This window comes from Rhipicephalus microplus, chromosome 7, assembly GCF_043290135.1.
Source record: "Rhipicephalus microplus isolate Deutch F79 chromosome 7, USDA_Rmic, whole genome shotgun sequence".
NCBI classification, from domain to species: Eukaryota; Metazoa; Arthropoda; class Arachnida; order Ixodida; family Ixodidae; genus Rhipicephalus; species Rhipicephalus microplus.
The window spans coordinates 38,630,049-38,774,227 of NC_134706.1; the positions used below are offsets into that span (position 1 = coordinate 38,630,049).

Consider the following 144,179-nt stretch of genomic DNA (forward strand, 5'->3'; position numbering starts at 1 on the left):
TTGTCTCTAGGCCACTCTTGCCCTGTCGCCACATTCTCGAACCTTTTTAAGTACGCATCTAGGTCATCCCGGTTTTCATCAAATCCTGGTATAAAATTATGAGGATTGACGTTGGAAGACACCCTTGATGATCGACCTATGTCTGCCCCGACAGGCTCTCTGGCGGTTTCAGTCTGAGTCAGTTGAAGGCGCAATTGGATCGTCCTTTGGGCCTGCTCCTCGACTTGTAATTGCAACTGCATTTGTTCCTTCTTCGCCTCTCTTTCTGCCGCCCTTTCCTCACGAGCTCGAGCTTCTCGCTCATCAATCCAAGTTTTCAATTCCGCACCTTCCAAACCCATGCGCATGGCTAACGCCATTAAATCTGTCGAGCTCATCTTTTCCTCACTAATCGTCAGCCTGACTCAAGCGATACAAATGGCCTCGTCCTGTCGCAGCGGACGCCAGTGTTACATTGCAGTGGGTGTTATAGCAACGTGCAGGTTCTTAGTTAATGGGTGTCCGAGCCGTCGCCCCAGACTCCCACGAAAAGACGAGGCCGTTTGTACGCCACACTTTATACACACGAAAAACGAACACACATAACATGGACAGGCTATTTAAAGAATCCTTCACTGTCTCTGTGAACTATCAAAGTCCTAAACTAACCGTCCCTCCTTTTTAGCATGGACACAAGACATGAGGTCGGTCTCACCGAGGTTCGTTGCTACGTCTTGAGCTGGCTTGCGTTGTCCGCACGGTCAACCAGGCGACTAGTTGATGGGTAGGCTCCGCCCCCGCAGCCACGTCGCGGCTGGACACATCTGCTGGAGCTCGTGCCCGTAGCCCTACAGCTCCGCGTGTCCTCAAGCACAGGATGCCTTGAAGCCGCAGCACGTCAGCGACGCACGGCCGTGGCAGGTAGAACGTGGCAGGTAGGCCGGGCTCGACTGTTACTAGGCTCGGGTCCGGAACCCAACGGCCGAGTCGAGAGCCCCGTCTTCCTCGTTCCTTCTCGTACCTTCGCCGCCACGCTACTCAGCGCTCGTGCTACCTTCGTCGTTCTCTGCTTCAAGCGCGCACTTTGAATGGCGCGCACTTTGAATGGCGCGCACTTTGAAGCTTCGCGCACGACACATATCACAGTCACAAACGCGTGGGCCAATCGGAGGGACTGAGACCCGCGGAGGCCGCCGCGCTTGGTAGAAACTCGCCGTATCATGCGGCTCACCTGTTCGCTGGTGCGTCTGAGGCCTGCTATTGTGCCCTATGGATCCAAGGACGATGTGAGGTGAAGGCCAAGAACCCGAATATTTTGCACTGACGGGACGGGCCCGGACGGAAGAAAAATTTGAGGCGGCGGTAGCGGAGAGACTGAAAGAAGAGCCGATTTAGCTGGAGAGCACTCCAGGCCGCATGAACCTGCGTAGGTGTCCACCAGAAGGGCAGCCTTTTGCAGGCGTTCTTCGATTTGCGCTAAGGAGCCGGTGTTGGTCCAGATTGTGATATCGTCCGCATATAGTGCGTGTTGTATTCCCTCGACCTCGCTTAGAAGAGAGGGGAGGTTCATCATCGCCAGGTTAAAAAGCAGAGGAGACAGGACTGCCCCTTGAGGTGTACCCCGCGTGCCTAATAAGTACGGGCCGTGTTCGGTAGAATTAAGGCGAATGAAGGCGGTGCGATGTGATAGAAAGGCGCGAATGTAGTTTAAAGTCTTCTGTCCGCAGTTTGTGGTAGACAGGTTAGTTAGTATAGTGCTGTGTTTGACGTTGTCGAACGCCCCGCGGAGATCGAGAGCGAGCACGGCTTTATCGTTATGGCGCATAGTAGTCGGCTCTATGATATCGTGTGGAAGCTGGAGCAGGACGTCCTGCGCCGACAGATGCGGGCGAAAGCCAAACATCGTGTCGGCAAAGGTCCTCCTCCTGGCCTCCAAGTAGGCGGAAAGGCGTTCGCGAACCATGGTTTCCATGAGTTTGCCTGCGCAAGACGTAAGTGAGATGGGTCTCAGTGCCTCAATACTAACGGACTTTGCCGATTTGGGAATGAATGTCACGACCGATGTGGTCCATTCCGTTGGAAGCGGAGAACCGTCCCATATCGAATTTATAAGGTGGAGTAGCGAGAGGTGTGCCTGGTCGGGAAGATTTGCCAGGAGCGATACTGTGATTCCGTCGCGTCCAGGGGCCGTGCCCCGTCGTATTTTCGTAAGTGCAAATCGTAAATCAGAAAGCGTGTATGGAGCGTCGAGGTTGGTGTTAGCAATACGTATATGCTGGGCCTGCGGGATCAATTGTGCGGCAGATGTAGCGGTCACAAAGTTCTCGCGCGAGTTCATCCGTAGTGCCATGAAAGGCATGCAGAACACGGTGTAGCTGGCGTTGCGTTTCTCCCCTGGTGGTGGAGGGATCGAGAAGGCTTCTAAAGAGTCGCCACGCACTCTTAGAGCTCATCTGGTTTGCAGCCTACGAACAGGTGTCTGCCCAGTTAGCATCGGAAAGTTGTGCGGAGTATGCGGCCGCCTCTGCAGTGAGCGCCTCAATGCGAGCGCGAAGTTTCCGATTAAGTTTGTTGCGTTTCCAGCGCCTTATGAGCCCGCGGCGAGCGTGCCAAAGATGTAGGAGGTGTGGATCGATTGCAGGAGTCAAATTAGAGGTTGCAAGGGTGCGAGTGTTCGCTTGTTTCATATGAAGAGCGTATTGCCACTAGTACAAGTTCTGAAACTATTATTTCCACAGATGCTAGCATGCTTGTATGTGCCGCTGTTCAGAAGAGGACAAAGATGCGCGTGCAGAGAAAAACAATAGTCGTACTGCCGTTGTTCGAATCAGTTTGACGTCCTTGTGTGCCCTTATCAGCAGGTTACAGTTACGTTGTAACGTGACACTGGTGGAGGTGCTGGGTAATAGTCTATGCACTGTTACCACGAGGAAGATCTCGGTCCCAACATTGACGCCTTAGTAGAAACAGCCAACCTTCGACGCAGTCGGCGGCAACTAGGCCTACCACCCCAGTTCAGCCCTCTTCCGGAACGCTCCAGAACCATGGCATATGCGACAACTGCAAGCCAGACTGAACCGTCCGCGACTCCGCCAGCACCATGGCTACCAGCCTCCCGAACGCCAAAGCCCTTCCATGGGGAGCCCTACGAAGACGTTGAAGACTGGCTGGACCAATACGATCGAGTCGCCGTCGCCAACGAGTGGGACGAGCACCGGAAACTGCGGTATGTCTATTTCTACCTGGAGGATTCGGCGCGTATTTGGTTCGAGAATCACGAGGCCGCCCTGACAACCTGGCCGGTGTTTTGCACTCAGCTGCGGAACACGTATGGTAGCGCTGACCGGAAAGAACAAGCCGAACGTCTCCTCAATTCTCGCAATCAACGACCCAATGAAAGCGTGGCCATGTTTGTTGAGGAGATGTCTCGTCTGTTCCGTCGAGCGGATTCTGCAATGACGGAAGACAAAAAGGTGCGCATTCTGATGCGGGGTGTCAAGGAGCAGCTGTTTGCAGGACTTGTACGAAACCCACCAGCTACCGTGGCAGAATTCCTCCGTGAGGCGACGACAATGGAGCGAATGCTGAGACAGCGATCTTCGCAGTATGAGCGGTCCGACAACCTTGCATGTCTGTCAGCACCCTTGGTAACACCCGATGTCACGAGCGTGAGAGACCTTGCTGAGCTAGTCCGTAGCATTGTACGCGACGAGCTGCAAAAGCTTCACGCAGTGCCTTCACAGCCTCAAGTGGCTGCTCTGACAGACGTCGTCCGTGAAGAGGTGCGGCAGCTGGTACGACCATTAGCGCCACCTCCAACCGAAGCTCCTCTGCTAACGTATGCGGAAGCTGTACGTACTCCTGCACCGGCAGCCAGCTATTTCCCCCGACCGACTAGCCTGCAGACGCCACAGCACTTCTCGGGCGGGCCACGCTATGAAAACCAACGACTGACTTGCCTGCAGATGCCGCAGTACTTCTCGGGCGCACCACACTATGAGAATCCGCGACCCAATTTCCGTAAATCTAGCGTGTGGCGCGCTTCCGACAATCGGCCACTATGCTACCACTGTGGTGAGCCAGGTCACCTGTACCGGGAGTGCTCGTACAGACAGATGGGCCTACCTGGATTTCGGCCAGACGCTCGTCGGCCCAGGGACGGCGAACGACCCCGCGCCATCGCAGAATACTTGGCAAGTCTACCGTCTCCGAATCTTCAGCGACGCCAATCACGCTCTCCGTCTCCTCGACGCTCTACGTCCGCGAATCAATACTCCACTTTCGCCGATGTTGTTGCGGGACGATCCGCTAGGTCCCCAAGTCCACGCCGGGGAAACTAGAATCAGCGGCCTCCGGGGGTGGGACCGCTGTTAAGCTATCGTCAAAACAGCCTCCTCCGACCCTTCCACCGACCTTCGACGATTCCTTTCAGCCGACACCTCACATCGCTGATGAACCCGTTTCTGCTGACATTGCCGTTCGTGTCGACAACCATCCAGTGACTGCTCTAGTCGACACCGGCGCCGACTACTCAGTTATCAGCGCTGAACTTGTGGCTGAACTCAGGAAAGTCACGACTCCTTGGGGGCATGGACCAAACCTTCGGACAGCCGGTGGTCATCTCTTGACACCAATCGGGAGATGCACCGCAAGGCTGCAAATCTGTGAGTCGACGTTCGTTGCTTCTTTCGTTGTGCTTCCCGAATGCTCCCGGAAAGTAATCCTTGGCATGGATTTCCTTCGTGAGCACGGCGCTGTTATAAATCTTCGAGACTGCCTCGTAACGTTTGCTGACGACTATGGCCCGAAGCATAGAGATACCAATCCGCAGAAGACTGCGCTTCGCATTGTCGACGACACCGTCACACTTCCGCCACGCACCAGTATGTTCGTTACAGTACAGGGCGACATAGACCATGACAGTAGTGGTATCGCTGAAGCCAACCTTTCGGTGCTCTTGTCTCAGCAAATCTGTGTTGCCCGCGGCATAATTCAATTTAAACGTGGGATGACTGAGTTGTTGGTCACCAATTTTAGTGGATCATACCAACATTTGGCCAAGCGAACAACTATCGCTCATTTCGAATCCATTGACGATGAAGCGTGTACGACGATAGCCCCAATTTCTGCAGCCGTTGAAAGTGACACCGCGGTAACCGATGCAGTCGATGTCAATCCGAAGCTGTCATGTGCACAGAAAGAGCAAATCCGCTGTATCCTCCGCATGTTTAGCGACTGTTTCGCGTCTACATCCAAGATAAAACAAACGCCAACCGTAAAGCACCGCATTGTCACTGACCATTCTGAGCGACCCATGCGTCAACACGCCTACCGAGTATCACAAAAGGAACAAGAGGCTATACGTTCTCAAGTGAAGCAGATGCTCGAAGATGGCGTAATCCAACCCTCGAACAGTCCATGGTCGTCCCCCGTCGTACTGGTAAAAAAGAAGGACGGCACTCTCCGATTTTGCGTCGATTACCGCAAACTCAACAAAGTCACAAAGAAAGACGTTTATCCGCTTCCGCGCATCGACGACTCACTAGACCGCCTCCGACACGCCCGATACTTCTCCTCTATGGATTTACGCAGTGGCTACTGGCAGATCGAAGTTGATGAACGCGACCGAGAGAAAACAGCATTCATAACGCCTGATGGTCTGTACGAATTCAAGGTGCTGCCCTTCGGTCTGTGTTCTGCCCCTGCGACATTCCAGAGGATGATGGATACAGTGCTCTCCGGTCTCAAGTGGGAAGCATGCCTTGTTTACTTAGACGACGTCGCTGTCTTCTCCCAAACGTTTGAGCAGCATTTGCAGCGACTTAGATCTGTGTTTGCTGCAATTCGCACGGCAGGCCTATCACTGAAACCCGAAAAATGTCATTTTGGTTACAACGAAATAAAGTTCCTCGGTCACCTTGTTAGCCCTGATGGTATTCGGCCGGACCCAGACAAAACATTGGCTGTCGCAGATTTTCCACCACCTACCAACAAACGTGATGTGCGTCGATTTTTAGGCCTCTGCGCATACTACAGACGCTTTGTGCAAAATTTCGCAAACATTGCCGAACCCCTCACTCGTCTGACAAAAGACGACGTTCCCTTCGTGTGGGGCCTTGAGCAAACACGCGCTTTCTCCGAGCTCCAGCAGCGTCTCCAATCTGAGCCCTTACTCGGACACTACGACGAATATGCCGACACTGAACTACACACAGACGCCAGTAACATCGGCCTTGGTGCAGTCCTTGTCCAGTGGCAAGGCGGTGTCGAACGCCCTATTGCTTATGCGAGTCGGATTTTATCATCTGCGGAGGCGAATTACACAACAACTGAAAAGGAGTGCCTAGCTGTTGTCTGGGCAATAGCTAAATTCAGACCGTACCTGTATGGTCGCTCGTTCAGAGTTGTTACCGATCATCATGCGCTCTGCTGATTGGCGAACCTTAAAGACCCTTCCGGACGTCTGGCCAGGTGGAGCTTACGCCTTCAGGAGTTCGATTTGACAGTCGTGTACAAGTCTGGCCGGAAGCATACTGACGCGGACTGCCTTTCCCGAGCTCCTCTTAAGACAGTGTCAGGTGATCACGATCTCGACGGCCGTTTTCTCTGCGCCGTTAGTGTATCCGACTTGGCCGAACAGCAGAAGAACGATTCCGAGCTTCGACAATTCCGAGCTTCGACAATATCTCGAAGGCCGTACGCCGCATCCACCACCAGCATTCGCCCGCTCGTCATCATCGTTCTGCGTCCGCAGAAATACCCTCTATAAAAGAAACTTCGACCCTTACGCGACTGAGTACCTGCTCGTTGTCCCGCCAGCGTTACGAGCCGATGTCTTGTCCGCCTGTCACGATGAGCCTTCCTCAGGCCACTTGGGATACACACGTACCTTGGCCCGGATTCGCCAACACTACTACTGGCCTAAGCTCAGTCGAGACGTGAAGCATTACGTGAAGACGTGTCACGAGTGCCAGCGCCGTAAAGCACCACATCAGCGCCCAGCCGGCTTTTTGAAGCCCATCGCTCCTCCGACACAACCGTTCCAACAAATAGGCATGAATCTACTCGGACCTTTTCCCAAGTCTCGTGACGGCAACCGCTGGATTGTAGTCGCTACTGATTACATGACGCGCTACTGCGAAACGAAGGCATTACAACGTGGCACCGCCATTGAGACTGCCCACTTTTTAATGAAAAACATCGTCCTCCGACATGGAGCACCAGCAGTTGTCATAACTGATCGTGGCACAGCTTTTACCGCCCGGATGATACAAGACGTCATGCAGCTTAGCGGCACAGTACATCGAAAAACTACTGCATACCACCCACGAAGCAACGGCCTTACAGAGCGACTAAACAAGACGATCGCCGACATGCTATCCATGTACGTTGACCAAGACCACAAAAACTGGGATGACATCCTCCCTTATGTCACGTTCGCTTACAACACCGCTGTGCAAGAAACAACTGTATTCACACCATTCCGGTTGCTTCATGGCAGGGAGGTCACTACAATGCTGGATGCCATGCTTCTACCAGACAGACACCAGATTAGTGTCAAGACGAACGAATTTATCAGACTGGCAGACGCGGCTCGTAAGCTTGCAGTCGAACGAATCCATAAGCAACAATGCATCGACTCGCTGCGGTACAACGCTCGTCGTCGCGATGTCTCTTACCAACCCGGAGAACGAGTATGGCTGTGGACTCCCAATCGACAACGGGGCCGGTCGGAAAAGTTGTTACGCCGCTATTTTGGTCCCTATAGAGTTCTCCGTCGTCTCAGCGAAGTGAACTACGAGGTTCTTGACGAGGACATGGCTCGTCAATCCCGCCGTTTACAACAGCCACACGTCGTCCATGTTTCGAGGATGAAACCATTTTACCAACGCTGACTATTCGTCACACTCCCTTGAGTAGACTTACAGTGATTGTGAACACCCCCATGTGTACTGCTTATCGTGCGTGTTTTCATCTGGCAATAATGTTATGACATCGGGACGATGTCCTTTGGGAAGGGGGGTACTGCCACTAGTACAAGTTCTGAAACTATTATTTTCACAGATGCTAGCATGCTTGTATGTGCCGCTGTTCAGAAGAGGACAAAGATGCGCGTGCAGAGAAAAACAATAGTCGTACTGCCGTTGTTCGAATCAGTTTGACGTCCTTGTGTGCCCTTATCAGCAGGTTACAGTTACGTTGTAACGTGACAGTATGATGCCCACGCTGCATATTCGGTCGAGGAGAGGCCGGCGGGGAATGGTTGCATTCTGAACTGAGTCCAATCGGTGAGACGGGCTTGGCCCCAGTGTTGGCGCATTTTCTGCCGCGGTGTGAACGAAATGCGGAGTAAAAAGTGATCACTGCCTAGGGTTTCGCGTAAATTTTCCCATGTAGCATCGCGGATGTGACGGGTGAGGGAGAGGTCGGGGCATGTGTCTCGCGTGACCGAGTTGCCGGAACGTGTGGGTTGTGCCGGATCGGTAAGAAGCGTCAGGCTCAGCGAGGAAATGAGCTCCTTGAGCTCTCTGCCCCGGGCCTTCTCGTAGTGGTAACCCCAGTGAGGGCTGGGGGCATTAAGGTCCCCGACAATCACCAGTGGTTGTCGGGCCGCTATACGCAGCGCCCGATGGAAGAGATGCGCAAACGAAGCCCTCGCAAGGCGAGGGGGACAGTACACGTTTAAGATATGTATTGATGGTTGGCCCCTCCGCTGAGACAGCACTGATATCATGCAGTAGTCGTAAGGAAGATCCAGATCGAGGTCAATCTGTATCGCCGTGTAAGCTTTATGCACGAGGAGGCATGTGGTGGTGCCGCCTACATAGGAGCAGTATCCAGAAAGGGATGGAGCAGGGCCAGATTCTTGGAGTGCCAAGACGGCCGGCTGAGAGCCAAGTGAGCTGAGGAAAAGGGAAAGATGTGAACGCTTTCGCCTGTTCCCGAAGCCTCCAGGGTTCCACTGTATGATCTCGAATTTAGACGCAATGTTTGAACGGGACGTACGATTGGTAGCCATCGTGACTGTCTTAGGTTTTATATTTGGTCCTCCATGTCCCGCTCGGAATCCTCAGAGGCAGGGAGGGGCACGGAGGCCGGATTGTCCGACGGCGGGGTGGTGGTAGCCACCTTACGACGACGCCGTCGAGCTGTACCCTCACTGCCCACCGAGCAGGAGCGGGAACGCGATGCCTTGGGTTGAAACTGGGTGACTGCCCAGGCTTGAATAGCCTGGGTAACCTCTACTACTATGCGTTGGACCGAGAAGCTGGTGAGGAGGTGATTAATCGAAGCTTCGACGCGCGTGAGGCGTTCCTCTACGCGCGGGGTGCGCTCTTCGCTAGGGAGAGTTTGGTTAGCGGGCAAAAGAGCCTGAGGTGCCCCAGGAGCCTCAAGAGCTTCTGGAGTAGATGTGGCACCGGTTCCGAGTGCTGGAGTACACATGGCTGCTTGAACCGGCGGTTGAATGGGAGTGGACTTAGCGCGAGGACTAAGCTTGGACGTAGCTGGCGTAGCCGCCTGGACAGAGGAGGCAATACCTGATGGCCTTGCAGTACACTGTTGTTGAGGTTGAAGTCGCTTATTTAAGAGTTCGAGTTGTTTAGTTAAAAGAGAATTTTGCTTTTAAAGTGCCGCAACTTGCTGGCGAAGGGCCGCAAGTTCGGGAGAAGGAGGATCGACAGAAGGGGGTGAGAGAGGCTTAGAAGCAGCTTTCCCTGCCCAACTGCTCACCTGAGGTACCGCCGCTGGTGCTTCGAGCGGTGGGAATGCTTGAGTGTCGGCGTGGAGTAGTGGAGCCGAATGATGCAGGTTGGTGCTGCTGTCTGGCTGTGACAAACATGAGGTGGTCCCTCGAGGAGATGTTGAGGGCTGCTTGCGTTTCCGATATATTCAATATTTTGCCGTGCAGCCACTGGTCCCAGTCTCATGGGCGCCGTGGCAGAGGAGGCACTTGGGGTGGCAGTCGTGGGCATTGAGACCTGCAGGTGCGGGGGTTCCACATTTGGCACACTGGGTTGGAGCGGGGTGAGGACACTGAGGTGGTCGATGAACGATGGTACCGCACTTGGTGCAAACAGGGACCGTTTTCTTGTAGGCGCGGATATACGTCGCTACGCAGTGGTAGAAGAGGAAGCGGGGTAACTTCGTGTCCTCGAAAGTCACCACCGCCGCCGCGGAATCTCCGAGTTTGCGGACCGCAAGGATAGTACCTCGAGGCCAATACAGTTCAGACTTTATCTGCTCCGGGCTTTCAGCAGGGTTTACGTTGATGACGCCCTTGCATGTATCCCCTGGTGCCTTGGCGTGGCCTCGAACGGGCAGCTGCTGATCCCCCACTTGCAGCTGGAAGTCCCCGAGGAGTCGCTGTGCCATAGGCAAAATGGTGGTGCTACAGACCAAGATGTTCTGTTCCCAGATTGGCCACACTTGAATTTGCGTGGTAGTCCGGTCGCCGAGGTAGCTGCGGATAGCGACGCCCGCGCGATCGGCCGGGACAAATGTGCGTAGCTCGCAGGGAACGCGAGGTTTCACTACTACGATGTAGTCGTCGCGAGAGAGGCGAGGAGTTTGACGCGGACGCCACTTGCGTTGCTTCGCTGGCTGCGAGGACAGAGCAGAGGTAGGCACACCACCGGAGGGATGGCGCGCCGGCGTTCCTTGCAAGGCTGAGGAATGGTGGCCCGCCGTGGCGTCTCGTTGTTGTTGAGACGCAGACTTCGATTTCGCTTGCTTGCGTTGCCACAGTCTCACCATGTCGTCGAGGTATTCATCTTCTGACGGCATAGTGTTTTCGGAGGATGAAATCTCCATGGACAGCATTTGGCTTGAGGTAGGATCATAGCCCGTAACCACGTTAGCGGCCGCCATCGCCGGGCTGAGAGCCCTTAGCGAGGCGGCGTTGTAGCCGGGAGTGAAGGACGTCCCTCAAGTTGTCAAAACTGGACCCACCTGGACGAAGGTGTTGTCTAGGCGAAGCGGAGAACTTGGCGGTGACGATAAATCCAAGTTTCAGGGGTACCAAGGTGAATGTCCGCAGAAATAGCATAAAATCTACGGAGGCAATGTGGAGTGCGTCCGTCACCATCGAACGCTCGCAGCGCCCCCCTAGCGCCGAGTTTCCGAAGCCTGATTATACTACGATCGAAAAAAAAAACTGTTGGACGGTGTTTCTCCGTGTTATGTCCCTGCAGAGTAGTCAATATTCGGACAGAGCTGTGCACCCCCAGTTTTATATGCGAAGCATTTCTTTGTGTACTGCAAGCACTTTTGACGTCAATCTATCTATCTATTTCGCTGATTACGTCTGGGTGCTCTCGTGATCAACCGCTTCACTTGGCGTGAACAAAAATTAGAATGGGAGGGTAAGATGATTTGACAAACATGACGCAATGGTCGAGACATGAATACTGTCACAATCGCATTCGCAATCCAACGGGCAGCGTTGACCCGACGAATGCAAACAATGAATGTCAGAATTCCAGCAGCAATCGAACCCAAGCATTGTGCATTGCAATCAAGTATTCTACCACAGAGCCGCGCGAGGTATCGAACTGCTGCTTGAAGAGACCCTAGTGTTCGTGAACGTCATTTGTGGTTGCAGAGCTGGTTATCCATTTTCATAAAAATTACATATGTTCTCCTATGATACGGCCGCATGGAGGAAGGGAAAAAACTTCATTCCACCCTCCGTGTACAGCCGTCATGTCACGTTAACGTCAGTTGTAGTTAGGTTTCATTCGGCGAGTTTCGTTTTTGTAGCAGTGTCCAAAGCTACCTTTTTGGCGAGCACCAGCGCTTCTTATCAACTATTGTTTCTGGCATTGCTAATACTGATGTTTCTCTTGGCATTAAGAGCGAATGCAAGGGCAAGTCATATAAACATCTGCAATTCTTCAACATATCTGTGTATACATTTCATAGCGTCATTTCATAACGCGTCGCTCAAAAAAAAAAAAAAAAGACGAAAGAAATGCAACACGGTCACCTTTCCTTCGTATGCTTAGCATAACGTCGATTTTAAAGGTACGTGGAATCTGCCGGTTTTTTTTTTTGTTGTTGTTGTTCAAAACAGAAACTTCACAAGACTATTGTCAATTGCCTTGGTTTTTGATAAAAATACAAATTACACTGAAGAGGAAGCATGACGTAAACGTCAGCGTCGGCAGGCGGTAATTCACACGCCTCGACAACCACCGTCTCGTATGTCGCATAAGAGAAACAGGAACTCGATGCAGCCCCCCCCCCCCCCCCGCGATGCTTTCGCATCCCACCATAGTTGCCCGTAGGGAGATGTGTAGCTTTTGGTCGTTTTGGAGAGTCAGGGAGGTGTGTCTGTTGTTCACTTATTGAACACACACAAAAATGATAGCAGTATTAGTGTTAGTGAACATGAAGTAGCCAGTGCCCATGGCAGCCCGGCCTGCTGCACAGTTTGTCAAGAATAAGGAAATTTTTTTGCGGTCTTGGAAACGAGAATGTAATTTTCTACTATATTCAGTGCGATATTTCGATCGTATGCTCATGGGAGCCTTCACTACAGATGGGCAGTGTCTTCTGACTACATTAGAACAGCATTGCAGAGCCCTTTTATGACAGGGACAAAAAAAAATGACGAGAACAAAACGTTTCTAGATGAAAGTAAACATGAAAGTCCAGTAAAAAAATAATTGTTCAGTTTACGAAAATTTCGACCACTTCGGGTTCTTTAATGTGCGAATGCATCTACGCATATGGACCTCGAGCATTTATCAATAATGCAGCTGCTGCAGCCGGTATCCGATCCCGTGACCTGTCACTCAGCTGTCGTGCACCATAACTAGACCACCGTGGCGGGTAAGTGTTAACAGGTTAGTACAAATACACACAATTTACGCTGTAATTCATGAAATTTTGTGGCCGATCTCCCAGCACAGGTGGGTGCCAGAGATTCAAGGTTCTACTTAACTGTGTGTTGTCCCCAATCCTAAGAAGACACACTGTTTACCTCAGAATTTCGCTCAGCCACGAACGAGCACATTGTTATAATTGTACAACTGGCCCAAGTTCTTGTAGGATTTCCGACGTTAGTTGATACAAACTACCCTTGAACACCACTTATACATTCTTCATTGATGCATTTTTCGTTGTATGACATTAACAGCATCTGGTCCTGGAGATGAATCTACAATTACACCTGCGCAATAAAATTTACATATCGTTCCAGCACCATTCCTGTCTGATGTGTTGCAGGCCGCCACAGCGCTGGACAAGCTGAGGAGGTATGAAAATGGCTTTGGCGATGTTAACTGTCACAAAGCTGTTCAAATGCTAAAGAGAATGCTAGGCCTGCACAGAAAGCGTAGCACAGTCACAGCAAAAGCTAGAAGAACGCCATTCTAGAACTCTGTGCAAAATCTCGTGGGCTACTAAATCAAGCACGCTTGCAAGATACTTGCAACTCCATTAATTGACGATTGTTATAGCGCGAGAACAAAATGATGACAAAGAGACAAGAGAAGACAAAAAGCGCTCCCATTCTCTAGTCCCTTTGTCGTCTTTCTGTTCTCACGCTATAACAATCGTAATGTCATACCAACTAGCCCAAACCGCCACGCTGCTAAGTTCCATTATCAAAATACCCAAAACATGATGACAAATCTCAAGTAGTTTTCGATCGCGACGGACTTTAAACGCGAATCAATTGATTCGGTGACAGATGACAATTAATTATGGCTGAGCCCTTTGCAATGGGTTAGCAGTATTCGACCCACCTGTTACACATTTTATAGATACTGGGTGATGCCCGATTACACAATTCGTATTCTGTGACGCCTGGTTGTATTTTTAGTCAACTACCACACCACATTATGTATGTTAATGTGGCTCTTTCCCGACAGGAAGCTTGTATATGGTCTTTTGCAAAAAAGCTTAGAGCACTGGCATGATTCTGCATTCGAACACTGGACAGCCACAAAAAAAAAACTGGGGTTCGAACTCCGTTCTATCCTGAATACCTTTTTCCCTACTTCCTTTTTTCCTACTGTGTGATAGCAGTTACTGAAACCGGTGGCAGTGGCAGACAACTATGGCACCCGTGTTACGATCTTATTACAGCTTTCACTGTAAAAGGACGTTCTGGCAGAGGCAGGAGAGAAATGCCACGCATTCACGAAGAAATTTTTTAAAAGTAGCAGCAACCAATTTTTATAGTACCTATTTTCTTTTATCACAATAAAAATCTGAGTGTCTAATCACAGAATGGTATCATGGAAAGTGCTGTCAAGCATTTAAAATAAAAAATTTTCGATCTGCAGAAATTATGAGGTTGTACACACACAGCACACGGTGCAAACAGTGGAGGGTGAGTGCAAGAGTGTTTAATGTTTATATGCAGCAGTTCACTGTGCGTGCGTACATTCCAGACGCATGTATTGCGGCTCGACATGTTCGATTAGTTGCCGCAAAGGCAGTAACGCTTCTCAGCGTGCAACTTGTTTAAAAAGTTTTTTTTTCCTCATAAACAGTGCAGAATTGAGCGAGAATGGTTAACAACATACATACTCTGATTCTAAGCTCTAATTATGGCGGCGTGAAAGCATCCAGCTATATAGGTACACTAAAGAGAACAAACCCATAATTCAGGTTCACGGCCTTTACGCAAAACTGTGCGACATACACAATGAAATCAGCGTAAATACTACTCATCTCATGAAAAGCGTGTGTGAAATTGTTACTATTATTTATGATTTAGGAAGATCTAGTGACGCATTCTAACCAGTTGTCGGTCCCTTCAAGTTTTACAATGCACCTGTTCTGTTCAATTATTTCACAGCGCCTTCCCCAACCCGCCTACCCCATTTTAACTGTATATTCACGTTGTTCGTATCTCAGATACGTTTATTCATCCCATGAAAACTGTATTGGAGTGGTTCTACTGTATTCGAATTGGTTTTCAACATCACAGGACCAGTGCATCTGCCCAGACAATGACGAACCAACTTTCCATAAATGTTCCAAGCACACTGCTTGCATCCTTTATTTTATAATTCGCACATCGCATCAGCTCAGTTCCTGCAACATGATTGCGTTCTTTGTGTTTTTCACAGCAAGTGTTTGTGCCAGCTGGGGTGAGCTGGAGAGGCACCGGTAGCTACTAATGCCTCAGCACGAACGACCAAAAAATGAAAAATAAAGACATACAAAAAAGGCACAGGCAAAAACATACATCTTCGAACGGGGCTTGAATAAATAATCGTGCCTTGTTCGGCTGAAGTGTTGCACTGCATGACGCTGTGCCCAAGGAGTGCGTTGCATGTCGTCGCGTATCGAATTATCGCGTATCGAATTTCTTTCGGAGTAGGCCCTCTTGCTTCTCGGAAACAGTTCTCATACAAAAGTAGAGAGAGACTGAAATGAAAAAATTTGAAATTAAAAAAATACATAATAAAAGGGCGATAGCAACTGAGCACGAGAGGAAGAATTCATAAGGAGCGAGAGAGTCCAAGCAAACGCAATGCAGCCGACGACGCTTTTCTATTTTGGCAGGCCGCATATTTCACACGTGTTGCCGCTCTTGGTGTTCTGGTAGGTGCAGTGTTGACACGTCCAAGACGCAGCAGAAGCCCCTCCTTCTCTGTGTTCCGGACCAGTACCTGCAATGCGGTAGGTCCTTGCTTAGAGTGCACGCATTAAAGAGTATGTTGTAAGCACTCATACACACACACACACAAAAAAAACAGGAATGAGAGGATGCGGAGGCAGACTCCTGGGAATCTCTCGCGACCTGATAAGAGACGCACTGAAATAGTATGTGCCAAACACACGCTACAGTAGGATATGAGTAAGTGGATACAGTGAAAGCTCGTTAATTCACACCTCATTAATTCGAAATTTTGGATAATTCGAAATGGTCGCGGCAGTCCGGTCCGCAGTGCATAGGAGACCATGTGTAAAACGATTCGTTAATTCGAACAGAAATTGCTGCCTCTACGGATAATTCGAAGCGCGCGCCGCCGAGCGTCATCATCATCAAACACTAGTGGAAGCTTTTACGGTCGAACGATAGGTGGCACGACCAGTTTTTTCGAGCTTCAAGTGGCCTTCGAGCAAAGGGCGAGCAAAGTATGGCCTCCAAAATCCAGGGAGCAATTTTTTTTTCGTAGCCCTTCCGCTATCTCAGCGCCTGGCGCCACTTGTACGCGGGACCCACGGGACGCTGAGGAGTCAGCGGAGTAGTCCTAGCAGTCCTAGGCCGCTCCCGGCAGCGTCACTTTGTTCCTCAAGCACGTTGTTCGTTCACCAATGATTTTGTGCGCGGGCGACAGGAAGGACTTCGGCATTACGCCACTCACTGCCATGCACATGTTGGTGCGCGCATGGGAACAGGTGACCGCGACCACAATCGCAAACTGTTTCCGCCACAGTGGATTTGCAGCTGGAAGTGCGCAGGATAGTTGTGACGTCGACGTGGATGGGGCTGAGGAGCTCATGCCAGTGGCATTGCGCGACACTCTTCGGGGCGTACGTTTCCGATTATGTTGAAGTTGACACCGGTGCATCGGTGTGTGGTGCCCTGACTGATGAGGACATTATCGCTCAAGTAGCCGGTGCGCAGCCTGATGCTGAAGAGCCAGAAGGTGAGGAAGACGAAAATGACGAAGTGCCCGTGCGCCCGTCAGCTTCTGCGGTGATGGAGGAACTTAATGTGGCGCGTCTCTTCTTCAGCTTTGAAGAGGGTGAAGAGGATTCCCTGCGCCGCGTCCGCGCGCTGGAACAGGGAGCCGCAGCTGTGGCATTCAGAGAAAAGAAGCAGATGGTCATCACCGACTTTTTTGGCCAATAAATATTTTTCGTGCCCCCACCCCCGAAATCCACCCATTTTTGCTGACTTTCATTATTTCGAATTTTGTTTAATTCGAAATTGCTCAGCGTTCCCGTGGAATTCGAATTAACGAGCTTTTACTGTATTACTTAATACAATATCACTGCAGAAATTAAAAACAACCATCTCTTAATGGGCTTGTTTAGTATATGAGTAATGCGAAAATTAGGGGACCCTAAAGCTCCACCTGTAAGAGTTGAACGTGCGATACCGATATCCTGACCCATCCTTCAAACACCTAGCACATGAAATCTTTTTGAACTTGCTGTGCACCCACTACGTGGCCTTAAAGGGAATTTGCGCAGTAACGTGTGTGCCTTTTGTAGTGGGTGACCGGCTTTAAACCACGAAGTCATTATGATAATCACGTGTTCTGACGCCCAATGGCAATGCACGCCTGTACCACGCGTCATTACTGTAATATTTCATGTCGCATTGTGAAGCATGTATGAAGGATGCCTGTGTTTGTAAAGCGTGAAAGTTACTTTTACTGCACTTCCAAGTTGAGGAAGTTACTTTCACTGTATTCACGTGCAGATGTGCAGCTGTGAGGCAGAACACCAGATTTCCACGCGAAAGGCCCGGGTTCGATTCTCACTCGCACCCAGAATTTTTTTATAATTTATTTTATTTGCATCTCTCTCGATTTCCATCACGCACTAGATGAGAATTTTTCGCGCACAACCAAGAAAACCTACATTTCTGCCAAACGAGCTCTTTAATGCTATCGCACTAAAACAAAAAGCTTTGCTAATCCGAGCCAAAATTTCCATGCTTCTGAGTAAGTGAGACCATGAATAAAAGCTCTAAAGGATCTTTCAAAGAGGGAGAAACCCACAAACATAGGATCACAACGTATCTCCTGCTACAATAAAAACTCGTTGATATGAGCCCGCTTCAAATGTACCATACCGTAAAATCTAGTTCCGAAGCATCCCTCATAAAGAGTCTCGCAGAACAGATTGAACACGCTGACTACTTATTGCTATAGTGGCTTGCCCTTTGCTAACGGATAAGTGCATGCAACTAGATTAATTCTGTTTCAGAAAAGTTAACTGTCCCCTTCAACTCACCGATTCCACAATGTGCCCCAAAATGTGATCTGTCTCTTTAGCAAGTGCAGATCTTGATCAACGATTCCTGATCTACGTGACTGCGGTGATGCTTTTCCAGATAGGCAGCAGAAAAGAATGAAGGCAAGATGATGGCCACCAACCTATGTTCGACACTCAAACCTCATTATAACAAAGTCAAACCTGCCACTAAACTACTTCACTATATATCAAAAAATTCATTTTAAACATACATTTGCAGCACTGCATCTGTGACATAGCTATTCTTCATTTACTTCATTATAACCGATACTTCGATATATCCGGGCTCGTTATATCGAGGTGCGGGTGTAGTATGACTTGTCCCAGATAACTCTATCAGCTACCTGCATGTTTGAATGTACAGTGAAACCTTGTTAAGGGGGGGCGCGGCAAGTAAAGTGCCGATTTTGGTCAAAATATGCGATTTTCTGATTTATTTTTTTTCGTAATCTTCAGACCTTCAACTTCCTTGTTCTAAAATATTACAGCGAAACGTGCGCTACAAATCCCGCAAATAGTGTTTTTGCCGAGGCTAGTCGCCGAAAAGTGCGAAAAAAAAGCCCCTGAAACGGTGTTGTTCACGCCGCACAAACGCGCTAAGTTGTTGACTGTGGGCCGCCATTTTGGTAGCTTTGGAAAGAGGAGAAAGCCGGCTTCCCGATGGTCGCGGTCTCGTATTTCGCCGAGTGAAAATAAAAGCGCGAGGAGCAAGTAAAAAAATAAAAACGAAGAGCGGCAATTGGCTGCGCGGGTCACGTGGTAGCAGGCGCGACCTCTTACTGGTCAAAGCTGCGCCGCGCACCTTGGCAACCTTGGAAGCGCGAGCGCATCTGCGGCCGCCGTGTCGAGAATCATCCGGCGTGCGCTTCGTTTTTTGCCAGTTTGCTGTTTTTGTGATAGTTCGCGTGCTTTTTTTTTACCAAGCTTTGTTTACATCGGTGGTCTCTTCTGAGTGCTTGCTCATACTGCGGTGCTATGTTGTCGCAAAAAAAGTTCCGGAGCGTCCACAAGTACGGCAAGCGTCGGAAAGCTTGGAACAAAGGGCAGACGACTGCGGCTGCCGTCCCAGTCGCAGTTCCGGACGGAGCATGCTCTTCAAGCGTCACGGAGCCTCTACTCAGACCCTTCGCTGATTGTTGTGAGGCCGAGAGTGTGGAAGGTGCCACATCGTCGTATGTCAGACCGCCGGATGCCGTCGACCGTGATGGACGCTCTCGCGAACCCGATTGCGGTGGCGCCGCGTCGGCAGCCGTTGCAACTCCGGGCGTGCGCGCGTCGAACATTCTATCGCGAGTTTTGGCCCAGATTCCGAGCAGTGAAGAAATCGCGCAGCGGGCGCAGACAAGGCGGGATGTTTTGGATGCCGTAGCATCGAAGTCCGCTTCAAAGCGGAAGCTCGAGCTTCTGAACGAAGGCTGCGACGAAAATGACGGCGGTAAGGACTCCACATTCTTCATTGTAAATAAGAAGATGCTGAACGGTCTGCTTTCGTCAGTAAAGTGCAACAAGTCCGACGAAGGGTCGATACGCCTCGAGACTACGCACTGCCTTGGACTCGCGGCGAGGATGGGACTTTTTTGTGACAATTGTGGCATAGTGAACAGTGCGTGGTCGTCTCCGAGGTGCTCCGGGCAACAAAAAACGAACCCCTTTGAGGTAAACGTGCGTGCTTTGAGGGCTGTGCAGTCAGTTGGCAGAAAACAATCTGCCATAAATGACATTTTTTCTGCGATGGACATTTCGCATCGAGCACTGCACCACAAGTCCTACCAGAGACTGCAAAGGAAGTACAGCCACCCTGCCACCACATCAGCTGCCACCCGCATTGAAGCAGAAAGTGCACAGAAGGTGCATGACATTTACAAGGACCTAGGAGGAGTGCCAGGCAACATTGACGTCATTTACGACGGCACGTGGATGACGAGGGGGCACAGAAGTCATATTGGCGTGGGCTGTGTAATCGAGCTGTACACAGGCTTGGTCTTGGACCACTGTGTCCTGTCCAACTACTGCCAAGGCTGTGCTGTTGGCCCCAAGCCAGGTGACGACAACTATGAGGAGTGGCTTGAGAAACACAAGCCACAGTGCCAAAAGAACACCGATGCTAATGCAGGCCAAATGGAAGTAGAAGCAGCTAGAATCATGTTTGAAAGATCGTTTACCAAGTACAAGCTTCGATACATCAATGTGCTCTGCGACGGTGACAGCCGTACGTACCTTGCCCTCACGCAAGACAAGGTGTATGGCTACATGGTGATTAAGAAACAGGAGTGTGTGAACCATGTGAAAAAAAGAATGGGCACTTCCTTGCGCAACCTTCTTGATGAGCACAAATCCAAAGGCCGAGGACTGAGCATGGGTGGCAAAGGCCGGCTGACGCAGGGCCTGATAAAGAAGTTGACGAATTATTATGGCTGGGCCATTAAGAGCCACCCCAACGATGTTCCTGGCATGGAGAGGGCCATCATGGCCACTTATTACCATGTAACATCCACAGACCAGGATCCACACCACGACCTGTGCCCAAGTGGGACTGACTCCTGGTGCCCGCACAATCGGGCATTGGCCAAGGGAGAGTCGCTGCCGCCTCACAAACATAAACTGCCCCCTCACGTGCAAGTGGCACTGCTGCCAATCTACAAGCGCCTCTCGAACAAAGAGCTCCTTGAAAGGTGTGCGCAGGGAAAAACCCAGAACGCTGTGGAGAGTATGAACAGCCTCATTTGGTCACTCCAGTCCAAGAGCCAGTTCGCGTCCCTTCGAAGTGTGGAAAGTGCAGTTGCAGATGCAGTCTGCCGTTTCAATGGTGGCTGCAAGAGTGCGCTGCAAGAGATCACTGCTCAACTGGGCTTCAATCCAGGAGACTGCTCTTTGCGGCGAGCAGCCGAAAAGGATGCCAAAAGGGTAAAGAGGGCTCAAAAGGCGCATTGTTCCACGACAAAGAAGCGCAAAACTGGGTTGCGCTCTACAGAGGCCAAGGCCACAGCATCTCAGGATTACTGCCCAGGAGGATTCTGAGTGTTTTAGGCATGTTGTGAACTTCCAAACAAGAGTGAACTTTCAAAGTCAGTTTTCTCAACTCTTGATTTTCGCCTATGTGCCTTCGCTAGAACATCTGTCATTTTCTAACAAAGACTGATAGAGTCGTTCCGTTTTTTGCACTAGGCTCAGGAGGCCTTTAGCAGTGCAATAAAGCTTTATCTCTCTTCTTACTCATCATTTAAAATTTTTAGAACACATTTTATAATTACTGCAATGTGTGCGCAAAACAACATCCATGTTTTGGAAATTTTATTTATGGTTACAAGAACTAGAAAAATCAACTAATAGCTTCTTTGCACAAGTTGATGCTTTGGGAACATAATAATATGAAAAAATAATTTCATTTAGCAATAATTATCTCTTTAAGTGTGAAGAGCATTAATTAGTATAATTATGCTTGTAACTCAAAAAGTACAAGAGGTATTTGAAAACGGTTTTCATATTTGGAATCCTCACAATCATCCACATACACACACCAAATTTCATCACAAACAGTACATTAATAAAAAAATTAGTTTTACTTGCCACGTCCCCCCTTAAACCGTAGTTGGCCGGAGCTCAGAAAAAGTACGTACTAAACGGTAGTACTGCTTAACCGAAATACCGTCAGGTCGCTCACTTACCTGTCAAAAAAATAAACCTTCAGGGAGTGGCGATGAAAGAACGAAAAACGTGCAGTAATTTATTAACTTCGCGTGACAAAGTCTGTAATCTTCATTTGACGACGCGACGGCCTAGCAGCAACGACAGCGGCCTCAAACTCACTTATGCTGTGAGCCAGCTTTTCCGCCAGCCCCCTCTTCTCGGCAAATACCCGCATGACGCTGACGCAATGCGCAGCTTCGACCACTGTCGGACCTGGATCACCCGTGTTGTCGCTTTCCATGTCGTCCTCATCACTATCATTTGGCGACACTTCGACAGAGGCAACAATGGCTTCGTCGGACATCCCAGAGACATGTCCGGAGATGTCTGCACATCGCTGTCTGCGTCTCTGAAGTCGGGGAAGGAAATGCCTTCCGTAACGCCCTGCTGCTCCAGCACTTCAGCTAGCAGAGCTTTGCAAGCTTCGTCTACGATGGTGTCACTGGCATCATCTGCGTCACCCGCACACACACTGAAGCCAGCACGCTTTTGAACTGTCGTTGCTTCAATCTGCCGCCACTAGTATTCGAGCAGGTGAATCGTGCAAATCAGGTCAATGGAGAATAATTTGCCACATCCAATGGCGAGAAGAAATGTGCGCAGCAGATTCTTCTTGTAGAGCTGTTTTACAGCTCGAACGATGCCTTGGTCCAAAGGCTGGGCAATCGCTGTTGTGTTTGGTGGCAGAAACGCCAACTTCACAGCCGTCAGGTTGTCCAGGGCGACGTGCGCCGAAGCGTTGTCTAAAATAATAACTCTTCTGTTCTTAGCCGCAAAACGACGATCGATGAGGCGCACGTCCTCCTCAAAGAGTTTTGCCGCCATCCATGCTTTGGTGTTGCTGCGATAGATGACCCCTGATGACGACCGGCCGTCTTTGAAACATCTAGGCTTCACTGACTTTCCAATCACGAGGAGCGGAGTTTTGTCGCTTCCAGTCATGTTTACGCAAAACGCCACTGATATTCTGTCTTTTGCATGCTTTGCCGCCGGTGCACCTCTCGCCTTTGAACGCAAGCGTTTTGTCTGGTAGCAGCTTAAAGAATAGCGCCGATTCATCCATATTAAAGATGTCATCAGGTGCGTAGTCTTCCAATGTTCTTCAGCTGACCATTTTGCCACTGCTCCGCGCCATCCACGTCAGCAGCAGCACCTTCTCCCGAAACAGTCCTCGTGATAATGCCGTGCCTCGGAAGTTGTCATGGTTGAGCTGAGAGGCAAAAACCAGGGCCTTCTCCACGAGCAGGGGTCCGCTGATAGGCAGATTTTTTGACCGTGCAGCTTTTAGCCACTTCACCAGTGCCTCCTCTGCATCCGAAAATGCCGAACCGCGTAGCCGGCACCTTTTCGCAGTTGCAGCAGCACTGCCGAGCAACTTCTCTCTGGAATTCCAAATTCCACACACTGTGGTTAACGGCAGGTCCTTTTCGCGTGCCAGCGCCGATTTTTTTGTGCCACTTTCAATAGCACTAATTATGTCCAATTTCTCCTCTCTGTGGCACTTCCCCTATTCATCGCCACCATGACGATTGGACAGTCATGAGAGACAGCCAGAATCTTTGTGCTTTGACAAAAACAAACAAAAAGGCCTTGCGGTGGATACTTTAGAAAACATTACTAAGGCACTGTTTCCATTTCGTTGCAGGTACCATACTTGATAACAACTTTTTTTCGGCAATGAAGAAAAGGCTACAGACCCAAACTACACGTGTGCTACCGCTGAAGAATATAGTCCCACAAGTACGTCTGCATTTTCTATGTGAGAATAAAAAAAAACCTTGCCTCACTTTTTATGAGAAGCTGTAAAGAAGTAGACACTGCATGCACCAAGGAGATATGTTAATTTTGCTTTATGTAATGTCATTTTGCATTTTTGCACGTGCAAAAACATTGCACCTTTCATGAGCACCTCACAGTCTAAATGGTGTCTGTCTTCAGGTGAGTACTCGTCACCCTCCAGCTTTTCAGACGTATTGCCAAAGAATCTTCAGACTAATTTCGCTAACGAATTGCTGTTTGAGCAGACGAAGCAAATGGTGTCATTATTCAAGAGCGGCAGCTCGAATAATCGAACAGCCATCACAGGAGAGACGTTCATGAACCAAAACAAAATTAAAAATGCACACTGCATCGCACTACTTTGCAGCGCAGTAAGTGTGCAGTAGCTCCGGCCCCGTAGCCTTTACTTCACTGCCAAGAAAATTTATCTGTGTAGTGTAGACACATGCCAGAAGATGCAAATTTAAACTCGATGGTTAGTTAATGTGTACTACTGTTAAGTGCGCTGTTATGCTGCATACCCAGCAAGTATTAAACCATTCGTGCGTGAGCTAGACACATACATCCTACTTTTCCGTTTGCAGAGAAACTTTTCACCCTCATCACCCACTGCAATTAGCACTACATTAAGTCACTCATATCTCACCCAATTCTTTGTATTCTCGAGGAAAATTTTTTTACCACGCTTTCGAAGGGCGAGTGTAGTGCTGCGATGGTGTTGAATTTCAGTCAATTTTATTTATGATAACTTCTGAATTTTCCTCTTCTTTACATACATAGAACCTACAAAACTAGATGCACTATACCGTATTTACTCGATTCTACCACGCCCTCGATTGTAACGCGCACCCGGTTTCCACAACGAAAAAAAAAAAAAGTAAGACATCGATTGCAACGTGCATCCATTTTTCTCGTTGGCCCGCACAATCACACCACTCCGGAAAACGACTCCTTTCGGGAGCGTCTTCAGTTGAAATATAAGGTACGGAAGAAGCTTGTGCCTATCTGACGTGCAACCAAGCATTGCCGTCACTCAAGTTTTACCGCGGCCCGATGTCACCACGCGAACTTGCTTCGCCCCCTTCTTCTCGACGGTTGTAGTGCCAGGCATGTCGAAGTAAAGAGGCGTCTGATCGGCATTCCCGATTTGCCCAAGCAGGTAGCCGTTGTTGTGCCGCAAGTTTAGGACGAACCTCTGAAAACTGCGAAGCTTTTCTTCGTACTCCTCCGGTAACTTTTTGCATATGCCCGTTCGCCTTCGGAGGGAAAAGCCTTTCCTCTTCATAAAGTTAGTTAGCCAGCACCTTCTTGCTTTAAACTGGCTCCGCATTAGCCGTTTTTCTAAGGCTAACTGCATAGCCTGCACTTGGAGCAATTCTGTCGTCACTGGCCGCTCACTGCTCAATCACACACTCGCCGAGCAGCTCTTCAATTTGCGGAAACCGACCCTGCTGTGGTCCACTGAAGCCTTTGCGTGAATCTTTGCTGTCGACAATATTCTGCTTTTGTTTCCGCCAGTCCCGCACGCATGTTTCGGGAACTCCGAACGACCGTGATGCGACCTGATTTCCGTCCCTTTCGGCACACGCGATGACTTTCCTTTTAAAAGCCACATCGTGGTGCACTCGTCGAGTTTTTGGAGTCAACCCTTCCGTGCCGTCGATGCTAATGCACTACAAGATGACGAACTGCTCAGCACACGTACGAAGTGCCGCACATGGGAAACACATAGGCAGAAATGGCCGACGCGCCATGCCGACGCACGTAGGGGGCGGCCATTTTGAAAATGCCGATGGCGATAGAATGACCGTATGCATTTTTTTTTTTCGTACTCTATTCTAACACGCATGTGATTTATGAACTCGCTTAACCGAAAAAAAAGTGCGTGCTAGATTGGAGTAATTACGGTAATGTTCTCTTTTTCTGGTTTTCGACAGCGGTGATTTTAACTTCCAGTGATGCCGTGTTTTCCTAAACTTGCATAAATAGCTTGACCGATAAATGCATCACAGCAATTCCCAGCAAAACTGTCACACTCATCCCTCAATGCTATTGTGTATATTGACGTGTGGAAATATTTTTCTCAATATGACACACCTCTTGAAAAGTAGGCACATGTTCAGCGACAACATCTCTGCTAGACAATTTGGACAACAAAAGCAAGGAGAGCGAAAAAAAGAGTTTCTAATGCATGCGGTGAAGTAAGCTTTACAGAAACAGACCACACTTCATTGAAGGCTCATAAGAGGTGCAACTTCAGGCAGTGTTCTCCCGCTTAAATGAAGTTCACACAGCCTTCCGGATCATAACTTGAGAAGTGATACTCTGGGCCACCTGCTTTGGCCGTTTCATCCCAAGATACCTGCTGATGTAATCCCGAGATGGCGCTTTCATGAGACAGTGGGGCATATATGTGCGACTCTTCTTCAGTAGACTATTGGCTTGGCTTCAATGAAACTTGTTAGACACTATTTCTTTGTAGTTTATATCCATATGTACTACACTCAAACCTCAACACAAATAACTTGTATATAATAAAATGTCGATTATAATAAAGTAAATAAAGAATAAATAGTTGATGTAGGGTAAGGAATAAACCTTTATAACAAATTTTTGGGTATAACAAACTTATTTTCTTGCAAGGTGCAACTTATTTATGATGAAGTTTGAATGCACAACTGGTTTTTATATCACTGTGTAAAAAATATAGAAGAACCTACAAAAGGTTAACACGGTTGTACAGTATCTGAAAAGCCATCTCTTATACTGAAAAAGACTGGGTTATTACGCTACCAATTGAAAAAAATTATCCCAGTTTTCTTTAAGGGGGCAGACTGGTCTTACACATTTTTTGTTTATTTCTTCAGTGAACTTGATCAAACTGCACAGGGTTATGCAGTTTTTTCTGCTGATTTCAAATAATTAATTAGTTTTCCTGTAACTGATCTTGTTCCTGAGATAACTTAAGTTCACCCCCTATTGTTTAAGGCTGCCATAGAAAAAAAAGTGCCAAAATAAAAGTGATATTTAAGATATGCTAACATAGACTGATGACTACAGAGTGAAAGTATGCAAGACTTTTTGTTTTTAGGCCTTTCTTGGTTACCTTACAGCAAAATGAACTATCCATTTGCAAAAGTAGTTGGAATTGTATTACAATTTTGATGAGTAATTAATTAAAAAGGCTTGTGCTCTAAATTCTGCTCCCATACTTGCATTCTACACACATACAGGTTTCCATTGCAAAAAGAATTATTATTGTACCTGCCCTAGCTGCAGAGATATTGTGGCCTCAAAATTGAACAGTCGCAAATGTACTTTTCTGAGAAAAATGAAAAAAAAAATTGAAAACACACAGCTTCCTCAAACAGCAACAATCATGGTGTGCTTGTTTTTCAATCCTCATAAAGGTGCTCATAAATTCGTAGCAGAGCTTCTAACACAGATGCCAGCCGATTATAAAGAAGCCTCGAAGTGGGTTCCCCGTTTTTTTGCATGTCTGCATGTTAACAGCACCAAGAATCTGGACAATTACAATGACATTACAGAAAAATTACCACTTCCTGGTGTGTGAAAATTTGCAGAGAGATAGAAAAATACTTTCAGAAACCACATATGTCAACCTTAAAAAATGAATTTTTTTGTCACTTTTTGGACCCAAAGAACAGTCTGCCCCCTTAAAACACCACCAGGGTTTCCACCGCAATGCAACCACGCTTTCATATATTACCAACTTTCAATAAAATGGACCCTCTTTTTTTCTTTGGAGAATCATTGACCCGTTGCACCGACAGTGTACTGCAACACAACAAAGCGCAGTTTGTCACTGGTTCCAGAAAGACGCAACCGTACCTTGTAAGATCTGCTCGAACGTTTGCCAGTGGTCGTTTGTCGTCCACTGTCGGGCCTTGTCCCGGTTCTTCGTGCGAATGGCATCTAATAGGGGAGCCATAGTCTCCTGGCAACATAGCACACACACAAAGGGAATTTGTAATCTTATTCAAAGAACGTGTGAGATCAAGCTAGATTACAAGACCATTCAGAGTCTAAAAAACCTGCAAAAAAAAAAAGTTTAAAGGAAGCGTGGATGCTTGGACAAAGAATATCGTGGAAATAATTATTTGAAAAAAAAAAAAAAAAAGCATTTTTGGAAATGGCCCCTACATGCTACTATCCTGATCCTCCAAGCTTCCTATCTCATCCTTCACCAAATAATATCTACTTAAAATACGTAGGACAAGTCGTTTTTCGGTTTAACTGCTGCTAAAATGACGCACAGTCAATGATGTCACGCTTACATTGCAAGGGCTTGACCAACTATCGCTTTGTGACAGCGTATGTACAAATGTTTGTGGTTCTTCACAATTAAATATGACATCTGTTTAAATTTTCTCAATTTTCTCGAAATAGTCATCGTGCCAACAAATAAATACACTTATGACAATCTGTTAGCCGCTATCACAGCGAGATGAATCAACTGTTTTTTCTGCAGAAAGCTAGATCTACAAAACACGCAACTTGAGAAGCAGATATGATGAATTTTTTTTTTTTTCAATTTGACAGGCATGATTGCTGCATGGCCATATTCACGACAATAGAGTTTAGTGCAGTATAAAGCAAAAAATATTAGCCCAATAATAAGAGTGCTATGGTTGCCGCGATCCCTGTGCCCTCTGCTATTGACCCGTGTGTCTTTCCGAGGCAATCATCGGTCTATTGTAGTAATACAGCTAAACCTGGATACAACGAAACTGAAAAATTTGTAAAAAAGATGGTTTTGTTATTGCAGGTTCAGCACGAAAATTCGAAAAATAAATGCACAGTTTAAAAAACAAAAGGGGAACCAAAGACAGGGCTCACTCAAAACACTTATTGAGCAGTAAAAAAACTACGTTATTATTGCAATAGCAATCATATGGACACTCTCAGTAGGTTTTTTTCCTTCGCCGCCATGTTCCGTAACAAGTCCAAATTGATAACATGCCCCACACAACCCAAGTTTTACGAGAGAATAAAATCGCCCGAGTGAGCGCTGCTGAAGCAGAGATCAAAGGAGCACATACGATAACACCACTCCTGTATGTTAGAACTGCCGTTAAATGCTCAAACAGAAAAGAAACTACCGGTTTTGAATGAACATGAGAAAACACGGAAAAGGGGGAGGGGGGGGCGCTCAAGTAGCAGCAGTGAACTGAATTTTAAGGGCATGGTCACGATCGCTGGCAGATGTGCTATCTACCGTATTTATTCCAATATAGGTCGACTTCTTCTTCTTCTTTTTTTTTTTTGAAAATGTTGTTCATAACCAGCTATCAACCTATAATTGTGACCAAAGAATATAGACCTATATTCATGAGTAAACCAACCAAAAGCGCCGAGCTGATCGCGTTCAACTGCCGCGCCTGCTGTTCTTCAAGCGGTTCCTGCTCCATACGCATGTTATATACCATAAAGTCTGAAATAAAGACCCCGCTCCTCTTTTTCAACTACCTTACTGATTGCGGAAAAAGTTATGTATGCAATAGCCGCGTACCGCCCCTGCAAATAGCAACCGCTCTGCTGTGTTTGCGATGAAACTCACGATATGCCTAGGTATTGGCCGTGAAGTCCCCAACCTGCTAGCCATGCTTCCGGTACTGCCTTCCGGCGCGCAGCCGCATTGGCGGTAGCCTGCGGCCTCGCCGCCACCGCCTCGCACTTTGATCATTGTATGATCAGCCTGATGGGGTGACGGTCTGCATTTGCTTTTGGCGCTGAGCCGTGCTTCCTACCGGGCTGCAGAAATCAGGTGCCTTCTTCTTCTTCTAACCACCACCACTGTTTGGTTGTGCGCGGTTGCGATGATGTCACGTCGGCAGAGCTGCACAGGTGACTTCAAGTGCCAAGTAATACTTTTTACCGAGGACTCGAGCAATTGTGCAGTGCAGGGCGAGTTCTGTGTAGGCTGGCGAAAGCAGCGGGACCACCTGTTTGCGTGCAAATGTCGGGGTTGTGCCTTTTGCGGCCCAGCAATCGGCAGCGGTGGCAGCAAGGGCGACGTCATTTGGGACGTCAAAAATCTGATGACATCCTCATCTTGCACATCGGAACCGATAACAACCCCCAGCAGCGATTAGGGCGCTCATTTATGTAAATAAAGATGTGCTATGTTTCAATTTTTCTGTTTCTAAACTATAAAAAAAAGCATTGGTCGACATATATTAAAATATTTTTTCCCCTCTTGTAGAACACTATAAGTATGGGTCGACCTATATTCGAGCCCGGCCTATTTTCGAGTAACTACGGTGGGCGAACATAAGTACACTTTCAATGTGAAGAGACTGTGTGAAAAGAGCACTTCTCCCAGGACCGGTTGTACTAGCTCACACTAACATTTTGTAGTAGTTCCACAAGAGTTGGCTGCCAGATCCACAAGAGTTGGCTGCCAGCCTTACTTGTATGACATTACAATTTGTTGCCATTGCTTTCCATTCAACGCGTCCTCTTGTTGTTGCCCGAGCTAATTGGGTAATCGTGAAGGCTACGGTCCCGCGAACTCGCAGAGCAGCGCAAGATGGAAGCGCACGACCAGTCGACCTCTCAAGATTCGTCATTGTGGCATTAGAGTTTCCATCAGTGCCTAAACTGACATCCTTGGTAGTGACGACACGGTTGCCCAAAATAAAATAAGAAAAATCAAAGCTGAATGTTGTTGGAAGCCACTGCATGCATGTGCAGTGACACCATACGAGCAAGCACAGCGTCGAGAAAGAAGAGGGCACGAACATAAACCACGGAAAACTATTTAGTAAAGCGCTCTCCAAATGCTACCCAGCTCCACATATGTGACGCTAAATATAAAAATATACATATATATTATGTATAAAACTGTAACACTACCAACACAAAAGTAATTTTTAAATTTTTGCTGTTTTTAGTTTGCAGGAAGGAAAGGGTGCATTAGAAAGTGCGCTCACAACAACAAGAACGGCAACAACGCCAGCTCGAGGGGCGCAGGCCTGCTTGCCCGCCTAGCACCGGGGCTATGAATGCGCTGCTTCGCGATGCGTCATCGGCGGGACAACTGTGACAGTACATGCTCGTGCCGAAATGACAAAATCCGGGGCAATATTCCTAGACTGTCTGGGGCGAATATTCGTTATATCAAGGTTGTTTCCCACTGTCACTTTGTCACAGAGAAGTGACAAATACATGTGTTTCTATGAAGTAACAGCAGGGAATAAAAAGCTTCGTAACATCGCGGAATTTATTATATGGAAGTTCATTATAGGCAGGTTTAAGGGGGGACGTGCCCTTTAGAAACCGAAAAATCGCGAAAAAGTCGATTTTTTGAAAACCCCATATTTGGGTAGTATGTATAAACTATCTGCTCTGTAACTATCAATGTTTAATTCATCGCGAAAGTACGTCAATTTATATACCATGCCGCGGCAGCCGGCAAGTGGCCAGCGAGCGCTGGAAATACCCCAACTTTACGCATTTCCAATTTATTTATTTATTTATTTTCCTCAAGGGTCCCTAACAGAAGGGACATTACATGAGGGGTGGGCATACAAGAATTGGAGAAAGGCAAAGTTGGATGTGCAACAAAATGAAAAACGAATTTTAGGTCATAACTGAAGCGTGTGGGGATGCTGACACCCCCCCTGTAAAGTTGTCTGCGCCGCGTGGCGCACGTATCTCGCCCCAAGGCTTTATTTCGATGGTGACCACCGCCGGGCGATAGATGGCGTTGTGTTTGCTTTGAGTACCACTGTTGGTAGAGTGGTAGCGCCGGCGGTGGCCCCTGGCGGAAGGCGGGCCTTGGTGGTGGCCGAGAGTTGAGCGAGCCTCTTCTGCGCGTGGCGGCTGCCGCGAACGGTTGTCTGTGGCGTGGGTCCCCGGTGCTCGGCGCCGCGGGCTTCGCGCCGGGGTCCCACGTGGTAAGTCAAGCGTTGGCGACTCCGCCTTGGGTATGTGCTAGGTGTGTTAGTGTGTGTTTATCATGTTATTGTGTGTTTAGTGTGTCACTGCGTATGTTGTTTGTATGGTAGCATGTTAATTAAAATTGATGTATCATTCGGCGGACGATATCGTCGTCTAAATTAGTTAATAAATGTATGTATGTTGTGTGCTTTGTACCGACCACGTCTACTGTGTCCGTTCACTCCAAGAGCGTGGCGTGGCGAGGCGCTCGTTCGCCTCACCGAGACCCCACAAGCGGCATTTCCGAACCACACGGCCCAGCGCCACCATCTTAGTCTTGTTTTGCTCATGAATTCTCACTCTTCTTATTCGTCGCCACATGGGGCAACAGCAGCAGCGTGGTCGCAAGGGAATCGCTTACGATTGGGGGGCTCTCGAAGTTTTGAAGTCTCCCGCGGTCCGAATGCGAAGCCGCAAATGGAAAAAGCGCGCGCCTTTCGAGAGAGTGGGTGATCAGGCAGCCCTTATTGACTGCTGCGCACGATGGCGCATCTGTTCCACCGGCTCGCCGTCTGCTCCGGGGCCGGCCTTGAAAGCACTGGTGTTCTCTTGGCGTGCATTGTTTTCTCGTAGGCCATCATTCCACTTGGTTCTCACGCATGCTCTTCAATCTTTCACTGTCTTCATGAGACGATCTTTCGCCGTGTTCACGGGACGCTGATTGTTGTTCTGTCACTAACGATGGGCCGAGCAAAGTTTGGAGCAAAGTTTTTACTTCGCTTATCTACTGCTGCGGAAATTCCTCACAGCTGTCAAGAACGAGCAAAGTTACAAGTGTTTGTTGCATGCTTTGAGTGCTTTCGCGCTGCTCTTGTTCCGATGAGTGTGATCGAAGCTATAAAAGGTGGGGACAGGGAACAGAAACGAGGAAAGAAGTTACGTCGTCGCATGTTGAGATCTTGTGTATGCGCGATGAAATGTGACTGATATTTTACCTCGTAAATCCTCTGCATGAGACTAGCTCACTAGAAAATTTAGCAGACTGTGGAGCACAACACTGGCACATTTGATCCCAATGCCACTACTCACTGATACTGGCCATAGTATAATAGCATACTGCAACATGTCTGCCGCTGCCAACTACAGCGGCAGACAACTACAATGCCAAAGAGACTCTTGTGATCTCATAACAGCTTTCCCTGTAAAAAACCTGTCTTGTTGACACCCCACCAGTCCAGGTGCATGGCCCACTGCCAAGGATGGGGATGGACGGTTCATGAAAATGTTTTCAGGATCGTTAGCCCTCGTGGCCTGCAGCCCAGCTATGGACTTGATTGATTTGTGGGGTTTAACGTCCCAAAACCACCATTTGATTATGAGAGACGCCGTAGTGGAGGGCTCCGGAAATTTTGACCACCTGGGGTTCTTTAACGTGCACCCAAATCTGAGTACACGGGCCTGCAACATTTCCCCCTCCATCGGAAATGCAGCCACCGCAGCCGGAAATCGAACCCGTGACCTGCGGGTCAGCAGCCGAGTACCTTAGCCACTAGACCACCGCGGCGGGGCACCCAGATATGGACTTGCCAAACCAGAAGTGGAGGACCACGCGAAAATGAGAAAGCTAGCCAAGAGAGCAATTCAGCCTATCGTTTATATTCACCATTAAAAGCCATGACTTCAATAAACAAAGAAACGCTGTGTTCTCAGCTCCATACCCTCAGTGGTACAATGTCCTGCGAGGCGAGATAGAGGAGCAGGTGGAAGTCTGAGAAGGCCTCGAGGACGTTTTCGCTGCCGGCATTGTTGGCGGTGAACTGAGACAGGTGCCTGGCCACGGTGCCCAGATCCTGGATGTGACCCTCGAGGAGACGATTTTCGACAGGGAAGTGCCGCTTGCCCGGTGCAGCGTAGAAGGTCGGCTCCTTGGGGTCCTTGGGCGTTGACACGGGCACGTCCACCAGCAGGTACTCGATGGGAAGCGGCCGTGCCATCTGGGTCACCTCGTTGCCGTATGAGTCTGTGTACTGCAACAAAGGACGCAAGGAGGGGAGTTTTTTTAAAGGGTTTGTTTCTTTGCTGGGCACAACTGAGTGAGCTTAACAGACAATTAGACCAAGGAAAGCAGAGAGAACATTGTCGAGTTTCAAACTCCAGGATACTAAGTGCGGCGTAAATAGAGAATCCTCCATGACGTTGGTTATCATGTGCCATTGCTTATCAGTCATGCCCACAAACGGAAACAGTCCACGCAGCCGCCATGACGAGTTTGTCCATTGTGCAAATTGATACATTGATTAGTATAGTACTCTCACACAATTCAAAAGTCTTTATGGCTGCCACGAGTAATGCGAAAAGAGAAAAAAAAGCGGGCCGTGATGGCACCAAGTTCCCGTACCAAACACCAAGGTGCGACAGATTTCGATACTGTCTACTAGGCCCTATGCAGTTGTTAATCAGTAAAGATGAAGTACAATGTTCTTTGAAGGGGCCAAAGACATCCGATACCAAGCTGCATAAAATTTCATTGAGCCAATGTCACCAAAATAAGAACAGTACACATGGAAGTCCCTGATGTTATGCTTTTATGCATGGCATCAGATGTTGACAAAATATTAGACAATAATACTTTGACCTAAACTATCTCCTCTAATAATAAAACTCACAAAAAAAATTACATTAGTGATAAAGCACAAATTATCAATGTAAACTGATTAACTCAGGTGCCCCTTTAAAAAAGAAAAACTGAAAAAATAGAAATTTCAGGTGCGCCATTTGCTTGCACACCGCTGTGCTGACACAATGCAGCACGCGCACCCACTCACACGCACCTTGTAGAAGACGTCGGGCACGTACTGGGTGTTGGAGGACTCTCGGACGTAGCCGAGCTCGGGGGCGTCACGCGTGGGCACCAGGCAGTTGTCCCGCACCAACGCCATGCACTGGTTGGACACCTGGTAGCCCTCCATGTGGACCCGATTCTCAGAGTCACCTGTGCATATGCAGCAACGAACACTAACATAAGGAAAAAGAGCACCGCTCTGTGTTGGAGAACCTGTTTTCTGCAGTCAGACTTCGATACAACGAACACAAACTTAGCGAGTTAACGATTATAACGAAGCAAACAGAGAATAGTCATGTCATTATTATAGAGATAGGTAACTTCACTTATAATAAAACCTTGAACTTAACAAAGCCGTTTCCGTGTCAGATGCGACTTCGCTGTAGATGAGGTTTCACTGTATACATCAAGTGGGAGAGGACTTGATACTTCTCGCGCTTTAAAACTGCTTTGAAAGGCAGCATCATACCTTGTTGCATTCACAAGGAATTCATAATCTCAGCGCCATTTCAAGGATTGAAAGCTATCCAAGAGCTAAACAGGAATGAGATCAAGGTTTCCTAAATGTACACTGATACCTCGATATAAGGTGCACAGATATAACGAATCATCTGCCATCAAATGAAATATAATCTTAATTTTTAATAAATGCAACTTTACGCATGGAGAAAAAACAGAAATTAAGGCAGCTCGTTTTTACCAAATATAACTTCACACACGGAGAAAAGGCACAAATTAAGGCAGCTTTGCACTAGCAGTGCAAAGCCTGCAGAAAGTGCAGTGCTGGGCAGCCTTCGTTTGTTCCTCTTCGGTTCTCCCTTCTTTCCTCCCCTCTTTCCTTCTTTTCTTCTTACCAGTATTTTCTTCTTCTCTTTATTTCTATTCTTTATCTGTTTTCTTGCTATTCTTCCTCTTTCGTTCCTTCTTTTCATTTATGACGTGCTCCCTTTTTTCCCGCTTTTTATACAGTCAAACCTCGTTATAACGTAGCGGGATATAACGAAATAATGGATATAACAAAGTAAATGAAATTTCTCTTGAAAGCTCCATTGAGAACCATGCATTTTAGACATCATTGTAACGAAGTAAAATGGATCGGTAAATGAATACAACAAACTAGATTAGTCTAACAAATAGTCTATCAAAAAAAAGAAAGAGCTTTGTGTGTTAAGTATATCGTTTTATGCGGAGTTTGACGCTCGTTCAGCGCGGCTTTCAAAAATCCCGCACCGACCTAACAGCTACGCTATGCGCGGCCGAGAGAGCCGTCCTTCTCACACAGCCAGCGGAGAGGATTGAGGAAGCGCTCAGCGGGTCACATGACCGAGAAGCGGCGCCCTGATGCAAAGCAATTTTCCTTTCATTTAAAAATATGCAATGGGGAAACTTCAGAAGACTTACATTCATTCACAAATCGGAGGACATCCGTCATTAATTGAAGCAATCGGTCATGAGCGTTGCACACGTTTGCCTTGCAGCGAGTCAATCGATTTCGCAAGCAGTTTGCAAAGCATAGTAACGCACGGCTAAGTCTAATGCCAACACTCTCTAAAGACGACGGCAATGACTGCGTCTCCCCTGCTACCCTCTGCACCGAGAAGGAGGAGCTTCTCCACGCAAAGAGATGCAGATCGGCAATACAGAGAGAGCCAACTCTCTGTGACAGCTTTCTTTCTTTTTCCCCTCTCGCTCCACGTGCCGCCTTGAAAAGAGAAGGGTCTCTACGTCCAGAGAGGGAAAAGGGAGAAGCGTGGCACAGGCGGGTCGCAGATTGGCATTTGAGAGATAGCAAACAATCCGCCACCGTCTTTTCTTTTTTTTTCTTCTTTCCCTTTTTTGCACGCAGCATTGAGACAGGCTCGTGGCATGTTGCGAGCTTCGCGTCCGCGCTTTGAGGCATCGCCACCATCGAAACGATGACAGCGCACCGCCGTCGACGGCAAATGAACGCCATCTAAGTATTTTTTTCTGACAATTTTATTTATAAGACTTGAAAACAGTAAGCATAAAAAAACGTTTCTCATTAAATTTTAGGCATTCAGAAGCATGCGTGGTGAAAACGCCTGGAAAATGGGAAAGTGACGCAACTTAAATGGCAGCGTGGACCAGAAAACTAACAGTCGTGGCACACTGCTCGTGAAAGGCACGCGGATACGTTGATGTTAATTACAAAAAGTGTCCGAATACTATATACAAGGTGTTACGACATCTTCAGCTACAGAAGTGCTGGAACGTTATCAGTATACCTTTACTTACGGCAGCAAACGTTTCGTGGAGTGTGATGGATATATCAGCCAGTGCTGGACAGCTTCTGTGCTCTGGGCATCTGCGTTGGAGCTAGGCGCAGTACGTACCTTGTTTGTACATGAACGCTAATGCACGCATATTCTTCACTGCTATACACGCTAAAATGTTACTACGTGACTTTTATTTCATGTAAACATTGATTGACTTGCAATAAAACAATTTATTGCCGCAAGTTTGCATGATCAGCGTTGTCGTTTCGCTCAGCGTGTACCGTATTTACTCGATTCTACCGCGCCCTCGATTGTAACGCGCGGTTTCCACGAAAAAAAAAAAAAAAAAGAGTAAGACATCGATTGCAACGCGCACCCATTTTTCTCGTTGGCCAGCACGATCACACTACTCGAAAAAACTACTCCTTTCGGAAGCGTCTTCCATTTAAATATGAGGTACGGGGGAAGCTTGTGCCCATCTGACGTGTAACGAAGCATCGCCGTCACTGTAGTTTTACCGTGGGCCGATGTCAGCACGCGAACTTGCTTCGCCCCCTTCTTCTCGATGATTGTAGTGCCAGGCATGTCGAAGTAAAGAGGCATCTGATAGAAATTCCCGATTAGCCCAAGCAGGTAGCCGTTGTGCCGAAAGTTTAGGACGAAACTCTGAAAACTGTGAAGCTTTTTATCGTACTCCTCCGGAAACTTTTCGCATATGCTCGTTCGCCTTCGGAGGGAAAAGCCTTTCCTCTTCATAAAGTTAGTTAGCCAGCACCTGCTCGCTTTAAACTGGCTCCGCATTAGACCTTTTTCTAAGACTAATTGCATAGCCCGCACTTGGAGCAGTTCTGTCGTCACGGGCCGCTGTGCCGCTCGCTGCTCAAGCACATATCGTAATTACTCGAATCTAACGCGCACGTTTTTTCCGGTTAAGCGAGTTCATAAATCGCATGCGCGTTAGAATCGAGTACGAACAAAAAAATTACGGTCAATCTATTGCCATCGGCTAATCCAAAATGGCCGCCCCCTACGTGCGTCGGCATGGCGCGTCGGCCATTTATGCCTATGTGTTTCCCATGTGCGGCACTTCGTACGTCTGCTGAGGAGTTCGTCATCTAGTAGTGCATTAGCATCGACGGCGTGGAAGGGCCGACTCCAAAAACTCGAGTGCACCACGATGCCGCTTTTAAAAGAAAAGTCATCGCGTGTGCAGAAACGGACGAAATCGGGCCGCATCGCGGTCGTTCGGAGTTCCCGAAACGTGCGTACGGGACCGGCGGAAACAAAAGCAGAAGATTGTCAACAGCAAAGCTTCATGCAAAGGCTTCAGTGAACCACAGCAGGGTCGGTTTCCGCAAATTAAAGAGCTGCTCGGCGAGTATGTGCTTGAGCAGCGAGCGGCACAGCGGCCCGTGACGACAGAACTGCTCCAAGTGCGGGCTATGCAATTAGTCTTAGAAAAAGGTCTAATGCGGAGCCAGTTTAAAGCGAGCAGGTGCTGGCTAACTAACTTTATGAAGAGGAAAGGCTTTTCCCTCCGAAGGGGAACATGCATATGCGAAAAGTTTTGCGGAGGAGTACGATGAAAAGCTTCACAGTTTTCAGAGGTTGGTCCTGAACTTGCGGCGCAACAACGGCTACGTGCTTGGGCAAATCGGGAATGCCGATCAGACGCCTCTTTACTTCGACATGCCTGGCACCACAACCGTCGAGGAGAAGGGGGCGAAGCAAGTTCGCGTGCTGACATCGGTCCACGGTAAAACTACAGTGACGGCAATGCTCTGTTACACATCAGATGGGCACAAGCTTCGCCCGTACCTCATATTCAAATGGAAGACGCTCCCGAAAGGAGTCGTTTTTTCGAGTGGTGTGATCGTGCAGGCCAGCGAGAAAAATGGGTGCGCGTTGCAATCGATGTCTTACGTTTTTTTTTTTTTCCGCGGTAGAAATCGGGTGCGCGTTACAATCGAGGGCGCGATAGAATCGAGTAAATACGGTACTCGCCGAGCAGCTCTTCAATTTGTGGCCCTGCTGTGGTCCACTGAAGCATTTGCGTGAAGCTTTGCTGTCGACAATCTTCTGCTTTTGTTTCCGCCAGTCCCGCACGCACGTTTCGGGAACTCGGAACGACCGCAATGTGGCCCGATTTCTGTCCGTTTCTACACATGCGATGACATTGCTTTTAAGGGGGGACACGGCACTTCGGGACCGAAAATCAGCCAAAAAATCGAGTTTTCGCGGACCTTCTTTTCGCGTTCCCGACATCATTGCGCACCTATTTACAAAATTTCATAGCCGAATACCATCAACTTTTATCGTTATTCAACTTTAAAAAACCGAAAACGGGCGTCCTGCCCTTTAAATTGAGGGCGAATAGTGCAGGTTTCGGCTCTACGATACGCGGGAACTACGCGCTCGATCGGCGCCATTTTGGTCTTGTTTGAAAGAACGCGTTTTCAGCTGTTTTTTTTTATTCAGTAAGCAACATTGAGCGTTTCCCCGGCTCGAAAAACGGGGCCTCAAAGACGAAGAGCCGCGCTCACTGCCATTGGCTAAACGGCGCACGTGACTGAAATGGCGCTTTCTGGTTGGCTGGAAGCTCGCGGCTTGCGCCTGCATACGCGACCCGACGCCATTTTGAAAGGGTTACCGCTGTGACGCCTCGAAATCGGCAAAGCACTCTGAAGCTTCTGATCGTATCGCCATGCCTGGAAACGCAAAAAAGTATCGGACCGTGCACGCATTTGGTCGCAGGAAACGCAAAGGTCGTGGAAGAAAGTCTACGAAGTCATCAGAGCCCTTGGTTGACTCCGACGAACGATGTGTCGACGCTCCGCGGCCGTTCAGCGATGGTGCGACCGAGCGCGTTGCCTCCGACGACGATGACGGTGAAGCGAACTCCGGACGACTACGAATCGACGCCAAGGTGGTGACAAACGCCGAAGTTGAAGAAAATCATGCCCGGGAGAAAGCGACGCTCGACCGGCTTTCATCGGCGCCAGCAACTGCACGGAAAATTGACTTTTTCACCGCGAGTTGTAGCGAGGCAACCGCACAGGACTCGGACCACGCTGCTCCTTATCTGCTTATGCATCTAGATATCCTAAACGCGATAATGGGTGCCTTGTGTTGCAAAGCCTGCCACGGACCGGCTACGATCGTCAGAGGGGATCGGGACTACGGACTTGCCGTGAAAGTGCTAGTGCAGTGTGAAAGGTGCGGCGAGATCGCGAATGAATGGACTTCGCCCCGCGCGAACGGCACGAAAACGTGCAATCCGTTTGAAGTAAATCTTCTCGCTTCGAGGGCGATGGTGGCTACCGGCAACGGCCAAACGAAAATGAACGATATTTTCGCAACAATGGGCATCTCACACCGCGGTATGCACCACAAGATGTTTCAGCGGCATTTGAAGAACACGCTGGCACCCGCTGCAACGCGAGCGGCTGAGTCCGCTATGAGCGAATGTGCGGAAAAGGTTAGAACAATTTATGATGACTTGTGCTTCGGCCACCGGGGCAACATTTGCCGTTAGCTACGACGGCACGTGGAAGACGCGAGGCCATTCTTCCCACATCGGCGTGGGCACAGTTATCGAATTATTTAGTGGCTACGTGTTGGACTACGTCGTTCTTTCCAACTTTTGCCTAGGCTGCGAGGTGGGCCCAAAGCCTAGTAGTGAGGGCTATCAAGAATGGAAGGCTAACCACAAATGCCAAAAAAATACGAACAGCAAAGCGGGGCAAATGGAAGTGGAGGCGGCTCTAATTCTATTTCAGAGGTCGCTTGAACGCCATGGCCTGCGCTACACAACTATGCTGTCTGATGGAGACTCTAGGACATTTTGCGCCATACAAGACGCCAAGGTGTATGGTTACATTGACGTGCAGAAGGAAGACTGTATTAATCATGTACAGAAACGGATGGGCACCGCATTGAGAAACCTGGTGCTGAAACAAAAGTGCGATGGGAAAAGAGGCCTTGGTGGGAAAGGCAGGCTCACAGGTGAGCTGATCACCAGGCTGAGCACATATTATGGCCGGGCTCTGAAATCGCATGAAGGTGACGTGGGCGAGATGCAAAAGGCTGTGATGGCCACATACCGCCACGTCACCTCCACTGATGAATGCTCGGACCACAGTCTGTGCCCAGCTGGTGAAACTTCATGGTGTCGGCACAATGCCGCAAAAGCAAAGGGTGAGCCTGACCCCAGGCATGCCTACAATCTACCGAAAGACGTGGCAGAGGCATTACTACCGGTTTATACCCGGCTTTCGGAAAGAGCCCTGCTTCAGAGGTGCGAACGCGGCAAAACGCAGAACTCCAACGAGAGCCTACATTCGGTAATCTGGAGTTTGGCCCCCAAGGAGCACCATGCGTCCCTGTTCGCTGTTGAAGCAGCTGTTGCAGAAGCAGTGCTGCGCTTCAACACGGGCAATTTGAATTCTGCAACGGCAATCTTAGGTGAAATGGACATGAATGCGACAAGTACTGGTGCCAGGAGAGCGAGAGAAAAAGACCACCGTCGCAGCATTGTCTCCAACAAGAAAAGAACAGCCTCATTGGAACTCCGGAAGCTAGTGAAGAGGAGGCATGAGCACAGAATGCATTCAGACTATGCTTCTGATGCGTTTTGAGGTTGTCTTGTTGCATCTTCTGCAATAAAAATGTGTGCCCACGTTTTTTCTCGATTTCTCAAAACGACAATTTTCATGTGCTTCCCATTATGCCGGAGCAATATCTCTTGTTCTATCTGGGTTATCATTACGATTTCTTTTTTGTTTCGAAGATAAATGCAGGGGATGTGTCGTAAAGTAAGTTTTATTGTAATAATTTTTGGAGAAAATTCTCTAAATGGATCTTTTGTTTCAAGTGTAGATGGGGAAATTTTTCATGTCATATTCAACATCCCACAACTTTGCTTCGAAATAGCCCAGAACAATGATTTATACTTTATTGCACACAGTGAACATACCGAATTGGTTCTATAGGTTGCACATCAATATCCAAGTTACAGTTAATTAGCTAATTAGGCCTTAATTGAAAAAGTCACAGTTCATTATATCTTTAAAACTAATTGTCACAGCAAAAAAAGAATTAGATTTTTGAAATCAGCAGTAAAATCTACATAGGCTCTCCAAATTTGACTGAGGTACTCGCAAAAATAAAAGAGTTTTTGGAAGGTGTAGCATCCCCCCTTAAAAGCGGCATCGCGGTGCACTCGTCGAGTTTTCGGAGTCAGCCCTTCCATGCCGTCGATGCTAATGCACTACAAGATGACGAACTCCTCAGCACACGTACGAAACATATAGGCAGAAATGGCCGACGCGCCATGTCGACGCACGCAGGGGGCTGCCATTTTGGAAATGCCGATGGCAATAGAATGACCGTATTCAGTTTTTTTTTTCGTACTCGATTCTAACGCGCATGCGATTTATGAACTCGCTTAACCGGAAAAAAGGTGCGCGTTAGATTCGAGTAATTACGGTATGTGGCATCACTAACTAAAGTGAGTATGCAAGATACTTGTGCAAGTAGTTTACTGCATTGCACTATATGTAAACGAGAGAAATTGAGACAGGGAGCTGCTCCAACGAGCGGGGGAAAGTCATGACGCAGAAGCAGACAACAGTGTCATCTGCTATGCGAACGGTCAGCCGCCATATCAAAACGACCTGGTGCTTTGAAACCCATTTCGTTTTATACGCAATTATAAATTATAAAAAAATATTTTTAGTTATCATTTGTTCAAAAAAACTATTTGAGTGCAGAAGATAATAAAAACTTGTTGAGTTGTCAGTAAAATATCTGCGAGGCGGATTTTTTCTTTGCATGCTTATAGGTGTGCGCCCATCTGAGCATACATTTCCACAAACTGCTACAATGGATATAACGAAATAATTGTGGCTCCCCTTTTAACTTTGTTACAACGAGGTTTGTGTGTACAAGGTTTTTAAAGCACTTGGCACTTAATACTATTGTTACGCCACTAAAAAAAACAAAAAAAGCAGTCTTTTTTTTTGGCCCAAGCGTGTGCTTAATACGCTAGAGATGGCCGTGCTACATGCGGTTATGCCTGTGTTGAAATGATCATCAAGGCTCTCGAATAACAACAAAAACAAAACTTCTCTTTGGCACGAGCACACACTGCAGAAGGCTATAGCTATTGTGACTTTCGTTTGTTGCTGATATGCTGTCCATGAAAAGCATAGCCGAGTCACGTTCCCGCGACCTGAAGCCCCCCGTTCCTTTCTCTTGGAACGAGTGTCAAGTGGCAGGAAGCAACAAGAATGTGGCAGCTACTACAGTCAGTGAGCGAACGTCTTTACAGGTATTTCTTCCATGATAGCATGTCTGGGGAGGCAACACGGCCAACTGACCTCGCAGGTCCTGACTAAATGATTAAGTCGCTAATCCTTTGCAGCCCTTCCAGGGTAAGACGGCAGTAAGCACTCATATGCTAGCTTGCTTCATCAAGAACTCCACTACACCTCCTTTGGGTTAAACTGACCAGACGAAAATTGCGTCAGCAAGTGCAATGACTATTCGGGCACTGTGTGTCATTGGCTGATGCCATGGAGGGTGGTGTCATATGTGTGATTGGCATTTCAATCAAAGAGGAGCAGCCTGACAGGGCTTAATTAAAGCGACGCTGCAAAGTGCAGGAAGTCGCTCCGAACCATGGTTTAACAGTTCATCCACCATGCTCGTGGTTTGCGGAACTCTAGCCTTCAATGTGTAAATAGGTAGTTGTAAAAAAGTGCCAGTAAATGTGTTTGTTCCTCGTTTCCCCAACTTGTCAGCATCGTTTCCTCCACTCGGAGTTGCTCCACGCTACCACAGAAGTCTGAGTCCGATGTAACCCTGACGTCTCGGCAACCCACTTCAGCGGGAATGCGCTAGGCGAAACCCCAGTCCGCAACACTATACACTCAAATCTCATTATAACAAAGAAGCATCTTACACGCAAGTAACTGCATAGGAGGATGAACGATAGTCGAAAAAGACCGCATTGTAATCAGTTCTTTACTAGAAGCGGTTACGCTATAAGTGGTCTACACTGTATATAGAGTTTGAGCGATGCACACTGTTCAAGAGCTAAAGCTCCCCCTAACCACACCTAAAAGCCACAACGCCGCAGCATGTACTCAACACTGTATCGCACTCCAATACAGAGAGAGGGTATGCATAGGAATGGGCACGCCATGTGCTGACATGTAACAGACATGTGTTTGAGAGTGGTTTTAGGTGACATGAATGTGAAGAAGAGGCAAAGTGCCTACCTGTGACGCATACTGTGACGAACTTAGAACCAAAGTATCCGTCGGGTGAGAGCCGGCAGGGATTCGGGTGGCTGTTTTGGAAGTGGCCGGCCATGATGCACTCCTGCGCGCTCAGGAAGCACGACTCCTACAGGGAGAAAAAAAGCGGCCGACCACGACATAATGAGATTTTGCACCTGTGCTGTACTAACAATGATAAATAATAATAATAACTGAAGCTTTATGTGTTAAAACCACGATACAATTACTATGACAGATGCCATAGTGGAGGGCTCCGAAAGTTTTGACTATCTGGTGTTCTTTAACGTGCCCTGTCATTGCACTGTACGTACACGGAAGTCTAGCACTTTGCAAAAAAAAAAGCTGGTGGTAGCAGCATAAGCCTTGGCATATTCATAACCACATGGCCATACTTTCCAAGCAACAGCAGCCATTATTTCAGTATCGGTGCAGTCAAAAAGAACTACGTCGTCATCTGCATCGGTGAAGTCTTTCAGTGTCCGAGATGGTGCCTGGAAACGTTGATAAGTCGCCGAATTCACTGCGGCCCCGTTGTCAGCGGTCATGATGCACCTGAAGTCGTCACCCGGCCTGCTAGTCTTCACCTCGCTTCAGGCGCCAGTGATAATTTTTATCGCTACATGCGGGTCAACATTTTGTTCAACTCTTGAATGAGGATTTATCAGAAATGAGGCGAGAAGTACACAAACCCACGAGGCGCGAAAGACAATGCCGAGTTCCCACTGTCGACACGTTTGCAATATGTATGTCACTTGTGGCTTTGTTGCTGGCAGCTGCTGCTTACAGCTGCTTTGTTGCGAAAAGCTATAAAATGCGCAGCCGCCGAGACATGCGTTTGAATGCCGAAAACCATAAATATACGTCACAAGGTTGCACATCTCTAAGGCCATCCTTTTCAGGTTCGCATGCCATAATGAGCTTACAAACAAGGGAATGCAAACAATGCAACGAGATCGCCAAGTCACTTCGCATTCTCATTTTGGTGTCCGTGCGTTAAGACTTGCAGATCGCACACAATACATACAGGTACACTCGCAAGCGCTGCACATTGAAGCAGATCAGTGCGATAATATAACACCACCTTTTCGTCTCCTATGCACGAAGAGGGATCAGAACTTGTCAGATCACAGCAAAAAATTTATGAATATATGCTAGAAAAAATGCCTTTTGTGGTCTTCGGTGCAGCGCACCAATAGATGTAACGGATATCCTGCTGTGCAGGAGTTCGATACACAAGTGCACCGGTTCCATACTTTTGCATAAGAAATTCAAGGGAATTTCTTAACTGTTTTACACAGCCAATATGTCGATATATTCGAGTTTGATATATATCCAGGATCGACCGTAGTTACTTGCGCTCCTCTTAGGAAAAAGAGAGAGGGCTAAAACATGTTCTCAAGAGTAGTGCAAGTACTAACTGTATCACAGATTTTTATCAACTAGCGCAAACCAGTACCCCTTGTTTACTTCGTAATTCCTGAGAGAGATACGAGCCAATGTTGCACCCCAAGACATTTACATGTTTTGATGAAGCAGCAGAAGACACCACGTGCAATCTCGAAGACAGCAGTGTTACGGACAAAAAAAAAAGGGTGGACCAAAACAAGACTCACAATGTTTCTGAGGTGCTTCACGGTTCCCTTTTGAAGGTCTTCGGGCACGAGGTCGGTAAAGATCCATCCGACACGAACCAATCCGAGCCGAGATGCCAGCTCCTCCACGAGCTGCTCTTTCTCATCTGGTAGTAGCTTGATTGCGTCTGGCGTGCTCTCCTGCACCCAGCAGATACTTCATTTGTTATTGAATTCCGGGAATGTAGGTGACGAAGCTACAGTATAGTAACGAAGCAGGCAATGGTAGTGGAATCCAGGGTACCGACATCGAAGTTTTGAAATGTTCCCGCATCAAATCAGAAAAGTCAAGCACCACAAGATCTTAGAAAACTTACTGGTAAGTGTGGGTGCAGCCTGAAAAAATAATTATGGTTAAAGCTGCTTATAACAAAGCTCCATGTAATGAAGTTTTTCTGTTCCCCGCCATCGCTCCATAGAAGCACACGTATTTGCGACCTCTATGTAACAAACTAACTGCGGGAGACAATCTTGACGTAACGAATTTTCCCCATGGACAATCTAGAAATCTTGCTCCGCATTTTGGCATTTTGCTACGATCATGCATCTTCCGCGGCTGCCCCGAAGCTTCGGCGGCGGCTACACGGCCCGCGTTCGGGTGAGGCGGGCAGGCGTTGCCCCTCGTTCTCGCCGCCACGGTTGCATGCGCTGGTGTGCCCCCCACCCCCCACTCATAAAAAAAAAAATCACTGCATTTCATGCTGCTTGAAGATAACTATGGGGCGAAGCTTTCGGAAGTGATTACAGTCGAGCCCACATATAACGGCCCCGCTTAAAATGAACTTTCGCTAAAAACGAACAATATCCGTGTGACCGTCAAAATATACATTGGTTCAATGGCACTTACAACGAACGTCTTCGAGCGATGCTGATTGGTTACAGCGAACGGAGTCAGCGGTCTGCCGACTTCCCGGAAAACCAATTTCGACCACCGATCAGGCATCGGCCAGGTGCCCATACATTCTTATTGCTAAACGCCGATTCTGCCTCCGCGCCCCTCTAGTTGCTGCTCTCCCCGACCGCTTTTTGTTACGCACCCCTCCTTGTCCCCCCACTACTCTGAGCACCCCGCATCGCCAGACGATGCCCGTGTTTTCACACTGCCACCGATCTTTCAAAGACTGGTCGGCCACGTGCCCTGTTTTTGATTGCTGGTACTGTCGTTGGCGTCACCGGACTAGAGTGACCAGACCATTCGCCAACATCGTCAACCACCGACTGTATCCGATAGTCTGCGTCTAATGCACGCGCGTACGCTACCCCACTGACTCTGATAATTTGCGATTGGTTTCGTGTTTAGGACTTGTTCTCGTTCACTTTGCACTCGGCTCAGCATGCCCTCCGCGCACGTGTGGAAGCGCGAAAAACGGCTGTTAATTTGCGCGGAATGAATTGCAAAATATCGAAGTTCGTGAGGCCACGCAAACCCGCCGGCGCAACAAAACGATTTTTTGATCACGGCCGCCGATTCTTCGAACGCCGCCGCGCGCACCAAACGAGGCGGCCATGTTTTGACTTCTGCGCGCGCTGGCACTCTTTTCAAGTTTTTTCTACGTGCGAGTTTTGCGTACTTTTCAAACAAGCTACCCAACCTGCCCCCTTCCCGTCTTTTGGTTTTCAAGGTCGCCCTCGCGCCGCATCCTCCCCTCTCCTTATCGCACGGAGGAAGGAATCTTTTATTTTTCCGTGCTTTATCGCAACTCCTTGCCCTTCTCTCGCAAGTCTGCTCTCCTCTCTTGATCACAACCCCTTCGCTCGTCTCCATTGCTCGGCGACGCCCGCCACGCTGGCTCGAATTAGTTTCGTTTTCCGACTGGAAACGCGGCAAGAGCTGTTCCACGCGTGTGCGCGTCTTGCTCGCTCTTGGTGTGCGTGTGTGGTCATGATGGCCGACGGGAGGACTAGCACGCTTTTTCGTGCCGCTCAACAAAACGTCGAAAGTGTAATCTACGTGTTAGGTGCCGCGTTGCGAAGCGCTTGCTCATAGCTGTTGACCACCTGGCACCAAATTTGCCGCTTCGGGTGTCCCAGTATTCATCTGTGGAGATGGTGAATATTTCGTGGGCGGCGGTGACGGCTACATGTGCGCGAAACTATTTTCGCGAGGCCGACTTCGTCGATCGTCAGGCCCGATGCCGAGCCTGAAGCTTCCGAACAGGACCACTGCGGCGGCCATTTGTGGCAGCGCGTTGTCGACTCCGATCTGGGAGAGCGGGTGCGACATCTGTTGCGATGATTTAATTACGGCCGATGATGCCGACAGTGTGGAACCATGCACGAACTGGGGCATTGTGAATGAAGTACGTGGCGAGAGCGATTTGGAGGAATCGGATTGCGAGAACGACGAAGCTTGGAGCCAGCGCCTCATGCAGCTTATGCCACGGGCCTCGGAGAACGAGCAGCCTGCCGTTTTAAATCAACTCGAGACCGCCCTTATCGTTTCTGCTCTTCGAAACACGTGCATCACGGACTTTTTGGGCCAAAAAAAGATTGTGTTTTCACTCGCAACTTTTTTAAAAGCTGTGTTTCATTTACTACGAACTTCGGGATACAGCGAACGGATGTCGCGTCACGCTCAGGTTCGTTATAAGCGGGCTCGACTGTATTGTGGTTGTGATACTTATATATTTTTTTTATTCAAAGAGATAGTGCTGAGACCGGTTGTGATATAGCGGTGATTCTTCTTTATAGCTGATATGAGGCTCCGAGTTCCGGGTTATGTTTTGACTTCATAATCACAGCTTCATTAGCTATAGTCTCTGGTGTAGAATCTTCTTGTCGGTATTGCCGCCTTGCATCCGCTTCAAGTTGTCTCAACTGCGCATCAGCTTGGCGTTTTTCCCGCTTAGCCTTTGTTTCCTTAGCCCTAGCCTGTGGTGTAGAACTTTGTTGTTGCCGTCGCCGCTTTGCATCTGTTTCTTTCTCTTACGTCTCCGCGGTAGCTTCCCGTCGACGGCGACGCTGATACTCAGCACGTCGCACTTTCCTGCGTTCGTCTTCGTCCATATGAGAGCAATGAATGTGTGGTATGGAACGTGGTTATATATATATATAGCGTTGACAGCAGTGCCATCACATCTACAATTAACCACAGCGCCCTCTGTTGCTTATAAGTTGAAGGTTACATGCAAAACAGTTACCACCAACACCCTCTGTTGCTTATAAGTTGAAGGTTACATGGAAAATGGTTCAGAAATGTCAGACACATGATGACGTGTTACGGACAGACGGGAGACGGCGGACATCGTGAGGTCTTAAGGAGCTTCGCCTCTTAAAAAAAAAAAATCTTTTGCGCGTTGGCAGTGCCATGCTTTCAATCGGCATCACATATATGGGGCCACGCTGCATATGGAGGGCGCTTTATCTAATAGTTTTCTGCGATGTCCGTGTCTGTCTCTGTGTTGTTCATATTTCGTTTTCGATGCCGTGCGCACGTGCATCGTTTCACTGCACGCGCATGGCGTGTCCCCCGATGACCTTCAGCTTAGCTTTTTTTTTTATTGCGATAGCAATTATGTATACCTACAGTCTCAGCCGTTTTTTTTTTTCGCCTTCATTCAACCTATATGTAAACGTACTTATATATATGACAATTGACGAAAAAAACTTTGCCCGGCGAATGCGAAAAGGGAGGGGGGGTTACATGTTCATGCGCGCGCGCTTATCCTTCAGTGGGGAGAATCGAACGCCTTCGACTTTGACCGGAGTGATTGGGTTTGCCGGGCGCACAAAGATAACCTCGCTCTTTTCAGACAGTCCCTTCATGTTGAAACCACACTAATACTCGCCGAGATAGCAAGCGCACCAGCGATCGCGCTCTTAAAGTCCAAGTTCATTATTGCTACTCGAGCGGCTCCCCCCCCTTCCCCCTGCGTTATTTCATGCTTGTTTAAGACAGGTGGTTTACTTTCTGTTTAAGCATTCGACAACAGTTCTAAGTCGCGGGAGATGTTATGCACTTTCCAGTCAATAGGGATGGGCTGACTCATCTGATCTCTGCTTCAGCAGCGCTCGTGCACTTTTACTCGCTCGTGAAAGTTATGATGCGCGGGGGCGTGTTATCAATTAGGACTTGTTACGGAACATTGCGGAACAGCAAAAACCCGCCAAGAGTGTCAGTATAGTTGCTATCGCAATAATAACGCAATTCATTTACTGTAAAATAAGTGTTTGGGGTTAGCTCTGCCTTCAGTCCCCCTTTTGTTTAATTTGGGCGTTTATTTTCAAATTTTTTTACTAAACTTGCATATAACGAAATCCTCTTTATCACGAATTTTTCTGAGAATTTATAAATTTCGTTATATCCAGGTTTAACTGAACATATTTCTAAAAGCTTGCCTTCGCTGCACTGTTAAGGGGCTTCACGGCACAACATGCATTGCTGTCAAGCAGCACTGTAGAAAAAAGCCCGCGTACTATCCATTTTCAAGTTTTCGGTGCGGGTTGTGCGCACATAAATACGGTAAAGATGCGGCTATACATCAAGCACTCGCCTGCGGGGGCTCGTAGATGGCGGCGACAGTGGCGCGGATGCCCAGGGGCACGTCCTTGTGCGCCTCGTACCGGCCGTACAGGAAACCTATCCGCTGGTGCATGGTCTCTCGCCAGAAGTCCAAGAAGTGCTCGACGATGGCTGGGTTCTCGAACATGACCATGTCGACGTGCCGGTACACCTGCCGGTTGAGGGTCAGGGCGTTGGGCTGGCACTTAGTGCAGATGCCCCTTGGCCAGGGCGCGTGGTCGCGGCAGCCCGCACGCAGCTTGCAGCTGATGTTTTCCAGCCCCGCAAACTTGCCTCTGCGGAAGGGCAAATGGCGATGTTTAAGGGATAGTGAAGAAAGTTCTTGCCGTGGAGATCTTTAGCTTAACTAAATGAATGGGCACTGAATTCAGTAGATACAACCTTCATTTCAGGCAGAAACTAGTGAAAAACAATTAACTGTTTGAATTTTTCAAAGCAGCAGATGACAACCCCCTGGAGAGAGCATCGAACCAATGGGGAGGGATGTTGGAGCAACACTGCACACGCAGCCAACTGGAGGTCCTGAAGTGATCTTCCAACACTTACTTTTAGTATGCTTATTAACGAGGGATCTAGGCAAAAGATAGAAATTCGAAAACTAAGAAAAGTTCTTTACAATGAACCGAAAATGTTGTGCTGTTGTGGAACTAAACTTTTTTTTCTTTTTGAATATATTTCGAAACATGCTTGGGGATCCTCCGCAGCTTTTTTCAGTAATTGCACCTTGAAGTATTCAAAAAAATATTTGAGGAATATAAGAAAGTTATTTGATTCAATTGGCACCCCATATTTTGCTATTCGTACAGCTCTACTTGTTTTCTTTCACTTGTTGAAGTTCTTCCACGCATGCCCTGTCTCGTGTGGGAATGCAGACTGCAACACATTCCACCCCCTCTCCTCAATCTTTTCAGTTTTATTAGTAAATAGCAAATCTCTCACAACCAGCAATGCCACACTACTTTTTTTTTTTTTTGAAAGAGCGCAATATTTTCTTTGTGCTGCAATGCTACGGTTTTCATAACACAGACATCACCAGTCTACGCAACACTCATAACCCTGAACGAAATTCAACGTGAAAGTTGATATTTTAGTGGTAAACGCATACAATTCCTCCCCACCAGTATGTTGTGGCAAGGCTGAATACCCAATCTTGGGACAGGTAAAGCTTTGTTTGTTGTCGAGTCATCCGGGCCGCATGAACCGATGGAAGTAAAGAACAACAAAGAGTTTTGAAGGAAATGACAACACAACAAATAGGATAGACCTGAGCCCTAACTGAACAAAGCAATCTTCTCAGAGTTAGCCCTAACAGAAATACAGGTGGCAGCAGATGAAGTAATTGCACATAACTCACTTGTCAAGGCCACCAGTGATTTTGCGGAGGTAAGAGTGGAAAGAAAGATGCTTGATGCTGTGTTCCCGCAGGTAGTTCTCGTCATAAGGCTGAAATAAATTTACATGTTAAACAAACAAGCTAAGGGCAGCACAAAGAAATGGAGACTGTTCACACACGCACGCAATAGAAGCAAAAAGCATAAGGACAATGACTGAATTCTCACCTCCAAGGGGGTGCAGTGGACGCATTTTGCATTGGCCCCATGATGGCATCTTTTCAAAAAAAGAAAGAAAAAGCAAAGAGGTGAAAACTAGCAGCAGTGGTTAAGTGCACGATTGCAGTGCGAATGTTTTAGCTTCCCGATAGCGATAACGAAGTCGAGGTAATTTACAAACAATTCATGTTTGCAACAATCCATTTTCATGTAAGATGCAACTTTGTTATTATGAGGCATGAGTGTATGTACAGGCAAACGGTAATGAGTACCGATTAGTAACTAATTTCATTATCTGCTGAATTACTGACAAATGAATGCATTACAGTACCATATGCACAATAACTACACTAACAGTGCAACAACCGAGCTTTCATACCAGGCTCCCGCTCATATTTCTTGTGATCGCATATACGTAGATGTCGTACCATTCCTTTACAAGATGTTGGCAGGAAATGCACACACCTCATTCGTTGAATGAATCACACTAAAAGACAGTGATCTGCAAATGCTGGTTCGTGCATGCTACTCTATAGCATGCTGCAATATTGTGTCCTCGCCACAATGCACATGAACCCATACTAGGACCAGTAGGCATTTGAAGCTTGTGAAACACTCACAGCTTGTCATCGCGTGGCCGGTCGATCAGGCCGGACTGTTTGGACAGAAAAACGTCCACCTCATTTTCAGCGACTGGAACAGGGGCAGCAGGAGCGGGACTGGCATTCCTTTCTAACGTGCCATTGCCGACGTTGGTAGCGTTGACCTGTGCGGCCTGGTTCGTGGGTACCAAGTACAGCATGTCCCCATGCCTGGAACAAACCAAGAAGTAAAATAACGCAGCAGTGGAAATCTGCAGTTCACGCGTGGGTGAACACAAAATATATAGCAACACTAATACTGCCCCCAAACTGGCAAATGTTTTACAGTATCAACAAGCCACTATAGGTCCCTAGTGTAAATGAACGAATTTCTGGCACAAATGCCTGTCATAAAAAATCTTAAACTGAAATCGGTTAGCGATTGACATTTCTGGTGCGCAAAACGGCACTCTGCCTGGTACAGAGCACGTGATGAATGGCACAGAAATGACTGACCAGGAAGCACGAGGAACACGGAAGGAGTACAGTCAGCAAGGTTACAATGTAATACACCTGACGCGACTGTGAACGGAGTATGATGACACAGGAGTCACTGTACTAGAGGGAGTAGAAAAGGAGTGTTTTTTAGCATTGCTCCAACGCATTCATGACAGCTGCTCAAAATCAGTCAAACAATGCCTCGCTAGCCCACGTGGACGCATACAGTGAGATATTTAACAGACGTCTGAAACACGTAGCAGAATATATGCCTAAACACATTTGTGCGTTAGAAATATGTGCACCCACGAAATGGTTTGCCCACGCACAAAACACACGTAAAAGGCTGTTACATACCGAGAAAAGCAGTTGTAATACTTCGTGAAGGCTTCCGAAATACAACATTTTCGATAAAGAGTTTACTCAAGAATACTTTGGTTTCGTTGACTTCACGTCACACACATAACGCAAGGTCAGCTCCACACGTTTACTTCGACTTGAACGAACAAAGAAACAATTAGAAAAAACGTATCAACATACTTGAACCCATACGTGGACAGCCGGGTATTTTGCAAGGGGACAGGGCTCGATTTTTCTCTGTTTTTGTAGACGGTAAAACACAACAGATCGGGCAAGTTGAAGGCACTCTGTATCTGTGATAAACAAAAAAGACAAAAGCGATCATCTTTTTTTGTTCTGCATTTGAGCCGTGCCGAATGCACTGCATGCGACGTCCAAAAAAAAAAAAGAACTCTGGCCTTGCTAGACGGCACAGTCAACGGTTAAATGTTGTTACAGCGTGTACTTAATTGATTACCTTGTTGTAAAGAACAGCCGCCGTATCGCCAGCTTCGCATTCGACCCTCTTCGTACCCTCGGGAGATTGAACGCGTAATATCTGCGAATGAGGAACAACCACTTTGAAACGAAAGACACCCGCTTAGAAAGGTGACAGGCGAGACGCCGAAACGAATACACCAGTATTTACAACAGTCCAATGAATCAGCCGACGCGACTACAAGGTTCGGACTTGAGTACGTCCTTCGCGTCGACGGGTTTATCCCAGCACACTGACCATGTTTGGTAGACTGGTATCGGGCACCAGTACTGCGGCTGCAAAACACGGCGGTCGACCCCTCGAACAAATGATGATGAGTCAGACGCGGCGCACCGATGCGAACACGATGAATTTCATCTTTTACCTCCAGTTGCCATTGCGGCCATGTTAGATGCCCTCGGACGCAGATGCTGTCAGATGTTTGGCGAGCGGTGCTGCCACCTAGGCGAGAAAGAAACCGAAACTAATACGCCTCACTAACGGCCGATAACAATGTCAATTTTTGAGTAAAACGAGAATTACGCACATGGTCTTTGGTTGATTCTCTAAAAAAAAAAAAAAGGCGAGAAAATGACAACTCAACTCATTGCAGGGCCAGCGTAGTGGTACATGGGACCTTGGCCAATTCTCCAAATAGTGTCAGTGTTCTCTCACAACCAGATACCTGCAAAATAAACCGATACTTGATTCAAGTATGTATTCTAACCTGGCTGTCCTAACTGTCTTCTTTCCGAAACGTTCTCTGCGCACTAAGGAAGTATCAGTCTTTCGAAAATGCGATACTGATTCAGAAACTTGTTTGAGTTTCATCATGAGCACGAATAAGGTCAAGAGAAACCGAATTCTCTAAATCCCCTAGATACCCTTATGTCAGGCAGCCTGACAATGGAAAAAACAACAACCTGATTGGGCACTAGCATTTTACCATTGTCTTGTCGCCATTCTTTAATCATAGATAGATGCTAGATTGTGCTGACCGCACCAAGATAGATCCCAAATTAATACTCAAGCTGGTAAAACTATAGAACGTTATTTATACTTCACCAAGGAAATGGTCGTTACATGACATCTAATTATGATAAAAACATGTTTTTGGAGTTGTATACAGGACATAAGCTTATCCAGCGTCCTGCTTGACGTGTTCACCTTAAACGAGGACCAAACTGCACACGTGGAAACATTAGCAGTCTAAATTGTAGCCGCAACTAACCATCATTAACAGCAATCCACCATCACTCCCCGAGACCCATTAGCCACAACTTAACATTGTAGATCACCATTTATCATTACCAACATTAACCTGTTGCAGCAACCTCGATCACTGACCTTTACGTTCAAACCGTTTAGTAACGGTGATTACCAGAGAGTAACATATTTACCAGGACACATTCGCCTACAAGTCACCCCTTTGGTATGGTCCCATACAGCCCCGCACTCTTGTAGACAATTTCCTGCAGCAACTGCACTGCCCGACTTTTGTTTGTTTAGGCAATAATTGCAGCCTACTTAAATCCAGTTTCATGGTATCTCAAGCTGTTGTATACACATCTGCACGGTTTTTCTTAGACGCCTAGCTAAGGAACAGTTAATAACAAACTGGCAAACCTTTCCAGTATTCCAATGACCTTTGCATGATGACATTTTGCAGATCAACTTTAATGACATTTTTGCCAACACTAGCATGATTCTTGGCAGCTTGCCACATCACTTGGCACACTGTCACACCCTGACGATCCCATTGATTATTTTTGTGGACAATTTTTTACAACTATTTAGGAAATAGTCTAAATTTGCACTAGGGACTTTCTTGGTGTCTTGAATCTTGCCGCTCTTTTTAGGCGATTGCCGGGTGGCTCGTATTTCAACAACGCACAGCTCGCTGCACTGCTCCAATACAGCAAACAAAACAAAAACAAAAGAAAAAGCAAGAGTTAAAAATTTTCAGACAGTTTTATTGTTTTTTTCGTCTGCCAACACTGACCGAAGATGTACTTACAGGCTTAACAAGATACAAAAAGACGTGTTGGCCCACCGTATGTACAGCTTCAGAATCGAGCAAAAGCAGCGCTGAGGAGTGTAAATCTCAAAAAACTCTGCATTTGCACAGACATAAAACACACATTACACTTGAACCTAACCACAGGTATGACGTCGTGGTGCCGATTCACTTTCTTTTTGACTCCTCTTAATGGTTTCACACTCATTTTGCACACAAAGGCTAAAAGGTGCTACGACCACACCGTCTCAAACGTTGGATCCAAGTCATCTCTGGCTTTCACACGCACGCACACACGCATGTGTACACCACACACTCACTTCATAGAGAACGAGGAAAAAAAAAAGGGGTCCAGCAAAACTTGATCCCTGTCAGCTGGAGCAAGAACAACACAAGAATACTAGAAATAACAAAGATGCTTCGTCCTTTTGCCGTCCTCTAGAACGCTCGTCCTCTGCGACTGGGGTCCAGCAGATGACGCCTCTTTAGGCTGCAGAAGTTAGGAAGTTCCAAACAATCGCTTGCGAAAGGACTACTGAAATCTCCGACGGAGTTGGTGACTCATTCACCGAATAGTGCTGAGGGCCCCCACTGCCACTTGCGCACGCTCCTCTGCACAAAACTGGAGATGACGAAAACAACGGTGCACAAGCTGTCGGTGGAGTCGTGCACAGTGCCCTGGTGTGTCCGAATCGAGCCGGTACTATGGTGCCGCCGGTGACCATTGCCGCATCTTCTTTCACTTCAGTTTCTCTTCACTTGTCGCTAGATGAATCTGTGTCATTGGGGTTGAGGACAAAAAGAAAGTCAGGAGAACAGTCCGTGACAGTTCGTACTTGGTCAATAAAACTGACCGATGGCACAAAGCCCAACAAGGAGGTATACCGTGAGTGTCAAAAGTTTAAGGAGAATACAGGAGTAGATGGAAGGCCAAATATTCCCATCAAAGGCAGACTTGAATTTATATTTCTGGCTTGTTCCAAAATGTTCTAACAACTTATACTGCACAGTTAGCCTGAAAGCAATGACAAATTACCTGAAAATTCAATCTTCTCAGACATGGTGGTACTTTCTTGATGCCAACTGTACGTACCGTTTTCACACTCAGCGACATAAGTTTATGGGACAGGAGATTTGTAAAGAAAAGAAAGCAGAGTTACCGATGGACCTGGAAGCGTACTACCCAATCAAAAGTAGAAGACTACTAGTTCTTTGGACCTACCCTATTACCCATTAAACTAGAAGCCCCAAGATTTGTCAAAGCAAGAATTCGCGTGTCCAGAGCCCATGCAACATAAAATCCTGTGATCATTTGTTCACGGATACGAAGAAGAAAGAATGCTTTCAGGTCATATGGCATTGACAGAAATTAAGAATCCCAACAGTGTTATGGTCGACTCAAAAACAAATCATTGTCTTGAGCAATGAGCAAGGTTACTGCAAGCAACCCAAAGTAATAAGTGTGCTAACTCAGGGTTCAAATTATGAATGGTCTCGAATTTTTGCTGTATTGAGGAATTGGCATGTTTGTTAGCTCAGACTCTCTTTCCCTTGCACTGCTGCGACAATTTTTCGGACGGCTCAAAAGACTAACCATCAACTTAACAATGTGGTAAAATAAGAAAACGCTGAAGGTAATTGATTGATTGATATGTGGGGTTTAACGTCCCAAAACAACCATATGATTATGAGATACGCTGTAGTGGAGGACTCCAGAAATTTTGACCACCTGGGGTTCTTGAACGTGCACAAATCTGAGCACACGGGCCTACAGCATTTCCGCCTCCATGAGAAATGCAGCCGCCACAGCCAGGATTCGATCCTGCGACCTGCGGGTCAGCAGCAGAGTACCTTAGCCAATAGACCACCGCGGCGGGGCAACGTTCAAGGTAGCATCCCCTGTTGGATAGGCTTGAGATGGATTGAAATATAGTTGTCGCCAGATGACTCAGCGAAAAGGTGCCAAGCCTGTAGCATCCTCCACAATGTTTGCAGGCTTGCCCCGGTGCAACTGCTCATTCTAGTTACGCAGTGTCAAGCTGAACAAATTACACCGGTACATTGCAAATAAATTCTACGCAAAGGTGGACTGACTGAGGAATACAACTTGCACACAACGAAGTGTGGCCACGCACTGGAAAGAACCAACCTGACAGTGACACCACCGTTTCTTAGCATGTCCAGAAGTGCCCTTGATTTCACGCTGTCATCAAACGACTCACGACCGCCCTTGAAAGCCCTCGCGGTTCAAAGCATGGAGTTGCTTGTGTCTCCAGATTAGTTGCACCACTCACCTTTGCCAAATCTCTAGGAATATTGCTACTTGGTGGTTTTAGTGGATGGTAATGATAAAATGTGCTCTGGTACTCACTGAAGCTTGACATATATGTTGTTGGCACCATGTGTGCAAAGGACGCTCGTAATGTTCGCATCATCAGTGATATTTACGAAAGGTGTACATGACGAGCATCCAAATGCACGAGTATCTACTTGTTTCGGCTAAACATAATAGTTTGATGCTTTGTATTGCCACATGACAACCACTACAGCAGCAATGACAGCGCCATCGGGGAAAGTTTAGGCAATTACACAAGCAACTGAGCAATCGCGCAGCCCTAGACCAAAAAATTTTGCCTCACCCGCTACCTCAACCACACCTTGCACCAAATGAACTCTTCTTATTCCCCCAACATGCCCCAACATGAAGAGCACACCGCGTGGGAACATTCCTGGGACTAAGTCGTCGCTAAAGTTGAGCTCTTTCTGAACTATCAAGAAGATGAGTTCTAGTGCAAGGGCCTACGTGCATTGTTGGCAGAAGCTGATTACTTTCGGAGACGATCAGGTAGTGAAACAGTAAGTGTGGCCTCAAACTTTGTTTCTTGGCCTTTCAGTTTTCATGCCAATAATTTGAGCTTCATGAACGCCCCTTGCAATGATGAACTTTCCACTGGGATTTCTCATCAGTAATAACAATATTAGTGAATTCACGTTCCAAAGCTAGCGTTAAATTATAAAGGGCGTCCTGGTGCAATGCTCTGAAACTTTGGACCATCTGACTTTAACGTGCAGCAACATCGCACAGTCCGCAGGCACCTGGCTGTTCCCTTCTATCGAAATGTGACCGGCACGGCCGAGGTCGAACTCGTGACCTCTAGGTTAGCAGGCCTGAGCACCATAACCTTTACTTCACGGCGGTGGGCAATGTCTTGTCAGTATTCAGAATGATAAACTTTAGATATGCTACTTTGCAAATGAATAAACACAACTGATATGGTACGCTTGGAATATACCCTTCCACGAGACTGTTCCGCACTATTGTTACTATGACAGTGATAACACGTCAGAGAGATCGACTGTGCTAGTAAACATGACAATGTAATATGGTCCACGCTGCCATGTCTTGTGCGATTTTCATTTAAATGCATAGTTGACAGGATTAGGGGAGACATACTAGCTAGCAGATGTTCTAGCGAGATGCTACAAGAATTAGTGACCACATGAGTAAGCGAATGCACTGGCATTTAGGAGGAAGCCTTAGCAAAGAGCATTTTTTAAAAATTAGTACACATGCTCTTATTAAGCAATTTTTCATGTGCAACAAACGATGAATGGCATAAATGCACTACGCTGCTTATTGTCAGCTCTAAACATTATGAAACTGCACGTGCACAGCGCTGGACTGACCCAGGTTCTGCAAGCTCTCATGAACAATGACGCTTGGAAGGTTTAGTGCAGTTGTGCTGACGGCGTAAGAAATTGTTTGCAGTTTGTGTGCTTTAAACCAGAAGCAGAAAGTGCCTGCAGAATTCGCAGGCATGACTGCCACAATAGCAAAAATTAAATTGTCGTGCGTTAGCAGTTTTAAGATTACCAGAAGAGTTCATATAGAACAAGTGAAACATGAATTTAGATATCCTCTATTGCACTGCATGTGCTTTTTCTCAGCAGGCTTTTCGTGGGGCCACGATTTACAATTTAACATGCAACACATGATTCGAGCACGAAATGTGGTACTGTTTGCCCTCCGTCATTGATCCTCCATCATTCAGCTGGTAACGTATTATACCTAAAGCTGATATCAAGAGGAGCCTTTTGAGTGGAGTAGATCCGCTGTGATAAGCTACTTTTCCAAGAGCAATTATATGAATTTCAACACTTTTAAACATTCTAATACTGTGCGAAAAGACCAAGTCAAAAACACAGAACAACACGAGCGCAGAGTGCCAACTATCCCAGAGAGATTGGGCAGTTAGTATTCATACTGTCCCAAGTGTTTATTACTTGTGTCTTTTCACGCAGTTTAAGAACGTTCAACCGTGATGAGCCAGCTGGCCTGCCAGAATGTATTACATTTAGCACTTGTCAGTAGTTATGGGAAACAAGTAATCAATGTGATAGACTCAATACGTCGCCATGGCCAGCAAATAGCGAATACATAGCCGTGAAAGATTAAGGTCATAGCAATATGTGAGGCCAAGTAATGCGCACAAAATTTGCGTAGGCTCGCATGTCAAAATCACTGGCTGACGAGTTTACCTGAAGGTTGGAACAAATGAAGTGAAAATTATCTACATTTGCAGTGAAACATTCTTTATGAGTTATCTCATCACCAAAATGACACACTTTCAGGCCAGTCACACGTTTACGCATTTAGTAAAGAAAAATAAGTCGTACATATTTGGTTTCATTATCGGAGCGTCAGGCGAAAATTGACCAACATGAGCGCCACTGGAGCTGCATTCTGGAGTAAGCACTTTTCGGCAGCACAATTTTTTGCTGCTCTGAAAATCCAGCACAATCTAGTGCAATGTGAAGCGTATTCATCTCAACATGCTTTCTTGTACCCATTCAACCGGTTCTGCACAGTATATCATGTCCAACGTGATGCCAAAGGGCACTTTCAGAGCAACTCCCAAGTTTCTGTTGTGGAGCGTCTTAATTCACAATAGTGCATGTTGCCATATTCCTGAACAGGGGCCCATGGATACGACTCATCCTTGAAATTATTTACTCCAGAGTACAGCTCTTAAATGCACCGGTATGCATGTACAAAGCTGGAAGCGACACAGCAGACACAAAAGACGCTAGTGCAGGCGTGCTGCAGTTAACAAGCTGCAAGAGACAGGAAGCTCAATGCCACAGGCAGGAATGAAAGCATCACATGCAGGTTGCCCTAAGCTGGGCAGGTTTTGCATGCATGCAAGGGGTTTGCATATGCATGAAACAACAAGTCTTGGGAAAGTTAACCAGGTATAGCTGTTATAAGCAAGTGTCATGAATGGAAGTTTTGTGATCTCCATGGGCTAGTACCAGATGAGTGACCATGTTTTCTTTGAATTCCCTGCAAAGACATTATTTCAAATCTTTTTCCACTTACCAGACAGGGCATATAGTATGCCACGCAAGATTTGAATTGTATGTAGAGTAGTACCCAGACACCAAATGAAGTAAATTCCTTGGTTTACGCCTAGTCTGCACTAATGTTCACAGCAGCGGGATTACAAACGTACCCCACATTACCACCCGTCAAACAATAAGTCCCCATTTTTAAGCACAAGCTTGCATGGAGTGCAGAGATAAAACATGGCTTTCCTGGCTGCATTATGTCTGCAGTAGCCAATGTTGCACATAAAAAACATTCGCTGCGGTCACACAACCTTTTCAACAAACACCCTTGGTGCTTATATTCATCTACATTTCATTATCCCGTGCTTGCATAAGCTTCTACTGCATACATTGCATTCGTAATGACATTGCATATATAAGGATGCCATGCTTCACATAGAATGCGTGAGCAGAGCTTCTGGTCACGAACTCTTGTGGCACTACAAAAGCAATGTACGCTAAACAAAAAGCTTGTTAAAGGGATACTGAACAGTACTTTTGCCGTTGACATTTTCAGCCAAGCTGAAAGATTGGGTGAAGTCAACACAACCACTTTACACAGAAACTAGTGCAAATAGTGAATTCAACAAGTTTTTCACATATGTGATCTTAATTGGTGTGAGAGCTATATGATAGCCAAAGGCTGCCAGTACATAATAATTAGTGTGAACAATGATTACATTGTCAAGAGGCTGTAAAGAGGCACGAGTCTTTCACAGACAGGCACGTCTGGTGGCTGTGCAATGAAATAGAGGAGGAGACGTTTGGCCATGTTTGAAGTACCCGAAACAGACATGTCAACAATGCCAGCTGTACACCGCAGCTTAGAAGCAGGGGCTCTACCCGCACTACGGTTCCTAGAACCAGTACTAACGATGCCAGCAGCGAACAAGGCTCCCGTGTGGGCTAAAGCCCCTAAGGAGGCGAGGTGCGTGGAAGAGAGGGGGGGGAGAGTGGATTGTAGAGAAAAAGTGAATAAAGGAAAATGGTAATACAGGAACACATGCACGCTAATTATCCTCTAAAACTACAGCAAACCTAAACATATGAAGTAAGTTGTTTATCGGCCATAAAGTTTTCAGAATAGAATATTGATGTTGTAATCCTTTTTTTTTTATTTTAATTGTTGTTCAGTATCCCTTTAATATCTCAAAACTAGAGTTTTTTATAAAACCTCACCAATAGATGCCTGCTAAAGATGCTAAGGCTACATTTAGAATCGTCATACTGTACAGTTTTGCCAGGGCAGAGTACAAGTCCAAATTTAACTAGTAAGTTGATGTGCCTGCACTCTGTTGCAAGTCAAGAGCAGTGTGGCTTTGTGCTGTCAAAGCACAGGCTTCGATCCAACAATGTCGTCGTGTCATCATAGCTGACCACTTTTCACTTACATGCAGGGCTAAAACTAAAGCTTCTACGAGTGTGTCTGTGCCGTAAGGTCTTGAAGCCTTTATATAGAGGGAAGACAAACTTTTCGTAAATTTATTTTCCTGTTAAAATGAAATGCATGAAAGGTTATTTGTTAGCCGGTGTATTGAATTGCTGTTTGCTCTTCCAGGTTTTCCCTCAACTCACTTGATTATGGTTTCGCACACTGCCAGATATCTTTTCAGTCACGGAGCCAGAGAAGGTGACATTGCAATGTGCTTTATCCCTCTCAAATGAGGACTGTGCTTGCTTACCATGCTTGCCACAGAGCTTCCTATAAATACACTAGGGAGAACTCTGGTGCTGGTTTTTGTGGGATCTGCAACGCGTGGTGCTTCAGCGGGCACGGGAATGATGGGTAGTACACAGGTCTGTGTAAACTTTGTACTTTCGACTCCGGTTGGCTTCGCACAGCTTGAAGTTGCTTTGTCATGAAATTACAATTGGCAAATATTCAGCAGTTACACTTCACTACATTAAACTTTCAAGCTTACCATTTCAAATCGGCTCGCAAAGTTTACAATAGTCCGTTGTTTCTTTCAAAACAACCAAAACAGCAATAAATGAAGCCATAAGTGTGTTCGAGGCTCACATGCACGAAGACTAGGCAAATCCGTGTACTACCCATCATTCCCATGGTTGATGAACAATTGTGGCACCCGAGTCTCTTTTAGTTAATTTTAGGAAACTACAATCCATGCCACATTGATGGTGATGGCCACTATGTATCGCACGAAGTATTGAAGTGCCGTTCAGTGATGGCACAAATATTCTAGTATGTGCATTGTTGGCCATTTCTAGGCAGCCACCGTGGCGATCGTTGTTGCCAAACACTGCACGCAACACACGACTAAGGCTTTTCGTGCATTTAAAATTGGGGTACTAAAGATTGGCCCTAGGGTCTGCTTATGAAAGCGCAATCTCAATGACAACGCCAATGGATTGTAGAACAGCACAGGTGGCTATTTCAACTGAGGTTTGTAAATGCAGAAGAACACACTTTGCAAATCTTGTCAAGACCGTGATGTGAGGGTGGTTGGTTGCAATGTCACGATGACACAGCGATGCCGTTGGCTGGAGGGGTGTCTGTTGATGCCAAAAAGCTGCACTACTCTCGACTTGTACTGAGCGAAGCAGATGACACGCGCATTTACAATGATATTGCTGCAATTATTTCACAATGTGGCCTTACAAGAAGTCAGTTTTTTCGCTGGCTTGCAATATTAGCTCCGAGCACACCCATCTGCTCTGCGTGCCCTTGAACCCACGTGATTTGAGTTTCATAGTTACCGCAACAGTTTCTCAACTGCAGATTACAGCAAGGCTACCTTCAAGTTGGCCTTGTTACTAAAAACTGAACTCTGAGCCAGCGTAGAACGCACCTTGGCGCAAGAGTAGCAGCAGAGGGCACCTCAATTGCACTTCTGTGACACTGGCGGAAACTCGGAGTCATCGGTGAGGCGCAACGCGGCGTTGGTCGGAGGCGACAAAGAGACCATTCCAGCAGCATCTGTGCTCAGTGTTTAGAAAAGAAAGAACGTCACAGGCACCGCGGGGAGTCTCGCAACTGCCGAGCGGCAGTTGCACATTAGCTACATGCTTGCAAAGCGCCGAGCAACTGTCCACCCGAAGTAAATATGTGCAGTGGGGTTTATGGGTACACTACTCATCCATACTAAATTAAAGCACACGAGCTGAAGTGCTCCACAAAAGTTTTTAAAAATTTAATATAATTTGTAACACATACTCAACCTCATGTATACTTAGCATGTCCCACTTTGAGAATCTTAGCCCAATAAATATAAATGAGCTAAAATGAACCTCCTTTTAACTCATAACACCCACTGTGTGAATGAGGGACCCACACAACCCTTTAACAGCCGCAATCTTTCCGCTAAACAAAAGTTTGAAACCTGCACGTTATATATTGAATAAAAAAAAAAAAACGCTGCATGCAAAGGAAAAAAAAATTGAGAATGCAGGAACCGCACATGCTTAAGGGGAGACGCTCCTCGAAAGCACTTTTTTTTTGTTATTCAACTTAGAGCTTCAGAAATTGGACCACTGATGCAGTTTTTCCTCCTGATTCCAAATCTGTAATCGGTTTTTACATAAGTGCAATAGTTTGGGAGTTGTGTTTCAAGTAATGGTGAAACTTGAGAAGTTTTCCGGGAACTTTCGCGCATACTAAATGTTCATGCAGAGAGTTGTTCAATGGCTCCTTTTGCTCCCTATTAGCCATAGAGTGCCGATATCTAGCTAGAAATTGTGCTCCAACTTTGAAACTATGAAAAAAAACATCTGTGTAGCAAACTACCCTTTTTTTTCCACTCGACCACCATTAAATTTATTAATAGATATTTACAGCTGATAGGTTGTGCTGATTCAAGTAGATATCGGCACCCTACGCACTCTCCTCAATGTGTGTGCCAAATTTCGTCGTCGTATGACCATTCTAAGTGCCCGAAACACTTCCCGCAAAAAATGCAAATTGGCCAAAATTGCGAAATGAGAAAAACGCGTTTGAAAGTTTGAAAGTCTGTATTTACAAAAATGAAAAACGCAGTAGCACGAAACTTGTGCTGAACACATACACACATGTCCAGAGGGAATATCAGTTGTCTAAAACTCTCCAGCACCGTAGGTTTTCCCTTCCCGGCTGGTGCGGCAGGACTCTTCCACCCGGGCCCTCTTGGCTGCACTGCGACGGTGTGCCCTCGCCTCAGCGGTCTGACGCACATTCATCTTGTGCATGCGCATGCTGTCTCGGCGGTCGCTGAGGGTAACCAGGGCCTCCGAAGGAAGCACCCCAAGCTCTTCCAGCACCTTTTCAAAGCTCGCGTGGCCCCGGTTGAACCACAGGACTGCAATGGCTGTGGCTGTTTCCACAGCAGTCCGGGAAGCAAACCGGGTCTTTGGACACAGCAGCCATATTTTGCTGTTCAGGGACTCGGCCGCGTTCTGTGTCTTGCCGTGGAGGCACCGGGCAAGCAGCTTCGCATCTGTGAGACGCTTGTAGATTGGGAGGACTGCCAAACCCTGGGCCTTGGTCAGGAGGGGGGTGTGGCACGGTGCAGGCTGGCCCTGCGCCTCAGCACGTCGGTGCTTGCACCACGAGTCTGGGCCTGCAGGACAGAACTTGTGACTTCCAGCACCGTCTGTTGAGCACGAGTGCAAACATGAGGCCCATATGGCAGTGTACATCTTGTGGACATTTCCCCGATTGTTCACAATGGCCACCTGAAAGTAAGTTTGAAGCTTCTGGATGGTGGTCTCCTTCAGCTTCTCCCCTCGTGGAAGTGGCGTTGGCAGCTTCCGCAGGCCGGTGCCCAGACGTTTCGCCACGTGGTTGGTGCACTCCTCTTTTTCAATTGGAGTGTCAGGGTACACGTTGGCATCACAGACCCCGTTGTAGGCCTTGCTGTCTCCATCGCTTAGGAAGATGGTGAACCGCAGGGGTGTCTCATAGTCCACAGTCCTCTGCCAAATGCGCACTGCAGCTTCGGCCTCCATGGCATGCGAAGAACAGTCGCAATTCTTCTCACAAACGGGATGATGAAACGCCTGCCATGTTTCTTCATCGCCTCCCATGTCGTTATGCAAACTGCACGCCAGGCAGAAGTTGGAAAGCACTTCATAGTCCAGGCACAAACCAGTGTCCAAGGACACTACAGTTCCCACACCATTGTGGCTTTTGTGGCCTCTTTTTTGCCATGTGCCGTCAAACATGACTGGCACGTCACTGTTACCAGCCACCTCTTTGGTGACGCTGCGTGCCCTTTGCATGTTTTCACAGACAGCCTTCACTGCCGCACTGTGAATCTTTTTGCCGATAGCATGGAAGGTCTTATGGTGCATAGGGTTTGGCAATCCAACTACTGCACAAAATCGTGAAAGTTGCTCATGCCCGATACCGACGGCACGCGCTGCAAGCACCACTTTCAGGTTCACGGCAAAGGCGTCACGCGAACTCCCGCTGTCGTAGCTTCTGCTTGCACCGCGGCCGCCATCTGACGCGACCCGCTTCGACGAGTACGCGGACGAAAGGATGCTCTCCGAGCACTCCGCATTCTCGCAGTGTAGCTCCAGAAACGCCGAAAGGCCTTTCCGCTTTTTATTCGGTGCCCGAACTGCGAGTTTACTCTCGTGACAAACGGGGCATGCCGCGCCTGCGACGACGGCCGTCAATGCACCCAACTCGCACAGCACTACGCTTTCGGCACGATCGGCATTCGGCCTGACGTCGTTTTCGAATAACGCGATCTTTTTCTGCGATGCACTCACAAAATTCACTGCAGCGTTGATCTCGTCGTCGCAGTTGCCATGGTCGACGTTGCCGTGGTCGATGTTAGGCCTACCGGCCGCTGGCCCGTCGCGGACATTTTCGTTGGCGGTGGCTTTCTTGTACGTCCTCCGCCGCTTCCCTCTGAACTTGTTCTTACTTCTGTATTTCCGATGGTCGGCAACGGCCTTTTTCGGGCTTGCCATCGCACGAAAACAGCGAAAAATAACTCCGGAAAACAGTGAAGCGAACTACGGCAAGAAAACACGGGTGCTGTCAGCCAATGGCGGCCCTGCGTTTGTGGCGCGCGGTTTGAAACGGCGGGAAAAGACTGTTTTTGTTGCTTTTTTTTTTTAGATTTTTCGTGAACGTACGAGACTTCAAGAACCGGGATCGTGGAGAGTAAGGACAACTCTACACGAGCCAGCGGCCGCAATATGGCGGACAGCTCTCTTCGCGGCCCCGCGAGCACGCGAACAGCAGCCCGTTTTGTGTAAATTTCGTGATGCCGCGCGTCACTGCCGCTCACTCAGACGCGTTTTTCACTGACTTCTGATGCTTATTTCGCTGTGATATTTTCAGATGTCAAAATATAATGTATAAAGATGATAAAGCAACAAAAAACAGAAAAGGTGAAATTTGGAAAAAAAACGCGACTTTTCGACCCGCGTCTCCCCTTAAAGGTAACCATACAAATAACGTCTATAATAACTGTCTTTTCAACAAAGGTGGCAAACGTTCATGCCCAAATGGTGAACAAAGAAACAACTTCCTTTAAACACCCATATTTACTTAAAACGAAACAAAACAAAGCACAAAATCGGTACTTTATGTAATGAACAGAAAAAGCACTAATCCTGAAACCTATTAGATACGAGGACAAGTTGCTCGGTGCCTTGCATGCTTCAACGCGTTTTTCTTTTTTTATTTTTCTTTAAAATTTCACAAATTCTTGGCGCTGCTGTGTTAGGCGCTGCCGCATCCGCCGCTGCCGCAAAGACGCTGCCAGAGAAGAAGGGGTCCCCCATCTGGTGTCGCCCTTTGGGGAAGGCAGAAGGTTCCACGGAGGAGTTGAGGCCTCGGAATCTCTGCCGTAACCCTGGGGCCAAGCTTGCTGTGCTGCTGCTAGCGAGGGCAGGGCAACTTTTCCCGGCAGGGAAGGAAGGGACGGGATGGCAGAGAAGGTTTCGGGGCAGGGAGAGGCGGCTCAAGGGGCAAGCAGAGGACCGGCCAACAAAACGGTGCGAGCAAGCACGTTGTGCGCGCGAAAAAAAAATTGCAAAAAGAAAAGCGGCGAACCTTTAGAGCATGACTGCGCCATAAATGTTGGCAACTAATGCAGCCGACGAGCGATAAAGCAGTATCTGTACAAGTGATGTCCTGAGCCTCAAACTGGCATTTCAAGCGCCAAAACGTTTGCTGCGGCCACCGACATAACTTGTTCAATTGGTGTTTATCATTCCACCTTTGTGTTTAAATAGAAATACAGAGAAGTACGAATTTTGGCTCTACTCTCCTACAACAAGCTAAGGAAACGTAAAGCAAATATGCAGTCTCCTACAACTAAATTTTTACTGCTTTTTCTAGAAGTTGAGAAGAACCAAGGCTCCTTGAAAGGAGACTCTTGAAGTGCGAAGCTGCTCTTTTCGTTGAATTCGTATGGCTTTGGCTTAGAAGCAAGCGACGACTGCACTAAGCCAGAAGGGCACAAGGTAACGCTTTCAATGCGCTGAAGTTTACAAGTTCAATGCAGTGCTGTACCAAACTAAACTAAATGGCATAAAAAATTTGTGACAAGCTTAAAATATTTCACTGGTACAACAAAACACTGCCCTTTGGCATTACATGAAATACTGCTAACATGAAATTTCATAATGCACTTAGACTAGGCAACACACATTCCTTTCCAAGCATATAACCTACATAAAAATGCAGCTATGCCTGTAAAGAAAGCACTCAAAGTGCCTAAGAACTTAATCTGTTCATAGAACTGTGCACTAGTTCCAATATTTTATGCAGAGTAGCATATTGTGCTACCCTGTATAAAATAAGATAACTTAAATACTAGCAATAAATAGTTCTTCAGAAATTTTATGGAATAGCATTACCATGTTGATAGGTGGTCTAGCTTTTCCACACTCACCTCACATATTCGTAGGCTCTCTTCATTGTGAAGGCTTAAGAAAACATTTTAGATAGTTTCGTGGACACCAGCTTTTCAACCTGCCATCCAGACCATCTATATGTAACCATAAACTGATGTCTCCCAAATGATGACTGTATAAGATCCCATCACAACCATCCAGGTGCACCCTTCAGAGCAAATCTTTACCAGATTCCCCAGTACCTAAGTCACCATAATTATGAATCGTGCAAGCGAATGCAATACATATCTTGGTGGCACACAATGTGCAGTGCAGTACAGTGCAGTCCCGAAAAAGGAGTAATCTGCTCACACTCTAGAAGAGGTTTATCTGGGGTATCTTTCTGTCACACAACAGCAATCGTCGTCTATGTTATGTGCCTTTGCTTGCTCCAATGCTGAGCACTGGGTACTTGACGGTCACAACCGGCCTGACGTAGCATTTTTGAAGGAAAAACTGGCAGGCACAGTATTCATAAAAAGTTATGCAAGCATACCAAATGATGTGGGAGGCAAAAAACTCGCTCAATGGTGTTAACTGAGTGCACAAACTACACCTATCAATAAACTCACGAAAAAAGTGTAAAATGGATGCATAAATTACCCCTATAAATAAACTCTCTAATGGGTTTGAAGTGACTATAGGGGTTGCTCCTCCTAATAAACTCCCCAAACAGAGCAGACTGAAAGGGTTGAGAACAGATCCCACAGTTTACTCTCCAGCAATGCAAACAGTGCATGTGCATTTCCATACAAATGCTCTGTGCACTTATGAGGAAAGAAGTGCTTTGCGCCGCCGTGCTCATATCCTTGGCTAAGGTTCATAAACGCCCACCATGCCACAGTGACGATGTTGCATTCTATTACACTTGTTTGACACAGTGCTCTTCGAGAGACCCTTAATTATATTGCTTCTATGCAGAGAAGTGACAATGCGAAAATCGAGTGGTACTTTGACAAACGAACCTTCCCGAGTGGTCTACGATCTACCAGCGTAGGTATACTGTACAGCAAAACCATTTCCTTACACAATTTGGCCCCTATGTGGAAACACTGCAGGCAAAACTGACAAAAGAAAAGAAGTGCTAATTTTTTTTTTCTTAAAGCGTGCAAAGGAAGCCCGACAAGGCAAGAGGTCGGAGCGAGCAAAATGGGAGCCACGATTCTAAAATTTCGACCCGTAGTCTTGATCGATAGCTTCACGCTAAATGGCTAATAAATATTGCATGCGATAGTGGTAGATTTACAAAATGTGCTGCTTGACTAAACACCCCCCCCCCCACCCCCCCCACCCCGAGTCTAACTCGAGCAATCTTAGAATCTGCAAATTTCTGAGGGACATCTAAATGAAAATGAAAGGAACTCATTTTTGCTAACTTTTCAGTTTCGCAAAGAGCTACAGTTGGCAACATCACCAAAAGTACTCTGTTGCCTACGTTGCACAAAAAACTTGGCTGGCTGAACATATAACTGCCCTCGAAACTTTTCTGGCTGGTATATGAGGCATGACCTACAAGGAGTCACAAAAGTTTCATACTAATTCATTCAATATTACTTGTACACATTAAGTTAACTTCAAACTTGTGCTTTAGTGCAACTTTATACTTGATTACAGATGCACCTGACGTTGATATCTGTACCAAGTACTAGACAAAGCACAATTCCAAACCTAATTCACAGCGAAGTCGGAAGAATACACGAAGGGAATCTTTACAACTAACAAAGGTTGAATAACGAAAACTAGGCAATGAGAAAGGGAGATCATGAACAGAAATGTCTATGAAAATGAAAAGCAATGCTGGCAAAGCAATGATGCACGGAAAAAAAGGAAAGGTGTCCACGAAGCAGTGCAGCGGGGAATGTGTGCAGCACAAAGCAAGCCAAGCCAAACCAAGCAAATGCCGACGGTCTCGCAGACAAAGCCAAAGCCAAGACACGGCAATCCAGAAAAAGAGAGGTAGGGTACAGAGCACAGCAGAAGTAAAAAGGAGGGGAAAGCCTACAGACCTGCCGGAGTTTGGTCCTGATAACCTCGCACTACAGCAGCGTAGCTCGACAATCCTGCGCGCCAGAGATACACACACACATGGAGCCCGGCCACTAAGGGCACGCTTGTCCTCGAAGGGAGGACAAACAGTAGCAGACGACACGCAGCACTTGGCCGCGCACCAGACATCTCCAACACACCCCTTCTACTCCCAACACTCCCCCCAAACCTCTCTTCTTTCACTCCATGTGTGTGCCCATTAAGTCATCCCTTTATCACAGAACATACATCAAAGGCAGCAAAAAGAACAGAATAGGCTCAGCTGAAGCGACGTTCTCTCGTACTAGTGTCCCCAAGTTTTCAAACGTTTCTCATCTTGTCAGCATGTCGCAATGAACAGAGAAACATCTGAAAAGGGGTAGCCTTAGTGCATTAAGAATAATTAGTATTTCATATACATTTCGGCAAAGGTTTTGAAATCTTATGGCTTCTCTTGATCGCTCCACTGATAGACAAGGGTACTTTTCACAGATGTGTGAAGAAAACTAGGCACGGGGAAGAAGACACAGGACAGCACTCATCCTGTGTCCGGTTTTGGTGTGCACTACACATCCCTACGAACCTACACCAAGTACACAACATTAATTCAGTTCATCTCAAGGTGCTTTCATTTTATCGTTAAGTGCACTGGTAGTGCCTTCACGTAAACCGAGATAACAGCCGTCGAACTGTGCAGTAAACGACAAACATCACTGCCAAGTCACATGCCAGCTTGGTGCACTGTGGGCACTCCGAAACGGTTCAGCACTTTCTTCGCATATTCCCTTTATCTTTGTCCAGATTTTGTGCTGTTCACAGCAGACGATTCACGTTTCAGGTAAGCACCACCTAGAAGTCTCACACCAGTCTATTTGAATTTGTTTTCTTTGCTTGCGATTAGAATTAAATGTATAGACTAACGGACATTAGGGCACGCCATTTAAATCTTATCAAATGCTGGAAATCGTGCAATGCCCAAGCAACACGAGATGTTATCACCAGCTGGCTGATGTGCAGTTGGCACAGGTAGTAAAAAGATAACTAAAATTTAGCAGCATGGTGAGTGAAAAACATCTCTTCCATGCAGTATGATCAAATTGGAAAAAAATTCAAATCTTTGCAGTAAGCACCTACGTAATGGAAGAAAAAGGTTGCCCACAAATTGTGCTCTATCAACAAGATTCAACTCATTTACGAGATGGCAAGAAAAGTAAGCTAATATGCAAGCCTGATGCGTTGCACGATCCATACGTCAAGCATTTCAACACAAGTTCTGATGCAGTACTCTCAATAATACAAGAAAACAAGCTTGTACAGCCATGTTAATTAACATTCCCTTATTATTGAACATGTTCGTGTTGCAACTGTCTGTTCAACATAGACATGCAATGTAAACCGCACAGGCAATGTAAACCAACTGTTGAAAAATAAAAAAAAAACCCACCACCGAGCCACAGAGGATTATAGCACTCACAAACACAATCACACACAGAGCTCACGCCCAACGTCAGGACACTCGAAAGTTCCCTCCACCGAGCATAAGTGAGAACCAAAATCTTAAAAGCCCAAAAAGACAGGGTGCACAGAAAATACATATTCTAAACTTTTACAAGCCAACCTTGAAATTAAATCTGCACGTCAACTGTAAACTAACAGACTGACCAAGAGTTGTGCTCGCACTATCTAGCTTTTTCTAAGATGTATACAAAAAACACTAAAAACAATTTGAGAATACAACAGTGTGTGTGAAATTCAACCAAATACTTAATGCTAAAATGTCTGATTTTAGTGAATAGTACTCATTCCTCTTTAAACTGAAGCCTCCTGCCACTCTTATTCAAGCGAATGTAAAGTCTTTCAGATATTCAAATGCTTCAAAGGATTGGTTATCACTTTTAGAAACAAAATGTTTGTGTACATGAAGTGCGATCATGCGTTGAAACACGAAATATTTCATCGGAGCTTACAGAGTTTCACACTTGCACACTGCTGTCTCACTACACTGGTGATTTTTACAGTAGGGCCGACTTGCCTTCTATATTTTGTATCAGTACCCCTTCAACTCAAAATGATACATTTGCCAGTTGAGATTTTACCCTGCGAGTCCAGCTTGCGTGCTGCTGGAGTTGGTTGAGATGCCGCTCCCTGCGCCGTAGTTTGGTCCGAACCTGCATCGCCAGACTGCGATGGTGTGGTCGTCGTGTTGGGTTGACCGTCCAGCCTACAAAGCAGGCGTGCACTCAGTTATGGCAGCCTGCTACTTCGGCTAAGAAAGGAGCGTGAAATTTTGGGTTCAATTCATCCGAAGAGAGAATAGCCATGCACCCAGAAAGCCTCCCTAACGAAGCAGTAGCCCCAAATCCAAATAATGTGCAGTGTGTACTAGTGAGATGTTTTTAAACTGTTCAAAAAGTAAACTACCCATTTTGGCTCATTGAGTGGGCAGAGCTTGACAAGCAACACTACCTCTTTTGAACGTTATTCTTCTATGCAGTTACAGTTAAACCCTTTTACAAGAAACATGCACCGAGGACGATTTCTTGTCCCTTACATGAGATGTTTCTTAAAAGCTGGGCAGCATCTACACTCAAACCTTAGTATAACAAAGTTACTATTACAAAAAAATAAGTTCCTTATATCCCAAAAAGTTCATTGTAGAAGTTATTCCGAACACTGTCATCGATTGCAAGACTTGCGATTAATTTACTTTGTTGTAATCAATTTTTTTTTATATGATTTATGGGCAAGTTTGCCACGAACAAAGTGGGTATGTTAGTACATCTACTTTAAAGCAAAAAGCACAAATAGAATTTTTCAGCAAGTTACTGAAATACGGTACGGTATTACCGTATCGCTTTTCCTTTGAAGGCACCCAAACACCAAACGACTTTTTGAAAAATTACTGTGGGGTTGCCACGCCTCATGGTGGCCTGTGGCCTATGCATCATTAACGAAACATCTGTTGTCTGGCGGATGCACTGTCCCTAGAAAGGAGGAGTGCTATTCTACTGCCTTACTGCGTGTGCATACTGTATTTCCGTAACCCTACCGTGGGACAAGAAAAGTGACCGACGCAATCACAGAAGGTGGTGTCCTACTTCTCTAGTCCAGGATTTGTCGAAGCTTACCGTCCAGCCATGCACGCACACAAACACTAACGAAACGAAGTGAAAGACGAGATGCTGGCAGTTTTGAGAGATGACGTACCGGTGCTGCGAGTACAGGGAACAGTCGCCACCCTCGACAGGATCCAAGTTGTAGACATACAAGTAGCCATCGGCAGTGGCCACGAGTACCCTTGGTATCTTCTGAATTCTGCGAACAAGTAGTACAAAAAAAATCTTGCACTCCAAATGCGAATCGCTCTAAATGCGAAGTGCACTCCAAATGCGAATTAAATGCATAGTCAGTTATTGCCCCGCCATGGTGGTCTAGTGGCTAAGGTACTCGGCTGCTGACCTGCAGGTCGGGGGTTCAAATCCCGGCTGTGGCGGCTGCATTTCCGATGGAGGCGGAAATGTTGTAGGCCCGTGTACTCAGATTTGGGTGCACATTAAAAAACCCCAGGTGGTCAAAATTTCCGGAGCACTCCACTACGGCGTCTCTCATAATCAAATAGTGGTTTTGAGACGTTAAAACCCCACAAATCAATCAATCAATCAATAGTCAGTTATTAAAACTGTGCAACACCACTGATCCACAGGTCCCCCTTTCAAGCTGGCTGTCCCCAGAAAAGTAGATCCTCCCAACTCTCCAGCCTTTCTTGACCCCAGAGGGGGCTAAAGCTTTCGCCCTTTCTCTACCAACTTTAAATTTAGAACAAACTCCTTATGTTCTCTATAATTATAGCTTTATAAAATACTTTCAATCAATTTAGGTCTATAATGATCTAGTCCCTTCTAATCTCATAATTCTCTATGTGTCCATCTAGTAACGGACAGTCAATATTGGCCGCCGCTTATTGGCAGGACCTCAGTGAGCAACGAGTCTTGTCTCCAGTTTTCCTGCCAATTCATTCTGATGTCGCAAAGGTTTCACAACTTTCGATACAAGTAGAGGGATGGAACGTAGAGGAAAATAAGAGAGTGCGTCTGACGATGGCGATGAATGAAGTGTGTCAATAAATGCCTTTTTCCATTTTACTCTGGCTTTATTCCGATGAAAACATTCATTCTCACGTTTGCTATGCTCAAAGTACAACCCCGGACTATACGCAGGCTTTTACGGTGACCTATTAAAGATGTGGTCATCACTGGCTGCATTGAACTCTAGGTCATGGAACTATTCTGGAGGGAAAATCCATCAAGGAATAACCAGAATGAATTTAGCTTCCTGCTATGTTCTGGGATTTCTTCGGGCTCTTTTTCCGGCACACATATCAACCACTCAATTAGACCTGAATTTCTCTGAAACTTAACACAGCTCCATGAAGTACAGACTTGCCAAGTTTCTTTAACTAAATATCCTGTTACTATACATTTCGTGCACTTCCATTTAACCTAGGAAGCGTGCTGGGTTAGCTACATGTAGAGAGTTTACATGATATGTTATCACTTTCTCGGGTTACTGAATACACTACACTGCAATGGAAATGTCCATTAGATGGAAGCTTGAGATTAGCTTCCCTGAAATCGCCATTTCTGAGATGAGGTAAAAATATCTGGCTCTCAACCTCCACTAAACGTCCTGTGGAGTTAAATCACCAGCTCACCACAATGCGCATCCATGTTAACAAGTTCCAGTGCGCTTCACTTACGTGCTGAGGCAGCAGACTGTGCGCACCGACTGGAACGGAAGGTGGACCGTGGCGAACGACCGGCCCTGGTTGAACACGTCGGTGACCTGCGTGGGCAGGTAGGAAGCGCCCTGCACGATGGCCTTGCCCAGGTAGCCAAACCAGGTGCCGGGATCCTCGGCCACCCGGTTGGACTCCGGGTCCTCAAGCTTGAAGATATGCACTGTCTCAAAGTTGCTTGACGAGGCCAGGAACAGCGAGTCGGAGCTGAACGCCAACGAATAGATGTTCGCACACCTGCACGTGGTGGCGATCAGGACATAGAAATCTCTTAAACGGAACTGCTGCTCAAATGACAACTGCTTTCAGTACGATTGGTTTCACACTCGAATTCTACAAGCTTAATTATCTCTAATGGGAACTCCTGTTAAATTGAACCATTTTTAGTCCCTTCCGATTCCGTTAACTAGTCTACTGCACTTTAGAACAGCTGAGCACTGGGCAAGTTGGTAATCCACAATGACAGAAACTTGGTGAAAAAAAAAAAATGAGGACAAAGAAGGCACACACACAAGCCAACATCGGAACTGCAGGGTTAAAAAAATAACTCAATTATAATATCAATTATTCGGGCTCTTTTCAGTGTTTTCACCTCCATTTTTGTAACCCTGCATATTTGGTCAGTGCTTGTGCCTTCCTTGTCAGTTTTTTTTTTTCACACAGTTTACTTTAATGCTTAAGATGTTTGCAAGCCCAAGGCATGAAGTAAGAGCCTACACACCAAGACAAATCAAGCTATTGCTTTCCATACGAGACTGACGAAGCTTTGTCATTGACTTATTTAGAGATTACAGGTAATATTACCCACACCGAGAAGTGGCACAACTAGCAGCATCACCTGAAACATTTCCAGTTGTACAACAGCGCTAAAAAAAATTTCAGATAGTGAATTTGATGAGTCGTATTTGGTGTGATACTTGAAGCCACTTGGATCAACAGGAACTCTTTTACAGCACTTTAACACTGCTCGTTCTTTGTCTGTGTTCTGTCGTGCTAACTAAGAACGCAATCAAACTTGCCGAAGCTTTAACAGCAATCGTTGCATATCTTCGCCGACGTCTTGATGCGTATTCCTAAACCTTCAATAACTGTGCGTTTTACGTCCCGAAACCATGATAAAATTACGCAGAGCCTAAAGCCTTTCACTTCCATCGAATGGAGGCTGCAATGGCTGGGGTTAGATAATACAACTTTTGGGTTAGCAGCTGCGAACCGCTGCTAGACCATCACGACAGGTACCTTATCCTTTCTAATAAAAGTATGCTTCTAGAAAGTGTGTTCTGTGTCAAACTGGTGCCCTGCAAAACATTTTGCCACAGCAGTAGATAATTACCATGCTGTTAAACGAGATTAATCTCGCAGATTTTAGCTTGGTCAAAGAGTTTACGTACTGCATTTACACAATTTTCTTTTTATGATGACTGAAACTATTGTACTGAAGATGCTGCACAGAACTAACATTAATCAGAGCAGCAAGTACCGTATTTACTCGCATAATAGGCGCACTTTTTTTTCAGAAAATCCGGCTCGAAGTTAGGGGTGCGCCAATTACGCGGGGTAAAATTTTCGAAAATTTTTTCAACTCGGTTCTCGTGCTTTAAATCTGCACACTTGTCAAGTAAAAGGCAACTTTATCGTTTACCAATTAATTCAGCATAAAACAAACATACCTATGTACCTTTTAATGAACAAGCGAGAGCCGTCAACTGCACACACACACGTAAAATTTATTTACACAAAAGTCGTAGCTGTTCCTCCTTTTCCCTATTCGGAGTCCGAGTCGGAGATCACACATTCATCCTCGCCGAGCGGGGATTCGTTTTCGGTGTCCGAATCATCCGCACCCCACAACATGTCATCCTCACTCGCATCCAGTGCGTTCGAGATACCCGTCTTCTTGAAGCTTTTCCTGACGACTTCGTCGGAGATCGCCTGCCACGCTTCCACGATCCAAGCGCACAGCATTTCCACAGGCGGCCTCTTAATCTTACCACCTGTAGTCAGCTGATGTTGTCCTCCAGCCATCCAGGTGGTGTACAGCCTTCGAACATTGTCCTCGAAAGGTTTATTCAAGGACACGTCTAAAGGCTGCAGTATCGATGTGAGGCCACCCGGAATCACTGCCAGATCTGTGCGCAGCTCCTTTAGCTCATCTCGTACACGGTCTACTAGGTACCCACGAGAACTGTCCAGGACAAGCATGGACGGCACCAACAGACCACCCGGCCGCCGACCCCAGACTGTTTTTACCCAATCCACCATGAGTTCCGCGCTCATCCAGCCTTTTTCCTGGACTCTGACGTAGACGCCTTGAGGGAATTTTGCCTTTGAGAGCGTCTTACGTTTAAAAATAACGTAAGGCGGTAGCTTACGCCCATCTGCTGTCACCGCCAGCATTACGGTGCATCGTTGTTTATCAGCGCCAGACGTTCTGACGATGACGCTCCGTGCACCTTTCTCCTCCACTGTCGTGTTCCACGGCATATCAAAGCAAAGGGGGGTCTGATCAGCGTTGCCGATCTGGGACAAAATGAAGTCTTTCTGCTGTCGGAGCTTTATAACAAAACTGTGGAAGTCCACCACTTTGTCCTCATATGCTGCGGGCAAGCGCTTGCACAAGGTGGTCCGCCTTCGCAGTGCGAAGCCATGGCGCCGCATGAAACGAGTTGTCCATCCGGAGCTGGCTTTGAACTCTTTTGCTTCGATGCCCTGCGCTCGGGCTATTCTGCGCGCCTCAGTCTGCACAATATCTAACGACACGGCACAGCCGTCTTGTCGTAGCTCCCGTATATGCCGGACCAGTTGCTCTTCGACGTTCGGATACCTGCCGGTCTTGGCACCGCGGAAAGCCTGTCGTGTCTTCTTCGTCGCCTTAAGTTTTTCTTCTTGGTCCCTCCAGTACCGAATACTGGTTTCTCTAACGCCGAAATGCCTGCTTGCAGCCCGGTTGCCGTGCTCCAGCGCGTACTGCACTGCCTTCAGTTTAAACCCAGCCGTGTAGCTCGCGTACTTCCCCATGGTGGAACCAAAGTTCAATACACGACCACAACATACGCACACCGCTTGCAAAATGGCGTTTCTTTCTTTTTCTGTGATGGTGGTGATGGCGATCGAGCCCCCGGCGTTGTACACGTGACCTCCAAAAAGCGCAGCGATTTGGCGGGTATCAGTAATTGATGGAACAGCCGTTTTTTTGTTAGGTCGTTGCACTTCGAATTTTTTTTATTTGCTCGTCGATTTGCCTTCTTTTTTTCTTCAGGGTACGGGGACCGCGTTCCAACTGTACCGCTGGGGTGTAGAATCGTTTCTGATCACGGCCAAGCTCGGGGTGCGCCTATTATGCGCGGAATTAAAAAAAATTGAATTTTCCGCGACCAAACTAGGGGTGCGCCTATTATGTGAGTGCGCCGATTATGCGAGTAAATACGGTAAATACAATATTTTTCGGTGGAAGCAAAAAGCGACAACAAAAAAATTTTTACAGTGTTGTTAACTTTCAACAGTAAATGCGAGATTTTTCGAGCTCCCTTGAGGACTCCGACACTGTCCGCATAAATGAGTTCATGTTTTACTTTGCTCGAGTAGTTTGCCACAGGCACGCTCAACATAGCTGCAATGGCTTGCCAGTGCACTTGGGCATTTCAGATCCCATGCAGGCACTCGGTACTGAATACGTTCAGACCAACTAAAAGCTCCCCTACGTAAAAAAGCAAAAAAAAAAACTTTGTATGTTGGGTCTAGGGCACCCACAGAGGACAATGTATTTCATTTTTATCGATAAGAAGCTATGTAGGACTCAGTAGACGGCTTTAAAATCTATGATGTCACAGTGTTTAGTGTGGGAATCGCAAGGCAGCCTCTTCACCCGCATTTCTGTTTCGCGGGTTTTCTCGCTTACCAAGTGTCCTGTCGCGGTAAGAGTGGTGTCTTCGGGATTGTGAAATTGTACCTTCCTAATAAATCCTTTCCCTCTTTAATTCCCTTTTAACGAATCGACGAGCTTAAGGCTAGGCTTTTTGCAAGAGCTCTTTTCCCCCCAACGCGACTTTCTGTCTTCCGAGAAGGCGCAATCCCCTACTCACCGCTTCATGCCCCTCCGGAACTCGTACAACTTCTGTCCGTCCGCAACACCGAAAACTCGTATGACCGTGCCCTGAAAAAGTTAGGCTTGAGTTGGCTTAGTTCACTTAGTTTTCATTACGCACGGCACTCAAAAGCGCGAAGCACACAAACCTTTTCCGAAGCCGTAGCGATAAGCGTCCCCACGGAGTTGAAAGCTAGGGCTGCCAGTTTGCTGTCATGCGCCGGGATCATCACCTTGGCTTGCTGAAAAGAAAAGCACGTGTTGATTTTATCAAAGGACGTAACATATTTGCCTGTCAATTACTTGCATCTCCATACAGGCACCCCATTTATGTTTTGATCTAGAGTGCCATACAGGAGCACAAAACGTTGCAAGTAAAAGTGCAAATATTTGTACAGTACACGGCTGTGTCCCCATTCAAAATTTCAAAGAGACTTTAATTGAATCATGCCAAGTGATTCTGTGACAAAAAAGAAAGACTGCAACAAAAAGCTCTTTTTAAAACAGCTTGAGCGAGTGACGGAGGCTCGCACTCACCAGGTTGAGGGCATCAAAGATCTGGACCTCGCCAATCTTGTCAGATCCTGGGTATGCCAGGTAGCAGTTGTCACTGGAGGGCGACAGGGCGCACAGGCCGTCCGGATTGGGCGGAGTCTCGCGAATTGTGTGCAGCACCTGAAACCATGGCCAGGCCTGATTTCCCGGAAGGAAATTCACGCAATGCTACACGATGAATGAAACGGCACCCTTTTCAACCAAACAGAAAACTGCGCATTTCAAACGACGCAGGAGTTAGTGGTCGCTGGACGGCAACGTCTTGTGCGGAATGGATCACCTCCTAGACGGCACGGAGAGGCGACAGGTAGCAGCTTCAAGTCAGCCAATAGTTTTGCTGGGGCTCCAGGAGCAAGGCAGTTCGTTGGACATTGTCTATGCACTGCCGAGTTGTGCACACCACGGAGTTTGCTACAATATTAACCAGAGAAAACTGTAGCGCTGCAATTGTTCAGCCAATACGAGAATGATAGGTTAGGTAGCACATGAATTTGCATAGTCTTCGTGCTGCAGCTTCGAATACACTGGTGGCTTTGTGTGGTGCCGTGTTTTGGCTTTTGTTCGTTGAAAAAAAAAACAAATGAAACAGCTCGTTGATTTCTTAGGCAGACTTCAAACGGTGACCAGAAAAAGATAATTGTGGAAAACAAAGCGAGACTGATGAACTTTCGTCGAATTTCCTCTTGCAACAGAGCGACTGCAGTCACGCAGACGCGAGAGAATGAAGCATCACGCATCGCAACTACCATAGACATAAACGTCCCATTTCCGTCTTGTGTGTTTTTATGAAGATCTACAATGCGATCGGAGGCATGCTATAGATAGCTTTAGAGACCCTCGAGAAGAGACGACTTTCGGTTCGTTCTATGTTACAGCATCTTTAAACTTCATCACTGTCAAGTTTTCATGACGTAGCGCTAATTGAGCTCGTGCATTACGATAGCACAGGAATGCATGCACAGTTGCAAACTGGTGGCAGTACATAAGAGTCAAGAGAAGTGGTACTGATGTGCAGTAACGTCTGAAGCTTTCGAAAAAGAAAAAAAAAGGTGGGAAAGGAAAGACAGAAGAGTGTGATGAGAAATTCATAAATAGGGTGTGTGTGCAGGAGAAGTGGTTTTGACAAGTGGAGTCAACTTTCACAAAAAAGTAAACCCTCACTCTGCTGCCCAGAGCACCTAGTTCTTGACAAGATGCAAAGCATGTGAGCACCTTCAGTTAAAAGCACCATAAGTGATTACGTCCATCATTTTTCCTGCACTGGTTCGAACGTTATCTACACGACTGAGTGTTCATATTGTCACAAACAGTGCACTTGCGAAATGAGACAACCTGTTAATGGTAGATTAAATGGGCGTCACGGGGGCACTGCAAAAAAATTGCTGAAAGCAGTGGCACAGCATTTTAACAGACAACCGCATTACAACAGACCTCCATAGCAAAGACAATTTTCGTCTGTTGTAAAAGGAATATGTAAAATCAATAGGATGTAAAATAAAAGTGATAGACACTCAATTGGTCTGTTATAACCAGAGGGAATTACTAGTCAGGAACGGGTTTACACTTAGTTTCACACTTTCCGTTAATACAAACGGAAATGGACAAAGAAAGACATAGAAGAGTAAAGATCAAGAGAGAAAGAGAAACAAAAAAAAGAGATGCAAGAGAAGAACAAGCAAGAAATAGAGAGATATGGAAAGTAAAGAAGTAGAAACAGAGCACACATTCCTAGCCAAGCCAGAACCAGTTCAGTTCTGACCAGCTCCGCTGCGCCTAAGCCTTGTGGGACTCACCGAATGCTGCGCAACTTTCTCGCTACAAACACATTCCAGCCAAAAGACTCGCGGCATATACCTTCATGTCCCGAATGTTGTGTATGTAGAGGCTCTCCTCGAGGCACACAACAAGGCGCGCCCGGTTGAGCCGCACGGCCAGGATGCTATTGCTGTAGGAGTAATTGCAGATCTCGGACTCCTTCTTGAAGTGGCACATCTTGAGCTTCCGCAGGGACGCCGTGCTGACGAGGGACACCAGGCTGGACAGGAAGAGGCGCTCGACCAGGGCCATGCCTTCCTCTTCTGCAAAGAGGACAGCAAAACTGCGTACTCGCATTTCACACATAGCGTACACCATTCTGGAGGCTAGCGAGACATTTTGCAGCCGATGAGCCTATGTGTTCGCAGTAACAAATACAATCATACCTCGACATAACAAACCCGGGCACAACGAAATATTGGTTATAACGAAGTATATCACGAATCGTCTTGCAATAGTTATACATTACTACTCAAAATATATTCTTCTTTTCCTTTCTAGGCTCTGTATTAAATGAGCATGTTTTGCAACTTAAAAGAAAACAAACCCCCTTGTACAGTTCTTGCTACACGGCTGGATCGGTTTACATGTTTATGTTTTTATTCTTCAACTTGTAGGATGTCGAGACACGTCATGCAGAGACGCATGCTCCACTCGCACTGGCGTTTACGACGACAAGAGCTGACCGCGAGAGGCACGGAGTGATACAATTTGCTGACCGAACTACTTGCATAGCTTCCACAGCGTTGCACCTGATAAGTGAAACTGAGAGTAACTTCCATTACTGTGGTACACTAGCCTTTCATCCGTGCAAGGAGGAAGTAGTGCTAAGTGAATTCTGTTGTAATCATAAGCACTTTTCCCCAGTTAATATATCTCCAATGCTCACTAAACTAAAAGTTCGATCTCCCTGTACAAAGTATTTGGTTTGCCACAGCAGTGACGCTAGCACCTTATGTGCGATGTCAGTAAGTTTCAGCAACACGAACATATGTCTAAGGGGAAATCTACCGAAATATGTGAAAGAGACTTGACGTCAACTAAACGAACAAATCTAACTGGATGGGGCACTTAAGCAGATCCTCTCTCAGTGGGACAGCAACGACTGAGGGGCAGTGCTTATTCATTTGTTAGGTTGTAACTGGCTACAGTATTTAGATCAAGGTATAGACTCATCTATTTCACCTTAGCACGATTGTTTGTTGGCAGAGTTTGCATGATATCCTAAGAATGCTATGGATGAGGACGCATGAGGCGTATGCGATCACACAAGCATTCATGCTGTACTCTTCGCTAACACGAGGACTTTTGCCAAGTTTGCCTTTTGTGTCCTTTTCGATGCTCTTTCAACGCCATCTTTAAGGCCTTTAGGCATTGCAAATGATGAAAGTGGGTCACGAAACAAGACCAATGAATCACTGATTGTTTGTTGTTGCAACTTAGCGACATAACTAACCTGCATTCGGCAATCCAGGTGAAGCGTGCAGAAGATAGAAGTATTGAATTGGATGCTGCATCCATTCTATTGTCTGTTTCACAAAACTTGGTCTGTACACTGTTTTCGACACTTGAATCGCTACACCTTTAAGTGAAAGAAGTCCACAGCTTCCTCTTTAAAGAATAGCCGCCCTGGAGCCTTCCGGCAGTATGAGTCTGCTGCACCAGCCTTGGTAAACTAAGCTCTCTACAAGACTGCACAATACTTTAAGTTTTATTAAATGCCATCTTCTCTGCTTGCTGTAGCTAGTAAGGTCAGAGCTACTATCTCAACACATTCTAGCTTAATTTAAAGATAAAAGGATTCAATTTGTTGTCCACACAATCGGAAGAAAAAAAAAAGTAAGTGAACACAACCAAGCACTCACCATTTTCATATATCTGTTCAAGCTTGTCCACATTTCCTAGGGAGAAAAACTTGTAACCTGTGTGTGTTCCAACCGAGAGCGCCCTTGAGAGAAAAGAAAAAAATGTTGGATTAGGTTCCAGATTACACATAGGCTAAACGTAATTTTTTAAACTCTTTCATGCACAGCACTCTCTTTTTGGTAAGAAACAGTTTATTTGAAAAAAAAAATGGCAAAATATTTTAAAGAAGATCACTTTTTCATAAGTTTTCTTAGTTAAATAAATATGGGGTGGTCACTTTCTGTGCAAGTACAACACTTCATTTTTATAGTCCTTCATGATAGCTACTCTTGCAACATGCTTTCCCGGTATCAACATAGTAGGAACAGCACATACTCATATATCTAAGAGTACATCTCGAGTCCACTGTCTAACGCGCATTGAGGACAAACGGCAGCCAGAGTAAAGCAAACGTAACATGTCACATTGAAGCCCAAACGAAGTAGCGCCATCTGTGCCGGATTGCCGAAAGCTTTAAAGTATGCGTCATCCAAAATCAGACACACAGGGTTCACATGCTTCAAAAGGAAAAAATTAAGAACAGGTGGTTACCTGGGGTGACCACCAAGCTGGAAAGAGTTAAACAAAGAGCACAATATTGCCACACACAATATTGTCGTACTTCTGAGAGCACAACCTTAGAGAAAACTTGGAATGCTGGATACGACTTCTTGCTTACATAGCGCTAGTGTTCAACAGAATGTTGGGCATACTAGAGCGAGCATGCCTGAACAAGTAGGTATGAAGAAGATTAAAGGTTGTTGATTTAGTTGTGTCCAGAGTATAGGTACAAAGACTGCTAAAAATAGTATGCTGTGGCCTGCGACACTGATTAATTTCGTTAGAGGCAGTTTTTACCCACTATCTAATCTCTCAAGGTTATCGCACTGTGTGTAGGAAAGACAAGACTATCCCTACACTGCAGTACTATCACTGGTGTATGTTGGAGAAGGTACACAGGCTGCAACATTGATTAGACAAGGAATCTGTGGGCGAATCAACAACAATGTTCCCAGACTTTTTAGATATGTGCAAGTGTGCATATCACAGCACGCTGAAAGATTGTGCAGCGATGGTTGGTTAGTTATATCCTAATAAAGAACTGTTTGCTGCGCAGCTTTGGCATTGACTGCTTCAACGTTGTGACAGAACCCCAAGCACTTTGCCTCCTGGGATAATTCCATGCATCTTTCTCATCAAGGTCATACTTTCTGGTGAACAAGGTTAAGAAAGATTGATTGATTGATATGTGGGGTTTAACGTCCCAAAACCACCATATGATTATGAGAGACGCTGCAGTAGAGGGCTTTGAATATTTCGACCACCTGGGGTTCTTTAAAGGGCCACTCACCAGGCTCCATACCTAATTAAGACCGTGGAAGTTATTGGGTGTTGGAGGAATGTTTTGCCACAAACAATTTTTGAATCTGTTCATTACGAGCTGCGAAAACTGTTTTTTGGAAGCGGTGCGAAACGAGGATGAGAGGAGGCGAGCTTGGAACCTTTGCCGCTCCTCCGCATAACCTTCGCAAGCCGATTCTCTTTCCTACCCTCTCCGGCATCCAACCAAGGGGTCACGTGCGCATGACGTGACCGAACAAGCCCAACCCCCGTGCACACGAGCGGCTTTTTTTTTTAAGACGATAGTCTTTTTAGGGGGCCTTCGCCGAATAAATTTTGGTGTCTGTCTGTACATTTGTCTGTCCGCCCTAACGATACCTCAAACGGCACCAAACGGCCAACCCTATTCGCAGCGCCCACCAATATTGCTAAAGGTTTAGCGTTCATAGTTCTGCGATTATCAATCAAAAAGCAATTATTGTGGATATCTGAGGTGCCATAACAACACTTCGAAGTTTTGTATGTCTGCATTCATACTAGAAGAGGCACACACAAGTAACTATAAGGATAGAAAAGGCACACACAAGTAACTATAAGGAATGTAGCATTTATCGCGCTGCGCTGACAGTGCAACGCGATGCTCAAAAATGTGTTTCCAACGCTTTGCTACGACGTCAAGGTAGTGGCACCTGCCCGTTGCTTTGCGTTGTACACGTTATCACCTCCGAGACTCGCGCGCACCTTTCTCCGCGGGCTGCACGCCTTCGTTTTTTAAGATAATTGCCAGATGGCGCTTGTGCCTAACGTGCCTCAATGCGTTCGTTCGCTTCCGCTACACACTCGAGCCACTCTAACCCAGCGCCTCCAGAATACCATTCATCGATTTCTTGTGCAGAACATCAAATAAATTTTTTGTTCACTCTCTCCAGACGCAAGACTATCGTCTTTCGACTACATTTGCGGTGTAACATGCAAATTTGAACCAATTTTTTTTTAACCATGCAGCGTTATTTCGTGTCGTGGCCTACCGCTTGTTTCTGCGGAGTAATTCGGAAACGCTGGCTTGGATGCGGTAAAATAGATGAGCACAATGAGTGCGCATACGCGTAGGAGCGTACCACGGCTGTAGCCTGCTCAATGCGCTGAACGCGGGGACACGAACTCTGGCAAATTAGCCCCTCATCTCGTTGCAATTCACGGGGGCAAATAAAAGAAAGAATGCTCACATTCCCTTATTGTGTCTCATTAATTATCTAGAGATTTATAATTCTCTTCAAGCCACAAATACATAAACTACGCATGTTACGTTAAATAATTTTCACTGTGTCACGTGCCACTGTTGGCAACGTCAGAGCATAGTAGTCTAAGTAGATGACCGTCACTACATTGCCGTGTACGTATGGCCAGTCATACGCGCACGTCATGCCCTCATCCACTGTGCGTGCACCCGTAAAAGGAAGAGAGAGCAGCGTTCATCTTGAAATTTGACCCATTTTCGTGGCGCGTAGCATTGCAAATTTTGGCATATGTGATCATGAACGCCTCATCTATGCACTGCGCTTGTCAGCTGAAAATTGTCAAACCTGGTGAGTGGCCCTTTAACGTGCACCCAAATCTGAGCACACTGGCCTACAACATTTCCGCCTCCAACGGAAATGCAGCCGCCGCAGCCGAGATTCCATCCCGACACCTACGGCTCAGCAGCCGAGTACCTTAGCCACCAGACCACCACGGTGGGGCCAAGGTTAAGAAAGGGAAATAGACATTGTTCATTGGTGTTAATTGGTTAAGGTGAACAAGGTGTTTCGCAAGGGTGTACCACATTCACATCATATTCTACAGACCTTTTCAAAGGAGAGAAGGAGCACCTCTTTTTTATGTCACATAGGTGTACGAAGGCTGACACGACTACCCAGGCAGTTAACTTTTAGGGGTCACTCATTTACCACAGCCCGGAGGTCCGTATGGTAGAGTCGAAGGAGCACTCTTTGGAAAGGGTGTACAAATGTGCACAGTTTGAACATTTAAACAGGGAGAGTTACTTTCATCAATCCAACTCGTGTTACTTTTAAGATAAGAGTGTCTGTAAACCAAACCAAAGTGAAAAGCAGATGCCATCGCCGCGCTGACACTTCCACGAGTTGGTTCAGTGTAGAGTGAGGCAGTAACAGTGCAAACACAACCCCCACAAGAGAGACGACATGGACACACAGCGCTTGTGTGTCCTGTCATCACTCTTGTGGAACCATTTATGCCTTCAGAATTCAGACCAAGAATTGAAACGATTCAGTCCGCTAGCATGAAAGGAAGCGAAGGTGCCCTAAGAGAGTTGGAAAGACTATACTAGCTGGCAGCATCTTAACACCACTGACCTTGTCTGAGTGGCAAGCTGATAGGGCAGTTTGATACTAGATGAAACAACAAACATCCGCCACGACTGCGTGGAATACCCAGCACAGTCAATGCTGGCAGAGCAGCTTATCTAGAGCCTCTTTTATATTTTCATTGGGTAACTGCTACAAGTATTTTTGGAGTTTACCCATGGCGCCATAAATTGTAATTTTCGTGTAGTAAAGAGGCATCCGCTATGCCATTCTTTGGAGAAGTGTGGTACCCGCTACACATTTGCAAGGAATTTTGTGCAATCTTTTTGATACTGTGGCTGATGACCAAGAATTGTGGCTGAAGCTTTTGTTATAGATTGGAGCATTCGACGACGCACTCGATACACAATTGTCGTTGTGTGATGCCCGATTTTTCTTTTTCTGTTTTAAAATGCTCAATTACTCATCAACATGATTCCTTTCCAGACATGAAGCCTGCCTATTGTGCTTGAAACTCCATTGCAAAGTGACAAGTGCAGCTCTGTGGTAGAATAATGAACCGGCATGCAGGAGGCCCAGGTTCGAGACCTAATTTGTGCTCGGCGTTTTTTTTTTTTTAATGCGAAGCAGCGACTAGCCTGTGTAACGCTGTCCCTCCATACGAGTGACGTTACGCTCCCCTCGCAGTGCGCGCTGACGTCATTCTCACTCGCCTGACACACGCGTTTTCCAAATTCAAGGGTTTTCAGGGACCTGTCCGCACCCTGGCACAGTCATCCAAGCTGCAGCTTGTTTATGGACTATATGGTAACTGCTTGCATGATTTTAATTAATTTCACAAAGGTCACCACGTCCAGCTATGTATATGACCCGTGTTTTTTACTATCAGAAAACAGTATTTCAGCTGACCTTTTCTGTCCGAAATTGGGACACGTGGCGCTGAATGTTTGTAAATACCGTTAAACCATTCTGTAATGTCGTGGATCGGGCTATCATCCGGTTAACGCAACTGACCACATTCGCGCGAGGGCGCGACGCATGCCAGTGGGTGGCACGATTGTGTAAGATGGTGCACGACGTGTGCAATGGTGTTTGCGGTAAGCCTCACTTCAAGGCGAATGGTCAGTGAACGCCGACAATGACAAAAGAAAAAAAAAATGACGACGTTCAAGTGAGAACGGCCGCCCGTATACAGTCAGACCCCTCGGTGCCCAGCGCCTTTCTTTTCCGAGTCAAGGACTTTTCAAACAGGCGCGCACAGTTTTTCATTCGGTCGTGGTCGCGTCGCACTGCCAAAAAATATAACAAAGTCCCGGGAAGAGAGGCAGGCCTCTCGCAAAACTCTCCGGCAACGAAGGACAAAACAGGCAAATCGAAACCGAACGGGAACCAGCTTGGAACGTCGCGGTTTTTCTGGCGAAACTGCAGCCCGCGTAGAAGTCGCGCGATCGTACTGAGCAGCGCAGGTTTGACGTTTCTCGTTTTTTTTTTTTTTTTTTTGTCGTCTTGCTCTTACACGGTATGCAAGTGCGCGCACGCACCAACAAAACCACACGCCGCACAAGAAAGTCAGCAACAGCAGAACAAGGGAGAAAGGAGCGTTCCGCTGGGTACGGGGGAGGGCGCGATAACAGCTGACCGTCGCTGACGCATCGGAACGGGAAACGGGACCCGTGACGACGCGTCCGTGCAAACTACGGCGGAAAACAAACAAACAAAGGAAAAAGACGTGATAACGTCACATAGTCGCCTACCCGTCTCTTACATCAGCCCCGCGAATCGCCCGCAGGGGCGCTGACATATGACAGATTAATAACGCGATACAGTAAGCGCGGGCTCGTTTCAAGGCTAAGGGCTTCCAACGCGAGAAGGGTGTGTTGTTGCTGCTTTTTCTTTCAGGCTGGTTGCGAACCGCTCCGCAGGGACCTTGGGGCGCAGGTGCAGAGAAAAGACGATCGGTGACTTGGGAGCGAGAGAACCAAGCGTCTCGAAACCTCTGGCGCTGTCCTAGTTACCTTGGCCACTGCCCGGGGCTGGGATTGCCCTTCACACGGGCGATCCAGCTGGGTTTGTTGCATTCGGACGGCGGAAGGAAAGGAGAGTGGGAGCACGGGCGACAAGCCAAAGCGGGCTGGGCGATTCACAACAATAAACGTAGCCGAGCGAGAGTGGTTGCTCGATGCGCGACTATGGAATATGCGCGCTGCAAAACGCTTGCACGGCCCTCAGTCAACAAACAAAGCGGAGGGGGAGGGTGGCTTGCTTTGCTGATAGCGGAGTTAATCGATGCCGCAGCAGTGTTTACTTCGCACTCATCCGAGCCTCGTACAAGCGGTCATGTAAAGTGGGGGGTCGCTCAACCGCAAGAAAACAGCAAAGCACAGTGCGATGAGGATACATGTTTCGGTAGCGAACGCAAGGGAAAGCGCAGCTCTCATTTTCGGAGGGGAGTCCAAATACGGAGAGCGCTCTCCGAGATATGCGCGGTCTTGCCAAATCCTTCACGCAACAGCGGGCCGAAGCCAGCAGTGACGGGGGATCCCCATCGTCGAAATGTAGACACACTTCACTCATCCCCAGCGTTTGCACAATTCGCGGAAGGGCCAGGCGGAACGAGACGCCCGAAATGAGAGAAAAAACTTACGTGCCGTCTTGGTTGAAATTCACGTAGTTAATGTATGGGGTGTGTTCACCCCCTTCCGCGGCTAGATTCATGAGTCCGCCGACGCCTTGCTTCACTCCCTCGCCGATATTGTTGAGGTTCGTCGCTAGACTTTGCATGGACGCGCAAACATCGTCACCCACACCACAACACAAAGATGCGCGCTGTGAAAGCAGGCCCCCGAACACAGCAGCGATGTAGCTCGCGTCAGCTGAGTGTTGTGTATGGCTGATGGCTAATGGCTACGACACAAATCGCCAGTCCGATATGCAGCCGTTCATTGGCTCGCGCAGCGTTGATGTCACGTTCATCGCATCGGACGTCACTCACCACGACAGTGGCGGCACCCGCGAAGTGGCGAAAGAAATACGCTTCCGGCCTTCAAGATTTTACCGGCTCGTCGGCGCAATCTCTGAGGCTACGCTAGGTGCAGTTTTTACGTTTTCGCGCTAATGGCAACAACATGGCATCAATATCCGCTATTTTATTTGAAAAAAAAAAAAAAAGAACCGGCAGGTTCTGCATACTGTGGGAATGTGTAACACGAAGCACTCAGCGAAGAGCTGGATACATCACGTTATTGTTTGGTGTTGAGATAAATCGAGAGTGTACTGAGACGGACAAATTATTATTTTTAGACAAATCAAGAGATTGATGTCATAGCATGCCGTTCACTATCACCCATGGTTCTGATGCACCATGCTAATTAAACGTGTATTCCCAGTCGTTTGTATTCGTACTTCATTCATTTAATATCATGCCAATTTCGCATCATGTTTAGCGAATTTGTTAGGCAAGAATACCATGGAGTTGGTAAAGAAGCTGGATACACCAGACCTCTAACTACTGTGTGAAGAGCTGGGAATTAAGGTGGGGAGAGATGAGAGAGAGTCGCAGCTGATTGGAGTAATTCTGGAGTGTGGTGCGGAGGATGACGAAATTGAGGAATGTTGGGAAGAAGTTGAAAAACAGAAAAAAACATGAGGAAAGAAAGCGAAGATGGACTGAGGAAGACAGGAAAAATGAGCAAAGACGATTGGCTTTAAGAATTCATCAGGCCTCAAGTAACCCAGTGAACGGTTTAGTCGCCTTCGGTATGAAAGTGAAAGACAGTTCTGCCAAGTCCATAGCTACAGTGGGCCACTCAGCAGGCGAGAAACATTAGTTGTGTAAGGCTAAGCCGGTCGCATGCCACCGTTGCAATGAGCCAGGTCACATAGCGATCGGCTCCCGTAAGCCTAAGAGTACGCTCTTTTTGGTGGACAGCAGCGACAGTACTCAGGAGAAATTGAATCCCCACGTTCAAGAGTGCGTTGTGGATAAAACGCTGTATGATGTGCCACCAGACACAGCCACAGCACTCAGTGATGCTGATCCCTACTCCGTGAAAAATGAGGAGACCACAGCAGAACATGGCGTGCACACGGCAATTAGTTGAAAATAAAACTCTGTGCTTGCCGTTAGCCCGCGTTGAGAGTGAGGGACCGTTCAGACTGCTCGGAGCAGAAACTGTGGTGTCCCAAAACCTGCCCGGGCATTATCCCTCTCAGAATGACGTAGATGTGCTTATTAAAGGCCTTTGTTTTGGTGACAAACTGGCGCCAGCTCTGACGCGTCCGATGGCCTGTGAGTATACTCATGAGGTACCGGAAGCAGAAAGCGCTAATGAAGTAGACTGTAAAAGTCCAGCTAATGAGGCGCTTAGCTTATCACGAGAGGGAGAGGCACCGAACATAGCGCGAGGTGATGATTCTCATCAAGGAGAGGCATCTGACGGCGAGCCATCTGGCTTAGCAAGTGTTGAATCTAGCGTTCTTTTGAAAGTGCCGACAGCTAGAAATAACGCCGAGGGTAAGCCAGTTGAGCCACCGGGAGTTTTGAGCAATGTACTTCCTAGTATTATTGCCGAGTCGGTGAGCGTTCCGCGCCGCTCCAAAAGAATGCACCGGCGAAAACGTAGAAGGAACGCGAAGGGTCGAGGTTACCTCGAGCAGAGGCCAGAAATCCCGCGAAAGCGGGCTGGAAATCGAAAGTTGACGCCCCCCCCCCCCCCTTGAAATCCAGATTGAGCGTGAAGCGTGTCACAAAGGCGAAGAAACTCAGACTTCGAAGTGGCCGCCTGGTCTCATCGCCTTCGCCGAGCAGAGCAACGAGGCGCGTTCTCGGGATTGACAAAAACCATTTCCCTCCACGACGAAAGGGTAACCGTGGGACCAGGAGGCAAACAAGGAACATAAGAGACCATCGTTATGCCTCTGTATCGGAGTTTTGGGGCTGCAGAACAAAGGTTGCCGCCACTCAGTGCTTCGGTAGTTTCAGACCGGTTGGCTATATGTCCCTCCGTCGCGATCTGGCCTATGGACAGCTGTTGTATGCGCGTCCGCCCAGAGCCCGTCTGAAAGGGTTCCCTATAATGCTTCGGACAGTGTAAGGATGCCAAGGATTTCTCTTGTGTCCAGTTTTGAGTTGTTTTACTTTTAATATTTGCATGTCTGCCGATGAGCAAGGAGTATGTCGATTTTCGAAAATTTTATTTTCCTCCTCATCTTAACAGCAGACATTGCGAGATTTATTGGTTTGCTTACATTTAGCAAATACTTGCGTTTGAGAAGAGGGCTTTCGCGCTGAGTTAACAGAGAAGTAGGCTGAAGGTAAAAAGCCTCTGTTTAAACCTTCTGTTTTTGCATTGTAGCGTTGTTGTTGTTTTCTGTTTTCGTTTTATATTATACGCGCAAGTTTGGTTTTAAGATTTACTTATGCCATGTGAAGCGGTTTTGATTACTACTTCCTTTCATTTTTATGTCGCCCGTAGCATCTGCGTGCCTGAAACGCTCTGAACCTCTCTGGGAAATGATACAAAACGTTAGGCTGTTGACTTGCTTCGCACGTATAGTATACGTTTGAGTTTGTTATGGCTTGGTTATCTAATTCTTGATTTTCGCGAGTGAGCGCACCAATTGGAAATTTTTGGGGGAGTTTTACAAGACCTGCAACCTGGAATTTCTGGAGGTAAGTTGAGTGCTCTCTGTTTGTTGTGACTCGGGTCTTGCGTGGTCTGTTTCTGGCATTTGCTAGCCATGGCTCAAATCCAGAGATTGGCACAGCCTGCGTCAACGTCTGCAAGGGAGCAGATCTACGGTCTCTGCGGAGTGCTTTGGTGCTGCATTAGAGACCTACTGTGGCGGTGGATGGGCTGTTCTGATCGGCCTGCCTGGCTTGAAGCCGCTTTGTCGCATGAGACACGGTGGCTGAGCGCACCCTGGTTTCTTCCCAGTCAGCGCTCTCAGGGATGCACCAAGAATGGCGACAACAAAGAAATCGTTCTTCTAGTTATCCCAGGTCTTCGGCGCCCCTCGTAAAATCCTTTGGACACGCCTGACCGGCTGACGGATTAGGAAGAGTTGTTGGCCGTCGGGACGGCTTGCTTTGTCGTCAAGGTACTCCGGGCAAAGGACCCAGCGTCTGACAACTGCCTGCAGATGCATTTCCCACGTTCTCTGTGGCGCCTTGATACCGCATTTTCCACAATTTGTGGTCTGCCTGGCGCGGCATAACCATCACTGCAACAGACTGCGAAATTGACTTCCACGTAAGACTCAACGTCTTCGTGCTGTGCTGTGTCGTGCGCTGTGTGCAATGTTTCCTCCCTCGCCATGGGCTGAAATGCGCGTGCCTCTTCCCCCTTTCGTGGGTTAGGAAGGAGGCGGCGTTTCACCTTCCCCTTTCGGGGGCGAAGGTGAATATGACAATTTTAATTGGACTGTTCGTGCCTCCATTGTTTTCCTGCAGGGAATCCTGGGAAGGACAGGGCATAAAATGCGAGCGCCGAGGCGCTCCTGACAAGCTGTTACAACCTTCCAGAAGCTCCCATCATGCTTTCATCGAGAGCTTCCATGATGCTACCACCATCATGTAACGCGCTACCTGTAAATATTGTAATTAAAAGTTACTGTTAGCAGCTCCCGGCTCTTCTCCTCGACATCTCCCCGAGACTCTGGCTGGCTGCGATTCTCTGGGCAGAACCCCGAACACGCCATATCATGCCGATTTTGCCTTAAGTTTAGCGAATTTGTTAGGCAAGTTGGTGCATCTTATCACAAAAAGGAATAGCTTGCGCTTGTGTGTGCAAGGGGGGGGGGGAGGGTGCCTAAAAGGAACCCCCCCCCCCTCCCAATTTCCGGAATTCGGATGTGGTGGTGTTTTGCTGAGAACAAATAATGCAGATAGGTGCTTTTCAATACATTTCAATACATAAATCAACTTCAGCGCATGGCAAATAACCACAATTGACGTTAGCCCGACGTGACGGCTGTATCAAAGGAGTACATATCTAATGTAATTGGGCAGGCAGCACTGCAACTACTATTGACGTTTCACGCAGATAAGCGTCTCTTTGAAAAGCAGTTGCAAAACCTGACGTTGCTCTGTGGTACAATGCTTATTTGCCACGCAGAACGCTTGGGTTCGATTCCAGCTGGGACCCTGACATTTATTATTTGCATTCATTGGGACAGCGCTGCCGATGTCAGCTTTTTCTTACCGCTCACGCGTTCAAATTACCCATGCATGTGTGTTCTCGTCGTTCCCAGGGAGATAGTAGGTGTCAATCACCTGTGGCACATACAGTGGCACATGCCCGCCCGCTGGTATGTTCTACTGTTTGGCGGGAAGTGTTTGACGACGTACGCGACGGTGTTGTGGAATTATTCATGTCCTGACCATCATATTCGTCAAACCATCTTACCCTCGCATACCAATTTCGGTTCGCGCCAATTGTCAAGAGGGGGATCACAAGAGCACCCAGACCTCCTCACCCCCCTCCCTTGTGAGCTACTGTTGAGTTGTCGCTCCCTGAAGCAGACAGTTACGGGGCTCACTTTTCTTTTCTTTTCCTTCTTATAACATAAACACTCCCCCCCCCTCTCCCAGTACGCAAAAAAAAAAAACTGATTCATGATATAAGACGCTCTAGAGCACTAAAACCACAAGAAACACACAAGAGAAGTACGAGCGCCAACTTTCAACTGAACGTTTATCGGGAAACGAAAGCTCGCCGTTGACGCGAGCTTCAAGGCCCAGGTGGATCGTCTCGGTAGAGCTGGTTATCCCGAGACGTTGCTGTGGCCGACGGCATGTGCAGAGCTCAGAGGCATGCACGACGCGCCGCAGATAATTGTGTACAGGAAAAGCACAGGAAGACGCGCAAAAGTCGGGGTCATTCTTCTTAGAAGCACCAGCTTTCACACAGGTTGAAGACGATCGGCCAGCACGCGGGCGTCCGTGTGGTTTTTTCGGCCCGACACAAGTTAGCACAAGTTTTCACAGAGCTGTAGCAGAGGAAATTCAAGGAAACACTTCAGTTCTTATTCTTTGATTTATTCAAAATAAGCTGCCGATTCTGGTTGATTACCAAGCATTTAGGGAAAGGAGACAAGAATAAACAAACATGCAGAAAGCCACCGAAAACAAAACACAATAAGACAGATCAGATGAAATCAAGAGCACCCAAGTTTGAAGCGCAGCGCTTCAAAATGAAGCCCATAATGCTGCAAAACGATGCACGACAATCGAAGAAAGCGTGGCCACCGAGAACAACTCTTCACCATCCCCGAAGAACCACTCATCAGATTCATTGATGACGCAAGTGTTCAGCTGATTGCTTCTTGTACAATTTAGCAAAAAAAAAATTGTACATGAGAATTGCAAATCACGCGAAAGGCACACACACACACACACACACACACACACACACACACACACACACACACACACACACACACACACACACACACACACACACACACACACACACACACACACACACACACACACACACACACAGAGAGAGAGAGAGGAGGAGGAGGAGGAAGAGTGGTCAATTGTCAATATCAAGAAGCACATCCGATGTATCCGGTGTGAGACAGCCGCGACATGATAAAAACACACTTCCCTGACGCAAACAAAGTTGAAAACTGGCCAAAGTTTTCTATATATTTCTAAATCGATAGTTCTACCTTTGCTCAAACATTCAAAAGCAGTTTTTGATTAAAATAATCGTATTTCGGTACTCTCGCAGACAGCATCAGCAATGCCCCTCCTAATAAATTTCTAATTTTATCAAAAAATTATTTTGATTACTACAGTCGCATTTTTGTTTGTGCTCATCGTCATATTTCTAGAAAAGTGGGCCTTTACAGTTTGCATGGTTGCGGCCTGCCTTTAAAGAAAGTCCAGCTTCAACTTTTTTCTGAAATAATTTTCGGGATAAGTTGGCATTGATTTATTTTTTTTTAGTTTGCACTGCCCGCTCGGTTTTGATACTAGTCGTTGGGAACATTTTTCAAAGTATTTATTGTATGAGCATGTATTTCTTCAAGACGAACAGCTTCAAGCGCAAAAGAAGGAAAAGTTCACTGCGACATAACAAAATAAATAAGCAATAAAAGGCACAAACATTACGCCATCTAAGCCAACTGCATTTTCACAGAAGTAAGGGAAGGCCGACCAGTTCACTCAACTGAAAGGTCCGTGCACACGTTCGGGGGGCCAGAGAGGGTGATGCGGGAGCAAGCGTCACGATGAGCTTCCCAGTCTTGAGGAAATTTTCTTTTCCCCTCCTTTTTCCCCCTCCTTTCACAAGCCAGTGTCGTCGCATTTCCCAGGTCAAAACTGCGTCCAATATTCTGCAAAAAAAAAAAAACAAACAAAAAACTACAACCACAGCCACGGCAGCGCGACTGAAAAAAAAAATGCAGCAGCAAGGATAGTAATCTCTACCATCACTAACAGAGATGATACGGCTGGTTTGTCGAAAGAGTGCCTTCTCCTTTCTCACTTTCTTTCACTGCAACGTCCCCTCCATCTTAGAATGTTCAGCCGGACTGTCATATAAGTTAACTTTACCCCCCCCCCCCCCCCCTTTTCAGAGAAACTTCGAGGACTGCACGACTCGTTCTGCCAAGCAACCCTTCTTCTTTTTCTTTTTCCCTTTCCTTTTCTTTTTCCTTTTTCTTTTCTTCTTCTTTTTCTTCTTCTTTTTGCATTGATCGTCTCTAGTATTGTCAGTTTGTTTTGCCCCTCTCTTTCTTTTCCTGAAAGCACCACGTCCCAAGCACCCAGAGTCTAGTATACTTCCAGATGAATATCTCAGATACCATAGGAATCTTCGATTTGGCTTGCACTAGTTCAGAAAAGTGCAGGTGCAGAAAAAGCGGTGCCAAGCGGTGCAGTGAGCGTGCAGCGCCGGTCGAGCAAGTGCAGGTGCAGCCTCAACCACGCCTCGGCACTAGCCGACACTAGCGCGCGACGGCTACAGCCAAAACGAAGGCGTGAGTTGACGTGAGTGCAGGCCGGAGAACACCTTGTAGTGTAAGCCTAAAATAGCCGCCTCCGCCGCCTTGTCCGATCAATACACGGCCGTGATGGCACTTCTTGTGACTGCGATGGAATTGCTGGACTCGAGCAGCGACGACGATTCCGTCAGCGGTGCCGTTTGCAGTGACTGCGACGATGAGTACGACGATGCGTGCATCTTGGTCGCGTGCGCGTTGGTGCGCGACGATGCCAACCGTGTACCCGGGTACGAAAGCATTATCGGCAGGTACCATGAGTATGAATTCAAGCGCCTCTTCAGGCTGTCCAGGGAGACTTTTGATAGTTTCAGGGCCAAGTTCAAGACTTCAGCCTTCTACCCAAGGGCAGTGCAAGGCCGCCAACAAATCAGTGCCGAAAAAACATGCCTCATAGCGCTTGTGTACCTAGGCTCACAAATATCTATGTACGCCATAGGCGACAAATTCGATGTTACCGAGTCGTCTGTTCATGTTTGTGTGACACGGGTCGTTCACTTCTTACACGCTATTAGCGATGAGATAATTTGCTGGCCTAGTAGCGCGGAAGTGACCCGCATAAAGAACGGCTTCCTCGCCAAAAGTAAAGGCAAGGGCCCAAGAAACACCATCGGCTGTATCGATGGATCACACATCGGGATACTCACTCCAAGCGAATCTACGCAGTCTTACTTCAACCGGAAAAAGTGGCCTTCGATAATCCTGCAAGGAATCTGCGACGACAGGAACAAGTTGCTGAACGTGTTTATTGGGTTTCCAGGTTCGGTTCACGACGCCCGTGTCCTGAGGGAGAGCCCCTTCTTTGCACGCGCAATTCAGGAATGTGAAGACAATTATATACTGGGTGACAGTGCATATCCACTGATGCCATGGCTCATGACCCCATTCAAGGACAATGGAAGTTCTTTTCCTACGTGGAAAAAGAGCTTCAATAAACGACACAGTCAACAACGAGTGCTTATTGAGAACACCTTCGGCCTGCTTAAACAGCGTTTTAGGAGGCTCTACCTTGTTGATGCAAAAAGTGTGCAACAGTGCTGCTATATAGTTATGGCTGCGTGTGTGCTACACAACATGTGCAACGATGAAAGGGACTTCCTTGAGGAACTTGCAACGCTTCCCCAAGAAGAAGATGTGGGCAATGATGAAAGTGAAGGAGATTTTGATTGCAGTCTGCCAGGCTACAGTCAGTCTCTGCGAGAGTTCATTGCAAAGGAACAGTGCTAGAAGTTCATCTTTGCTTCGCGATTTATTCAGTGTGCAAATGTTTTGCGAAGTGGGGTGCCGCGTCTAGAAGCAATGTTTTTTTTTAACAAATTAGATGGAGTAGACACTGCTAGTGTTATAAAAGTTTATTGCCCATATTATAACCCGTCCTTATTTGAGAGTACGTCGATCAACCGATCGAATCGCTGCATGCGCTCATCATGCCGCTTTGCCTTTGCCTCTTCCCATTTTTTTCTTTCCTCCAGTTGTTTCACTGCTGCCTCCTCTTGCTTAGCTCTCGAAGCTTGCATTTTTTCTAATGCCTCCAAGAGCGGCGTGACTTGGGACCTACTCTGGCGCTTCCTTTTTGGCGTTGTGCTGCTCCGAACTTTGGATGCTGTGTTGCACTCGACTGGGACTGCTGCATCTTGAGGTGCTTCAGTGATGCTGGTGCTGTTGAAAGTAATTGTACAGGTGCCATGTCATTTCCAGGCTACAGCACAAATTAAGTAATTTTTACTTACTCTGGACTTGCACTAGGCAGGATTGTTTTTCCAGGCTCCAAGAGCAGCCTTGGATTTACACTATGTTCTTTTTCCAAGACTTCTGCCAGCTCTCTGTAATAGACACTATGAGAATCACTGAAGATATGAAGACACAATCGTAACTTACTCTTCATATTCACAGTTCACACGGTGGTGACCTGAAGAATTGTTGTCTTTTTTTGACTTTTTATATGCTCTGTCCAGCGACTTCCATTTGTTTTCCACTTGTGTGGCAGTCACGTTGCACAAGAACTCCGTATTGATGGCCTCAGCCAACTTCTTCCACAGAAGCCTTCTTGTGCTAAACAAAAAAGCAAAGCACAGTTAGTAGGAAAGAAGGAAGCGACGTAACGTGACCCAAGTCTTGCAGTAGCACATGAACCTTTCCTTAGTACTTCATATGTGTAGCTTTCAGGGATAATTGCTAGGGATGTTCGATTATTCGAAAATTTTGGATAATGAATCAAACAGCACTGTATTCGGTTCCTAAGTCGAATCGAATTGCACATATTCTAAGTAACAAATATTCTTTTAATAATCGGCACTGGCGGGAGAACCCCAAAACAACGAAACAGCTACAAGTCATTCTTTCAATCCCTAATGTGACCTGTACGCAGCCCAAGCTTTTGCAAGACTACCTACACTATATTGATTGTCGAATGAATGCGCTTCTGAAAGCTCCATTCTTGCTCAATTTTTACTGCACTTTAGCTGTATCGCATTTATCAGCTCCTGTCTTCGTCTTGTAATAACCAAAGGTGGGAACTACGAGTGCTTGCAGCTTCACGACTAGCAACAGATACAAGTTTTGCGTTTGCGTAAATTGTTCTTGCAGATGTAAATTTCAACGCCCATTGTTATCCGCTTTTAGTGCGCAGGCCATGTTGTGATGACGGGTTGATCTGCTCCGTTACATATTTAGTTGTATCTGCAATGTTTGGTTGTAAATTGTTTTGTTTTTGTGTCCCAATTTTATTTAAAGTGAGGTGACAAAGTCTCACGTTGATAACGCTAGTCAATGCCGTAGTTGAACCTACAATTACAAAATGTTACGAATATTCTAGTTCCTGCTGCATACGAGATTACCTTAGTTTTCGTAATTGTGGTATTTTGAGTAGATTCAAACTGACTGTAATGGCCTTTGTCGAAAGTTTGTGACTATTTGTTTCAAATAAAATGTTCTGTTCTAAGGCTGTTTTGAAAATGGTCTACTTACTATTCAAACAGTATTCAATTACTATTTGTATTCTATTTGGTGCCATTACTATTTGACTCTTACTTGATTAGGTTCCGAAATTCACTATTCACACACTTCTGATAACTGCGAACGTTCTTTTTGTGCGGGAAGCATTATGTTGGAGAAGTTGAACATTGTGTAAATCACTCTTTTGGATCATAAAGCTTCACTAAGGAGACAGCCATATTCTAACCTGTCTTTGCATTGTAAAACATGCAGCTGCGCAACCTTGTTTGCTGACACGACGGCGCAGTCTAGGTTCAAAGATAGGGTAGCACGTGTCAAGAAGCATATCTCTTTTAACAATGAGCTGCACCATCTTGAAAAGTGGCAGTGCGAGAGAAATGCGGACAGACAGTGAAGACACAAGGACTGCAGGGCGAGACTTGCTAGAGATGTGCCTCAGAATAACAACATGCAATTCCCTCTAGTGCAAATTCTCAAGGCAGCACTACACTTGCAACATGGCTTGAGCTTGGAGGTGCTGCACCTTTTCGGCAAGACAGCGGTTGTGCAATGCCCAACACAAAAGCACCGTCGCTGTTTTTGAAGATCACTTGACTTAATGAAACATTACGAATGCCTTCGTTGTGTATATATGTGCGTGACTATACATACTGTTTGTGTGTATATGTAAACGTATATGTCACAGTCAGGCGCATAGCCAAAATTTTTTTTCAGTGGGGGGGGGCAGTAAAATGTAAATTGCTGGCAGTAAAATGTAGGCAACAATAACCATCGCCATTGTGAACTTCATGCGCCCTTATCTTGTTGGTGCTTGCCTAGAGTGAAACGGAATAATAAAAAGCTGCAAATAATTTTGGACATAGGATGACATACCGAAGTGCCCTGGTTTTTCCCACCAAGTCCTTCATTTCCGAGTATTTGGCGATGAAGAACCTTGTTTTTCGGGCGCTCCAAAGCTCTTCCACATCTTCAGCCGACGCGGCTGCTGCTGGAAATGCGGCTAAAGCCCCATCGCTGTCAACGTCGCCGTCGCAGGCAGGAGAAGGCGTCGGCGGTTGTGCCGGAGGGGGGTCATTTTCACGATTCCCTGCCATGAACCGCAACGTAACGCGCTTGCCGTCTGCAAGGGCGAAAACCAAGATTAAAAATACCGACATAGCATAAGCAATGCTACGAGGCTGTTTGCTGACCGACTACGACTCCTGGCCGCTAACCACGTTTTTTGGCAATGCATGCAGCCTGACTTACCTGATGCCTCATAGACGTAACCGTTGGCGTCCGTCATAAATGACCCGTCGGGATTGTGAAGTGCCTTAACTTCCTTTTGAACGCCCTGAACAACTATTTGCAACGTCGTCTGCTCTGGCCTTGGGGGGACGCCCGCCATGCTGCACTACTCTGCACCTGCTTTGGAGTGCGTGCACGCCGGTACAGAACTCGTCAGGAACTAGGCTTACACCTAGACAAAACGAGGGAGCCAGTGCAGAGGGTGCGACAGAGGGCGCGCGCTGCTCCGGCAAAACGAGGACGAAGGTGCTGCACCCTTTGAACTGGTTCAGCCGGTGCAGCCAAAACGAAGAGACCACATTTATCCAACCAAAGTAACTTTTTTTCACAGGTATGAGTGCATGTATGCGTTTTAAAAGTCTGTACCATTTACATTGGCCTACCTCGATTCACTACACTTATAAAAAACTAACAACAATTTTAGTTATTCAAGTTTTATTAGTTCAGCCTACATATTCTATCAAAATAATTTTTACGCAGTGGTAGACCTCGACCTGGCGTTTATTGATATGGAAAGCGGACATATGTTACCGTTTATATGTACTGACAAACCAAAAAATATCTTTTAACCAGTTAGGTTTACCTATAACAATTATTAACGTTTGATAGAATCAACTTAAAACTATTATATTTTCTATTGTTGCATATCTAATCAGTGCTCCAAATATAACAGCGACTTGATTCAATATACCGAAGTTATTATGGCGTTAATGTTGCGCAAAAAAAGGACGAGTACAAGAAAGGGAACAACCACAAGCGCTTGTGGTGTCCACTTTTTTTTTTTTGCGCTACAGTTACGCCATTGTGAATCAGTACCAACTCTCTCATCTCTCCGTTTTGCTTTTCTGAAGCTATGTTAAAGAAAAAAAAACACGCAGTCGAAACAACGCATTATCGAAATTCCGCTGATTTTTCACTGTCGTCTTGTGAAATTAGCCAAATATTTGGTTTATCAACCCAACATTATTCAATCTTAGCATATACATGACAAAAATAACACAGGTAATTCAAGGAGAGCTCACTGACCATTTTTTTATCGCCACACCAGCAACCGCCGGGTCCCTCAACACTCGTGAGATCACATTATGTCATTTGCTGATTGATTGATTTGTGGGGTTTAACGTCCCAAAACCACCATATGCTTATGAGAGACGCCGTAGTGGAGGACTCCGGAAATTTCGACCACCTGGGGTTCTTTAACGCGCACCCAAATCTGAGCACACGGGCCTACATTTCCGCCTCCATCGGAAATGCAGCCGCCGCAGCCGGGATTCGATCCCGCTTCCCGCGGGCTAGCAGCCGAGTACCTTAGCCACTAGACCACCACGGCGGGGCTGTCATTTGCTGCCAGGAACCATCACAGCCGACATAGGACATACGCAACCAATACATACGTGCATAGCGTGAATAGCGTGACGTATGCCTGCATAGGATGGTGGCCTCTGTGCTATTACACTTGCAGTATTGTGCCGGTACTCTCTCGCTGCACTATACCCTAAACATAATCGTCACTTATCACCAGTCACATGCGAGGTCTGTAGCCATCAAAAATTTCAAGACAAGTCGCGACAACTGTTTGCTGAAGATCGATGAACCGCGCGGAAACACAATATCAGTCACGCTGTCACATGGTGAGCCTAACTGTTGCGGTTGCTTAGTTAAAAAAAACAAACAAAGGACATTAGCTACAATTAGCCAAGAGAAAACCGGACGGGGCTATAGCCTGCAAATTATGCAAGGCTAGATCCACCGGCTACCTGCAACATTGTGGCATACTTTTTTTTTTCTTCCGGGACCACACACTTGGGACATAAGAGTATTTGGGTAGTCTGCTGAGGAGAAAAAAAGAAGCAGTTGGAACAATGGCGGAGGTGCATTAATTAATAAACCGCGCTGTGTTTTCGGAACCGCGTTTCAGAGTGCTATAACATCATCAACCTCAACCTCATACATACGTGGTCGTGGGAGGCGCTACTCGCTGAACAGACTCTGGGAAGCCAACTACCGACCTTTGGTCAGGCCCGCCGAGCCGCCAGAGCCAGTAGAGCCTTAAAAGAAGGGGTGAACCACCCGCGATGAACCACTTTATTTATTATTATTATTATAATTAAATGTTGTTTGTCTCTCTCTCTCTCTCTCTCTCTCTCTCTCTAACCTTCGTTGATGCTTGTCGCTTGTGATATCGAAAAGGTGCTCAGAATGATTTCCTTTTCTCCAACGCGGCCGAGCGCTTCGCACAATCCTGGCGTTGTCAGATATATGAAGGAACATAACTCATCAACCTCACTGCACCGGCTTGGTCTGCGCCATGTTGGTTTGTGAGGAACGGCCTCCCGGCGGCGAGGCTGCCTACGTCACTCCTCGAACAGCCAATGAATGCTAGTGTTGCGATGACCCGAAGCAATCGGGGAGCATCCGCCGAGGCAAACGCGATGCGTGGTAGCATTTCCGGAGGAACCACGGGAGCACAATCATGGGATTGGCCTCCTTTTTCCTCTGGTTTCCTTCGTACGGCGATCACCGGAGGAGAACGGTGGAAAACGAATGTATTTGCTCCTGTAGAATCCAGTTGGGTGGTGGTAGTGGTTAGATGAGAAAAGGCACCTAATTTCTGCAACCCGGTCGGGAGCACGGCGCAGTGCCTGCGGGGAAGGGAAAAGGGAGGAAAGTGGAAAGAAGAGAAAAAGATTAATTGAGCAGTGGCATGGTCGTCATCAGCACGAACAGCAGTCCGGAAGCAAGGGTAGGGGTGGCAAGGGGCCCGTCCTCAGCGGTAGGCCGGTTTGAGTGAGGTCACCGTAGCAGAGCGGGCTCATCCTTCCCCGATTCCTCCCCGCTGGGTATATTTTTGTTTATAGTGTAATGTGCTGTGCTTATCTCTCTTCCCTCTCTACTCGCTATCTTTCATCTCCCCCTCCCCCTCCTATGCGCAGGGTAGCAAACCGGCTGCTTATATACTGGTTAACCTCCCTGCCGTTCTTTTCCTCCTATTTTCTTTCCTTCCTTCGCATGCGCACGCACACACGTATTATTGCATGCGCACGGGCATACGCATTTCGGCACGCGCACACGCATATGCATTTCGCCATGCGCACGCGCATACGCGTGTCGTCGTTACATCGTGCTAGCATTTTCTCGCACCCCCGTGTTCGAACGTTTCTTTTTTCGGACATAGGGGGCGCTCGTTGGGTGCCTTGATTAGCCTTGATGCTGATTGGTGGCTAAAGTCAAGGCACGAGTGAAAATTAAACCCTTCACTGCAAAGTACGAGTCCTCAACCTCACTATTTAAGGAAAAAAAAAATAAATCTACGTTTTGGTTCATTAAGTATTACGGCTTGGTGGCGCGAGCCACCGCCCGATCTAAAGGGTACAGCCATATCCATCCATCCATCCATCCATCCATCCATCCATCCATCCATCCATCCATCCATCCATCCATCCATCCGTCCGTCCGTCCGTCCGTCCGTCCGTCCGTCCGTCCGTCCATCCATCCATCCATTCATTCATCCATCCATCCATCCATCCCTCCATTTATCCATCCATCCATCCATCCATCCATCCATCCATCCATCCATCGATGCACACATATACTGCTGGTGGGACGAGTTGTGAGATCATATAGGCTGACACGACGGAAGCGCTTCAGAGCAATGGATATTCTTTAACCCTTTCATGCATAAACTATTAAAACAGCTGAAGAAAACAAAAATGGTTTTAGATTTCAATGTTTAGTTAGCAGCCCTTAAATTATTCCAGAGGTAAACCATCTAAATTGCACCTTTTATGCATACTTCTATGTGTGCCGCGAATTCTCCACAATCGAGAGCAACGCGGACCTTGCAATGAAAAAAGGTGCTTCAAAACTGTATAAGTCGTGTGCCACATCTTGAGCGCGTACACACGAAATAAGCAATATTAAGGTGAAGATAGAACTTGCGTGAGCCAGGCTAGAATGAATGAAGAATTAGCATGCGCTTCGCGCTCTCCGCCATCAGCAACAGAACAATTTGTTCTAGCAATAAATACATTACAGAAAATACTTTAGGAATTTTTACGCTGAACGCTCCGTTACCCGCGAGTGCTTGACAGCCGGCATTAAAGGCGGTGCGCATTCAGTGACTTCATTGCTCGACGTTTTTTCGGTATGTCATGAATTGGTCACATTAGGCAGTAGAGGAATAAAATTGCCAGCTGTTTTGTCTTCAGAGAATACGGTAAAATCACCAGTAAATGCGCCACAATGCAAGCCCGAAGTCGCTGGCAGCCCTATGGCACGAACCTCAAACAGCCAAATTGGACTGCGCAGAGGCTTAAACATCATAATCATCATCATCATCATCATCATCATCATCATCATCATCATCAGCAGCAGCAGCAGCAGCAGCAGCAGCAGCAGCAGCAGCAGCAGCAGCAGCAGCAGCAGCCTGATTACGTCCACTGCAGGACAAAGGCCTCTCCCAAGTTCCGCCAGTTAACCCGGTCCTGTGCTTGCTGCTGCCAATTTATACCCGCAAACTCCTTAATCTCATCTGCCCACCTAACCTTCTGTCTCCCCCTAACCCGCTTCCCTTCTCTGGGAATCCAGTTAGTTACCCTTAATGACCAGCGGTTATCCTGCCTACGCGCTACATGCCCGGCCCATGTCCATTTCCTCTTCTTTATTTCAACTATGATATCCTTAACCCCCGTTTGTCCCCTAATCCACTCTGCTCTCTTCTTGTCTCTTAAGGTTACACCTACCATTTTTCTTTCCATTGCTCGCTGCGTCGTCCTCAATTTAAGCTGAACCCTCTTTGTAAGTCTCCAGGTTTCTGCTCCGTAGCTAAGTACCGGCAAGATACAGCTGTTATATACCTTCCTCTTGAGGGATAGTGGCAATCTACCTGTCATAATTTGAGAGTGCTTGCCGAGTGTGCTCCACCCCATTCTTATTCTTCTAGTTACTTCAATCTCGTGGTTAGGCTCTGCGGTTATTACCTGCCCTAAGTAGACATAGTCTTTTACAACTTCAAGTGCACAATTACCTATCTCGAAGCGCTGCTTCTTTCCGAGGTGGTTGTACATTACTTTCATTTTCAGCAGATTAATTTTAAGACCCACCTTTCTGCTCTCCTTGTCTAACTCCGTAATTATGAGTTGCAATTCGTCCCCTGAGTTACTCAGCAATGAAATGTCATCGGCGAAGCGCAGGTTACTAAGGTATTCTCCATTAACTCTTATCCCTAACTGTTCCCATTCTAGGCTTCTGAAAACCTCGTGTAAGCACGCGGTAAATAGCATTGGGGAGATTGTGTCCCCCTGCCTTACACCCTTCTTGATTGGTATTCTGTTGCTTTTTTTATGAAGCACTATGGTAGCAGTTGATCCCCTGTAGATTTCTTCCAGAATGTTTATATATACTTCATCTACGCCCTGATTCCGCAGTATCTGCAGGGCGGCTGATATTTCTACTGAATCAAAGGCCTTCTCGTAATCTATGAAGGCTATGTATAGTGGCTGGTTATACTCTGAGCATTTCTCTATTACCTGATTGATAGTATGAATGTGGTCAATTGTTGAGTAGCCTGTTCGAAATCCTGCTTGTTCCTTTGGTTGATTGAATTCTAATGTTTTCTTTACTTAAACATAGTGAAATGAATAAACTTGGAGTAGTCCAAAGACAGAAGCGCAAAGAAAGATACGCTCTTGCTGATTTGAAAGGAATAGTTCGTTGACGCGCTATAACATTTCGGGGTAAAGCACCTGTCATATTGTTTTACGTTTGAAATATTGCGACACCTTTTCTTTTTATTTCTAAGGCGTCAACGAACCTCGCCATGTTTTGTAAAGGCTTTTATGAAAAGAAAGCATCCTCTCTGTTTCATTTCTACGTTTAAGGAGGTCAGTGTACATGGTCAATCCCAGGGAGAGGCATTTGCCCTGAAGCGTCCTTGTAGAAGGCAGCTGTTGTTTATTATGATGATGGCGAAGGACAATGCGAGTTTCTATAGATCGGTGCGATACACATAAAATATGTTAGAAAAAAAAAACCATGTATGTTAAGAGTGGCATTGAATTCGCTAGGGAGTGAACGTGCACCTTGTCACAGAAGGCAGTGACGTCAGCCTTTGAACAGCTAGCGTAGGGTTTGTATATGACGTCAACGTAAACGTGCACATGGGACAACGACAGGGAAACGCGAATTACAATACTTCTGGACGAGAAAGCGTTCCGTATACAATGTACGTTGGCACTGGTCTGGTGGCTACAGACGTCGATTGCAATACGTTTGATACAGAGGAACACATATATACTGTGAATCGCTGAGCGATGAGGTCAGTGCCTATACACCTCTAGCATTTTCTTGTTCAAGGAACAATGGAACGATTGTTCGCCGAGAAAGAGCGCTGTACAACCCTTTTTAGCGGTGCAGGCTGTGAGCACGTAAGCAACTCGTTTATGGTGAGTTTGTGAACTTGTGGCAAAAGAGATCAAGTTACAGTGTTTATTATATGAATGGCATGCCTTCTGCATAGTCGGTATAACTTTACTTAAAGTGAGTGTGTCGCGTATGACTGTAGCCGACCACTTTGGCTAAGGCACTACGATGTTCGACCGGTAGTTCAACGTGCTGTTTTTCAGAACCATCGTTGAAAGTATTGCCTCGAAATGAGTTCATCCAAAAACTAACCGTGCACACATTTGGAGCCCATGACTTCGTTGTTTTATGCCAGAATGACATATATATCTTATTGCGGAATAATGAATGACAGTCGAATCCCTCAGTAGCAAAATCGCTGGGGGAACAATCTTTGTTCGTTCTCGTTATAATTTCGTCGCCCCACCTCCCATTCCCACCAACAGTTCCCAACCACACGAGCGATGGGAAAATCTCTTTCTTGAGGGCTTCCGTTATTGGGGAGAGAAGAGAGAGAATTATTCTAAGGGGAAACTGGAGATACTTGTCTCGTTTTCCGCCGGACATGGTACTCCAGGTACTGGGTGATGACTATATGATATATACAGTGATAAACACATAACGTATACATCCACACACGTGAACTACGCTGTTTACAATGTTTCGTTTAGGCTTGTGGCCGGAAGAATGTCAGTAGCGCTTTTGTGACGTGTATAGTGCATTTGAACTACTTCGCCATGGGCCTAGAATATCTGTCAACTCCAAGTTTGAGTTCCGTTATAGTTTCATAACCATCTTCAAAGACTGCCTCTCTGGTGCGTATCTAGGGCACTCACAGAGTACGTGATTGATATGTTCTAAGACGCTACATTGGACACACAACGCCGAGTCTGACAGTCTTATTTGGTGTCGTCTCTAGCGATCCCTCTGTAGCAGCGGCGCAGCCAAGGAGTAGCACACCATGCCCATGCCCCCCCCCCCCTTCCCCCAAATTTTATTCACCATGGCATAGAGAGCAGAAAATGACCGCAATAAGGGATGCCCTTCCCACAGTCATAAAAGTGCCCCCCGCCCCCCTATTCCTTCGAAAAAAAAATTCTGGTTACGGCCCTGCTCTGGAGAGACGCTAGTCCCCAGTATGGGCCTCTCTACAAAACTGATCCGTCGTGTCACTTCAGTATGCAGCGAGACCTCAACAGACATTGATTTGATTGATTGATTAGTGCGGTTTAACATCCCAAAACCACAATGTGGCTATGAGAGACGCCGTAGGGGAGGGCTCCGGAAATTTTGACCGCCTGGGGTTCTTTAAGGTGCACCTAAATCTGAGCACACGGGCACAACATTTCCTCCTCCATCGGAAATGCAGCCACCACCGCCGTGATTTGGTCCGGTGACCTGCGGGTCAGCAGCCGAGTATAGCCACTAGACCAACGTGGTGGGGTAGACCTCCACAGGCAAAACTAAACATACACTGCGTCCGTATTAACGTCGCATATATCGCATATATCGTTATCGCAAATGAACTGCATTTGTTAATTGTATATTACAAATAAATACTGAAAGTGACACGAACGAACACATTACTCAATTATTTTTATTATAACGTAATAATGTGTATTTAACGTTGTCACTTTTCCCGAATGTTGTTCTGCTTTACAAGTTACTGTGCAGTAACGGGCTTCATTAAAATGAAATATCAAAAGCGTTTTATGAAAATACGGCATCGAATACTGTGTTGTCCATGCACAATGTATGAGGAAGTATTTAGGGGTGTGTTATACAACGAATGTACTGCACGACAAATGATTAACTTTGGCCACGATAAGAGCATATTTTGATACATTTAGGGTTAACTAATATTATATGATCTGTCACACTGATATTAGTGACCGTATGATTGCGTGAATGCTAATTGCCGTTTCCTGAAATCAACTCTTTATAAACAGTAAGTATCGACGGACAAAAAAGTATAGCGTGACATTCCAGTAATGCGAATGTGGTGTCCGAAAACAAAACAAAAAAAAAAAAGAATACGACGTCAAATTTTTATGAAATGAAAGAATGGGCGTGGACATGACCTCGGTATTGTCACCTCGGTATTGTCTGAAATCCTGTTTCTTTTGTTTTTGTCATTTTACGATCCAGTTGTGTTGCAGTTCGAGTAGCGCAGCCGGTGTGAACGTGAGATGGCTTACGTGCTCTAACAGTCCGTCGTAACAAGCTGAATAAACCATGCAAGAAATAACAAGCGAGAAACCGGAAAGACTCCATGTTCAATAATTTAAGTGATTCAGAACAGCCTTAAATTGACAATAAAGTGAAACAATAAATTTACTTAGAGGGATAATTTATGCTTTGAAAACTTCAGTGTTGTAACTTTCCTGCCATATAGGCTTATTAATTAGAAAAAAAATCAATGCCAAGGACATTTCTTTTGAATATACCGCCGTAATCTTTGTTCCTGACGTCACGAATTTCAAAGCACTTTTTTTTCCTAGTTTTACCGTATTGGCTGTACGAAATTTGATATAATAATTTTTTCTCCGGAAGCCGCGAAATGAGTTACAATAATGTAACTCATTTTACCGACTAAGAACTATGTAAACCACAGTAGACATAATCAAAATCTCTGATTGGTAAAATGATTGGTAAAAATCATGGTAAATAGTGCGGGAACCTCAAAGCGGCGTCGCCCCCCCCCCCCCCCCACCGGTGTTTCTTTTTTGAATGTTTTTGCTCTCACCAAGCGTATTCTCGGAGCAAGCGGGCTGTTTTCGGTATCGTGAAAGAGCATTTTACCAACAGGAAGATTCTGGCATCACAAATCCTGGTGATTCGTAACGTCAAGATGACTGCACAAATCCTGGTGATCAGTAGCGTCTTGATGACGTCCTACGGTGACGTCATCATGCGATGATTTTCTGCATTACTCATGTGGACGCCAGCGCCGCGGGACGCCGGTCAGTCTTCGCGTTTGGTGAGCCATCTAAAGCTTTCGCCTTAAAAAAGAAAAAAAAAAACAACAACTTTATATCGTACAACAAAGGCGCGATCAGATTATCCTATGGGAAACCTCAAGAAAGGTAGGGAAACACAAGGTCTCCGAGCTTAACCAACTGCACGAACTTCGTGCAGTTGGTTAAGTTGGTTAACTTCGTGCAGATTCCATAATTTCTGCACAGCCAATCACAGACGAGGGTAAAGTATCAGTGTACACGACATGGAATGAGAAGCAGTTTTGGGGGCCGTTGAAATGCCGCTGTACATTTATTGATTGGTATGTGGGGTTTAACGCTCCAAAACCACCATATGATTATGAGAGACGCCGTAGTGGAGGGCTCCGGAAATTTAGACCACCTGGATTTTTAACGTGCACTCTAATCTTAGCACACGGGCCAACGACATTTCCGCCTACATCGGAAATGCAGCCGCCGCAGCCGGGATTCGAATCCGCGACCTGCGGGTCACCAGTCGAGTACCTTAGCCACTAGACCACCGCGGCGGGGTCCGGTTTACATTTATTAACATTGTTTCAGTAATAAATGAATACAAGTGTATGAGCTATTTTATATGCGCAATGCAGCAGAAAAACTAATTAAACAAAAACCTTTATGTTTTATCAATGCAGACGTGCTGTATTTGTAACTCGCAGATATAAAATACTTTGACACATGCCTACATGCAGATTGAGGTTCGAATTACTTCTGCCATGTTTATGCACGAAGACACTCTGCACAAGCACACGCGCGACTTGCATAAAGATTGAATAAATGCCCCCCCCCCCCCCTCTTTCTAAAGCATTTCTGGTTACACAGTCGTCAAGCCACTCTAGATGCAGTGATGGAACGTATGAGTCATATAGATGTAAAAGGGTGCCTGTAATTATCGCGAATCTATTACGAGAAAACCCCGACGAAACATACCGCGGATACTGGGAGCTCGTCTTCGTGAGAGCATGTGCATATTTAGCGATGACGCAGCTAACCGCGAACCTGTCCTGTGCAATAATGATCGATTAAGTCATACAAAAGTGGAAGTGACTTCGTTATCGTGAGCCCTTCGGTCCCAATCGTTATAAAAAGAGAAAAAAATTCTTGTTGACAGATGGCGTCTAGGTTATAGCGTGTTAACGCGTATCTGTCAGCTCGTGCACGTGTTTCTGTGGAGGTTTCTGTCGTGCCTATCAGCGTACAAAATTGGAGGTTGGTCAGAATGGGCCGTCAGCGACTGTTTTATCGCTCCGAGTGATGTGACCGGATACATGGCCGATAAGAATTGTGTTTCCACCTTGTGGCAGCTATCGTAGGAACTGTCTCCGCGGTCAAAGAGACACTCTAGCTTGAGAGGTCCAACAAACACTATGCAACTGCTGCTTTCTCTTTCTTTTCCTCTTGCGTTTGTTTTTTTAGTCCACAGCTGTCGCAACGTGAAGTTCGTGACAAAAAAAGTGAGACAGTAGACAGTTATATTATACTGGGCTCACCGGGATACTGGGCTTACCGTGATACAAAATCGAAGTGCGCATGCACAGATACGTAAGTTACCCGTACCGCTTACCATACGTGCGGTATTCTTCAGACAACGCCTCCTCTGAACAATGCCTGGGGAATGGCTCGCGCTCCCAGCGGAGTTGGCCTGCCTTTAGTTTTGAGCAAGCGCCGCGCGGTGGCGCTCGCTACCAAGACTGGGCTAGGGTGAAGTTCGGGCTGATCGACTGCGCAGATAAGTGTGTTTGCATGTTTTGAGCTTGTCTTTATATTTATAAGGCAGCGGTTCAAATCTTCGTAACACTTATTTTATGGTACGGCTTTTTCGGGGGCCAGTCACCAGGTATTTATTAATTAGTGCGGGTGTGTGTGTTTGAATTTTTGTAGTTTTTTTTTCTTTTGCCACCCCGTGGGGGAGGTGCGCGTACATTGAACACAAAAACTTTTGTAGTAGAGCTTAGACTTTCTTTTTTTTTCGTAGCGCAGGGCTCGAGTTTAGTAATTGTCGAGTATAGGGACAACTGGTGTCAGAAAGACATGGTTCAAAAGAATGTAAAGTGTTCAGGATGTGGAGTGGGTTTGAAAGTGGACCCAAGCGTAGAAGTGGATGGAGAAGAGGCTGACGCAAAGTGTAGGCAATGTGAGGTCGAGGAAAAAATAGAGAAAATGATGGTTGCCCAGAGTGAACTGCTGATGAGAATCGCCGAACTCAAGACTGCGTTGGCGACAGAGCAAGAGAAAACGAGGGCAATGGGATAAAGACTGAAGTCCCCCGAGGAAGCACTAGCGAAGCTTAACAAAGAAGCGGCCTACGGAGAGAACAGTAGGGAAACGGCAACCAGAACGGTGGAGAAGGAAGAGCAAGCAAGTTTGAAAAAAAAAAACAGGTTCAGCCGGTTCAATTGTCGCAAGACCCAGCTTCAGCGAGGTAGTGGTGGGGCTGGGAGGGGACAAAGCAGCCGGCGTCACAGGTGCAAGTAGCCCCCAGGTGCAGGACGCTCCAGCTGAAAAGTCACAACATGTGATAATCACTGGGGACTCGAATTTAAATCGATGCACAGAAGCCATCAAAGAGAGGGTAAGAGGTGACAAGAGGGTTGCAGTAGGGGCGTTCCCAGGACGCAAGCTTGAAGCAGTCATGAGGCAAGCGAGCGCAAAACTCAAAACTACAGCTGATAGACAAAACCTCGTGATAATTTAAGGCGGTTTAAACGATGTCTTAAATGAAGATAGAGCAGGACTAGCAACCACACTGGCGAAAGGCGTCGATGACATGCGCGCCACTTCTCTTAAAGTACAGGTAGTGATATGCACGATAACGGAGGTACCGGTGCGTCATAGCAACCTGCAAAGAGCGGTTGTCAACGCAAACCAAGAGATATGGCGGATGAGTCGAGAGAAAGGCTTTGAGGTGGTGGAAATAAACAGAGAGGTGCATAGGTGGGGTGGTTTTCAACGAGACAGAATTCACTTCGATGGGCGGCTAGGTCATGAGGTGGGTTGGCGACTTGCAGGACGCGCAGTAGATTTTTTTTTTTTGGGGGGGGGGGCAAGCGAGCTCTTTGGGGTGCAGGATAGCTAGTAACGAGGAAAACAACCAGGGAGACTCTTCGACAGGTGTTATGAACAGATACGATTCCAAAGTGGCACCAATGTCTAAGATAGGTAGAGTCCAGGGCATAAATAGACGTAGCCACGAGCACCGAGCAAATTCAGACATAGGGTATATTAACATGCAGGGTGGTAGGAACAGGCTGAAGTGGAAAGAGATAGAAGAACAGCTAAGGGAAGAGAGGCTGATGGTATACGGTTTTGTAGAAACACATCTCAGGGACATGGAACAACCTCCGAACAATCCGGACTACGCTTGGGAATATTGTAATAGAACAGAAGGCAGCAGAAAGGGGGGTGGTATTGGGGCATTCATTCATAAAAGTACAGACTGGCAAAGGGTCAAGCAGGAGTGCAAGGAAAATTTATGGCTAAAAGGGAAAGTGGCAGGTCAAATGACACTCCTTGGTTTCGTGTACTTGTGGACGGGAGCAAAGGCCAGAGAGGAAAACCAGGCAATAGTAGAGTGTATATCAAAGGACATTCAGGAGTTAGGAAGAGAGTGCGAGATAATTATTCTAGGAGATATAAATGCGCATATAGAAGATACAGATGGGTATACCGATCCGACAGGCAAAATGATCATGGATATGTGTGAAAGGCTTGATTTGATCATATGCAACAGTACCGAGAAGTTTGAAGGGCAAATAACATGGGAGGTAGGAAGGCTGCAGTCGACGATAGATTATGCACTGATGTCACATAGGATGTATGATTAGCTCAGGGGAATGCACATAGATGAAGGTGGCTCGAGAAGTCCGGGTAGTGATCACAAACGTATCAAGCTAAGTTTTGGAAGAGCAGTGAAAGTGGGAATGAGACAAGATGAGCAACTACAGGAAAATTTTTATCCTGAAAGGCAAATTGAAATAGCCACTAAACAAATTGAGAAAGTAATCACGGAGGGTAATAAGACAGTGTGGACATACACGAATCTAATTAGACTCTTTGAGCTAGAGCTTGCTAACACGCGTGACAAGTCACCCCGGAAAAGACGAGGCGAACCCAAAAGTTGGTGGGATGAGGAAGTTAAGAGAGCCATAGCAAAACATCAGGAAGCCTCTAGGGAACACAGACATGCTAGGCAGCAGGGTGAACCGATAGATGATGTTGAAAGAAAATGGGAAACCTTTCTAAGCTGTAGAAGGGATGCATCCCTTCTGATATATGAAAAGATTAGAAGAAAGGGAGCTCAGTGGCTGGCAGAAGGACATAAAAAGATAGAAAGGCAGCTGCAAAATTTTGGAACCATCTAAACTCCCTAAGAAATGAGACGAGCCTAGAGCAGAGTTTTATAAGTACAGCCCAAGGTGCTAGGCTAGAAGGGGACGAAGCTATTGAATATATAGGAACAAGGGTGACACAAAAATTTCAACAAAGAAGTACTTTATGCACCACAATAGACAAGGATGAATCAAGTGGTGCAATGGCTCCATTTTCACAACGAGAGTGGGAAAGGGCTGAGAAAAGGGTTCCTAGTAGTACATCAACAGGCCCAGATGGCATTCCAATTATGCTGATAAAGACATTAGGTCCGAAGTCTAAGCGGGCTTTAAGAGAGGCAGTGAGCAAAATAATAATCGATGGTAAAGTTCCCAATGGATGGAAACTTAGCAGGATGAGCATGATCTATAAAGGAAAGGGGGACAAAGCTGACATAAACAACTACCGTCCTATAACAGTGACATCAGTGGTCTACAGGCTGGTGATGCAGATTATAAAAGAAAGACTGCAGGCATAGATAGAGGATGAGGGGGTGCTGGGGGAACTGCAGAATGGGTTTCGGAAACACAGGATGTTGGAAGACAGTCTGTTCTCACTGACGCAGTGCATCGAAATAGCAGAAAAGGAACACAGGCCGCTGTGGCTAGCATTTTTGGATATCAAGAGAGCGTACGATAGCGTGGTTCAAGAGGAATTGTGGGGAATACTGGACACACTAGGCGTGGAACATGTAGCCAGTAATCTTTTAAAAAATATCTATAAAGGTAACAAGGCAGTTATAAAGTGGGAAAAACAGGTATCCAAGCCTGAAGAGGTAAAACGGGGGCTTAGGCAGGGGTGTCTCCTGTCACCCTTATTATTCATGATGTACTTATAAGGATTAGAGGCCAAATTAGAGGGAAGTGGACTGGGCTTCAATCTCTCTTTAGTCAAACAAGGGAAATGCTGTGTTGGGGGCTGGCTGGTCCCGACGAAGCAGAAGAAGAAGACGGCCGACGGAGACGTACGCGACCAGCGGGGACGCCGACCAGCCCGAACACGCGGGTTTGCGCGAAGCGCCGAAGAAAAGAACAACAACCGCACTCCACGGTTACCCAACACACACTCCTTTTATTTTACAGTCGCCTTGAAATCCTAGATGCCAGAGCGGCGCCCCCTGGCATCCTCACATGTCATTCCGAAACCGAAAACCCTAACACAACAATCATCCCCTCCTCGAAAAAAGGTTACCTATACACTGTTTATATTTATACATGATCGATACCAAGATATTTTACAAGGTATGTACATTAGAACACATGAAAATTCAGAGCAGGGCACACCGAACTCCCACACTACGAGTCCTGAAAATGCACTGAAAAAATGTACATTGGAAGTCCTGGAAATGCACTAAAAGTTGTATACAACTCAGTACAATATAGATTTGGATGCATTGGACCTTTGCACAGAACAATAATGTTCACGAACAGTAATGAACAAGAGTTCTACGTCACGTAGTCTTCGAACCGACGCGGCTTCTGCCGCTTCCGCTTAGGGTGGGCCCTTTTGGGTGTAGAATCAGGTGTCTCTGAACCTTGGTCACTTGTGCTCTGATGTGACACATCAAGAGCAGTAGAAGATTGTAAAGGCTCTGAACGAGCGTTGAAATTGGCGGTCTCATCAGAGCTCGCAATATGAGCTTCGGAAGAATTTTGCGGACCGGAGTCCGGTTCAACGGTCTCAGCCGTATTTGAAGGTTCGAAGTGAACCGTATGACTTGGTGTACTTGAACCAGCGACACCGACTGGTAACTCCTCCCCCCTTGAAGAAATGCCTGTACATGGAGGCCACATGTAATATTCTGATGGGTAGTTAAAAGGCGTGGACGGAACGTGATGGGGAAGACTTTTAGGTGTTGAAGGCGAATTCGTATAAAAAATAACAAGGCGCGAAGCATTCCAGATGTCACCATCACTTAAGCGAAAAGAAGTGGGGCTAACCTGCCCCAAGACTTTGTAAGGACCCCGATACTTGGGGCGCTTGCCTGGCACACGAACCTTGACTAGATCGCCAGTGCGAACTTTGGACTGCTTTGCACCTCGACGCGTGTCGACATACTTTTCCATTGTTTGTTGACGAGAAAAAACCCTGGTACGGATTTGATCAGCGGAAGACCCTGCTATGTTACGAGACAAAGAGACTATGTCGAGAGCAACTCGCGGTTGCCTACCGTGGAGAAGTTGAGCAGGAGACACTCCAGTGGTGCCTTGTGGTGTGAACCTATACGAAGCTAAACATTCAGTCAAGACTTGCTTGAGGGGATGGTGCTCTAATTGGGCAATCTGGATATGTTCCTTCAGAACGCGAATAAAGCGCTCGATTTGCCATTTGATTGGGGATAGAAAACTGATGACCTCAAGTGCTTAATTCCTCGTTGTGAAAGAAAAGCCTCGAAATGTTGGGACTGAAACTGTGGACCATTGTCCGTAAATTTGGCATCAGGAAAACCTTCCCGGCTGAAGATTGAAGGCAGAAATTCAATGATGACCTCAGAAGTAACCGTATGTGTGAAACAAAGCTCTGACCATTTGGAATGGTAGTCAATGAGAAAAACAATGAACCGGGCATTTTGCGGAACATTATGCAAAGGACCGATGATGTCCATGCCGAGTTTCTGCCAAGGCCGATCAGGCCACTGGACTGGCTGCAACGGAGAAAATGCAGGTTTGGCAGACTTGTCAGCTGCCTGACATATGTGGCAGTTGTAAACTGCATGCTCGACCTGCTTGTCTAAGGCTGGCCACCAGTACCTGTCTCGGAGATTCTGTGTGGTGGGGACAATGCCTGGATGGGCCTCATGGGCAAGCTGTATTAGCTTGTTACGGAAAGAAGCAGGGAAAATCACGCGTTCATCGCGAAAAAGCAAGTCCTCAACACAAGACAGTTCCTGTCGGACTGCGAAGTAAGGCAAGAATTCAGAAGCAAGAGCACATTTAGAAGGCCATCCTTCACGTAAATATTTGAGAACCTGAGACAAAGTGGAATCTGCAGCTGTAGCTGCCTGAAGCTCAGCTTTAGTAATGCAGGAAGTAACTAATGAAACAACTTCCTCATCCCGCTCTTCAGTAACCGGTATCTGAAGAGGAAGGCGCGACAGTGCATCAGTAACCACGTTATTAGAACCTTTACAATATTGAACACTGAAATTATAATACATGAGTTTGGCACACCAACGGGAAATGCGAATGGGGCGGCAGCCTTCTGATCCTGCAGAAAGAAGAGCAAGTAGTGCATGGTGATCTGTACGTAATGTGAAGTGCCGGCCCCACAAGTAAACATGCCATTTCTCACAGGCAAAAAGACACGCGAGAGCTTCACGCTCTCCTACTGAATATCTGCGTTCAGCAGGGGTCAATGTACGAGATGCAAAAGCGATAGTGATCAGCTGATCACTTCTGAGTTGTTGAAACACTGCTCCCAGTCCAACATCGGACGCATCCGTTGTAATGACGATGGGAAGCTTCTCATTGAAAATACTAACAGCTGGCTTTGAGGCCAGTATTGACTTAACTCGAATGAAGCTCTGCTCAGCTTCAGCTGACCAGTTAAAAGGCTGTGCTGGACGAAGTAGAGTGCGCAGTGGTTCAACAACATCAGCATAGTGAGGAACAAACTTGGCATAATAACCCACAAGACCTAAAAAAGATTGCAAGGTTTTGGCATCAATAGGCCGTGGGGCATTGACAATGGCCTGGACTTTAGATTCAACAGATGTCAAGCCGCGGGAACTGACATTATGTCCTAGAAATTGTAACTCATTCACAGAAAAAATGCACTTGTTATTAAGTTTCATACCACAGTCACTGATGCGGTTGAGAACAGTATGCAAGTTAGCATCGTGCTCTTCGCGAGTACTTCCCCACACTAAAATGTCATCCAAGTAACAAAGGGCGCCATTACATCCTTAAGAATAATTGACATCATTTTCTGAAACACTGCAGGGGCAGATGCAAGCCCGAAACACACGCGGCGAAACCGAAACAAACCTTCGTGCGATACAAATGTGGTTAAGTCTCTACTGCACTCAGAAAGTTCAACTTGGTGATAAGCGGACGCGAGGTCCAGCTTGGAGGAACACACCGCTCCGGAGAGCTGATGAAGCAGTTCTTAAATGTGAGGAAGTGGAAACCCGTCTACCACGATCGCCTTGTTCGGTTCTCGTAAGTCGACGCATAGTCGAAGGGATCCATCTTTTTTCTTGACGACGACCAGTGGAGAAACCCAGTCGGAAGCAGAGACAGGCTCGATGATTCCGCGGGCTTGAAGTCGAGACAGTTCCGCAGAGACTTGCTCACGGAGAAGAAGAGGAATGCGGCGCAGTTTTGGCACGCACAGGGCACACACCTGGTCGACGCATCACTTTATGCACAAAACCGTACACACAACCCAGTTCACGGGTGAACAGGTGGTGGAATTCAGAAGGCGCGTTGGCCGGAAGATCATCTTGGACGTCGACTTGAGCGCACGTCATAGACGCACCGACGATGTTGATGAACAAAGCCCTGATGGTATCACGTCCCAAAAGCGAGCTGCCATTGGCAGTTACATAAAAAGTAATGGAAGCAGGGCGACTGCGATAGGAGACCTGAGCTGTAAATTGACCTAATTTATTAATAGTTTCCTTGAAATATGTTTGTAGAACGACGCGTGAAGGCAAAAGCCGAATGTTGGAAAATAGACTATGAAAGTCAGCGGCACTGATTGAAGAGACTGAGACACCAGTGTCCACGAGAAATGACAAGGGAACATGGCCCATTGAAGTTACGATGCTGGGCTCGGACGTAATGTGGAGGCCATCCACATTTAAAACAGTGACCGTATTGGTCTGTGCAGTGCTCGAAGGAGCGGACGAAGAAACTGGTTTAGGAAGATTTGCCGGACGGGAATTGCAAACGGACTGAAAGTGTCCGATTTTTCCGCACACAAGACAAGTGCGGTTTCTCGCGGGACACTGCACAAAATTGGCTAAATGCCGAGCCGATCCGCACGAAAGCAATGCGCGGTGGCGCTCGGAGAAGAAAATTGCGAACGCGAGTTAGGAGCTCGGTGCTGTTCCTGAAAACCAGAATTTGGCGGAATGGGGTCGCCATATTGCCGGCTTCCTCTTCCCCGCGACGCAGAGAGGCCGCCATGTTGGCCGCCACGGAAGGACTGCGCAGGCGGGCGTCCATGTTGGCCGCCGCGCCGAGACGAAGATGAAGGGCCGCCATGTTGACGCGTTCCGTGAAACAAAGAGCCGCCGCCTTGGCCCCCCGAAGCAGAAAGTTGCTGCACTGAATGCGGAGCGAATTGCTCCAACTGGGAGCGAATAAGCTCGTCCTCTCGCGCAAACGAGAGGGCTTCGGATAATGAAATGGAGGAGCCATTTTGATTGAAGCACGCGGCAGTGGACGTTTTGCGAGGCTACCCCGGTGAAAAGCTGGTGGCGGATCACATCGTCCTCGAGCGCGCCGAAGCCGCACGACGCGGTGAGCGTTCGAAGAGAAGTAATGAACTCGGCGACTGGCTCGCCAGGCAATTGTCGCCTTTCTTGGAATTTTACGCGTACGATATAATCGCACGAGACATCTTCAGAATGCTCATCGAAAAGAGCTACAGCATTCTTGAAGGCATCGCCCGACGCTGGCGTCGAAGACGTGTTGGTGGCTTCCAAAGTACAGAAGAGCTTTAACTCGGCAGGGCCCAACGCGTTGAGCAGCAGGGCCTTGCGACGCTCGGGCTTGCTGGCGTCTTCCCCGGCCGCGTCTGCGTAGGCCTGAAACACCAATTTCCAGTCTGCCCATGGAAGTGGCGGGTCTCCGGGCGAATGAAGAAATAGGGGAGGTGGAATAGGAGACGCCATTTCAAGCAAGAAGAATGGAGAGGTACAGACGAGAAGAAAATGACGCCAGTACACTGTTTGAAGAAGACGACAAAGGCGGCCTAGCTGAATGAAGAAGGAATGAAGCGACGCAGCACGCAGTAGCCACCTTGCTGGGAACAAAGAGCGTCTAGGGTTAGCAGGGTAGGTCTATTGGAAGCAAGAAAAAGACGAACAGGCAGAACGAAATGGGTTCTTACAGGTCCTCGTCGCCATTGCTGTGTTGGGGGCTGGCTGGTCCCGACGAAGCAGGAGAAGAAGACGGCCGACGGAGACGTACGCGACCGGCGGGGACGCCGACCAGCCCGAACACGCGGGTTGGAGCGAAGCGCCGAAGGAAAGAACAACCACACTCCACGGTTACCCAACACACACTCCTTTTATTTTACAGTCGCCTTGAAATCCTAGATTAGGGAGGCTACATGAACGGCCGTTTTTAGGGTGGAGACATCTTAATAAGTGCCTTCAAGAAACTCAGCCAAAACCAGCGGGCAACGGGGCACGCTGTTGCCAGCTTCCACCAAATTCAGCATAGTTTTCTGTGCGCCGCCATTTTGGAGCCAGCCGCCGCTCCCTCCAGCTACGTGAAGTAGGGCGCAACAAAAAGAAGCCGACCGAGTGACAGCGGCGGTTCTCAGGGTCGTGTAAGTGACCCAGTTCTCAAAGTGAGCGCACGAAGAAATTCGCAGCCCACACACAAACACTTGCGACAAAATACTGAGGTTACGCTGACACGAACGCAAGCGTGGCAACAGCTCAGACTAGCGAGCGCGTCTCCGTACGAACGCGCGGACGCGTCCCGTTTGTGGGCTTCCTACTCGCAATGCGTGGACGCAGCAACGACAACTTCGGTTATCTACTCATTCGTGAACACTGCGAAACACATATACGTGTGCCGCAGGAAAAAACAGTGAACAAAATACGCAGTACTCACAGAGCAAATACGAGACGCACTGGTGGGCTCCCAGCCGTCTCGCTTCACTTGAGGCAGCCATAGTTGTCGTCGGCCAGGGCTCGCTGGGAAGCGGAACATTCGCACCCCCTTTCTGTTGTGGTTAATGCAGAGCGGTACGCAGCATCCAGGCATTCAACGGCTTCACCGGCAGCGTTTAACACGCTACCGCAACGTTCGACGCCGTATTATTGAGAACTAAACGCAACCGGGCGTAGACGCAGTGCGGGCACCAAGATGGGGCGACAGCGCGGCGTTGCCTTCTGGCAACATTGTGTTTTGGCGGGCGGCGGTGCGTTGGCGCCATGTAGTGGGTCAATGGCTCACATCACCCTAAAAACGGCCGTTCATGTAGGCTCCCTATCCTAAATGCCAGAGCGGTGCCCCCTGGCATCCTCGCATGTCATTCCGAAACCGAAACCGAAAACCCTGAACACAACAGAAAATTTATTGATCAGGCACTACTAGCATTAATGTACGCAGGTGACATATTGCTAAATGCCAGCAACAAAGAAGATTTGCAGAGATTGATGGACATCTGCGGTAATGAGGGAGATAGGTTAGATTTTAGATTCAGTAAGGAAAAATCAGCAGTCATGATTTTCAGTGACAACGAAGGTAGTGAGCTTAGAATACAGGAGGTCACGCTAGAGATAACAGATAAATACAAATATCTGGGCATATGGATAAGCAATGGGACCGAGTACCTGAAGGAACACGAAAAATACGTGATGACTAAAGGTAACAGGAATGCAGCAGTGATGAAAAATAGGGCACTGTGGAATTACAATAGGTATGGTGTTGTGAGAGGAATATCGAAAGGGGTCATGGTTCCTGGGCTGACGTTCGGCAATGCTGTCTTGTGCATGAGATCAGAAGTTCAAGCAAGATTAGAAATTAAGCAAAGTGGAATAGGTAGGCTTGCTTTAGGAGCTCACGGGAATACACCAAATCAGGGAGTACAAGGTGATATGGGATGGACATCATTTGAGGGCAGGGAAGCTAGCAGCAAGATAAAATTTGAGAAGCGATTGAGAGAAATGGGGGAGGAGCGTTGGGCTAGGAAGGTTTTCAGCTACTTGTACATGAAGAATGTCGATACAAAATGGAGGAAGCGAACCAGGAAATTGACTGGTAAATACTTAGAAAACAGCAGGTGGCCAAACCAAAAAGAACTATCACTGACATGTGGAGAATGGCCATGATTATGAAGTCCGCACTAGACATCTGTCAAACTTTTAAGCAGGAAATTGCCAAGGAAAGGATCTTTGATAATACTCGGGGTAGTTCTCTACTGCTTGAGGCCAGGACGGGAGTACTGCGAACCAAGACATATCGGGCAAAATACGAAGGGGTAGACACAGTATGCAGTGCGTGTGGAGAGGAAGAGGAAACTGCCGAACACTTGATAATGTTCTGTAAATGGCTTCACCCTATAGTTCAGGATGATGGCGCAGAGTTTTTCAAAGCACTGGGGTTTAGGGACCGGGAGGGCAAAATAGACATTAAGCGGGTAGACTCAACTAGAAGGAGGTTATCTGATTGGTGGCTAAAGTCAAGGCACGAGTGAAAATTAAACTCTTCACTGCAAAGTATGAATCCTCAAACTAACTTTTTAAAGAAAAAAAATATAGTTTTTGGTTCATTAAGTATTACGGCTTGGTGGCTCTAGCCACCGCCCGATCTAAAGGGTACAGCCATATCCATCCAACCATTATCACGGCAGCGGGTGGTACCAGTACTACCAGCTAAGCGTTTTTCATCTGCGGCCCATAGGGGCGCGTAGGTCGAGAATTGTTTGAGACCTGCCACTGTGCGCTACTGTTTCTGAGGCTATGCAAAGTGTTGCGTTGTTGCACCGTCCGCCACAAGTGACGCTAGCGACCGAGAACATGTTCAGAATGAAGGAGGGAAAGTGTGTGGCAGCTGTTTTTCTTCTCATGCGGCAGGCATCTTCCTAGAGGAGGCGTTGCTTCAGATTTGTCGTTACCGTGGTAACGTAGGTGTGAGTAGTGCACGTAAACATGGCGATGCTTTCGGACGCCCGCTTCGAAGTGATTTTGGCGTAGTTGTTGAAAAATTCACCTTGTTCGCAGCAAACGACCGTTCAAAGTTGCTTCGCTTGCCTCCAGTTAGCTTTGATGACCGAGTATTACGGATAAGTTGACGTAATTTTTTAGATGGCTGCCCATTTCGAACGTGTCTAGGCCTAAGTGGAAGATCTGTGTAAAGAAACATGCAAGATAAAATTTCACGGTTCATATTCGGTTACTTTTATTATTACTAAAATGAACTTGAAATAATGCTTCACGCGGTGACAGGCAGGCATGCTCATTTTCTTTTTCTTTTGACTGTTCTTACTTCTCAAACCTCCGATAGGTAGCGCCACCATCCCAGCTGGGGCACGTAAACCCTATCCCGCTAAACTCTATGACGCTGTCCGCAACGAACGTTTGCTGCACGGCAACGTCATTCCCTTCACTTCCGCTATCACGGTAACGGTAAACCATAACTGTATAGTACTGAAGGAGGTCCGTAAGACGCGAACGCTACTTCACAACCAGCTGCATGAGTGCCTTCTTCAGAGAAGTTTCCATCTCTTTCGCGTCTAGCTACCCGCCGTCTAGAACCCGCCGCATCCAGCTACATGGAAGAAGAAAAAGAAAGGAGGGAGCATGACGTCATGCTGCCATCGTTTGCAAGCCAACCTGTTTTGAAGCCAGCAGTATGAACGTTGGCGTCTGAAAGCACCAGAGCCGTTCAGAACGTTGCTGCGGCCCTGATGAACAATAAATGAAAAAAAAAAAATCACAGCATATCCACGGAATGAATGATGATGAGTGGGGCGAAGCGTCCATCAATCCGTCCGTGCTTCCATCCGTCCGTCCGTACGTGCGCCCGTTCGTCCGTCCTTCAGTGCTTCCCTCTGTGCGCACGTCCGTTCGTGTGTGTGTCTGCCCATCTGCTTGTCTGTCTGTCCGTCTACTGAACACTTCAGTACCGCTATCACTTCTTTTCATAATATATTTATTATATAGAAGTACCGCCATCCAGCGGACAATCCAAGAACTAAACGACAGTATGTACCACATTTCTGCTGTCAGTACTTTGTTAACACCGTGAGCGTGATAACGATGCCGTGTTTCGTTTTTCGTAACATATGGACAAGCGGATATGTGCTCGAGGGCGGGTATATGCCACTGGTATGCGGGTATGAGCCACATGTTACGCATTACGACAACGGGGGAGGCACAAGCTCGAGCTTCGCCCCCAAAAGCACGCCGGGTATGTTTTGTCGCATGCTGAATTTCCGTATTTAGGGGTTACACGAATTTCGGATGACAGGAATATTTCTCGCGGTTCTACGAGATTCGTATAACAGGGGTTTTACTTTTTTTACTGCATATATTTTGTGCAGCCAGTAAAGCGTTCGGATTATCTGGAAAAAGAAAATACATCATAGATATTATCGCAAATTTTTCGTTGGAGCTACAGGGAGTGCGAAGATCACTTGGATTTCTCTGCGGGTGGCAACGTTCTTCTAATGTATATAGTAAGCTCCTAGCCTTTGACCGCACAACATTCTAATTTGTTGCCATAACATTAATTGTGTAACACTCGTGATAACGCAGACATTTTTTCCCATTCTTCCCCAATCGACACGTGATTGCTTGTTCATAATGTTTGGCTATTGTGTCAGTTCTGTAGGAATTGCTTGGTCACTTTGTACGGAGACAGTCGGTCTCAAATTGATACTGTTACTGACACAAGAGCCCGAATGTTGAGCTATAGAAAGGACAAGAGCCGTGGAAAAGCCCCTATTATCTTACAGCCTGCCATTTTATCTTTCTTGCAAACTATACTGTCGCATTGCTACATAGACGGATTCGAAACGACACTCTCACCAAAGCGCGGGCAAATGTTGTGCCCGGGGTATTACAAAATGATCTCTCGTGTTCCCATAGCCTGATATTAAGGCATCTGCCACTTTCTCTGGTATAATATCTCCGGCACGTTATCGGGACATGTTATAATATTCCCACCTTGCATGACACATTTTCATTCGTATGTTGAACATGACACTCATTTCTATGCGTCAAGCGAGTGAGTTTTTTTGTCTTTGGCCCACAACGCGGTCGACCACGCAGCCATGATCGATTGAAGTACTTGCATTATTTTCGGCTACTCTGTTGTTCGCTGACAGTGATGAGTCACCTTTGATGCGAATATATAGCGTTGATGTGTCTTTCAGTAGGCCAATCGTGAGACTGCGCTCGTTTGTCCTTCCAAGGTTTCTTTCTTTCTTTCTTTCTTTTTCTCTTTCTTTCTTTCTTCATTTCTTTCTTTTTCTTTCTTTCTTTCTTTCTTATTTATTTATTTATTTCTCTTTCTGCCTTTCTTTCTTTCTTTCTTTCTTTCTGTCCCATTCTGCTGCGAAGTTTTTTTTTTCATAAGATGATCCCGTACGACCTTCTACAAGTTTGAACGCTAGTAAGATTAAATGTGGCTAAATGTACACATATTTTGCGTTAGTGAGTGCGAGTGTGCTATTAACAGAAAAAGTTTGCGGGACGCGAAACGTTTGATAAAGCTTAATTCCCGCTTTGACTGGGAACGTAATTTCTAAATGATTGTCCCATGCTGCACTTGGCATTCCGGCATATACAGTCACCAGCCTGATTACAAGCAATAAGTACTGGCGTAGCACAAAGCCGCATTTGTTGTGTTGGGAGGTCCCGCCTGCAGTTCTTACCTTGGGACCTCCCAGTGAATCTGTACCCATGCACTTTGCCATGTTCACACTTGATGAATAAAGTATTATACTTATTATTATTATTATTATTATTATTATTATTATTATTATTATTATTATTATTGTTATTATTATTATTATTATTATTATTATTATTATTATTATTATTATTATTATTATTATTATATTATTATTGTGATTATATTATTATTATTATTATTATTATTATTATTATTATTATTATTATTATTATTATCCAACGCCCCGAATACATTTACCGTTGACAGTCCAGCGTCGGTCCTTGGAATTGTGGTCAAATTAAGACAGATAGCATTTGCCTCTAGGAAAATACACTGCAATATTTATCACTGTCACTCGAGTGGCTCATCACATTGATCTTCATGCTCACTGGAGCCGGAGATTAATGGCTAAGCCGACCAGTACTTGGCAAATATTCTCTCGGCAGAAGAATGCAATTTATGTTATTCCTGCGGCGGGAGAGCAGGATTTACGAGATATTGTATTCGAACGAAATTCCTCATAGCTTCACCGTTCTTAGTGCAGAACCTTTTAGGCAAAAAAAAACTTCGTAAGTTTATAAGGCCTAACCCACAATAAAACTACGCAAAAATACATCGGCACGAAACAAAATTGCGGCTTCTGGTACATAAAATTCCGAAATAACAGAGTGACATGCTGTTTAGCTGGTTGTCCCCAATAAAAAAGCGCTATGCAACCTCAAGGATCGGCCGAGGATCTTGTAGAGTACAAAGATAAACTAACAAGGTGGGAAGCTGGGAGACCTAAATCTTAACAATTACATTTAGTATCACTGACAAAAGAAGCGCTAAAACTGACTGGCACAAAATGAAGAGATGCCACAAGACATGCGCTTATCACCGGTCTGCTCTTCCTTTTTGTGTTCGTCAGTTTTAGCGCTCCTATTATCAGTGATCATGGATAGCCGACCAGCCCCGCAGCTTGTTCCGATAAATTATAGTTAGGACTCGTCAGAGATTAAGAATTGACTGATGAGATACTCTCACAACGATATTCAATGGACATGCAAAATGTCCTTGCAGTGCATTTGCAGACACATTTACAGGCACAGTCAAAAGGGCAAGATGGCGGACCTTTAAAGTCACACGTCCTGCAGAGCCAGCCTCTCCAGATCTCCTTCCATCATCATGACAGTAATAATAATAGTAATGTCTGTCAAGGGTCTTACATCGCAAAACAACGAAATGATTACGAGAGACGCCATAGTGAAGGGCTCCGCAAACTATGTCCATCTGGTGTTTTCCATGGGCATCGACATCGCACAATACACGGTTCTATCCCACTTCAGCTCCATCGAAATACGACCACCGCAGCTGGGATCGAACCCGCGTCTTTAGGGTCAGCAGCAAAGCACCTTAACCACTGCTCTACGTGGCGGGTTTCTTTGCGATGACGACTGTTAATTCTGTTCCTCAGCGAGTATAGGGTCTTCCATACGGTGTGAAAGTGTGGACGGAAACCAGCAGTCTAATCTATCCCTGGACCAAACAGCGACCTTTAGGAGGCCAAGCCTCCAAGGACAAGCCTTGAAGACACGTGGCTTTTGGTGAACAGGACCAAGCTGACAGCTCGGGCCCACGGCATCTTCGACAAGAGAGTAGTGGTTCTTGAAGAAAAGGAAAAAAGAAGCTAATTTTTGCCAGCGGAATATGACGACACGGCTAAGCTTCTTGCTGGTGAGGGGGGGGGGAAGGGGATGAAATAATAGAAAGGTGAGGAAGAGGGAGCACTCACCGTTGGGAGAGAGAATAAAATACTCACCAATAAAGCACTCACCAGTTGAGAGGGAGAGAGAGAATAAAATGATGGAAAGGCAGGGAGGTTAAACAGAAATTGGAGCATCTGGTTTGCTACCCTGCACTAAGAGACGGGAAATTAGGGAACAGAGATGGGAAAGAAAGCGAAGAGCGAAATAGACGCATGACAAAAAAAGAAAAAAAAGTGAGCTGGGGTGCTATAGCCTATTCAATAAGGCCACTACCACGCAAAAAGTTCAATAAGGCCTCCATTATGATTTTCTGTGCGAAGACAGATCATGTCACCTTTCAAGCACGGATTGTTCTGACAAAGGTCTTTCGTCAAGACGAGCTAACGCAGCAACTAGTTGCCGTTTTTGCATGCTGTAATAAGGGCAGTGACAGAGAACGAGCTCTATCGTTTCATCGCTGCCACAATGTTTGCAAGCCGCACTGCTTCCTTGCCGATTCGGAAGGCGAAAACTTGGGTGAAAGCGACACCAAGCCACAGTTGACAAAGCACCATTGTCTCAAGTCGACAGAGTCCGTACGGAGGCCGAAGTCAACAAGACGTGTCCAGCCTATGCAGTCGCGTGTGCCGAAAGCACTCAGCGTTCTACGGCGATTTTACTTCTTCATTAGCGATTTTTAGAATTTTATTTGCAGCGTCAGTCCTTGAAAATGAAATGGATCCTTCTTCACCATCTTCGTGTGCTTCTTGAGCAGCTGCATCTGCATGTTCGTTGGCCAATATGCCGCAGTGACTTAGAAGCCACTTAAATGTGATTTCGTGTCCTTCGTCGAAGAGGTGATGAAGCAGTTCTCTAATTTCCAGCACTAGTTGTTCATGAGGTCTTGGGCGTAAGGCAAACACCAAACACTGTAGTGCTGCCTTGGAGTCCGTGAACACGCGCCATTTTTTGGCTTCTTGATGCTTAATGACTTAAACTGCGCTACGTAGAGCAGCAAGTTCGGCAGCTGTCAATGACGTCTGGTGGGATAACCGAATCTTCGTCGTTGTCGCTGTTGCAGGAAAGATCACCGATCCTGCAGACCCATCTACTTTAGTAGAAGCGTCAGTATATAGATGGTTATTCTTACTGTACTTCTCATACAGCAAAAGAAGAGAAAACAGCTTTAGCGCTAGAGACGAGAGGCGGGCTTTCGACCATATGCCTGGAACCGTGAGTTCAACATGTGTGTGGACGAGTCGCACACCAGGGGGAGTTGCAATTCCGAACGGCGTTGTATATACAGTGGGTATGCGTGTACGATATGTCAAGACTGTCTTGCAAAATGAGGCGCGAGGTCTGTCTTTTGGCAGTGAGGCTAGATGACGGGCAGGGGCGCGAAGAAGATGCCTCACATGTGCTCTGAGCACTTATATTACGATATGCGTCTTGAGTGGGTAGTCATTCGTGATTGCAATTGTCTCAGCTGTTGACGAACATTGCGGTAGCCCTAGACAAACTCGCAGAGCCATAGCCTGGGTGCTTTCGAGAGTGCCAATGCTGATTTCAGGTATTGGTCAACACAGTCAAGCTGTATTGCAGATAGCCGAGAACAAGCGTCTCATACAATTATATCTTTGCATTTACTTACGTCTTTCAGGTTTTCCCTCCAAAATACTTGAATAAGTTAGCAATGTCTGTCAGCCTTTTCTTCAAGTGGGCCATATGCGAACATGCGGACCCCAGCAGAGGTCTCTATGAATGAATACGCCAATAAATATGTGCATCCTGACATATGGTATGTCTTGGCTGTCGATAGATATAGCGTATGTTCTCATTGGCTTTCGGCTAAAAGCAATCAATGCGCATTTAGCTGGCGAGATCTTCCGACCCTGTTCATTGACGTACACTGATACCAACGTCACAGATCTTCAAAGTTTTGCGCGTACCTGAGGTCTTGTCCCACCAGATGCACAGACGCAGACGCCGTCAGTGTACATAGGTGGCTTGACCACACTCGGTAGTTCCACAAAACCGATGAGAACGATGTTGAAGAGGGTTGGACTCAAGACGCCACTTTGCGGCACTCCACGATGCGTGGGGTGTTGGGAGGTTGGACTGCAGTGTTCACAAATAGCGTTCGCCCTTGTAAATAACTGCGTATCCAACGATACAGTTGCCCGCCTAGGCCCCCTGACATAATGGCTTCGAGTATGGCGTCATTAAGAACGTTGTCGTATGCTCCTTTTACATCAAGGAACATGGCAACAAATAATCGTTTAGATGCCTTTTGATGCTGAACATACGTCACAAGACCTATAACATTGTCGATGGAACATCGGTGTGGGTGAAAACCAGCCATGGCGTTCGAATAAATCTCGTAGTATTCAAGGTACCATTCAAATCTGGCCAAGATTATTCTCTTCGTTACCTTTCCAACACAACTTGAAAGTGCGGTCGGTTGGTAAGAGGTAATGTCCAGGGGAGATTAGCCAGGTTTAAGAAGCGGTGCCAAGCGGCTAATCTTCCAATCTTGGGGAACGATGCCAGCTTGCCAGGATTCGTTGAAGATGTTAAGGAGCCCTTCTCGTGCCCGTTCACCAAGGTGGCACAGCATACGGTAAGAAATGTCTTCCGGGCCAGTCGACGGCAACCTGTTACATAGGACGAGTGGCACATAAAGTTCCTGTGATGTAAACAGTAGATCCATGTGCGGGTCCCGTGAGTTAGAAATATGGTTCACTCTTTGTAGGCTTGTGTGCGTTGTCTGGCCCACAGTCCCAGCGCAGAACTCTACTGCCACCTCAGTTTCATGTCGGCGATGGAAAAGGGCAAGAGCTTTGAAAAAAAGCGCTGCTATGGAATAGAACGTGGACTGGAGTGGTTCTTAAGAGAAAGGAAGAGAAAAGTGAGCCCCGTTATTGTCTGCTTGAGTGAGCGACACCGGCACAGAGCTCACAAGGGATGGGGGTGAGGAGGGATAAAAGGGTAGAAGTAAAGGTATAGAAAAGAGGAAGAAGGAGCAACAACAAACTGAGGGGATAGGAGAGACAGGAAAGATGGAAGAACGGTCACTGGAGTCCGAGGACGGGGTACACTTGCGAGAGATGTTGTCGGCGTCTGTAGATGGCGCAGAGCAGGACCAGTAAATCAGAGCTGTGCTGTCGTCGAAGGTCGTCGGCGACAGGAGATGACGTAGGGCGAGCCCAGTCGGCCAGAGCTACGATGACGCCGAAGGTCGCGAGCGCGCGGAGCGCGCGGGCGCACAACCGGTCGGCACGAAATCCAGGGAGCGAAAATCCAGAACGTGGACTTCGCACAGTTCTCCGTACCTGAGACAGTGGTTTATGAGGGTCTAGCGAAGCACAGAATTTCCTCCATCGTTGCATGTCTAATTTGTCGAGGCGCTGTTGTATTTTCTTTTGGATGCATCCGGGCTGTTCGTAGATTGTCTAGTTAATTTTATGCATTAGGTGCAAACTCCAATAATTATGCGAAATCCTACTGAAATATGCGTGGCGTCATGGCCATCAATGTGACGACCAGATGGCCATATGGAGCTGCGCATGGCCCAGTGCCGATATTCAGACATCCTGTTTCGCCTCCGAAGTTATATATATATATATATATATATATATATATATATATATATATATATATATATATATATATATATATATATATATATATATATATATATATATATATATATATATATATATATATATATATATATATATATATATATATATAAATATATATATATATATATATATATTTATATATATATATATATTGTAGGCATTCATTAGGCACATCTACTATCTTTACACATATTCTTCATCATGAGTGGTCGTCATCTTCATCTGCTGTGGGGACTTGGCTTGTCTGAGTTCTGTGCCTTGGTTGGGCGTGGTCGCTTTATCGTGTCTTCTAAGCCTAATAAAGGTTGCCTTCACCGTTACATCACAATATATATATATATATATATATATATATATATATATATATATATATATATATATATATATATATATATATATTGCTAACTAGCTAACTACAGGTTAAGGATTTATTTCTTATGCATTTAAAATTGCAGGATTCTATAGTCTTCTCTTTCCTGTTTACGTTTTGAGGTTTTGAATATTGGCTCATTTTAATGAGACTGCTGGCTTTCCGAAAGCAAGGCTCCGGCTCGATTTCTGTGCAAGGCTCCGGCTGGATTTCTCCGGCTCGGTTTCTGGTTTCTGTGCGAGCCGGAATCGAAGCAAGCTTCGATTCCGGCTCGCACAGAAACCAGAAACCACAAATTGCATTCAACATCTGACAGTAACGGCGTAGGCACGCTTAGCCCATTAATATCGTTCTCACCCGCAAACCACGAATGTGTGCAGTGCTGCCGTTACTATACAGCCACAGTGAAGACAAAAACGCATGCAGCGTGCTTGGCAAGCTGGTTATCGATCTAACGAGAATTCTTTCTCTTAAAGCGTGCTTAAGACAACCACGGTTTTGAGTAGCGCACAACACTGATGAAATGAACTAACCACCACTCTTTCTGAGGTGCGGCCAGTTTCAGATTTGGTCTCACCAGTTAGCTATCTCGTGCACTAGGTTCCGAAGCACTGCTCGCTTTTAGCATGCGTTACAGCGGCGCCAACGTGGGCGGAAGTGACGTGAACCTGCGGAACGGGAAGAGAAAGTCTAGAACGTTCCACGCCTCTATTTATTAAGGGCAACTCGAGCGGCTTGGCCACACTCGCCTTTCACCAGCAGGCCGGCGTCGCCTGACCATCAGCGCTCAGCTCATCCACCCTTGTTGGTCGCATCATTATTCGAACCGATTCGCAGGTCGTCAAATCGCATATACGCTACCCTAGCCGTCTCCCTGTGGAAATCGCAGTGACCGCCGTTCAGGAGCTTCATAAGCGGATTTCAGCGCAGGCACTCAAGATGTCCTCGTACACTCTGCCGGAAATCACCGACCCCGTAGTTCAGGCTGCCATATCGGCACAGAGAAGAGCACCGGGTGTTCACATCTATCTAGACGTACGTATTTTCTTAAACCTATATTATGTGCAAAGTTGTTTGGCTATATTATTACTACTGCAATGAGTTATGGTGTTGAAAGGTCCAATGACATTCCCATGTCATATTCCAAGCTCGGTCTATTCTAAAGTTATTTTGGCATGCAAATATGAAGTGCCTTGTAGTCGGCATTGCTGTATCTGCAGTACTTAAATTGCAGTGTCGCAGTTTTGTTGTTTCTTTCACGGCTTCAAAGGTGTGTTGTATCAGAGAGTGAGAGAGAGATAGTTATTAGAAGGCAGAGAGGTTGGCCTGAGCTACACAGGGGATAAGGGAGGGAAGGGGGAGAGAAAGAGGGATGAAGGATGATGATGAGGACAGGAAGAGGTGGTGCTTATGTATTAGTAGCCACTTAGCATAGCACCCTACAGTCTAGTATATGGTCTGGTGGTTTTGATGAAGTCTAAAACAGCCGCTGTAGCTGTTTTTGATACTGTTTGGTCACTCACTGCTGACAAAATGTAGGTTTTACTGAGTGGCGCTCGTCAGATTCTTGCCAACGTTAAAGTTAGCATTTTGCTTTACGTCACGTACAATGAGCAGCCACAAAATATATGAGCTGAAGTTTCGCGCACTTAGCAGCGCTCGCAGTTCAGACTGTCCGCACGGCCGATTAGGTGGGTATCCGGTGCAGGCGAATCCGAGACGAATCCGGTGCAGCACACTAGCATGTGTTGTATCATATTGCTACGTAAAATTGCGTAGCAATATTCTGACCTTTCGAGTATAGCATAGACTTTGGCTGTTTTTCCAAACGGAGCTAGCGCGTTTTTCGACGATGAGGCATTGCTTGAATTAAAAAAAAAAACAGTTTAGTGCAAGGGGCAACTTATGAATGGGGTAACAACAAAGTTGTAATAAGTAAACATATCGGCTAACTCTTTAGGATCTGATCTGGCGCAGCTGAACAAACAAACAACCTAAAGGGACCAACAACCAATTTTTACTATACCTACTTCCTAAGCGTAATAAAATGCTAACCATTCAGAGTATCTAACCACGGAACGGGGATACCAGCGTGAAACACTCTTATTCAGAAATTTTTCATCTGCAACAAATATGAAGTCGTATGCACTTGGGAGAACGCATGCTGAGAGATGTGCTGAGATGTGCAAGAGTGGTTCTTGTCCCAGCGCGGTGGTTTACTGCCACTGGTTGCCGCGAAGACATTGCTGCTTCCCCATGCACCTCTTTTTACTTTGGAAGCTGCACAGAATAGAGTGTGGATAGATAATAACATAGGAACTCTGATTTGACGACTATTAACTATGGCGCGTATAGCAGCATCAGACGAAGTGACTACGTACAGCAAAGTAATGGACTTCATAATACAGCTTCGAGGCTGTGTTGTTACGCTTCGCAACATATCAGTCTCATGCTATACTCTTGCAGACGCTGAAAAATATAAATCCTGACAACGACAAGACGATGCCATGATTCACGGTCTCTTCATTTCTACCATGATCTAATGACACGTTTTGCCCAGTTCTCGGTCTCTTTGGCATGACACTAAAGCCAAATAATTTATGTCGGAGTGAAATCTCAAGGTACGACAACGTCTATAGAATGACAATATTGTCAACAGCAGTGCTCTACTTACCAAGAAATTAAGGTAAATGCATGAGAACCCATGTGCCACGAGTAAAACATTTGCGAAATGGTCCCGGTGGCGTCAGAGTTACTGCTTACAATTAATAACTATAGTAATAGATCTAGTTGCACTATACAAAGAACCTTCCGTGCATTAAGAGACGTATTGAAATGCTGCTTGTTCGTTTCTTTGTGCACGGAAACAGTGACGAGAAAGGTTCCACTTCGAGAAGGGCAAATTGAAGTGTGCTTAGGTGGTACGGATCACTAAAACGTGAATTTATTTTAAAATAACCACTTCCTTGGCGCAAAGGCAGCACTAAGAGGTTTCTGGAACGCAATTTCAGCAATCAACATCGACTTAATATTCGCTTTCTGTGTACCTTTGGGGACTTGCGGCCACTCCGGGGACCGAAGCTCTTATCCCGCGGTCAATTTTTTTAAACGGGAAGCAAGCAATCAGGACACAAGTTTATGAGCCGTATATCCTTACGCCCACTGAGATATCGCCGGGGCCTTTTCAGTGACGCAGACCCCTACCCCACCCTACTCCATCCTTGGTGTCCGTCATTTCTCCTTACGAAGAACGGGCGGTGCGTTTTCTTTCTCTCGACGGCAGACCTCGCACGGATGGTGATATTAGTGCAAGCGCTCTCGTTGCGACGGAGACAGCCGGCTAAATTAACCTCTGCCTCGTCCCTTTTCATCGCGTGAGCTTTCGGGCTTTTACTCGAGGATGGAACATACGATGCACGCGGCAGTGTTATAAGTTTGGACTTCATACGTAAATAGACGCAAGTGAAAACGGCTGTGCCAAGGGCAAAAACATGTCGAAAGTGTTCATGTAATTACTATCGCAATATGAGAGTGACTTACTTCCTTGATCTTTTTTTTCTCCCCCAGGCTGCGTACAATGACAGCACAAACGCCTGGGTTTACAGCAACGTCATTTGCGACATAGAGAAGACAAAAACGGTGACATACTCGTTTCTGGTGCAGATTCACAAAGACAATCCAGAGTGAGTACAAGGAGAAATGCGATAAACCTATGTGACTGAGACCACGACCAATATGCTTGGCACAAGTGCCTCCTTGTATGCTACCAAAAATGTTGCAGATCCGCCCGCAATTACTGTTGCACGCGTGGAATTCGAGGAAACCTAACGCATTCAGGTGGACACTCATTCACTCAACTTTCTAACCCCATCGTCTTTCTTCGATCAGTTCCCCTTTGTAATGTTTGCGCAAGAAATCTCGTAGATCATGTTTAACGCACCAGCCCACTGTCAAGTTTCTCTAGCTTCTGTCTAAGCGATTATGTAAAAGAAAGGAAGAGAAAGGTGCCGCCCGTAACTGTCTATCACTGGGATGACGCCTCAACAGGTCGGCACAAGGGGACGGGGAGTGGGAATAAACGTGGATAGGAAAGGAAAAGCAAAAGAAGTAGAAGAAAAAAAGGAGGGGGGGGGGGGCATTCGAGTCGCGTTGGCGCGCGCGCGTCGAGACGCTCAGAAGACACAACCATCCAGAAAGGCCACCGAAAAGGTCGGGACAAGTGGATCGGTCCAGTTGTGAGAGGTGTGACGAGCCGTGTTGGCGTGTTTGATGTCGGGTGAGTGCGGAGCGCTCGCCGGGGCTCGTTGCCGCGGCTCAGTAGAAAACAAGGTCCGTTAATTCTACTACGGAGGTGAGTTCGCTGGACCTCGCTGCGTTGAAAAAAAAAAACACACACAGACACAGACGTCCACGAAGTCACAGTCGCTCGAAGAGCGTCGTGTCCACGAAGAACGCGATGAGCGCTCCAAGCACGCGCTTGTACACACTCGCGTGCGTCCTTGGGAACGATAGTTCCTCCACGTTGAAAGTGGGGAGCCCCTGTCGATGATACGCAGTGGTGACTGGGCCAGTGACTTGTACGCAGAGGAGGCTTCCAGAGTTTCAGTAACACCTCCTTCACTAATCTATCCCTGCCACTGCTATAAGAAACAAGCCCCACCGCGGTGGTCTAGTGGCTGAGGTATTGGCTGCTCATCCGCAGGTCCGACTGCGGCGGCTGCATTTCCGATGGAGGCGGAAATGCTGTAGGCCCGTGTGCTCATATTTGGGTGCTCGTTAAAGAACTCCAGGCGGTCGAAATTTCCGGAGCCCTCCACTATGGCGTCACTAATAAGCATATGGTGGTTTTGGGACGTTCAAACACACATATCAATCAATCAATCAATCAATCAATCAATCAATCAATCAATCAATCAATCAATCAATCAATACGAAACAAAATCGTGAATCAGTGCCCCGAAAATTCTTAGCCCTGTCACTCTGTGAGCATGAAAAAGTGTGCGATTTATAATTAGCCTGGTTGTGCACTTTTTATAACAGAGTGAAATACCATTGTACAGTACACCACGCAGGTGCAGGTAGGTGTCTTAGGAGTTGGAACACAAAAGCATGCTGTACGTTATGAAATGCTTTAGCAACGTCTATTTGAAGGAGGGCTGCTTGGTCTATGCTCGCACCAATACCCTCAAAGACTGACCGTGCAATATGAATGTTCGTCTATAAAGAGCAACCTCGAATTCCACATGTTTGATGGTCACCTACACATGTAGTGATCACTGTCTGTAGCCGATTTGTCAGCAATTTCGCAAATATATGTGCGTAGTCAACGTTACATAACCATATATGCCTATATACGAAAACTCTCTTTAATGCTTCAGGATAAGTACTTTTTGGAATTAATGCTGTATGGCCCTGATAGGAAGTAGAAGAAAATTCCCCACGTTCATAAACCTTTTCAAAAAGTTCCTCAAGGAAAGAAATCTGAAGTTCCTGAAATGCTATGCCGAATTCACCAGTAAGGCCATCTGGGCCAGGAGTTTTGTTCTTTTGCAACCTTGTTATTGCAAATCCAATTTCTTCCCTGGTTATGGGCCCATCAACAGTGAGTCTGTCATCATTTTGTGAGTGAGGCACAAGGGCAATGAAGTGGTCAGCTTCTTCCTCATAATTCTCCTGAAGCTCAGCTGTGGCAAACAAACTTTTGTAATTATTGTTATGGCGTTTATTAGCAGGCACACAGCGAGTATAAACAATGGCGACAGTAACGGCCAAGCACGGACTCCTAGCGCGAGCGGCGTCCCTTTTTTGGGTAGACTCACTAGAGAACACTTGAGAGTTTGACCCACTTCAGTGTTCGGCGGCTTCTCTACAATCACCCCGGGGTCGAAGAGGGAGCCGCCTGGCGACCTAGCAGCTTGTCACTACGAGTGGGTCATAGTAAGCCTTCAGGCGCTCCACGTTGACTATGTCGCGCCCGCGGCGGCGCATGTCCGAAGATTGTTCAATTGGCTCGATAAGATAGTTGACCGGAGATGTGCGCTCGATCACACGGTAGGGACCTTCATATTTCGGGAGTAGTTTGGAAGAAAGGCCAGCTACAGAGGTCGGGATTGAGAGCCATACAAGGGAACCAGGAAGGAACGTGGGTTCAGAAATGGCGGAGCCATCACGAATACTCTTCTGCTGTTCTTGCTCATGCGTCGTAAATGTCTTGGCCAGCTCGCGACACTCTTCAGCAAGCCTGGCTGTCTCGGAAATAGGTGCACACTCAGATGGATCCGGCGTGTACGGGAGTATAGTGTCGATGGTGTGTGACGGGTGCCTTCCGTACAGCAAGAAGAAAGGTGAAAACCGGTCCTGCTCTGAGGGGCGGTGTTGTAGGCGTAGGTGACGAAGGGCAGTATATTATCCCAATTAGTGTGGTTGGCAGCGACGTACATAGAAAGCATGTCGCCGAGGGTGCGGTTAAAGCGTTCGGTGAGGCCATTCGTCTGCGGGTGGTAAGCAGTTGTTTTGCGGTGGACAGAATGGCACTCCATGAGAATGGCTTCGACGACTTCTGACAAGAAGACACGGCCTCGATCGCTGAGAAGCTCCTGAGGTGGACCATGGCGCAGTATAAATCGGCGCAGTAGGAAGGACGCAACATCATGCGCAGTAGCCGCAGGGATAGCGGCGGTTTCGGCGTATCGCGTTAAATGATCTACGGCGACGATGGCCCAGCGGTTACCAGCCGAAGTCAGAGGAAGCGGCCCATACAAATCGATACCTATGCGCCCAAACGGACGCTCAGGGCAAGGTAACGGTTGAAGACTGGCTGGCGACATGTGTGCTGACGGTTTGCGGCGTTGGCAAGCGAGGCAGGAGCGAACGAACTGCTGCACGTAGCGGTACATCCAGCGCCAGAAGTAGCGTTGTCGAATGCGACGGTAGGTTTTGAATACCCCAGAGTGCGCGCATTGCGGATCAGAGTGGAAGGATTCACAGATCTCTGACCGCAGACTGCGGGGTATCACGAGTAACCACTGCCGGCCATCGGCGTCGTAATAGCGTCGGTGTAGAAGGCCGTCACGGATGGCGAAATGGCGAGCTTGACGACGCAAGGCACGCGTGGATGGCGTTGCGGATGGATCAGCGAGCAAATCGATGAGCGGGCCGATCGAATTATCCTTTCGCTGTTCGGTAGCGATGATGTCAACATCAATGGCAGAAACTGCAGTCGAGGATACTGAGCAGAGCACATCACCTTCAGGCACAGGGGAGCGCGAGAGGGCGTCGGCGTCAGCATGCTGGCGTCCGTTGCGGTAAAGCACGCGAATGTCGTAGTCTTGTAAGCGAAGAGCCCAACGGGCGAGACGGCCTGAGGGATCCTTCAATGATGAAAGCCAGCATAGTGTATGATGGTCGGTGACGACATCGAATGGGCGACCATACAAATAAGGTCGAAACTTTGTAAAGGCCCAGACGATCGCCAGGCACTCTTTCTCCGTGACGGTGTAGTTTGTCTCGACTCTCGTGAGCGTACGGCTTGCATATGCTACGACATATTCAGGGAATCCGGGTTTGCGCTGCGCCAGGACAGCGCCGAGGCCTACACCACTGGCGTCAGTGTGCACCTCCGTCGGGGCCGTAGGGTCGTAGTGGCGTAGAATGGGAGGAGACGTCAGCAAATGGCGGAGCTTCGCGAACGCGTCGTCGCACTCAGACGACCACGAATTGAGGGGCCCGTTACTTCCAAGGAGCTTCGTCAGCGGTGATATAATCGTAGCAAAGTTTCGTATGAAGCGTCGGAAGTATGAGCACAGGCCAACGAAACTACGCAGTTCTTTGACGGACGCAGGTTTGGGGAATTCAGCCACGGCCCGAAGCTTGGCTGGGTCAGGAAGAATGCCATCCTTAGACACGACGTACCCTAGGATGGTGAGTTGCCGTGCTACAAAGCGGCACTTCTGCAGATTTAGTTGCAAGCCGGCATTGCTCACACGTGCGAAAACTTCTTTCAGACGTTGGAGATGCGTGGAGAAATCTGGGGCGAACACAACAACGTCATCGAGGTAACACAAGCACGTGTGCCATTTCAAGTTGCGCAGAACGGTGTCCATCATGCGCTCAAAGGTCGCAGGAGCATTACATAGACCATACGGCATGACGTTGAATTCGTACAAGCCGTCGGGTGTGATGAACGCAGTCTTCGCTCGAGCGTCATCAGCCATGGGTACTTGCCAGTACCCCGAGCGCAGATCGAGAGAAGAAAAAAATTCGGCTCCGTGAAGGCTGTCAATTGCGTCATCGATGCGCGGCAGTGGGTAAACATCCTTGCGCGTGATCTTATTGAGCCGTCTGTAGTCCACACAGAACCGCACAGAACCATCTTTCTTCGCGACAAGAACAACAGGAGACGCCCAGGGACTGTCCGAGGGCCGAATAACGTCGCGTCTGAGCATATCATCAACCTGCTCGTTAATTTCCCGACGTTCAGCAGGCGACACGCGGTAGGGACGTTGCCGTAATGGTGGATGGGCACCAGTGTCGATACGATGTGTAACAGTGGAGGCGCGACCGAGAGAACTTCGCCCGACATCGAAAGAAGAATGATATTCTCGCAGCAGGCCCAGAAGCTGAGAACGCTGTACCGACGTAAGATTGTCATCAATGTAGGGGCCAAATACATCAGGAGATGATGAATCATAAGTGGAAACAGCGCTGACGGTACACGAACTGGGACAACGCGAGTCATCAGGTACGTCCAGGACTTGTGCGTTATCCACTGGTTCCACTGTGCCGAGACATTCCGCTCGAACCAAGGTAACAGTGTAGGGGGATGGGTTGGTCACAAAAATAGCGGCGTTGCTCTGGGTGATTTGGACGGTCGCGAAAGGTACTAGCAACCCTTTCCTTCGGCAAGCACGGTCGGATGGCGAAACGAGCGCAATTGTGTCGGAGAGTCCAGCGCAGTAGACAGGTACACCCATCGCCGAGCTTGGAGGCACTAAGGTGTCGTCTTTCATGAGAATCTTACTCAGTTTTGAGGGACTGTCTTCCGCCGTCAAATGCGAGAAGGGTGAGAATTCAATTTCGGCATTGGCACAATGGATGACGGCGTCGTTGCGGGAAAGAAAATCCCACCCCAGGATGACGTCATGAGAGCATGCAGGAATGATGATGAATTGGTCGACATACAGAATGTCCTGAATGACAACGCGAGCTGTGCACTCTGCTGAAGGATGGATACGATGTGAACCGGCAGTACGAAGGGACAACCCAGAAATCGGCGTCGTCACTTTTCGAAGCAAGCGGCAAAAGTTTTCGTCCATAACGGATACTGCAGCTCCAGTGTCAATAAGAGCAGACGCATGAACACCGTCCACAAGCACGTCGATGACATTAGATGGGCGGCTCTGAGGGCTTTCACATCGCAATAGCATCGCAGTCCTTGCCTCGGGGACTGCGACGACTAGTTCTCCCGCTCATGAGTAGCCGAACTTGGCCTCATGGGGGACAGGGAACGACGTCGTGGAGACGGCGACCTTTGAGGAGATGGACCTGGGCGAGACGGCGGTGGCATAGACGGTGGTTCGTCGTGATAGGGACGGCTGAGGTGGCCAGCACTAGGCGAAGAAATTCGAGCCGGCTGTACACGATGGCAATAACGGGCTACGTGACCAGCGTAACCACAGGCAAAGCAGATGGGCCGGTTGTCGTGTATGCGCCATCGGTTCGCTGGGGTAGGTCTTGTCCATGACGCAAGAGCCGATGGACGGAATGGTGGCTGGAAAGGCTGCAGGGGGTGCTGGAGCTGAGTCTGAGAGGTCACGTCAACATACGTAGCCGGCATAGCCGCTGCAAATGATGGAGGTCGTGCGGCAGCTTCGGCGTAAGTCAGTGGGGCGGGCGGTTGAACGCCTGGAGGCAGCCTGGCGACCATTTGGGCGTAACTTGGGGGCGCAGGGGCCGGAAGTTGTTGTGGTTGGTGCGCAGGCATGACCTCCGCTATTTCCTGCTCAATTGCTCGGCGGATAGGTGGAAGAATAGTAGTGGCCGATTGTTGAGCAGCCGGTGGGTGGGCAAAGTGCAGGAGAGAGAACTGCCGCGCGATTTCCTCACGTATGAAGGACTTGAGGTCTGCCAGCAGTGCCACCTGATCACAGCTCGCCTCCAAGCCTGCAAGCCCTGCATCTCGTGGTGTGGAGTGACGGGTCATCGAACGCTGCCGGCGGAGCTCCTCATAGCTCTGGCACAGCGTGATGTCCTCAGCTACTGTGCCTGGGTTTTTGGCAAGCAGCATCGTGAAGGCATCATCGTCAATGCCCTTCATGACGTTCCGGATCTTGTCTGATTCGGACATGCTGTCGTTGGATTTCTTGCACAGGTCCAGGACATCTTCTATGTAACTGGTGAATGACTCACCGGCCTGCTGAGCGCGTTCGCGTAAGCGCTGCTCGGCTTGCAGCTTACGAACGGCAGGGCGGCCAAAAACGTTGGTGATAGCGGTCTTGAAATTGGACCAGGTTGCGATATCGGACGCGTTGTTGTTGTACCACAAGCTCGCAACGCCCGCAAGGTAGAACACCAAGTTTGTCAACTTGCCGTCCTCGTCCCATTTGTTGGGGACGCTCACGCGCTCGTAAATAGCGAGCCAGTCTTCCACGTCAGTGCCATCGGCGCCCGTGAAGATGGGTGGATCTCGGATCCTGGGGACACCGGGACAAGGGGGTGGCATGGGAGGAGGCGTTTGCTGAGAGGCGTCGTGGGACGTGGTAGATTGCAGGGTACGTGAGCGCAGTTCCCAGGGCATTAAAGGGGATCGTAGCACTCTCCACCAATTTGTTATGGCGTTTATTAGCAGGCACACAGCGAGTATAAACAATGGCGACAGTAACGGCCAAGCACGGACTCCCAGCGCGAGCGGCGTCCCTTTTTTGGGTAGACCCACTAGAGAACACTTGAGAGTTTGACCCACTTCAGTGTTCGGCGGCTTCTCTACATTATCTTCAAATGCGGCTCTTATTTCACACGTCTCAAAGAGAACCCCGTGACTCAGTTTTCAGTATCTGTTTAGAAAGTGCATATCTGTTTTTCTCCCCGAGATCTTTCTTAATGGGTTACTCTTCAGTGAAACGAGTAACACGGGAATGAATCATTGCTCCTTTATATACATCTGTATCGTGTTTTTGTATCTGTGCTCGAATGACATTTATCTCATCCACGTACGATCCCAGCTGTTGACTTTCAAAAGTATGGAGCTTATGAAGTAATTCATAAAGAGTGTTTTCAGCGTTTTTTTCCTTGTGCTATTTCACATGAAATATTATCGCCTGATATTTAATTTTTATTTACATTTCCCATTGAGCGAAGATTGGCAGCTGTCAACACTGTGTTACCTCTTGTACCGACTGTATTTTTAGTAAACAATCCTCGCGCAACAACTATACGCTAAGCTTCCATAG

General features: G+C 47.0%; 2 protein-coding genes and 1 long non-coding RNA gene across 6 annotated transcripts; all 3 read right to left on the reverse strand.

The window, feature by feature from the left end:
* Positions 1-14,958: 14,958 nt before the first annotated feature.
* Positions 14,959-53,690, reverse strand: Npl4 (nuclear protein localization 4). The gene is made up of 13 exons (XM_037431491.2): positions 53,546-53,690; positions 53,288-53,368; positions 53,011-53,123; positions 52,012-52,203; positions 51,401-51,449; positions 51,196-51,284; positions 49,813-50,116; positions 45,302-45,460; positions 43,668-43,794; positions 34,137-34,297; positions 33,024-33,332; positions 27,253-27,358; positions 14,959-15,611 (listed from the first exon to the last, which is right to left on the reverse strand). Exons 1-13 carry the CDS (start codon positions 53,546-53,548, stop codon positions 15,493-15,495), a joined length of 1,812 nt encoding a protein of 603 aa, XP_037287388.2. The 5' UTR covers positions 53,549-53,690; the 3' UTR covers positions 14,959-15,492.
* A 1,701-nt stretch (positions 53,691-55,391) lies between these two features.
* Atg18a (Autophagy-related 18a) lies at positions 55,392-90,291 on the reverse strand. Of its 4 annotated transcripts, XM_037431147.2 has the most exons (12): positions 90,035-90,291; positions 83,686-83,768; positions 81,860-82,083; positions 79,988-80,125; positions 79,600-79,692; positions 79,449-79,519; positions 75,328-75,603; positions 73,779-73,886; positions 72,668-72,792; positions 70,553-70,606; positions 63,503-63,630; positions 55,741-56,079 (listed from the first exon to the last, which is right to left on the reverse strand). In XM_037431147.2, exons 1-11 carry the CDS (start codon positions 90,169-90,171, stop codon positions 63,533-63,535), a joined length of 1,407 nt encoding a protein of 468 aa, XP_037287044.2. In that variant the 5' UTR covers positions 90,172-90,291; the 3' UTR covers positions 55,741-56,079; positions 63,503-63,532. The 4 variants fall into 4 exon arrangements, with proteins under 4 accessions (XP_037287047.2, XP_037287044.2, XP_037287045.2 ...); XM_037431148.2 differs by lacking the exon at positions 70,553-70,606; XM_037431149.2 differs by lacking the exon at positions 63,503-63,630.
* Positions 90,292-98,754: 8,463 nt separating this feature from the next.
* Positions 98,755-100,627, reverse strand: LOC142767428 (uncharacterized). Its single transcript, XR_012884870.1, has 3 exons — positions 99,280-100,627; positions 99,132-99,224; positions 98,755-99,060 (listed from the first exon to the last, which is right to left on the reverse strand). It is a non-coding gene; the product is annotated as an uncharacterized LOC142767428 (long non-coding RNA).
* Positions 100,628-144,179: the final 43,552 nt, after the last annotated feature.

Excerpts from the sequence above, each read along its gene's own strand:
- Npl4 (XM_037431491.2), bottom strand. Across the intron at positions 51,450-52,011 it reads CGGCCACGCGATGACAAGCT|ATGCCATCATGGGGCCAATG; the intron begins GTGAGTGTTTCA and ends TTTTTTGAAAAG. Across the intron at positions 43,795-45,301 it reads TGAAGCACCTCAGAAACATT|GAGTCGTGCTTCCTGAGCGC; the intron begins GTGAGTCTTGTT and ends TTCTCCCTGTAG.
- Atg18a (XM_037431147.2), bottom strand. The coding sequence starts at position 90,171 with ATGCAAAGTCTAGCGACGAACCTCAACAATATCGGCGAGGGAGTGAAG. Across the intron at positions 82,084-83,685 it reads TGAACAGATATATGAAAATG|AAGAGGAAGGCATGGCCCTG; the intron begins GTGAGTGCTTGG and ends TCCTCTTTGCAG. Across the intron at positions 75,604-79,448 it reads TTCCGGAGGGGCATGAAGCG|GTGTGCGAACATCTATTCGT; the intron begins GTGAGTAGGGGA and ends CACCACGTGCAG.